General features: G+C 39.9%; 8 protein-coding genes across 9 annotated transcripts; 4 read left to right on the plus strand and 4 right to left on the minus strand.

Annotated features, from left to right (window-relative positions):
- Positions 1 to 4,041: 4,041 nt before the first annotated feature.
- On the plus strand, positions 4,042 to 7,016 carry LOC108137065 (acanthoscurrin-1). The gene is made up of 4 exons (XM_041709046.1): positions 4,042 to 4,097; positions 5,816 to 5,852; positions 6,038 to 6,282; positions 6,318 to 7,016. Exons 1-4 carry the CDS (start codon positions 4,042 to 4,044, stop codon positions 6,799 to 6,801), a joined length of 822 nt encoding a protein of 273 aa, XP_041564980.1. The 3' UTR covers positions 6,802 to 7,016.
- A 1,772-nt stretch (positions 7,017 to 8,788) lies between these two features.
- Positions 8,789 to 9,385, plus strand: LOC121467552 (putative glycine-rich cell wall structural protein 1). The gene is made up of 2 exons (XM_041709150.1): positions 8,789 to 8,894; positions 8,946 to 9,385. The coding sequence occupies exons 1-2, from the start codon at positions 8,789 to 8,791 to the stop codon at positions 9,383 to 9,385; spliced, it is 546 nt and encodes a 181-aa protein (XP_041565084.1).
- A 7,959-nt stretch (positions 9,386 to 17,344) lies between these two features.
- On the plus strand, positions 17,345 to 32,362 carry LOC108137119 (uncharacterized oxidoreductase SAR2567). Of its 2 annotated transcripts, none has more exons than XM_017258647.2 (4): positions 17,345 to 17,481; positions 17,693 to 17,733; positions 30,976 to 31,757; positions 31,831 to 32,362. In XM_017258647.2, exons 3-4 carry the CDS (start codon positions 30,986 to 30,988, stop codon positions 32,052 to 32,054), a joined length of 996 nt encoding a protein of 331 aa, XP_017114136.2. In that variant the 5' UTR covers positions 17,345 to 17,481; positions 17,693 to 17,733; positions 30,976 to 30,985; the 3' UTR covers positions 32,055 to 32,362. The 2 variants fall into 2 exon arrangements, with proteins under 2 accessions (XP_017114136.2, XP_017114135.2); XM_017258646.2 differs by having other exon boundaries at positions 17,345 to 17,468.
- On the minus strand, positions 32,301 to 35,658 carry LOC108137118 (molybdenum cofactor synthesis protein cinnamon). Its single transcript, XM_017258644.2, has 8 exons — positions 35,517 to 35,658; positions 34,703 to 35,457; positions 34,354 to 34,532; positions 34,018 to 34,287; positions 33,805 to 33,963; positions 33,569 to 33,731; positions 32,622 to 32,720; positions 32,301 to 32,565 (listed from the first exon to the last, which is right to left on the minus strand). The coding sequence occupies exons 1-8, from the start codon at positions 35,545 to 35,547 to the stop codon at positions 32,416 to 32,418; spliced, it is 1,806 nt and encodes a 601-aa protein (XP_017114133.1). The 5' UTR covers positions 35,548 to 35,658; the 3' UTR covers positions 32,301 to 32,415.
- A 370-nt stretch (positions 35,659 to 36,028) lies between these two features.
- Positions 36,029 to 36,722, minus strand: LOC108137082 (cytochrome c oxidase assembly factor 6 homolog). The gene is made up of 2 exons (XM_017258607.1): positions 36,637 to 36,722; positions 36,029 to 36,566 (listed from the first exon to the last, which is right to left on the minus strand). Exon 2 carries the CDS (start codon positions 36,429 to 36,431, stop codon positions 36,153 to 36,155), a length of 279 nt encoding a protein of 92 aa, XP_017114096.1. The 5' UTR covers positions 36,432 to 36,566; positions 36,637 to 36,722; the 3' UTR covers positions 36,029 to 36,152.
- Positions 36,723 to 37,027: 305 nt separating this feature from the next.
- On the minus strand, positions 37,028 to 48,385 carry LOC108137151 (histone-lysine N-methyltransferase EHMT2). Its single transcript, XM_017258717.2, has 10 exons — positions 46,755 to 48,385; positions 42,681 to 44,735; positions 42,372 to 42,610; positions 41,932 to 42,302; positions 41,621 to 41,862; positions 41,360 to 41,550; positions 41,137 to 41,298; positions 40,527 to 41,064; positions 40,081 to 40,454; positions 37,028 to 39,515 (listed from the first exon to the last, which is right to left on the minus strand). Exons 1-10 carry the CDS (start codon positions 47,604 to 47,606, stop codon positions 39,302 to 39,304), a joined length of 5,238 nt encoding a protein of 1,745 aa, XP_017114206.1. The 5' UTR covers positions 47,607 to 48,385; the 3' UTR covers positions 37,028 to 39,301.
- A 1,304-nt stretch (positions 48,386 to 49,689) lies between these two features.
- LOC108137206 (beta-1,3-galactosyltransferase brn) lies at positions 49,690 to 51,882 on the plus strand. Its single transcript, XM_017258797.2, has 2 exons — positions 49,690 to 50,134; positions 50,370 to 51,882. The coding sequence occupies exons 1-2, from the start codon at positions 49,867 to 49,869 to the stop codon at positions 51,275 to 51,277; spliced, it is 1,176 nt and encodes a 391-aa protein (XP_017114286.1). The 5' UTR covers positions 49,690 to 49,866; the 3' UTR covers positions 51,278 to 51,882.
- A 662-nt stretch (positions 51,883 to 52,544) lies between these two features.
- On the minus strand, positions 52,545 to 92,057 carry LOC108137142. Its single transcript, XM_017258704.2, has 9 exons — positions 91,712 to 92,057; positions 84,530 to 84,588; positions 72,625 to 72,666; positions 54,889 to 56,047; positions 54,652 to 54,827; positions 54,315 to 54,588; positions 53,956 to 54,250; positions 53,728 to 53,843; positions 52,545 to 53,656 (listed from the first exon to the last, which is right to left on the minus strand). Exons 4-9 carry the CDS (start codon positions 56,039 to 56,041, stop codon positions 53,505 to 53,507), a joined length of 2,166 nt encoding a protein of 721 aa, XP_017114193.1. The 5' UTR covers positions 56,042 to 56,047; positions 72,625 to 72,666; positions 84,530 to 84,588; positions 91,712 to 92,057; the 3' UTR covers positions 52,545 to 53,504.
- Positions 92,058 to 122,919: the final 30,862 nt, after the last annotated feature.

Below are 122,919 nucleotides of genomic sequence, written 5' to 3' on the forward strand. Positions count from 1 at the left end.
ATTATGATTATTTTTTATTTATTGTTAAATAGGCCTGATTTATCGTTGAATTGGTGTAAGTATTTTTGTTACTATTACAAATTGCTTTTTATGTATTTTTTATGCTTTCTTTTCTTTATTTCTTTTTTCGCCAGACAGAGACTGAAGAATATTGAAGGAGCCCACCGATTGTAAAAGCCCATACTTGTGAATATTTAACTAATTTTGCGCAACTTCTTTTGTGCCCATTAGGTGGAGAATGGCGACCAACTGGAGACGATCACCATGTCGCCCGGCATGCACCAGATGATGATCCAGGGCGGTCCTGGCCAGGAGCCGCAGCTGGTGCAGGTGGTCAGCCTGAAGGACGCCACCCTACTGAGCAAGGCCATGGAGGCCATCAATTCCGGCAACGTGAAGTCGGAGGACACGATCATAATGGAGCAATAGCTGGAGCCCATAGACGGCATGATCTCGCCCGGATTGAGCGAGTGACGTGCCGTATGCGTATTCGTTTCCGAATCCGAATCACCCGGAATGCGCAGCTCTCCTGGCTGAGAAGACAACCCCAATTCCTTGAAAGCTAAGGGGTTCCAAGTACCTGAAAGGTGTTGCTAACAAAGGGAGGAGCAAATCGGAACCCCAACCATAAAACCATGAACCATGAACCATCAACCATCTAGTCGTCGCATGTCTAGTCAAGAGAGCGTGCTCTGTATAAAGCGATCAATCAGTCTAGTCTTCGCATAGAAAATTATCTTTAATTACTCGTAATTGTAAAACCAAAACCCTATCATTAACCCGACCGACCACCCTTCCTTTTTTTTTTTTTTTTTTGTGTGCTGTTCCTTCATTTTTTGTGGCTCTATAAATAGTTCAATTCTGGGCTGGATACTCATAGCTATAATATATCGTAACATACATATGCCTATGTGTAAGCATTATAAGCGTTACTTGTACGTACAACTCTGTCTCTCTCTCTCTCTTTATATATATGGTATATATACTCGTGTAACGTTTGCAATAATTAACCAATTGAATATTTAACGAAACGAGAGAGCAGAGATTACAAATTAATTATACAATTTAGGACAACTGACGAAGAAGAAGCCCATGCAATGTAAACAGAGAGCATCACTTTAAACTTAATTAAATTACCTAATTACTAAAGATAACGAAACCTATGCATAATAACTATCGAATAAACCCAAAAAGTGTACGACAAGTCTGACTCTGTGGGACCTCTGATATTCAATGGAGAAAGGATGAAGATGCGATCGGTGTTTCATAAGTGCTGCTGTCGGGCAGGATGTGCGGCTCTCGATTCAATGATTTATTTGGCCGGCCCATCGAAGCAGGAAACTCGCTGGTGACGCAACAATCCGGAAACCACTGGAAGGTTGCCCGCCAAACAGCACTACTCTTGGCCTGATCCGCTGAGTGTTTCGCTTTTGTCTCGCTGCTGGCCAGAAAACCCAGCTTCGATACGAAAATTACATGCCAAAATGTGGGCACACACCGAAAGTATCATAAGTTCATAGAGGCAGCAAACACGTTTGTTTCGCCTGCGCTGCATTGTTATTTAAACGAAGCCCGCGGAACGTTGACCCGCTGCTCCACTACACTACTGCAACTGGGTGGCCAGGTTTTCGAGGAGGGAAGACCCAAATACGGCCACCATTGGAACTGCATCGCATCTGGGGAACTGTAATAGGTCGAGGTGCTGCGCTTCCTCGTTGCATGTTGCTGGTTGCTACAAGTTGCTCTGGGCCTAAACTTCACAGAAGACAACAACAGCTTCACTTAATTTAGCAGGTAAATACCCTTTTAATTTATTGGTTGTTTAAATTATACTATTTAAGTGGGCTCTCTACTTCAAAACTTTCCAATAAAGCATACTTTTTAAATCACTACAAAGAACCCAATTGGTCTGCATTTAAAATATTATTTCTTTTGTAAGAATATTTTAGGAGTAGTCTTTAAAAAGGTTGCAAGTTGTTCAACACCTAAACGTAATTTCGCCGGGTAATATCGATTTATTTTAAAATTATACTACCTTACCTTGAAATTAAACTCATAGTTTTAGGCTAAAAAAGAACACTGGACACTGTATTTTTTTTTTCTGCTTTGCAAATTTTAAAATATTTTTATGTAAAATATGGCAGCACCTAGAAACTTTTGGGGAGTTTATTTTAGAAAATATTTGTAGGTGTTTCAGAGAGATTTTGTCGGAAATTAAAACACTTTTGAATTAATGACTTTTTTTTGCTGGTTGCAAGTTGCTCCGTGTCAACTTGTTTATTGACTTATAACAATAATACATTTAAAAATGTTACAATTACTCATTCTTCAAATCACCAAAAAAATATTAATTTTATTTTTGGCTTAAAGAAATTTTTTAAAATTGCTATGTAAAATTAAGCACCTCCAAGAATCATTAATTAATATTCTTTTAAATAATATGTTTAGATTTTTAAAAAAGATTTGGTCGAAAAACTGCAACCAAAACACTCTTGAATTTATACCTTTCATTTAAGTTAACCTGTTCATAATGGCAGTGTGTGTCGTGCCATTGACGTTGATCCCATCTTAAACGCCTCGCAACCGAATCATCAGTTGTCTGCTGCTTAAGAGTTGGACACGTCCAACAATCTGGGATCAAAATCCGTCCCCTTTGGCTTACCTTCAGCGGTTTTTGGGATACGATGTTGCGTCTTCGGCCGGCAACTTGCAACTCGGCACTTGGGATTTGCAACAGCAACTGACGACGACAGCAGCAATGTGCAACTTGCAACTTGCGTTGGAAATTCACGTCTGGGTCGTTGCAATTGACGCCAGTTAGTTTACTTTGTTTAAGCCGCCTTTTTCCCACCTTTTCCCCCCTTTTCCCACCTTTTCCACCCTTCTCCATGTGTCACCGTAACCATCACCTTCCACCCATTTTCTATACGTATTTGGCGTATTGTGTATTGTGTAAGACATGCTGATGCGGGATTTATTATACCGCTCAAATTGCACTTTCGTTTGGGAACCATCTGCAATTAGTGAACTGTGGCCACGCCCCCGAAAATGGCGCTAAAACCGCCCACCATTTCCAGGGCTTCTTAACAAAAGAAAAAGGCGTATTTTTGCATGTTAATTGCATTTGATGGGAGTTGAAAAAACTCATATATGCAAATGCTTTTTATGGCGGAAAGTTAAAAAAGTTGTGTCACCGAATCAATTTATATTTAGTGTGTTAGGAAAGTCATTCGCTTGTTGTTTGAATTTTATGCCAGACGTTTGTATAATATGTTGTTTTAATTGGTGTCCATGCATTTTACACATTTATTTTATATTTCATTTGAAATTTTTAGTGTGTTATTTATTGAAAAAAATTTTATTTTACCTTCCTGCCCATTTTCAGCATATTTTGAAAACTATCAAATTTACGGTGATGGTTTTTAAATTGAATTTTCGTACCTGTGCTAAATAGGCTTTACCACTTTTAACTTTAACACCCTCGTCTCTGGGCAATTAAACAGCTGAATTATGACTTACCTTTTATGTCCGTAGTGTGTATTAAAAATAAATATACATTGTTGTTTAGTAATATCATTTTTAAAGGATGGGCCGATGCTGTTAAGGTAGTTTTACTTTGGCCAAGTGCCAGCAGGTCTCGACGTTACAGCCAGTAGATGTTTTTCCTCGGATCAACCTGAAAAATTAACATAATGCATTTTCCCTGCCCTGATCAACCATCTCAATTGCACCATGACAAATCGGGGTTTTTGGCCAATTTGTCTGCCCATTTTTTGGTCATATTTTGGAATATTTTTTTTTCTGCGGTGATTTGGCTGCATCGAATGCGCCGTCGTCACGCCCAAAATGATGGATCGACTGGCCATTTTGATCGTCGGGCTTTGTCATCGTTTTGGGGCCAAATTGCCAACGATATCCTCCAGATGCAAATCAAATAATGGCATCAAGTGAACAACGCCGCAAGTTGCAAGTTGGCCTGATCTTGCTGTTGTGACCGGCGATGCTGCTGCGGCAGTTGCAGTTGCTGCTACGGATTATGCAATGGGAAAGGTGCAGCAGCAGCAGCAGCAGCAACTTGTCTGCCGGGAGATGCGCTTGTATAGCAATACAAACAAATCTTGGGCCGGTTGCAAACTGTTGCAGATGCGACAATCGAATGCAGTCGCAGTTATGAGTTGTCTGCAGCTTTCGCCTGCTGTCTTACTGTCTACTGTATACTGTCTACTGCCACCCCCAACCCCATCCTAACAGGCCAACAGCCCGAAACTAAGGCCCATTCCCTGAATCCTCCGCCCTGACTAATGGTGACTTCGCGACGATGATGCGGCAGCATTTGGCCCACATTGCGCCAATGCGCTCGTGAGCCAGCTACAGAGAGAGAAAATATATACTATTAATTCAATTTGAACTTATTTTTAAAATGAACAATTCATATTAAACTTTTATTTTTATGTTTAAAAACAAAAACGAAGTGACTGAAAAATGGTTTTGAAATACAGAAAATATACTTTGTGATATAAAAAGTCTCTTCGTAAATAATAATTATTTATTAACACAAAACGAAATCTTATTTTAAATAAATATATATATATATATATTTTTAAATACCATAAATTTACCTTATGATAAACAAGAAAGAAAGCAAACTTCGGCAAGCCGAAGTTCATATACCCTTGCAGCTATTGCAAGAATTTAAAATTTTTGAAAACATTGAAATTATGATTTACTGCGTATATGTTTAAAAACATTGAAGCTATGATGATTAGCAGCTCAATTATTTGATAGTTATTTTATATATTTTTATTATTTCTATGGGAGCTATATGATATAGACGTCCGATTTTGATAAAATCTAAACCATAATTTTGAAAAATTTAACCATTGCTATATGTCGAAGAACTGAACAAAAAATTAAAAAACAGAAAAGTTATAATTTTTTTCATTTATTTTTCCGATTGTTCCTATGGGAGCTATATGCTATAGTCGTCCGATTTTGATATAATTTAAACCGTTAATAGAAAATATTTAACCATTACTAAGTGTCGAAGGACTAAACAAAAAATTAAAAAACAGCAAAGTTATAATTTTTTTCATTTATTTTTCCGATTGTTCCTATGGGAGCTATATGCTATAGTCGTCCGATTTTGATGAAATTTAAACCGTAAATCGGAAATATTTAACCATTACTATACGTCGAAGAACAAAACAAAAAATTAAAAAACAGCAAAGTTATAATTTTTTTTCATTTATTTTTCCGATTGTTCCTATGGGAGCTATATGCTTTAGTCGTCCGATCCGGCTCGTTCCGACTTATATACTACCTGCAATAGAAAGACAACTTTTGGGAAAGTTTCATGCAGCTAGCTTTAAAACTGAGAGACTAGTTTGCATATAAACGGACGGACAGACGGACAGACGGACAGACTGACAGACGGACAGACGGACGGACAGACGGACATGGCTAGATCGACTCTACTAGTGATGCTGATCAAGAATATATATACTTTATGGGGTCGGAGATGTCTCCTTCACTGCGTTGCAAACTTCTGACTGAAATTATAATACCCTCTGCAAGGGTATAAAAAGTATCTTTCTAAATATTACATATTTATTTAAATATAAGAACAAATTACTTTCTTAAATTAAAACAAAATCTTATTTTAATTTCTAACATAGAGATAAAAAACAGCAGTGTATTCAAATCGCCCAACTTAAAATATCCCTTAAATTGGATAATATGTATGTTTTTCAGAGTTCAGCATGGATTTAAACGAAAACTTAATACAACATAAAAAATATTCCTTTTTTTCTTGCAGTGCCTCAGCAGCACCTCCAACATCTGCCGACCGCACGGTGAGCGTGGAAAATAGTTTTTCCTTTTGCTTTCTGCTAGAGCCAAGCTTTTCCGGTTAATGTTATGTTGCCGGTGGTTGGTATAAAAACTGTGGCTGCCATCGGTGGTCATGTCAGTTGTGGATTCGCACTTAACCCACTAGTTAACCCAAACGGAGCGTTCCAAGCGATGAAAGTACGACCAGGATAACTACAGAATTATTTATCATTATTGCGCATACGCACCGTGTTCTCTCAATTTTTTTCAAGTGATTTTCATTGAGTGTTATTGTTTTTTTTTTTGTTTTACGTTTCAGGCCTTCGTGTGTCTTCTGCTTATTGGAGTGGCCAGTGTGACTGGAAAACCAAAGCCTCCGGGAGGCGGCGGTTGGTCCTCTGGAGGAGGAGGAGGAGGAGGTGGCTGGTCCTCTGGAGGAGGAGGAGGAGGTGGCTGGTCCTCTGGAGGAGGAGGTGGGGGGCGGCCATGGGGGGAGGAGGAGGCGATGTACAGATCATTAAAGTGATCACGGAGAGCGGCGGCGGAGGTGGCGGCGGCGGTTGGTCTTCCGGAGGAGGAGGCGGCGGCGGTTGGTCTTCCGGAGGAGGAGGCGGCGGCGGCTGGTCTTCAGGAGGCGGCGGCGGAGGAGGCGGCGGCTGGTCTTCAGGAGGCGGCGACGGAGGCGGCGGCGATGTGAAGCTCATTAAGATCATAAGCCTGGGATCCGGAGGCGGCGGCGGCGGCGGCGGCTGGTCTTCAGGAGGAGGTGGTGGCGGCGGAGGCGGTTGGTCTTCAGGTGGAGGCGGCGGCGGCGGACACGGGGGCGGCGGCGGTGGTGGCTCCAAGGTCATCAAGATCATCAAGCTGAGCTCTGGAGGAGGAGGCGGTGGCCACGGTGGCGGCGGTGGTGGCGGTTGGTCTTCAGGAGGAGGCGGCGGCGGCGGTTGGCAGCCCGCTGGAGGATGGGCATAGAATACATGCCCAAAAACCTAGGAAGCCATCGAAGCAATCCACCCCCACTCTTGTAAATACTGTACATATCCAGAAGCTATTGTTTTTTTGTTACTATGCCCCAGAGAACTGTTACTAAATTAAGCATGAGTCTTTGCTTGAAATGCACAAATTGAATATTAAATAAATGTACCCTTAAACTGTGACTCTTTAAAGGCCATTATTGTTTTGTATATAGCCAAATACAAAAATTCAAAATATATGTAAAAAATTATGATGCATGGGTATGACTTTTATTGTTATGCTTTCAATGTTTACAAAGTTGGTATTGTATCACAAATATTTAAACCTTTTCTTGTTAAAAAAAAAATCTTGTAACAGCAAAAATATGCAACACTTAAATGAAATAAAGAAAGAGCTTAAAGTTGGTAAAAGCTTATTCAGTGAATCTTTGGGCAGCCATGCATTTAGTAGGATAGCCCAAGAGTATCCTACAAACTGCATAGCTGCCCAACGAAAGATTTTCTATTGATTTTCTATTCTGTTCAAGAATACATGAATTAAAAATCCTTTTTGGATTAAAAAAGACGTGGCTGTCTATTTTTGACTTGGAAGAGGAAATGGTGGTCAAAGAGGCTGCCATCCCAAATAAATTTCTTAATTTTAACAACAAAAATTATTTTCTCAACTAAAAAAGTTGTTAATTTTAAGACTTTGCAAAAAAATGGTTGTTTTGTTTGTTAGTTAGGTTTTGTAAGTGTTAAGCCAAATTTATCTGCAACAAGAAATCCTTAACAAAGACTCTCAATGGCAATATGAATTGTGTCTACATTTTTACAGCGAGTTAGCCCAGGTAGTCATGCATTAGTTGGACTGTGAACCGGATTCCCTTCATTGAAAGCCCAGGAAATATGGGACTTCCTTGAGGCAACTGATTCAATTGCGGGGATTTTCGCGATTTTACAAAATAAACTTATGCGACTCAGCTAGCCAATTGCTTCTCACATACTGATGAGCCTCGAATGGAATCAATTGGTTCTTTCAACGAAGTTCGAATACGCTTACTTTTTATAGAACCTTATTTAAGACTTAGCCTTGGCATATTTTTATCATCAGACTAATGGCTATTAGCGGGTGCAGGTTATCTTTTGGTTGGACCCTTGATTCTAATTATAAATCCAATTGACTATACTGGTTTTCTCCCTTCCCAATATATCCACCACTATATCCGATTCTCTCCCATTTGGCAGATGAGTAAGAGGGATTTTCCAGCAGATGTCATGCATATAATTGCTGATACTCTGACTGATTTTCGGGTACACCTGGCGTATGCGTAATGTTCACATGATTGTTTAATAGAAATTATTCTATGCAAATATGCTTAAGAAAAGATGTTGCCCAATATTTAAATTCTTAGGTGCTATAATCCGAATTTTAATTGATTTTGTGGTTAAGCACATCAATAGTAACAAATTTAATAAAATTATGGTGAACATCAAAGCTTATTAATATTCTAGGCAAGTGGATACCTTTTTTTTGGTCTATTTAAAACTTGTTAAAAATCTTGTCTTGACCCCGAAAAACTAAGCTGGATTTTAAATATGATTTTGGGCATATAAAAATCAGGAAAATAAAAGATCCACTTCTGAAAAAACATTGGGCCAAAAACACATTTATGTAAAACTAGTCAGAGCATTGGTAAGTCCCCGATTTTAGTTTCTTCACTGACCCATTGAGTAATTAATGTTTAATGCCCGCCGGCTTTCGTTACATTGCTTTCTAGGTAAACTCCCCGATCTTTTCAAACACGATCGGCTGAGAGAATTCGATGGCTCCCAGCGATGACGACAACGTTGCGATGGCTAACAATGGATGTCATATATAAAGCGGAATGCATTCTAAATTGGGATGACTAGTTGGTCACCAGCTGTAGCTTTGAATAGAACGGATTAGAACGGAGCATCAGCAAACCGGAACCGGGAACAGCAATATCTACTAATCACCCAAGATGAGGCACTGGCTCATCTTTGCCTTTTGGCTGGTAATCCTGGCCAGCTGCGTGGACTTCACCACTCCGTCGCTTTTGGCGCTAAAGAAGAAGCTGTTTGGCGGGGGTCACGGAGGAGGAGGAGGAGGATGGGGAGGAGGAGGTGGAGGTGGAGGAGGATGGGGAGGAGGAGGCGGCGGGGGCAATAACGGAGGCAGTGGATATCATGGCGGTGGCGGTGGCCATTATGGAGGTGGCGGTGGCCATCCGAGTGGAGGAGGCAGTACCATTGAGGTCTATCTGGTCAAGCCAATCTACCGCGGAGGAGGAGGAGGAGGTGGCCACCACGGCGGCGGAGGAGGCGGCTACCATGGCGGAGGCGGCGGCGGGGGAGGACCTTCCCAGTGGGGCGGAGGCGGCGGCGGAGGACCTTCCCAGTGGGGCGGAGGCGGCGGCGGAGGCGGTGGCGGTGGCTCCTACGCCAGCAGCAGTGCTAACGCAAATAGCTGGAGCTCCGGAGGAGGAGGAGGTGGCTGCCATTCTTGTGGCGGCGGCGGAGGAGGTGGAAGTAGCTCCTACGCCAAGGCTTCGGCGAACGCATATGCAGGCAACTGGTAAAATTCCACACCTCCAAAGGATTTCCACCCTGTTTACCATTACTTTTTTTTTAATAACTTGTAAGCTTATCAGTGAACAAATAAAAAGTTGTGAAATCAAACACTACATTTAGTGACTGTTTTGAATCGCTGGCGACCCATACTACCCATCCCCAATCGGTTTATAAAATAAATTTAGTTTTGATGCAAAAACAAATTTTTAAAAATCGATTTTTCAAAGAAATTAATTTTATGACCAATTTTTGCATTTTTGATAAGGGTTGGGGGTCATTAATTTTTTCAAAATTTTGAAAATCTGAAAAATTTTTAACTGCGAATGCCATTTGATAGGCAATTTAATGACGAATTCATCGATGTATGACATTCCAACATGTGACTATTACTTCTCAGCGTTTTGATAGAAAAACTGATTTTTTAGGGGTTTTTTTTAGGTTTTTGGAGACTTGTCAAAAAACAAAATCCGAAAGAGTCCTTTCGGTGTAACTTGGACAAAATTAGACGTACAGCCAAAGAAGTGACTGTTTTGTATAGTTGGCGACCTATACTACCCAACCACAATCGGTTTAGAAAAATAAATAAGTTTTGTTGCAAAAACAGATTTTTAAAAATCGATTTTTTGAAGAAATTAATTTTATGATCAATTTTTGCATTTTTGATAAGGGTGGGGGTCATCAATTTTTTGCAGAAATTTGAAAATCTGAAAATTTTTTAACTGTGAATGCCAGTCGATTGGAAATTTTATTACGAATTCAACGGTGTATGACATTCCACATTTTAACCATTATTTCCCAGGGTTTTGACACAAAAACCAAGTTTTTAATGTGTTTTTTGGGGTTTTTGGCGATTTTTAAAACAAAATTAATTCTGAAGCGTCTTTTTGTTGTAACTTTGCCAAAATAAGACCCAAAGTCAAAAGAGTTGCTATTTTGAACAGCTGGCAACCTATATGATCCACCCCGGATCGATTGAAAACAATTAATTTAGTTTTGACACAACAACCGAATTTTGAAAAACGATTTTTTAAAGATTTATTTCTGTCCATATTTCTGACTTTTTTGTAAGGGGGTACATCATCATTTTTTGCAGAAATTTGAAAATCTGAACAAATTTTAGCTGAGAATGCCATTCGATTGGAAATTTTATTACGAATTCAACGGTGTATGGCATTCCACATTTTGACCATTGTTTCCAAGGGTTTTGACACAAAAACCAAGTTTTTAATGTGTTTTTTTGGGATTTTTGGTGATTTTTCAATCAAAATTATTTCTGAAGAGTTTTTTTGTTGTAACTTTGCCAAAATAAGACCCAAAGTCAAAAGAGTTGCTATTTTGAACAGTTGGCAATCCATACCATCCATCCCTGATCGATTGAAAACAATTAATTCAGCTTTGACGCTAAAACCGAATTCTGAAAAACGTTTTTTGAACAATTTATTTATGTCCAAATTTCTGACTTTTTTGTAAGGGGGTACATCATCATTTTTTGCAGAAATTTGAAAATCTGAACAAATTTTAGCTGAGAATGCCATTCGATTGGAAATTTTATTACGAATTCAACAGTGTATGGCATTCCACATTTTGACCATTGTTTCTAAGGGTTTTGACACAAAAACCAAGTTTTTAATGTGTTTTTTTGGGATTTTTGGTGATTTTTCAATCAAAATTATTTCTGAAGAGTTTTTTTGTTGTAACTTTGCCAAAATAAGACCCAAAGTCAAAAGAGTTGCTATTTTGAACAGTTGGCAATCCATACCATCCATCCCTGATCGATTGAAAACAATTAATTCAGTTTTGACGCAAAAACCGAATTCTGAAAAACGTTTTTTGAACAATTTATTTATGTCCAAATTTCTGACTTTTTTGTAAGGGGGTACATCATCATTTTTTGCAGAAATTTGAAAATCTGAACAAATTTTAGCTGAGAATGCCATTCGATTGGAAATTTTATTACGAATTCAACGGTGTATGGCATTCCACATTTGGACCATTGTTTCCAAGGGTTTTTACACAAAAACCAAGTTTTTAATGTGTTTTTTGGGATTTTTGGTGATTTTTCAAACAAAATTATTTCTGAAGAGTCTTTTTGTTGTAACTTTGCCAAAATAAGACCCAAAGTCAAAAGAGTTGCTATTTTGAACAGCTGGCAACCCATACCATCCATCCCTGATCGATTGAAAACAATTAATTCAGCTTTGACGCTAAAACCGAATTCTGAAAAACGTTTTTTGAACAATTTATTTATGTCCAAATTTCTGACTTTTTTGTAAGGGGGTACATCATCATTTTTTGCAGAAATTTGACAATCTGAACAAATTTTAGCTGAGAATGCCATTCGATTGGAAATTTTATTACGAATTCAACGGTGTATGGCATTCCACATTTGGACCATTGTTTCCAAGGGTTTTGACACAAAAACCAAGTTTTTAATGTGTTTTTTGGGGTTTTTGGTGATTTTTCGACCAAAATTATTTCTGAAGAGTCTTTTTGTTGTAACTTTGCCAAAATAAGACCCAAACTCAAAAGAGTTGCTATTTTGAACAGCTGGCAACCCATACCATCCATCCCTGATCGATTGAAAACAATTAATTCAGCTTTGACGCTAAAACCGAATTCTGAAAAACGTTTTTTGAACAATTTATTTATGTCCAAATTTCTGACTTTTTTGTAAGGGGGTACATCATCATTTTTTGCAGAAATTTGACAATCTGAACAAATTTTAGCTGAGAATGCCATTCGATTGGAAATTTTATTACGAATTCAACGGTGTATGGCATTCCACATTTGGACCATTGTTTCCAAGGGTTTTGACACAAAAACCAAGTTTTTAATGTGTTTTTTGGGATTTTTGGTGATTTTTCAAACAAAATTATTTCTGAAGAGTCTTTTTGTTGTAACTTTGCCAAAATAAGACCCAAACTCAAAAGAGTTGCTATTTTGAACAGCTGGCAACCCATACCATCCATCCCTGATCGATTGAAAACAATTAATTCAGCTTTGACGCTAAAACCGAATTCTGAAAAACGTTTTTTGAACAATTTATTTATGTCCAAATTTCTGACTTTTTTGTAAGGGGGTACATCATCATTTTTTGCAGAAATTTGAAAATCTGAACAAATTTTAGCTGAGAATGCCATTCGATTGGAAATTTTATTACGAATTCAACGGTGTATGGCATTCCACATTTGGACCATTGTTTCCAAGGGTTTTTACACAAAAACCAAGTTTTTAATGTGTTTTTTGGGATTTTTGGTGATTTTTCAAACAAAATTATTTGTGAAGAGTCTTTTTGTTGTAACTTTGCCAAAATAAGACCCAAAGTCAAAAGAGTTGCTATTTTGAACAGCTGGCAACCCATACCATCCATCCCTGATCGATTGAAAACAATTAATTCAGCTTTGACGCTAAAACCGAATTCTGAAAAACGTTTTTTGAACAATTTATTTATGTCCAAATTTCTGACTTTTTTGTAAGGGGGTACATCATCATTTTTTGCAGAAATTTGACAATTATTATAACAAAATTATTTCTGAAGAGTCTTTTTGTTGTAACTTTGCCAAAATAAGACCCAAAGTCAAAAGAGTTGCTATTTTGAACAGCTGGCAACCCATACCATCCATCCCTGATCGATTGAAAACAATTAATTCAGCTTTGACGCTAAAACCGAATTCTGAAAAACGTTTTTTGAACAATTTATTTATGTCCAAATTTCTGACTTTTTTGTAAGGGGGTACATCATCATTTTTTGCAGAAATTTGAAAATCTGAACAAATTTTAGCTGAGAATGCCATTCGATTGGAAATTTTATTACGAATTCAACGGTGTATGGCATTCCACATTTTGACCATTGTTTCCAAGGGTTTTGACACAAAAACCAAGTTTTTAATGTGTTTTTTGGGATTTTTGGTGATTTTTCAAACAAAATTATTTCTGAAGAGTCTTTTTGTTGTAACTTTGCCAAAATAAGACCCAAAGTCAAAAGAGTTGCTATTTTGAAGAGCTGGCAACCCATACCATCCATCCCTGATCGATTGAAAACAATTAATTCAGCTTTGACGCTAAAACCGAATTCTGAAAAACGTTTTTTGAACAATTTATTTATGTCCAAATTTCTGACTTTTTTGTAAGGGGGTACATCATCATTTTTTGCAGAAATTTGAAAATCTGAACAAATTTTAGGTGAGAATGCCATTCGATTGGAAATTTTATTACGAATTCAACGGTGTATGGCATTCCACATTTGGACCATTGTTTCCAAGGGTTTTGACACAAAAACCAAGTTTTTAATGTGTTTTTTGGGATTTTTGGTGATTTTTCAAACAAAATTATTTCTGAAGAGTCTTTTTGTTGTAACTTTGCCAAAATAAGACCCAAAGTCAAAAGAGTTGCTATTTTGAACAGCTGGCAACCCATACCATCCATCCCTGATCGATTGAAAACAATTAATTCAGCTTTGACGCTAAAACCGAATTCTGAAAAACGTTTTTTGAACAATTTATTTATGTCCAAATTTCTGACTTTTTTGTAAGGGGGTACATCATCATTTTTTGCAGAAATTTGAATCTGAACAAATTTTAGCTGAGAATGCCATTCGATTGGAAATCTTATTACGAATTCAACGGTGTATGGCATTCCACATTTTGACCATTGTTTCCAAGGGTTTTGACACAAAAACCAAGTTTTTAATGTGTTTTTGGGATTTTTGGTGATTTTTCAAACAAAATTATTTGTGAAGAGTCTTTTTGTTGTAACTTTGCCAAAATAAGACCCAAAGTCAAAAGAGTTGCTATTTTGAAGAGCTAGCAACCTATACCATCCGTCCCCGATCGATTTAAGACAATAAATTTTGTTTTGACACAAAAACAGAATTTAGAAAGACGTTTTTTAAAAAAATTATATTTGTCCAAGTTTGTGGATTTTTTGTAAGGAGGTACATCATCATTTTTTTCGAAAATTTGAAAGTCAGAAAAAATGTTATCTGTGAATGCCATTCGATTGGCAATTTAATGACGAATTCAGCTTTGTATGACATTCCATCTTTTTTTTTTTTAAGTTTTTGGGGACTTGTCAAAAAACTAAATCCGAAAGAGTCCCTTGATTTGGTTTTGGCCAAGTTACAAATCTGTGAGAATTTCGTTTTCTTAGTCAAATCTCTAAATGCGGGAAAAACACACAAAAAAGGTTTTTTTAGTATAAAAATCGTTGTAAGTGTTGCTCAAAGCTTAAAAGGGCACTCCTCGTTGTGGCACCCAAAGTTAAAAAAAAAAACTTGTTTCAAAAAACTCAAAATGCGAAAATATGTAAAAAAAAATTTGTTTTGGAAATCAAGCGAGTATTGCTAGTAACTGCATGAATATGTCAGTATTTACCTATGCGCCCTACTTTTATCTGGTTGTTAAAAAAAACCTTAAGAAACTGTATTTTGTTTTGATTTAAAAATCTGAAAACAATAATTTTAATGTTTTTAAAAACCTGTTTTTTCGATCTGTCTAGTAATTGATTAAACAGAAATGACACTTTAAACTAAATTATTTTTGCGACTAATTCCAATTTTTTAGCTGTATTCCCACAGGTCATATAATATTTACCCTCAACCCTTTTAAGTTGCTGGGTATCGAACAATTTAATAATGACCATGCCCACATATTTGCAAAAAATAACCAGTTTGCCCACTTACTTGGCGGACTGCGAAAAAAATGTAAACAAGTAAAAAAAGGAAAACAACGAACAAACATGTTCGAAAAATGCCAAAACAACTTTTGCAATGGGTGAAAGATATTTACAGCCAATTTCATGCTTTCCCCGCTCCTCGATTTAAACGCCTTATTTATGCGTGGGTGAGCCAAAAAATTGAGGAAGTCAAAGGAGTATCTGAGATAACAGGAGATTATAAAGAGGATTTAACATTTATATAAAATTAAATTATACTAAGTTATCCCTAGCTAACTTTATTAAAACAGTTGGCATTTGATGACATTAGCTTTCTTGTTTTTAAACAGATCAGAGATCATAGACAAATCATCACTACCAAGTTTCGACATTTCTGTCTTCGATTCCCTCCAGTGGAGTTGATGAAAAGGTTATTGATCGATTCGCCCCGAGATTCTTGACAACTTCTCCACTTGTCCCTCTCTTTTTTCCCATGTTTGTGTCTTTCAGCGATCAGCTGCGGATGAGCCAGATTCCTCGGCCTCTACTGGAAAAACGTGTTTGGCGTTTTTCCTCGAGCATCGAGTTCCAATCGTTACTCCTTTGGCGCCTCTACTCTCTTCCAATCTCTTCCAATAAGCGAATAGCCAGAAAGAGAGATTGGATGTTTACTAGAATTAAGTACTATTATTAATATATTTATTTGCCAGCCAAGGAAATATGCGTGCGATAATTTCTATCGGTAAATTTGTTTATCGCCAACAAGAATATTCCTCAACTGAGTTTAACTTACCTAGCTAAAAGAAAAGAAAAAGCATGTTCTGTATAAATTAATTTAGTATTACGATTATTAAATTCCAATTACAAACTGACTTAGAAATTTTAATTGAACTTCGTATTTTTGGCTTTTAAAATATAAATAAATATTAATACTCTTTAAATTACCTTATAAACCCTTTTAGTTGTAAAAGAAAAGAATTGATTTTTGAATTTGACTTCTAACATTGGAACCAAAGTTTCCTTTATTTTTTTGAGTGTGCATTTTCCTCTCTCGACTTAAGCATTTCCTTAAAGCGTCAACAGGTTTTGGTCAACTTGGCCAATTGCAATTGGAACCGATCCGCACCTCCGCCACTTTTCGCCCGTTTTTCTGCCTCTCTGAAAGATTTTCCTGCCTTGCAGGTTTTCAACAGTGCAGTGGAAAACTGAGGGGCTAACTAAACGCACCCGATTCTGCTCCCATTCTATATTCGCATTCCCGTTTCCCAATTTTCTGCATTCCATCTGGCATTTTGCACTGCAATTGCTCTGTTGAGTGGACAAATCGCATCGAACTCTCTTTGGTTCTGCTCCATTTCAAGCGGAATTTTCCCATTTCCACTGGGGACCGCCTTGGCGGAATGGGGACAAGCGGACAAGGGAAAATTGCTGAGGAGAAAGGAGCCATTAAAGATGCTGCAACGGGAGTGACAGGAAGCGAAAGAACGGCGAATGAATGTGCCAATTACATTGCAAGATTTGGGATAAGACATCATCAGAAAGAAATTCTTAAAATCAAAAAAAAAAACTCCTTTCAAAATGAGTTTTACATCATGTTAATTATTAAGTTTAATATAACAACATCATTACATTTGAACGAAGGGATATAGCAACATCATAATATTTAATCGAAATGTTTAGAACAATATTTTCAATAGAATCCGACACTCAAATGCTATGCAATTTTCCTTTGTAATCCGCAGATATTTTAGGCAATTTATAAGAGAACATTTGTGATAGGACATCTTTAGGAAAAAATTCTTAAAATAAAAAAAACGCCTTTTAAAATGCGTTTTATATCATGTTAAATATTATGTTTTATATAACAACATCATAACATTAAAATGAAGGGATCGAAATGTTTAGAACAATATTTTTAATAGAAAGCGACAATGTTGTGCAATTGTCCCTTTTGTAATCAGCAGATATTTTAAGAAAATCTTTCTTAAAAAATATGTAAAGGTACCCTACTTTCCGTGGAATTGAAAATAAACGAAAACCACTTTATGGCCGAGAGTGCATATAAATGGGGGGGTTCGGGCGGTATAATATTGTTCGCATTCGAGACCCCGGCGAGTTGCAACTGTAAAACCAGTTAAGGATCCCCTGCGATCGTTTGACATTTTGTCGCCTGGCGCACGATCGGAAAAGGGGGGACTACAAAGAGAGGGGGTTACGACTTTGGGGGCGGTGGGGCCGAACGATCTCGTCTACGCGACTGCGTCTTCGCGTTTTCTTCGGTCGCTCGAGCGCAAGCCGAAAATCGGGCCGCCAGTCTTCGGTTCGAGCTCAGCCAACGAAGTCGCAGCGCGGAGAAGCATTGCAGTTAAAGAGAGACAGATATACTGAGTACAGCCCCTCTCTGTCGCACCCAAAACAAACTGGGCTTTTGGCCAAACTGTGCGTGAAATCGGTAAACCAAAACCAGCCGAAAACAAACTGAAACCGAAATCAAAATCGAAAACGAAAACCCAGTCTAAAAAAAAAATAAAAATTAAAACCTTTAGACAAGAAAAAATCCTTAAGTTCGCGTCGCGTGTTTTTGGTACCAAATACAATATTTTTTTCATATTTTTTTATGGTTTATATAACAAAGTTTCGAACTAATTAAATATATTTTTTAGCCAACACGAATTTGAATTTAAAATTGGACACATACAAAAAGGTGAGCTAAATCAATAATTGTGGCCTAAACTAGGGGTCCAAAGACTAGTTTTTGAGCAGGCTGCAAACGGGTCTCTCGCTTGAAGCTTGGCTCAATGTCAAATGCTGAATGCTGGGCTTTCGAATGGACCACCCCCCACCCGCCCACTGGAATTTGCTAATTAGCATGCAGAGCTGATCTTGGTTTTAATCGCAGATCTTTGAGATCTTTTTGCAGAGAGCCAAGCTCGTGCCGAACCGCTCGAAAGCCATCAATCTCCATTTAAACCAGCAGAGACAATAAAACGACAGATTTTAATTATGCGAAAACAACGTAGTCTGAACATTCTTCAACATATCTCTCGGCGGTTCTTAACTGAATGAAGTCTTTGGGAATGCGTAAAAAAAGAAGCCGGTTGACTGGCTTGGAATGCAGGTTATGATATCTCGAAGACGTGACAAGGTCAGCGGCCAGTCTCAAAGTCTCAAAATCTCAAAGTCTCAAAGGGGGGGAAAAAACGGGATCCTGTTCTGGAATATATATACCTATCTCACCCCGATATTCCTTTGTTCCCCCAAAATCCCGGTATGCTCATCAGAAATTCCGGGCAGGCACACACGACCACACGACAAAAGCTGAGGTCATTGCTCAAATCATTTGAGATTCGGATACATTCGCAGTCGGATACATTTTGTGCCTGGGTCTCAAGAACGACCGACTTAGGAATGAGTTCGGGCCGGGGTTTTCGGGATTTCAGCCAGAGGAAAGATGATATGCTCCCATATTGTGTGATTTAGACATCAAAGACCTCTTCACGCCACAGTCTTATGTCTTTTGTCTCTGGCTTTTGACTTGATTTGACTTCACTTTATTTCACTATACTTAACTCTACTCTCGGGTTGACGTGACTCGGGAAGCGGGCTAATTGAAAGCCAGGGAATATACCCTCAAAGTTCTGGCACTGATGGCTATAGAAATCCAAACTAAATTAAGTACTCTATGGGTACTTATCAATTGCCTTTAAATTTGTTTTTTTGATAAAGAACCTATTTAGTTTTTATTAAATACATTTTTATGCTATTTTATATTTGGGAAAGCATAATATAAATAAATATGGTTTGTACAATAGAGGCCGGTAATTGATTTAACCATCTATGAATGGCCTTTACAAAATCTTTTCACACATTTTGTTGTTAAAGTTTTTCATTTCTATAAAGAAAACAAGAATACAGCTTCCCTAGAGCAACTAAAATTCGATCTTGGGATCTCTACCCTCCACTTCAATTTGTCTATGTTTTCTGCTCTTTACTTTGTGGTTCTTTTTTATGGATGTATGTTCAAGTGAATGGCATTAGAAATGGCATGAGGGAAGTTCGAGGGGCCTGGGGCAAGTAGATCTACGGCGAGATAGAAAGATGCTCGAGTATCTTGTATCTCTATTTGGTATTTGTTTTCCACTTGCTGGAACATCTGGGTGTGGTCCCCCATGGAAAGTATCTGCATTTGGACGGGCGCATCTCTCGGATTGATGGCATCCTGGTCCATCCAGATGCATCCAAAGTGAAAGCTAGTTCGGTCTGCCTGCCCTGTCGCCCTGTTCAGAGATCCTTGGCTGAAAAAAACCCCCCAAGGCATCCATCGACAACTATCGAACCTCGAATCCGGCAAAAGGCAAAAGTGAAATTGCAAGAAAACCATACACAAAAAAAAACTTGCACATAACGACAAACAACTAACAACAAACGACTTTGGACAACCGAGGACGGACAAACTGTTGGCCATAATAATTGGCGGAACAACAACCAATACAACCAATACATCCAATACAACAGCAACAACAACAACAGCAAGTAGGACGCTTGAGTGGCTGCCAAATGCCCGGAATCGATCCGAACCGAACTGATCCGATCCGATCCACTGCAATCCACACCACTCTAATCCAATCACATCAAAATGTTTACTATCCAAAACCGAAAATGAAGCCAAAAAATTACCAGCAATAAAAATACTCTGGCCACTGGGAATATTTGGCACAAAATGAGGAAAGGAAAAAACTAAAACCTGCAATTCCGAGGCACTTTAATGTTTACAGCCCACATTAAAACATAGCTTTATAGAGTTGAAATGTTTAGTACGGGTAAATCACGAAATAAATTGAATAATAAAATTTATAAAGTTGAAAAGAAAAGGCAGGCATTTGAACATCATTCGAGCTAATATTATCTCTTAGATTTTTACTATTTATTTATTTATTATATTTTTATACAAAACATGAAATATTAATTCATTGAAAATGCTTACCATAGAAAATAAACCCAAACAATTCAAAAATGATTTTAAATATCCGTATCTGCATATTTATATTCATGTATTACACTAAATTTTTTATGCAGTTTTCAAACATACATGGATTCCCATTTATACCATAAATCAAGGGTATTAACTGTTTCGGTTTTGGATCATTTGCAGCTCCATTCGTTAATCGAATCGAAATGGAAACCAAATTGGCCTCCGTGGGGCTGGCAAAGCCAAATGAGAAATAAAAACCGCACAGACGTAAAAACAAATAATTAAGCATGTACGAAAAGAGAAATATGATTAAAATTCCCGGGGCATACGCAGATCACCCCGTCGAAGCCCCCATTATATGGTGGCTATCCCAAGAAAGGAAAGCGCGTATTTCAAATATTTTCGCAATTAAATTGAAAGTGTTTTCGATTTTTTCCGCCGCTGACGTGCCAGAGGGGTTAATGAGACAAAGGGGTTTGCTGAATTCACTGGCGGCAGGTGTTAATCGCCAGAATGTGGCATTAAAATCATTATTGCCATTGTTCAGTTTTAATTGTCGTCAAGCCAGGTATTCGTTTATCAACGTTTAATAGATTTGTCTTTGAATAATGGCAGATAAAAGTAAATTTCTGTGTTTGGAATATAAATTTAAGGAGCTTTGCTTTTGATGGGTGGGCTTTAGTTGTGGAATAAATTACAAAATTTAAATAAAAACTAATCGAGAATTTAAAATTGGCCAACTTTTGCTTACAAAATTAATAGTCAACAAATCGAAAGCAAATTGCAATAAATTTAACTAAAAGAAAGCAATTTTTTTAAACTGCAATTTTATCCATAAACAGAAATGTATTAACTTTTTAGCCCTTTTTTCTTCGATACCGTAACTACTTTTTCTACTGTTCCATTCGATTGCATTTTTTGTCGTTATCTATTAGTCTGCAATTTTTCTTGTGGCTGGTTTTATTATTTTATCGGTTTTTTTTTACGTTCTGTTTCTGTTCCATTTGATGCGTGACATTCGTGACTTTTGCGACATTATCCAGTGTATATATAGGTATGTATATAGCCACTTTGGCCCCAATTGCACCGAGTCCCACCTGTTCCAGTGTCCATTGCCAACTGGAGAAAAAAAAGCTAAAAGTGCATAGGAGGCAATCCAAATGGTTGCAAACTGAAAAAAAGAAGAAATAATAAAACAAAAAACTGAAAACTGAAAACAATCAAATCCGAAGAAGCCGAAGAAGCAGTTGCTTTTGTAGCAGTAGAAATAGCTTTGAAAGTGGCACAAAGTAATTTTAATGCTGAATGGAGCGTAAAGTTGTTCAACTGCAATTGCAATGGATTTTTTTGTTTTTTTTCCCGCTTTTTTTGGCCAACAAAAGAAGCAGAAATCCAAAATTAAAACCAAGTGCAATTATTTTTGACACACACACACGATTGCTGCACTTGCTTTTGTTTCACTGATTGTTTCGCTTACAAAATACCCGAAATTCAAAGGCTTTTCAGAACGGAATAACTTTGCATATCTGTAAAGCCGAACCAATGACCATCTTCAAATTGATCGTAAAGTGTTTAAGCTTATTGACATGCTCTGGTCTTTATTTGCATGAGAAAGCGAACGAATATCGGAAGACAAAAACGACGATGATGGTGAGGTAATAGGCAGGGTAAAAAAGCCGGAGAAATGCCTAATTTAAGCTCTTCTTTGCTGGATGACAAATTCAAGTCCCCGATTGGTCAACTTAAATACGGAATGCGTAACGAATCGGTACTAATTTCTTTACACGCACAAAAAATAGGTCAAAATATCAAAAATATATTTACTTTGCTCATACAAAACCTATCTTTGTTAGCAAAACAACAAATTCAATGTTTATAGTTACCCAATTAATATTTTCTTATAAATATATGATAATATAATAAAAAATTGGTATTCAAGAATGTACTTTTAGGCCAAAGAAATATGAAAATTGTAAAAGTTGATCATCAAATGCACCTATTTTTTTCCCGTGTAGTGGGGTGTATTTTTTTTTTGGCATCGTGGGACCCAAGTGGGGAATTACCTCATTCACTGCATCAGCCGCCCCTTGATTATGAGCTGTATTAATCCCCAGCCCAAGATGATGAATTATTGCAGGTGACTCGCATTGTTTTCAGTTTATTTGCGAGATATTTGTAGTAGAGTTCTCCATTAGATCTGCGTTTTTTAACGCAAAAATTAATTTACAACGATTAGGTCATTTAAAGTCGTAAATACAAATAAGAAGCGATACTAAGTTATGTATTTTTTATTTACAAAATATAAGCTTAAATTTAAAGGCTAAAGCTAGGGAATCTTTTTGCTCATAATATTTACAATGTTTTATTATTTATCTTTGCTTTAGGGTTAAAATTAACAAATATTTTAAGGTTAGCCTACTTAACATTGATAAGTATAGAGTTTAGTTGTATTTCGGTGAATTCCTAAACGCTAGCTTAATCTATAACTTAAATGGTTAGTAAAGTATTATAGTAAGTGGATTATATTAGTTTTTTATTTATTAAAACAAATGAAATTATTTAATTTTGCTTGGTTTATTCAATATTATTTTAAGAAACATTAACTCCCAAAAGCAAAACTTTAACGATTTTATTTTGTATCATCATGTGAAATAGGTGCATTCATTTGGAAACAGAAGTCAATCAATTTTAAATCGATATTTAAGAGGATTACTGATTACAGTTGTTCATAATGATCAGTGACCCAAGCGAAACTGGTTTTCATTTAGGAAAGGAGAGACACTCATTGTGACCCAATTATGTTTGGAATTTGTTCGAATCAAAACTTCTACAGCTTTTCAATCAGTTAACTATCAATTTTAATTGCCACTTGCAAAAAATTTCCGGAAAGGCTTAAGAAAAGTCAAAAACTAATTCGCGATTTTAAATATTTTTTAGTGGTAGACTTTTCACTTTTGTGTTTTGTTTTGTTTAGTCTCTTGTCTCATTTTACTTTAAAGTTAAGTTCTACAAATCAAACATTCAATAAAATCTTTCGAAGTAACTTCTTTAATACTTAAACTATAATATTTTTTTTATTTATTTGAGGATTTAAAAAAAAAGTCATTAAGCTGTTCCCCGTTAAATAAGAAGTATTAACCATTTTAAATAGTTGATTGCCAATTGTGTTGAAACCATTTTCGGATGTCACTTTAAATTGAATTGTTTTGCACACCACCTACCGTATGTATACTTCATGTATTAGAGAGTCATGGCAGCACTTTCCTTTTCGAATCGAAATGCCGGCTAATTTTAGCGACAAACGCAGGCGACAAATTTCTCGAGTCATTGAATTGCAATATGTCAAGGTGGGGGGCAACAAAATAACAAAATGAGAGACCCAAAGCAAACCTAGTTGTTTTGTTTTTTGCCTCCTCCCCGCCAATTTGGTCTGCAAAAATAACAACTACGGCGAAAACAAGAAGCCAACAATGACAACAAATAACAGCAATAAACAGTCAGCGATTTTTCAACGCCAAGTGCAATGAACTTTTCTTTGGCCCAAACAAGCGTTAACCACAAAATCTTCGCCACTTTTGTTATCTTCATTTCCCACTTTTCCGTGGAGTCTGCGGCATTGTCTTCAAATTGGTAACTCCCCCTTTTCGATCCACTAACCACCATCCACCACCCACCCGAGTAGTTTTCAAGTTCAGATGTAAAACAGTGGCGTTAGCGTAGTAACGATGTCGCCATTCGCCATTCGCAATTCACCATCTGAGATTAGATCATCGCCTGCGAGTTAAGTGAGCTCAGCGCGGGGGTTTCGATGATGGAATGATGATATGATGGCACTCCACTCCGTGTTTTTGGGATCGGATGACAGCATTATTGCGATACGCATATATGTTCCCATGTCAAGTGGGAGTGGGCTGTGTGGGGGAGCAGATTCCATCGCAGATCGCAGCTTGACAATCCCCAAGAATATTCTCTTTTATTGGAATGCTAAATTTAGCAGCTGAAAATAATTACATTTAAGTAGAGAGTATTTTCGGATCTTATCTCTCTAAATATATGGTTTATTTTTTATCTTTTGACGATTTATTACCTAGAATTCAAAAATAAAATAAAATAAAATAAAGAAAACAGCTAACAGCACCATTAAATACTTGAAATATGATATATTTATAGGTAATTTTATAGAAATTAAGAGGATTTATAAATTTTCAAACATTTATTACAATATATTATTGTTTGACAAATTTTGTAAAATTTACTCTAAACAAACAATTATAAATATAGTATATTTCAAGGCGATTACTTTCTTGTTGCAATGCCCTATTTTTCTCGTCCTTCTGCGACTTAAAAAATGCCATGTCATTCAGTGGCTAAGACAGTCACGTCCATTTTGGCCAACTTTATTCCTTTGCAGACAAAGGAGCAAGTGTGGCGCATGCCAAGGCATAAATAAACATATATTATAAACAAAACAAAGATACAAAAACACCAAGAGCCAAAGCACGAATTATTGAAATTCATGCCACCTACACTCACGAGTGAGAGACGCGCCAAAAACAAACCAATAAAAAGCAGGCAAAACGAAAAAAGATTTTGCATATTTTCACCTTTTAAATGGTGGTAAGGTGTGTGTTATTGCTGTTGCTGTTGGTTTTGCTTTTGTTTTTGCTTTTGGCCATCTCGCGGTATTTAGGCCAAAACTGAGGCACTGGCTCTGGCCAAATTAGCACTTGAGGCTCGGGCTGGAATGAAATGTTAAATGTGTTAAGGCGAAGTAGAAATCTCGATCGCACCTGAACATGAAATGCAAACGATAGACAACAACAACAACAACGACGGCAAAAGGCCAAAACAAAAACGAAACGAATTCCAATTGGAACACACAATCCAGAGAGGGGTGGCATATATGTACTCGCATACAGTAGAACCTCCATTACATAGGCCAGCCTCAAGCAAATTCGAATATATAATTTAGCTTTTCGTCTAGCAAAAGCAACATTAAATAAAAATAGCCCTAACGAATAAATATTAAAAAAAGTATATATGAAAAATCAGAGTTAGTAAACTTAAAATTATGGAAGTTCGACTGTAAACACTCTTTTTTCAATACTTTTTACCGCCGTCGAGGTGCAAATTAATTGGGGCTACTCGATTCGCTTCGTTTTGGTTTCGTTTGGGCTGCGTTTTTTCGTTTTTTCGCTTTTTTGTTTTTTTTTTTGCCTGGCGTTTTTCGCTTATTTCTTCGAACGATTCTCCAATTATGGCAATTAGCCAACAATTTCGCTTTGCATGTGCATTAAAACAGACGAAGAGGAAAAAGGCCAAGCCCAAAAAATCAGTTTCGATTTCAGCCATATCGAATATCCCATCTGAATCAACATTTATCGCTTCGTTGCATTTGAACTTTTTCAACTAATTTTCGCCACTTTAAAGGGAAGGCGAAGGGGAGTGGTTTTTTGTGGACCCCCAAGTGGGTCTATAAATCTATGGGGGATGCATGAAAATAGAAATGGAGGTTGAGCCAAGGTTGACTTTGCATATGTTGCAATGCGCAATAAAATATTACTTTGTAAAACACTGAAACAAGCTACGAGTTCGTTGACCAACATTGCGTTGCCAATCAGAAAAAGTTTTTTCCTTTATGGTTGATTTCATTCATTTTTATACCCTCAATATAGTTTTCAATTGAATTTGGTGAAACAACGCACTATGTAACTTTGAAAATTTAAAGACTTGTTTCACAAATTCCAAATATAGTATAATATAATGCAAATTTTATTAAATATTTATTATTTAATCCTGTTTTTTAGTGAAGAACAGAATCAAACTTTAAAAACTTAACTCACGTTAACCAACACTTTGTTTTGCCTTATATAAGACCATCCAACACTGCCTAGGGAATCCATCGATTGGCCGAGAAAATGACTCAATTTATCTACATAGTTAAGTGTGCCTCTCCGTGAATCAGCTGGGATCATTAATCAAGCGACCCCAACTTTTAACAAACTGCATTCATAATCACAGCCACGCTGCGTATACGTAACGTGGCTATATAGATATTTGGCTTTACGGGCACAGTGCCTGCTATATGGATATCGATCTGATGCCATTGGGATGCCTGTCTGGCCGCCGACTGGCTGACATATTTGGGTTGAATGTTAACAGAAAAAATGACAGAGGAAAACAGAAAACAAAAGCCAGTCAAACAAATGAGAAAACCAAACTGGCAGCTCGAAGCTTATGAATGCCTGACCACAGCAAAATCGGCAAATGTCGCAATTAACATATTTCTTATGTGTGCAAGTACAAAATTCACATATGTATGTTGGTGGTCAAGGGAGCCCATAAACGGCAATAAAATAGGGGAATCGGGAGGAGAACTATAGAGTTCTATGGGTAATTTGGTACTGGCAATTAAGACTTTTTTGTTGGTCAGTAAAACCCCCCTAAGTGCGCCGTACATACGCCCCTGGGTATTCGTATTCACCTGACATTGTCTCGAAACTCAACCTGTAGTTAGGCATGTGAGTAAGGCACGAATCGTGCCTTACAAAAAAGAAACAAAAGCGTTTGTTCAAGTGATTAGCCCAACCCTGAACAGATTTCGGACCAGCCCCTTTGAAACTCGAAAAATGTATGAGAAAGATTTGCGGCATTTAGGAGTAATCAGTCTGCCAGAGGTGAGGAGAGCATGTATTACATAAAAATGTGACTATGGGAAAAATTAGAGCCGTCTATATGGATAATTGGAGATTTTTGTGGGGTCTAAGCCTCAAGTCTGAGGTATTTTTCAATTTAAGTTCAACCAAGGCTTATCTCCGAAAAGTCATAAATCCAAATATATGCACTCTATGATTTATGGTTTTAGCTATCTTCCGCCTTAGGTCGCCGCCATCCTCGCTCAAAACAAAGATTTGTTTTATGTGACATTTCAATTAGCGCAGTGTCGCGACCTGACATCAGCATAAAAAACAGTTGAGCTGTTGTTGAATCACAGCATTGAAAGATATGTACATACGTACTGTACATATATGCAAATGTTTGTAGAAGGAGGTGATGCAAATGTAAATATAGTGGGGAATTGGAATGGCCGGCTCACCTGTCAATCGTTAATCGTCAATCGTCAATAGTCAATCGCCGGTACAGTCACCTCAATTTAATCACGACCAGAGTCACCGGCACACTCCACGCATTCCCAGCCGTTCGATGCCATCAATTCCGGAGTAATTGCGGCGGAGTTGGGCGGACTCACTTCATCACTGACACATTCAACCGGCGGCTAATCACACACTTGGCTCGCTTCGCTGCCTGATGATTGGCTCGATTGAATGATTGGCCCATTGATTGACGCCAAAGTCAAAAGCGCGCGACTCGCGTTCCATTTGGGTCAGTCTCAAGCCTCAAGCTCCGAGCTACAAGATCCATTAGAACTGTCCGGCAGTTGACATAACCACTTGCGCAACTCAGAGCCACCAAGGCGACTCCACAAGTGGCTGGCATTCTGCTGATGCAACCACTGGCCAGGGAACTTGGCTAATGAACGCGCTCATTAAGGCAGCCATCGCGAGCACCGATAAATACATTGGTTTCTTAGGCTGGCTAAACGCAATATGCAACTTAAAGCTAACTGGGTAAAAATCAGTACAAATACATTAGTTTAGGCTGGCTAAACATAATATATGACTTCCACATAACTACAACCAAAAAATATACTTAAAATTTAGTTTTCAATTACAGGCAGTACTAAAGTATGAGTGTTAATTCAATGCTAAGTAAAATAATCCCTATGCTTTTTAGTTTCATTTCTACACCGAAGAGTTATAAACTATAGTTTAAGACTTTTTTTCTTAACCTCATAAGTTTTATTTGATACTTTAATTATTCTAATACTCATCTTACTGACAATTTTGTACTATTGGAGTTAACGAAATTGTAGTTCTTTCGTATGTACTTTAAATAAAATTTGAAATTTGTTATATTTATATGGTAAAAAATATAATAGTTGGTAAGGTTATAAATAAAAGACAAACTTGTATTTTCAAATACTAAATCGTTGTAGCGTAGACACATATTTAAAATAGTTTTTAATTATATCGTTTAAAAAGGTAAACAAAAAGCAGATTTTTTGGAGTAAAAACTTGGATAGTTAATGTTAATTGTTACTTTTATTTTACATAGTTCCTACATAAAATACTAGTCCTAAGAACATTTAACCGAATAAAGGGAGAAAAGCTATTGGGGCACTACCTACATATGAAAAACCACATAGCTTTAGTTCGACATGAAAAGCGGGCCTAAGCAAATGGCTAACGCTAACCTTTAAATTTCACCCCGAGTTTTCTCCAATTTCCACTTATGCTTTTTGGTTGCATTTGGCATAATGCATTTGCTTGTTCCGCTGTTTGTTTGTCTAATTACGCAACCGACGGCGGATGCAGTGCCGCTGCATTTGTGGTTTGACCAAAAGCAATGCCCCCTCCGTCCATTCCGTTTACCCCGCACTCCCCCGCATTCCCCACGGATTCACCACGGATTCCGAGCCCAAAACCGCAGTGCTGCAAATATGGCAAACCCATTTCCGCATGTCAACAAACTTCTTCAGTTTCTCCAGTTTCTTCAGCTCAGTGAAATTCAAAAGACCAGAAAGAGCAGGGTGGCGCAATAAGGGGGAACCACCGGAACCTGGAAAGTGTCCGCTCGAGTAACTGCACCCACAGTGGGTGCACCGAAAAAAAATATATGAATGTTTGGCATGTGCACGTGCACGATTTTCTAATGTCAGTGCAAACTTTATGCTTGCCTATAATAGTCGTTACTATCAAGCAAGCGGAACTTGAAAATGTTTTATTCATTTTTTATTGACCATTCTGTCTTATTTATTTATGGCTCTCTTAAAGTCTTACAATAATATAATCACTCCTCCAAGTAAGCTTATACTATGACTTTTCTTTTTCTTTTATCTTTTAAATATTTCTCTAGTTATCATGTTAGGAAAACTTAAGAACTATTAATTTTTTGATTGTCCAATATATCTTATTCGAGTATCTAAAAGGTATATTTTTAATATTATTTAATATTTTTCTTCAATAAGCTATTTACCATAAATAACTTTTTCAATTAAAATCACAACTCAATGTGAGCTAATATTATAAGTTTCAATCTATTGTAAGGGCCATTCTTTAGATAAACGATATTAGATCAAGGGGACCATAAAGGTTTTAAGTAAATTTATATAGTTATAATAAATGATATTATTTTAGCTGTTCTTTTGATATGAACTTATAACACAAACTAGTATCTTGGGTATGAAAAGAAATCGACTGCATTGATTATGGGGCATACTATATACCTATATCGCATTTTTCGCTGTGTGACTGAGTGAAGAAGACATGGCACAGATCACGGCTTCCAAACTGCAGTTGGTTGGACTCCAACTTTTACTTTGGTTCATCCTCCGCCTCCAAATGGCCCATCCCCGATCCCCGATTCCAGCCAAGCCCCTCCTCCTCCTCCTCCTCCTGCTGGGTAGTGAAAAGCCGAGAAGCACGTAGACATAATTTATTGCCAAATGCATGGAAGACTCGCAGTGGACACGCCTCGCTGGCCACGTTCGTGTGTCGTGTCCATGGATCCACAGATACTCAGTTATACAGATACTCAGATATACAGATATACTAAAATATAGAGATACTCCGATACCCATAGTTGGATGGCCATCTATCTGCCGTTCCCCCTCTTGGAACTTTTTCGATTTCTTCGAGGGACCGCGCGTAAATTGTTTGAAACTCGTCGAAAAATGTGCAATTATTAAAGCGTATTAAATAGAAAGAAAGAAAATAAAAGAAAAGAAAAGAGTGCAAGGCAAGCGTAAAGTTGTTACTCGATGCGTCGGCCGCCTAACGAGTCTTAATTAAAGTGAAAATGCCAAGAGATCGACATGGATACGGCTGTAGATACTATGTGTCTATCCACTCCATCCATTGCGAAGTGCAGTGTCTGGTTACCCAACTCTGGAGGGTGATGAAACCCCTTGTCTGGGTGAGAGTGTCCGTCTCCGTGTCCATGTCCGTGTCCATTGCTGGGCAGGCATAGCAGGCACATTTCCCAGCAAATGGGTTAGCATATCAGTGACAAGCCCACTAGACATACCACTTAACTTCCAAGTGATTATATCATGCGATTATGTTTATATAAGAGGATTGTCCGCTTAAGAGAGCGTCCGTTTGCAACATATTTGAAATATAAAATATATATATATAATCCCTTATTTCTGTTCTTTTCACAAGTTCAAAATCCCCTGTTAAGTAGTGCAATAAAACATTAAAGACTTATTTCCTTAAAACTAAATAGTAACTTACATCCGACTTGAAAAACCATGTTGCTAATTACGGACAAAATCTTAATTCCTAAAATTGCAGCTATGAAATCATTTATTCTAAGATACTGTCCGTCAAGTTAAAGCAAAGTCACATGTGTTAATTATATTTAAATTTAATTTCACTTGACAATATTTTCCTATTTCATCAGCAGAACAAACAAAAATACAGTTTGTCCAAAAGTGTCAATTGATTTTTGGGTGACAACCAATTTAGAGGTGAACTAAAAATTTTATTCAAATTGTAAATAAAGTTGGACTAGTTTTGGTAAAAAAAAAACTACAAATAAACTTGCCAGTTTGGTAGAAGCCGCTGTAGGTTGATAAAAGGGTTATAAAATGACCAGGTTCAAATCCCACTGCTGTCTCATGAAGTTTTTTTTTAATTTTTTTAATTGGCAACAAATGAACTTATTAAACATATATGGAATAAAGACCAAAGTGTTAGTGGCTTTTGTGACATAAAAAGCTTTTGTTGGCCGATAAAAGGTTTAAAAAGGGTGCCCCGTTCGAATCCCACTGCTGCTCTGTAAATCTTATTTTTAGTTGCTTCTACACTAAACTTAACAATAATGCCATTTGCCACTCTTTTGCCATTCCAGCGATGTCATAATGGAGCCAATGACCATGCTGGTGTTGGCCTTCCAGCTGCTGGCGCTCTTCTCGATCGCCGGTGCGCTGCTCATCTACCTGATCTGCAAGGTGCGCGAGGACAGCGCCTCGGCCTCGGCGGACTCGCAGCCCAGCCGGGTGGTGCTGGTCACCAGCGCGGACACCGCCTTGGGCCTCCAGCTGTGCACCCATCTGGCGAACAAGGGATGCCGCGTGTTCGCCGGCATGAAGGAGGCCCACGACTCGCTGCCCGCCAAGCTGCTCTCTGGCTGGATGAAGATCCGGGAGTACAGTGAGGAGCCCATTGCGGGCACCATCATTCCCATGCGGCTGGATGTCACGCGGGAGGATGTACTGCGCGAGGCCACCGTCTCCATGGGCGCCCATTTGAATGCCGATGAGCGCGGCATTGCGGCCGTGATCAACACCAGTGGCAGTGTGTTCCGTGGCAAGGTGGAGTCACAGGATGTGCAGCAGTGGGAGCACATGCTCAAGACCAACATCCTGGGCACGCTGCGTGTGGCCAAGGCTTTCGTCGGCTTCCTGCGTCCCACGCGCGGTAGGCTTCTATACTTGGGCGGCGGCGGCGGTGGTGGTGAGGCCACTCGCACCGGTGGCGATGGACTGGTGGCCTTCAATGCCTCACGCGTGGCCGTGGACAAGTGCGCCGAGGAGCTGCGCAAGGAGCTGCAGCCCTATGGCGTCAGCGTGGTGGCCCTGGACACCTGCGGCATGACGGCGGAGTCATTGTACAAGGCGCCGGTGGCACAGAGTGAGTTGAACCATCAAGGCTGTATCTCTGTCTGTATCTCATCTTGCCATATCTTATTCCTTATTCCTCACAGCCGTCTCGTCCACCGCTGGAGCTCCCACGCAGTATACGGCGGATGTGCTCAGTCCGGGCGCCCTCCAGGTGATCGAGCGGGCGCTGTGGGCCTTTGCTCCGCAGCAGCGCTATCCGCTCCTCAGCCACAACAAGTACCAATTCACGTTGCCATGCCGCTCCTCGCTGCGTCTCCAAAGGCCGGTAGCTTCATCCGCCGGCGAGTCCGCCACTCAGTCGGTTTGAGATCCGTCTCCTTTCCGATTCCGCTTCCTGTATATATGCTCCCGATTCCGATCCCGATCCTGATCCTGTTCCCGATCCATATCCAGATCCCAATCCCATTTCTTGACCCTATACAACTGCTGCTTCCTGTTTTCTGTTTTAACCTGTCTGCAAATTATTTTTGTTTGATGATATTTCTTCCTTTAGGAAGGCCTTTATAATATTTACTTTATACTCGTTTTTGTACACACTGCTAAGAGGTGTAAATTGAGGGACATCATATATGTAATGTTACGATACATGAAAAAATAAATCTTTGTGCTAATCTATTGTCCTGTCTGCCTAACATTCGATGGGTTTTTTGGGGCGGGGCATTCAATTCCTATTCGTACTTGGAGATGAAGTCGTAGCGCAGCACGGAGGCCGGGAAAACTTCGCCAGCTTTGGCCAAATGGCGATCAGGATTAGAGGTTCGTGCTGGCAGGTGGACCAGCACATCCGCACCCACAATGCTCTGCAAACGACTGCTGATCTGGAATTTGGTTCAATCATTAGATGTGGCACGTTTTTGAGGGGACAATCGCTTACCTGATCTCCATTGACACTGGCGTACAGCTCTCCTGATTTCGAAATCACTGAAGCGCGAACGAACTCCGGACGGCCATCCAAACTAATGTCGTTGAGTAACTGCAATAAAATTAAATGGTCAAAAACATGCTATAAACAAAGCTATTTTAATAAATAAAAACAATTTTACAGAGCTACTTATTAGGTACAAAATATTTTTTAATTTCTTTTCAAAAGTAAATAGTTAAGGAACCTTTCAAATTATAAAAAATAACTAACGCGTAATAAACTACTTACTAAGCCTCTAGCTAATAACCACCAAAATACCTCACTAGCTTTAAAGGTACCTAAAAGGTACACGATATGTTGGGGTTCTTTTAAAAATCAATTTTTTCGATATTGTGACTTTCAAATTATAAATAATGACTAGCGCGTAAGCTGTAAAGTAAAGATTTACAAAACATCTAGCAAATAATCTGAAGGAGATACCATTATACCTTACTAAAGGTACTTATTAGGTACATAATTATTTTGGCTTCCTTTAAAAGTAAATAGTAAATAGTAACTTTCAAATTATAGATTAACTACCGCATGATAACTAACTTACAAAGCCTCTAGTAAATAATCATAATTACTAGCTTAACAGATAATTGCTGCCAATTTGAAAAGTGTTTACAAACATCCGCATTTAGCCAAGCGCCGTGTAATTTAGGTGACTGGCGAACTGTTGCTTATCGCGAAGAAAACAAACAGATAAGGCGGACCACTTGAAAGCAAGAGTGTCAGCCACATAAAGCGAGCAGCGTCAGAAGCGACGACCTACAGCAATCCGTGTTCTGAAAGCCACAGATTGATTGCTACGAGATAGCCATCATCAATCACCATAGACTGTCGCCACTCACGATTTCACAATGTGGTTAAATAGTTTTCGGTAATGAGGAATGGAGAATGTGGAATGGGGAACCCACCTTCACATTGACCACGGCCAGGGTGCACTGGTGGCGATCCCAGCCAGCTGCCCAGCGGATGGCGGGCAGGGCGAACAGGTGGAAGGTGACGAAGGCGGACACGGGATTCCCGGGCAGGCCGAAGAAGTACTTATTCTGGCGGCTGGCAAAGGTCAGGGGTTTGCTGTTGGGATATATATTAATATTAATGTTAATATACCACTTCTGGGATGTAATTCCCATCGAGGGCAGCCTACCCTGGCTTCATGTTCACCCTGCCGCAGTGGAGCTCGAACTGAAGCTCCTCCAGCACGGGCTTCACGAAATCCTTGTCGCCCATTGAGACACCACCGCTGCAAATGACAAAGTCCACCACCTCGAAAAGATCGGACAGCGATTCCTTAGTCTGCTCAAAGCTGGAAAGCACAACAAATATAGCAATCAGCATAAAAAGAGTTAAAATCGCTCACCTATCGCTTAGCACACTCGTGTGCATACAGTCGAAGCCAAAGTAGAGCAGCAGTTCCACCAACATGGTCGTATTCGAGTCGTAGATCTTGCCCAGCACAGGCTGATCGCGCGGGGAGAGCAGCTCACTGCCGGTGGACACTATGGCCACCCTGGGCTTGGGTACGGTCATCCTGCTGCCCACGGAGGCCAGCAGGGATTTGACCACCACCGGCGAGGGATCTGGGCCGGGAAAGATGCGATCCTTGATGCTCAGATCGTGACCCACAGGCCTGTGAGGGAAGAAACACGCTTTAATTGGGTTTCTTTTTCCGGGGCGATACTCTTGAAATACCTACCGCACATCTAGACCGGCTTGTGGCTCCACCATTATGTCCACCAGGCTCTCCTTGCCGTGCTTGTCGCGCTGCAGCAGCTTGGTGTCCTCCACCTGCACCACACAATCCGCTTCCAGCGGCAGCGGTGCTCCTGTATTTATTTTAAAGCACTCATCTTCCGCCAGGGGCGAGGAATTGGGCTGAAAGGCAGGCGGAGATGGGAGTTAAACGGAAGAAGCACTAGAATCTGTTATGCATTGGATTTGCTAAGGTGATACATAGATGCAAACGGATATTAAGAGTATAACAACCTACGCTCCGTTTTAAAATACATATCGCCATCGCTATCACATATGTAAACTGGACTCACTGCATCTCCGGCGGCTATGCAGCCCAAAACACGCTTACTGCCCGAGAATCCGGTGGACTTCATGGCGTATCCGTCCTTGATGGAAGCCCTAAAGGGTGGAATGTTCACCGGCGAGTTAAGCTGCCACAAGTGGTCCAGATTGGTCCTTTTGACCGTTCCGAAGATCAGGGAGAGCACCTCCTGCACGGGCAGCATGGGAAATGGTGAATTGCGATCGGAATCGGTGCCGGCGCCCGTTTTGTGGGGGCATATGTGGCGATTGGGGGCGGATCCTTGGACCTCCGCATGGGTTTTCCGCACCAAGGACACCTCGTCCCCGATGAGATGAAGGGCATGGGGCAGGAGATCCCTGACGGTCTCAAAACACTCGGTTACGGCCTTTACGCTGCCCGGAAAGTTGAGGATCAGGGTGTTGCCCGCAATGCCGCAGAGTCCGCGGGAAAGCGCGGCAAATCGGGTCTTCTTCAGCGATTCCAGGGTAATGACCAGCGACAGCTGCGGACACTCCTTGTCCAGCAGCGGTTTCGTGGCCTCAGGTGTCACATCCCGTGGCGCAAAGCCTGTGCCGCCGGTGGTCAGGATCACTCGCAGATCCTCATCGTCGATCCACCTGCGCAGCTGCCCCTGGATCAGCTCCTTGTCGTCCGGAACTATGTTCTCTTTCACCCGGGCATTGGCAAAGGATTCGTGGACAAGGTCTCTCAGTTTGGGACCACTTTTGTCCTGCGTCTTGTCCTTGGAACAGGTGTCACTAACTAAGGGAAACACAAGAAACGTTTAATTTCCAGCTTTTGGGGCACTTGGGCACACCTACTGGTCAGAACTCCAATGGTAATCGACTCCATTACGTCATCTGCAGCGGTTTGAACTTCTGCTTTGAGTGACGATCTGCAATTAAATTGTTAAATACAATACATAAATTAGCACGCAAACTTTCCGCCGCTGATGGAATTATCGATAACTTAGTATGGAAATCTGGTGTGTGAACACTGATTTTGCCGGCTGAAGCTTTAACCCTTAAACGGGCATGTCAATAAATGTATAATATAAAAATGTTAATATTTTTTTAAACTTTTCCAAGTGACGATCTCTATTTGAATTGTAAAAAAAATACATAAACTAGAGCGTGAACTTTCCGCCGTTGATGAAGTTATCGATAAGTTACGAATTTGGTGTGTGAACATTGGTGTTGCCGGCTGAAACTTTAACCCCACAATGGCCATGTAGATATTTAAATAAAATATACAAATAAATATATTTTTTTGAACTTAAACAAAACATCTTGAAAAATAGTTTATATAAAAATCAAATTAAAAGGGATCTCCATTTGTAGTCATATAGCTAGATGGGTTATTTATTTACACTACCCTACAACAGTACAAAAACACGGATGACTGCGGAGACCACCGGATGCTCCTAGGAATCCTGCGAAGAAATCCGGATCGGGTCATCACTTGGCCTGCTTTCCGGCCTTTGTGCGCTCGTCCAGCGGATCGTAGCCAGAGGCCATCTTCTCCTTGAACTGCTCGTAGGTGCGTTTGCGGTCGAAATGCTTGACCCACTGGCCTGGACAGGATTGCTCGAATAGCTTGCGGAGATTTTGGCAGGCGGATGGCACCTTTTCGCCGCTGGTGGAGCTATGCTTTGGGGCGTGCTCATCCAGACACTTCCAGTACTCATCCCGATTGCTCCAGCACTTCGTGCGCTCCGCCTTCTCCGGAAAACTCATCTTCCTGGGTGCTTTTGCAGTGATTTTGTCTTGCCGGTCTCCGGTTCCTTGTTTTTCCTCGCACTCCTCTTCGCTGTCACTGGGGTTTTGACTGGTTTTCCCGCAGAGGCACCACTCTTAAAGCCTTTGCAACCGCTATAACACAGAAAAAACGACTTAAAATAATTTAGTTTCATAAAATAGCAGCACAAACCAGAAAACCAACCTCAAATATTACAAAACAAAAAATCAGCTGTTATTTCGATTTCGATAACTGCATAGCGTGTGGCAGCACTGGCCAACGATTCATTTGGCGCGCGAATTTGAACATCGCGACTTAGTGAATGCATTATTTATGTAAACATAAATTTCATATCTGAAATAAATTCTGTTTATACAGTCCTTAAACTTTTATTAGCTCAAAGAAAAATACTATTGGCATTTAATACTACTTTGAATTTTCGAATATTTTAAACAATTAATATACCAGCCCCTAAATGTTATTTTAAATTTCCAAAGAACAATAGAAAATAAAATTCTTCCCATTTTGACAGTTAATGGAGAAAATTAAATGTTTCTGCACACTGATGATATTTGTTTATTGACCGCACCATTTATGCTGTTCATAATTATTGTTTATTTGATTGATTCAATATCTTATGGCTAAACGTTAACGTAATTGCAAACGAAATGTGCCTCTCCAATGGAGGCATACTTTCGAATTCCCCAAACTAATCGGCATTATTTTGGGTGAAACAACTCGAGAAATGTCTGCAAAAACAAAAAACAGAAAAAAAAAAGAAAACGAAACCGAAGCAAACAAAACAAATAAGATAAGACAGCCATTCGCTGTCAGCGATAACAATTAAAATGAAAACAAACATGTTTTGTGAGTTACGCTATAATTTCTAAGTGTGATCCGGATGCAATAGATCCGGGGACATCGAAACCGTACATACATACTCCATATACACTCATATTCGTTTATAAATCTTTCTTTTTTGTTTTTGCTTATCGTAGGTACACAAATACGTATAGAAATGCCAGTTGAAATGTCGCGGGCGGAACGTCTTGTGTCCTTTGACCTTTGACCCTTGACCTTGTGTCGGGAGCGAGAAGGGGAGTGGTTAGGGGTAGGGATAGTGGCTGAAAGGCGGAAGGAAAAAAGGGGAATAACCTACATCTTAAACTACACATACTGCTATATTGTCGTTACAAACATTTACAGCTTACACCTAAAGACGCAAAACGCACATCAAAGTTAATATAGCCCGATATCCAAGTCTATATACTATATAGCACATACGGGGGATCGTTAGACGCGGGGGATATGCTACGAGGACTAAGGATACTAATTTGTATACATCTAATATATGAATATATGATCGGAATCGGAGAACTCTACACACGTTAAGTATAGTGAGTGAACCGCAGTCCGTCGTTTCAATTCTCTGTCGACTATCGAAGGGTCATGTCCCAAAATGCATTGCAGTTTGTGATCTTGGTCGAGTGATAGCTGGATAGATAGTTCCTGTATATAAACCTTGTTGGTCTGAAGCCGTATCGGGGGGCGGGGCTGTTTCCTAGTGGATGATGTGCGGTACGGGGACTTGGGGTATAACTCTCTTTGAGGCACTTGTGGCTTGGCTAACTTTTGCTTGGCAAACTGAAAAATTCTTAAACGAATTGTGCAAATCTCTCTGGCCGGGATTGGAGGAGCAGGTGGTGTCCAGTTTGGGGGGGTGTGTGTGTGTGTGTATATATATATATATTGGGGGCTTTCTGGCTAAATACAAAACAACTTGAACTTATTCTTCTGTTAACGACTATCAGTACTTTACCCTGCACAAAGACATATATATATTCAATATACTATATATGGTTGTATAGACACTGTTTCCTCTTTAGCTTATCTGCTATATGTTAATCTACAATCAATGCTTGTTATTAAAAAAAACATGTTTTCCGCTTAATAATTCCTCGTTTTCTTTCGCTTTATTGTTACATTCAGTATAGTTGAAATTGTTTTTTAATTCCTTCTAATGAAATTGAAATGGTAAAAGTCAAAGCCAAACCTGTTTGAACAAAGACACTAAACTTTGAGGCCTTTTGAAGCTAATAAAACAAATTAATTTTACTGATTTCTTGAACATGCTAATACAACTTTAAAATACACTGCCAGCTAGACAAACGAGTTTTCCAGCTCTCCTACCTTTCTTTTTTTCAAACCTCTATCTCCCTCATTCTTATGACTAGATGCACTTTAACGCAATTGTAATTCTCCATTCACCCGATAAACTCTAAGTCTAATTTTAAGTTTAAAACATTTACATTTCGCACACACACACACACACACACACACACACACACACACACATCCAAAAAGGTCGGTAAGGAATTGGGATTTGCACATAAATAGTTTGCCCATTTAAGTGGTTAGTTTCTCGTATAAAACATAAAAAAATAATGGGAGATAATAAAAATATTAATAATTAGGGGTAAAAACAAATGAATAAAAATCAAACAAAAATTAATAATAAACAAAAACTAAATGTAAACGTAAAATTAGACAAAAATTTGTAAACCATGAAACATTTGGCAGTCGAAGAAGAAGGCCCTCGTCGTGGAGGCGGCTCCAATTTCGATTCATCATGCATACTATATATATATATATGTGTGTATATATATATATCCTATATATATGGCGATCGTTCCTGCTGGTGCTGTGATGTCAGATGTCTGATGCATGTGGCTTGGTGGGTATTCTCTTCTTTTTGTTGTCGGCTGAGACTGAGGAGTCTGGAATCATTTCGAGTTGAGGTCGTGGTTGGTGGTGGTAGTGATGGTGATGGTGTTATGGTGATGGTAATGGTGGTGCTGGTGGTAGTGGCCTACGCCTGCTCCTTTTCTCCTGAGGCATTTGTGGGTGGCTGCGTTTCCGTTTCCATTCCCATTCCCATTTCCGGTTCCGCTGCAGTCGCTGCATCCGTGGGCGAGGCATTTGTGCTTGGGGATTGGGAGGCGTACTTGCAGGCGGGCGTCAGGCAGCGACAACCCACACTGGAGCGGTGCTCCACGCGCCAGAACTTCTCCCCGTAGTCGTAGCTAAAAAGAAGGAAGCAAACATCATTTGGTTAAGACTTCCACAGGAATATGCAAACAATTTAAAAGCTTTTTCTTTTTGAGGGTAATTAAATTAGAAACTCAAAGTATAAATGTCTTTCAACTATTCCTGATCTTTCTCAATTTCTCTGGCTTCCTTAATTGGTTACTCAAAAAAAAAATGTTTAATTTGGCTTGCGAAAAACACATTTATCAATAAATGGCCCAATTAACGCTTTGAGCAAGCAACTCAAATAAAGCATAAAAGTCGAAAACCAAACATTTGGAATAGTAGTTGTGTTAATTATCACCTTATTAAAAAACCTAAGTTCTGTTTAGTTTAACTGGCAATCAATAAAATAAATTAATGTTATTAAGAACAAAAGATACAAAACTTATATGAGCTAAAATCTAAAGAATTCTGAATCTTTCACATGATCTCTTAGTTCATAAATTTAAATTGGAACAGTAAGTAGAAAATTTATATGCTTTTCATAATAATTGAGGGATTGAAAACATAAATAAGTAGAGATGAGCTAATTTAATTACTCAAATATTAAGGACTTACCATATCTCCTCGCCGGCATCGATGTCGCGGCAGGCGAAGAAGGCGATCTTGGGGAATCGGTAGTCCTGGTGCTCGTAGAAAACGCGAACGGGCAGGACATTTGGCTCACACGAGTGGTTGAAGAAGCGGGTCACATTGCCGTAGTAGTTGGCATCGATGCAGTGCCCGTGGTCCAGGTCAAAGTAGTAGCTGTCGTCGGTGCGCCGATCGGCCTCCAAGGCGGTGAGGATCTCGCCCGTGTAGGTGGCCACGAAGGTGCCCTTTGGCACATTGGCCAGTGCTCGAACGCCCCATCCCTTGGCCTGCTCCTCGCACTCGACGATCTGCAGCGGAGTCCGCGTGCCATTCTGCACCACACGGTTCTTGCACGACAGCTGCACCCGGAAATTAGAGAAGGATTTCAGTTTGAGCACATAGCAAGAGCATAGGAGCACCCTGCTGCTCACCTGATTGCAGCCGCAGACATCGTTGCACTCGAAGATCACCGCTGGATCCTCGTAGTTGAAATCGGCGGTGAGGCGGCTCTCGGCGGTGTACCAATTCTGCGAGGAGGCTCCGTTGCACTGGCACCGATCGCTGCTGCAACTGTCGGGACAGGAACAGATGCGCATCTGCGAGACGCGCCGGTCGATCTGCACCGAGTTCTGCTGGATGATGCACTGCGTGACGTAGCGAAAGTCCGGCCACAGCAGCGAGTCGGCCTCGTCCTCGCTTTCGGACATGGCCAGCTCGTTGCGCACCGCCTGGATGGGCCGTGCCTCGCGCCCATTGGAGGCATCCGCGCAGACCACCAGCGTGCGCAGGCCCAGCGGCCGGAAGCTGCGCATCTGCATGTTGAAGCCCACGGTGCGACCGCATTCGGACTCCTCGTTGGGTATGCAATCGAAGGGCAGCTGCTCCGCCTTGTTCTTGATCATCAGATCGGCTCCATTGGCGATCAGAGCGATGCACATCCGTGTGACCGAGTGCCGGCATGCAATGTGTCTGTAGGGGACAGGAAATGGAGGATTCTTCTTCACTTCTGACTCGGTTTGACAGGCAATAGCCAATACTCACAGCGGTGTATCGCCTTCCACATTCTGCACATTGCAATCCGCTCCCGCCTGCAGCAGCACCTTAATGGTGTCCAGTCCGTCGTTGTGCAGCGTGGACCAGTGCAGCACCGTGTTGTTGTCGTTGTCGCAGATGTTCGGATCGGCCTCTTGGTTGAGCAGGAAGCTGCGAAAGTTCGCCAAGTTTTATTTAAATTCAAGGGGAATATGGCATTAGACGAGCCCACCTCACGATATCCGTGTGTCCCAGTTCGGCTGCCCAGACCATGGCCGTCCAGCCGCCCTCATCCTGGGCATCGATGAAGCTCAGAAAGCTGGTGATGTTCCGCGAGGCGCGATAGCTCTCCACAATCAACTGCGTGGCCTCCACGTTGCCCAACTTGGCTGCAATATGCAGACAGGTCTTGCCATCGGGTCCCTGTGGATAGCACACAGTTTATATTGGTTAAATAGGCTTAGAATCAGGTAGTAGTAGTAGTAGTAACCACCTTGATGGCCACATCGGCTCCGCATTGCAGGAAGAGATTTAGCATGTCGCACTTGTCGTTCATCACCGCACACATGAGTGCCGTGCGCAGTTCGCTGTCCACAATGTTGACAAAGTCCTGGGAACTGGCGCCCTTGCAGAGCAGCAGGTAGGCCATCTGGAGGGTGCCCTGGTGGGCCACCAGATGCAGGCAGGTGCCATTCAGGTACTCCCGAATGGGGGTCAGCACATTGAAGTCGGCAGCTGCCCAGTAAACATAAGGATTAGAGGAATTACAGGGATTAGAGGTGATGCAGTGCAGCAAAAACGCACCCAGAATCTCTGCCACGCGCTCCAGGTCATCGTTCTGCACCGCATAGTACATGTCCCGCGAGGTAAACTCCGTGGTCACGCGTCCACTGGCCGACACCACATGCCCACGCAGCACCACGTTCATCACGGAGTCCGGTATCAACTGCGCAAAGTTGATCGTGTTCAGAGCCTGGCCGGAGTTGCCCGCCGCCTTGCCTTTTTGGCTTCCGTTTGTCTTCGAGGCGGATGATGAAGAGGATGCTGCGCCCGCGGCAACGGCGGCGACGGAGGAAGTTACCCCCTTGCTTTTGGCCTTGGCTCCTGGACTATTGGCCTTTCCAGCTCCTCCGAACTGTGCCAGATGCGAGGAGGTGGTCAGTTTGGCGGGTTTGCTGCGTGGATGGTAAAGGCAATTAGTTGACTAGTTGCTATACAATATTAAAACCCAGAGTTGCACTCACATTTTGTACTTCTGGGTGGGCAGAAAGACGGGCAGCGACTGGCACTTCATGGTCACCGTGGAGGTGCGCTCCGGAGTGTCCAGTCCGCAGTGGGGGCACTTGAGCACCAGCATGGGACTACTGAACTTGACGGCCTGCTCCTCCTGACCACGTCCCTCCTCGTACGGCGTGTTCAGGATGAAACGCTGGGCGCAGTCCGGATGAAAGAAGTGCTGCTGCTTGCACAGTACAAATTTGCCCTGCAAATTGATAACATTGTCTTAGTCCAGATAGATTTATAGATGGTGAGTGATGATGGAATGGCCTCACCTGAGTGCAAAAGATGCCACAGCCGGCACAGCAGTTGTGGGACTGCAGGCGCTTCTTGTGCTCGTCGCAGAGGATCATGTAGCTGACCCTTTGGCTGGGCCGCAGCAGATTGTGCACCTCGGCGGAGAGCTCGTTGCAGCAGCCGATCTTCTGCTCGTCAATGTGGTCGATGGCACAGCAGTAGGAGGAGTCGGGCGCATTGCGGGCATAGTACTGCGAACTCTTCTGGCACAGACAGATGAACTTGGCCGTCTTCGAGGTGCCGGGCTTGGCATCCACGTCCCTGATGGGCGTCACATCCGCCAGGATCGAGGTGTTTAGCATGTGCAGCTGCTCCGCATCGAGTGTGGCAATGGAGGTACTTGAGCTTGCACTTGCTCCGGCTGTCACAGTCGTTGCTCCCGCTCCTCCTGCTCCTCCTGCTCCTCGAACTGCCACTCTTCGCGTGACCTTGGCTGGCTGCACAATGGCCGGATTTCGGCTGGCGGATGACTTCTGCTGAGCAGCAGCCGCCGCCGATGTTGTGGGCAACTCCTTGGCCACTTGCGTGTTCCTCACACGCAGCGTGACACTGGGCTTGCCCACCTGCACCCTGGTGGTGGGCACAAACTCATTGTCCGTATTGGAGCTGTCGTTGTCGGTGGCCTCCTCGCTGTGATTCCGCTGCAGACCGAGATGCTTCAAGTGCTTCTCCTTCTGCTTGGCCAGTTTGCGCTGCTGTTTCTTGTTCAACTTGCGCTCCTCCGGCGAGCGGTTGGCATTGATGCGCGACGCCTTGATGTCGCTGAGGAACTGCTCCACATCTGGGCACGGACGCACCTTGCTCTTGGCCAGCATGGCGGCGCCATAGTTCTCGATGTCGCGCTGCGACTTGGAGAAGAGTCGCTTCTTGATGGCACTCGTGCCAGCGGGATGGCCCGGAAGACCATCGAAATTGCTGCCATCCGACTTGTCGCTCTTCTGTCGCGATGCCGACGAGTTGGATCCACCTCCAACCCCCGTCGGCGGTGTCTCGAAATCCCCATCTCCTGCTGCTCCTGCTGCTGCTGCTGCAGCCGCTGCAGTTTCCCAGTGGGTCATGCGCTCGATGTGCTTCGTCTCGAACTCGCAGCGCAGCTCGTCGTTTTCGAGGATTTTGGGCGTGGGTTTGATTCGCCTCTTCGAACGCTTGGGCAACTGCAGTTCGGCTCCGCCCGTGGGTGTGGTCCGCTTGCTGCCATTGGTCAGGGGCGTGGGCGCAACGGTGGATGAGGAGGAGGAGGTACCCGGTTCGATTTTCGCCCCCGGGGGAATCTTTGCCTTGCGTCCGCGCTTCTTGGGTGGCGTCTTCTCGTCGAGAACAGCCGGTGGCACGGTCACCGGGCTGACCTCCATCATTGAGGGCTCCGCCGGCGTCAGGTGGGCGGGCAGCAGGGTCTCCGTCTTCACCTCCTCCCAGGTGGCACCGTCGACGGGCAGCCGATTGCCCAGACGGACACTGCGACGCATCCGCTTGCCATCGCCCGCGGGAGCATCCATTGCCAGGGAGAGGAGCTCCTCCTGCTGCTCGGTCTTCACCACCACCACCAGGTCGCCGCTCAGTTGCTGGTGCTCCGCCGCCTGCTCCTCCGGCAGCTTCCGCTTGCGGCCCGGCTTCTTCTCCACCACCGAATCCTCACCCAGGGGCAACGGCAGCACCTCACTGGTGTCCACCTCGGCATCCGGTCTTATCTTCTTGGCACGACCTCTTCCTCGCTTGGGCGCCGGAGCTGGACTCTCCTCGGGCGAGGGTGTTGCAGCTGCTGCCGTCGTTGGTGGCACCTTCTCCGGCTCCTTCTCCGGTTCCTTCTCCGGCTCCTGCTTCAACTCTAGACTAACTGCTGCTGCAATCTCCTCCAGCGTTGGCACCTCCACCAGACGACAACTAATCTCCGACGAATCGGGCTCTGCCATCTCCACCTGAACGGCTGCTTCATTGCTGGCTGCTGTGGGCGTGGGCGTTGGCGTGGACGTGGACGTGTCTGTAGGTCGCGGTGTCCTTCGCGAACGACGCGTTCCGCCAGGTGAAACCAGTTCCTGCAAAATACAGACACTCATTCAGTGTGTGTGCGGACTGGAGAAATACAAATCCCCAATATAAGTGTGTGTCTATGTGTTTAGCAGGAGGACCGAGGATTGAGAACCGAGGACCGAGGAGCAGCGCTGATGGAATGCCTCGAATGGATTCGTGGGTTGCCAAGGCAACTGGTTCTACCAAACACACGAGGCCAGCTGGCCAAAAGGATGAATGGATGGATGGATGGTTTAACCCCCATTGTTTTGGATGCAATTACCCAATGTTCAGAGTGGTGGGGGAAATGGAAATGTGTATCCAAATCCAATCGCTCTCGAATTATGCAAAAGTATTTAAAGTATTTATTTACTTTTCCCATCCTGTTTATCTTCGGAGGGAGTAGAAAAATGCCATCAAGGCAGGCGCATATGTTTATAACTTTAATCGTTTTGTAAATAATTTAACCAGCAGAAAAGCTTTGCTTGCAAAAGTTTGGTAAAGATTATTTACATTTCAGATAACTCGATTAATCAATAAGGGTAATTATTCTCTAATTCAAAGAGATTTCAAGGGCACTCAACCATACATAATAGTTTAAAAGTTTGCTATATTAGTGAAAGTTAGATTATAAATAAAGACATTTTTGTTACTCTTCTTAAACTAATTGATTTATAGTACCTCCATATATATATTAACAATTATGCAATTTACTTTATTTATTATTTAGTATCGATTTTGTTTATTTCTTTATCGAAAGACAACTTTACGTTAATTAGCACATATGTACATATATGCTTTTGTTAATTTTGGCATATTTGGGTGAAATCAAAAATTTGAGTTTTAATACTGCAGTTAAAATGGTAAATGCTTTCTTTGTTCTCTCTCTGTGTTTTTAATTATATATTAAGCAAATCAAACTAATAAGAACATTACATTTAATTTAGTTTAGTAAAGGTCAAGACAAGGCTAATTTCATTTTATTTTACATATGTATTTATATATTTATATATATTATAGCACTAGTGACCATATTTTCTGTGCGACTTTTAGTTTCTAGCAAAGACTTAAAATGCTGAAATGCACCATTTAATAATAAGCAAAAGTACAATACAATTGATAAGGGAATTATTTTAATGACAAATAAGTTTTATAAAAATATTCTCTCCATTAACGTTGTGTTCTTTTCATTCATCCAGCGATGAGTTATAAGTAATCTATCCCTTAAATCAAACAAGTTACGGTACGTTAGATAAGAACCTTCTATCTTTCTGATTGTAAAGCATTTTAAGAACCCAAACTCTGGTTACTTTATGAGTAAAACCCAATATTCCCATATGTTAGCGAGTGATATTTGTATTTTGTATGTTTTCGAAACTATTATAAAGAATTTTCCTGTACTATTAAACCAAGTGATGAGTTATAGTTAGACGACGACTTCTTATCTGCTGCCAGAAATTGATTAGGAATTAAAAGAGAGGCAAAGTCTTAAGTTTAAATGGTATAGAAAATAAGTTTAGTAGTTTGAAGAGGGTTATGCTAACTTGGCCGTAAATCTTTTGTATAAATTAAGGCAAAAATGCAAAGCTTTTAAGCTCGTCATAGTTTTACTTTTTTTTCTCAATACCGAAGCTTTTCCCTAGGCGGTGATAATAATTAACAATGGCATGACACAGAAAACGTGTCTTAAATAAAGGATAGATAAGAAAAAGTTGAAGACCAATAAAAAAGGGAAACCCCCTAACACCTATTATTTTCTGAACATTTTCCTTCGAATCTTCGTTGCCAATTTAAATAATATATACAAAACATCTTTTAACAAAATAAAAGATCAAAAACACTACAATTTTGAACTTGCCAATTTTAATTTAAGATTATATTTAAACATTACTTTTTGCAAAACCTTGTGTATTACATTTAAAATTTAAAGATTTTTAAGTTAAACATTTAAATACTTTATCTGGGGTTAAGACTTCTAAATTAAACGAAAAAATATTAGGAATTTCGAAGCGCACACACACACACAGACATACATATGTACTTACATTTTTATCAGCTGCTGCCGCTGCCGATATCTCTGCCGGCGTCGCCGCCCGGAGCTCGGTGTTCACATTCGAATTTGAATTTGTTGCGTCAGCAGCGACGTCGACGCCGGTGTCGGCAGAATTGACAACAAGTGGAGATGCTGTTGCCGTTTCCAGTGTTGTTGTTGTTGGTGTTCCTTTTGTTATTATGGGTAATTCTGCATTTGCTTCCTGTTTTCCAGCTGCTGCTTCTTCTTCCGACGCTGCTTCTTTTTTTTGCTGCTCAGTCTTAATGTTTTCCCTCTGCACGTCCGCTGCCGCCGTTGACGCCGACGTTGCTGCTGCTGCTGCTGCTACTGCACTTTTCTCTGCCTGCTCGGTGCTTTCCAGCTTTACCGTTATGGCCTGCACTGCTTGCTCTTCTACCTCCTTTTCGTCTTCTTCTTCCAAGGCTTTTGGCTCTTCTTCTTCCTGCTGCTCCAGTTGCTCATTAGCTTCGTCTTTTGCGCTCTCTTTTACTTCTTCTGCATTTTCTTCTTGTTTTTCAGCATTTTCTGCAGTTTCTTTAGCTTTTTCTGCCGCTGCCTCTTCTTCTTCCAGCTTGACAGCTGCCGCATCCACAACATCCGCCAAAAGACCCTTAATATCCTCGATTTCCTCTAAATTCGTGGCCTTCTTTCTATCCTCCTCTTTACTATCCTTGTGCTTTTTGTCCTTGCAGGCAAACTGATTGTTGGCCAAATTCCGCCATTTGAGGGTTTTATCCTCCGCCAAATCCAAATTTAGAAGATTACCACCCTCCGCAGTTGAAGTAGCACAATCGCTATTAAAGGTACTGGACATACTATTTAATAGCTCCACATACTCCGTCATTTTCACTTTTTGTTTTTTTACTAGTTTTCACTTTTTTTCAGAATGCTCTTTGTTTTTGGTAATCAATATTCCATGGTTAAACCAAAAAAAAAAGGTTTGGGTCTGCAGTAAAGTATTTTAAGCGATTGCTCATTGTTTTTCAAGTTTTAAATGATTTGTTTATATGGGCTTCAAAAAAAAAATCAAAGATTATTAAAATTTGAGCTCCAATCTTGTTCTTCTTCTTGCCACTTCTGCCGGCAGAGACGTCGACGTCGACTGCACTGCTTTTTGGTGGCCACAAGTTAACTGTTTTTTCTTCTCTCCCTTTTTTGTATCTTCTGGTTGAGAAAAAAAACACGCGACGTCACTTAAATAAATCATAAACTAAATTATTAATCGTTATGTCGAACTTCTCGCGGATTTTCTTCGGTGTTATTTCGGTTTTTTTTGGTGGCCTTAAGAAGCAGAAAATGTTTGTAGAAATCGCTGATTAGCTCACATGTCGAATATATTTCCCTCTCTCTTTCTCTCTCTTCTGCACCACCTAGATTGTTGTTGTTGTTGCTCTGCCGACGTCGCTGCCACTGCGTTTTGTTGCTGCCTTTGCCTGCAGTCACTTTTGCGATTTTGGAATGGGAATTTTGTAAGGTGAAATATTCTCAGGCGCAATTCGCGATTGCTTTTTACTTTCTTTGGGCTCGATTTAACGCAGCTCAGTGAGAAATATTATTAAAAAAAAATAAAAAGAAAAGCACACGCACACACATACACATGTGTTGGGGACGCACGCACACGCACGCACGCACACAGACACCGCACCGCGCTGAAAAAGCAGAAAACAACAATAGTATCAGTGTTACCAGGCAGTGAAACTGCATTCAAACCCCAAAATGCCCGCGACCAAACCATGAGTTTCCACTAAAATATCCCACTAAATACAAACGCCCGCCAAATTTCAAACATTTTAAAATACTTAAATTTCATTAATAGCCTGATTCCATTGCCGCATTAGTGGACTTTTTAAATGTGCCTGATTCCATTGGCGCATTAGCATTTAGTTAATGCTACTCCGACATGTGAGTGGCACGAACAGCTGATCTGGGCTTGTTTACTTTTGAATTTTGGCAAATCCAAAAGAAATTAATTAAAATTAATGAACATGAGTGAGTTTACTAAACTCTGTAATGCTCAGCAGGACATCCATATTGCGACCGAGACATTTGCCAACTTGAACGACAAAGAAGAGAAGCTGATTGCGTTGTTATGACGGGTTTGCAATGAAGGCCACCACAGTTTCTAAAAAAGGCAAGGATCCCCGTATATGTGGGAGTAATTTTATTCCAGAGATCCAGCAGTAATGCATTGTGGTACTGCGAGCAGAATTTGCAGCGTGCGCTCTAGGTTTCAGTCATTTTTATACGGAATAGATTTTATATTAAAAAAAAATCAAAAATTGCGCCAACCTTGCTTATAAAAACAGCTGTTGTAGTGGTGGCACGAACAAAATATCGTTAAACATCGGTATTTTCCAGTATTTTTTCTAAAAACTTTCGGGGCGAATGGTTTTTAATCGCATTTAAAAATCGCATTTATTTTAAATGCGGCATTTAGCCTTATGGGATTCCCTGTGTAAATAAATGCGCATTTGGCTAAATGCGTTTTAATGCGGCAATGGAATCAGGCTATAAGACGTTAAAAGAAAGATAATGAGAAATAACAATTGGCCAAGTAAACAGTTATGCCTATCTTATTTTGTATTTTACATTTACGTAGCAAAATGTCAATGTCAATATTATTCAAGTCTTTTGCTTACAAAATAACGTATTGTATATACCCGTTAATTCCAATTAGATTTGTCATTGGGAAATATTTTCGTAAATATCACTGGTAAGTAGTATTAAGATTATTTATTAAATTTTTGTTTGATCAAAATCGAATGGATATATTATATAGCAGCCAAATGATTTCTGAATAATGCCCCTAATAGTTTAAATTTAAAATTATACAGGAGTATTAAAATAAAAATACTGTTCCACGGTATTGTGTTGGCGGCGCTGCCAGACCCACGATATTTTTGGTCTGGCAGCTTTCCATGCGATAGTATTGAATAAATTTGTGCCAGCTCTAGAAAATAATTGCTAAAAAAAAAACAAATTGCTCTTTGTTATTGTTATTATTGCAATAATAAAGTTAAAAAAACACGATTCCTATACGTATATACACTCACACATACACGGAGGCAAACAACGAGGGGAATCCCACGTAGAATGTGAGAAAGATGCGCATGCGCGGACGAAGATTGCTGCCGATTATCCTTTCGCTCCTTTTGATCGTCCTGCTGAGTCTCTGCTACTTTTCCGGCCACTTAAGGGACTCGAATGTGAGGGACTCCCCCGACGACGAGTTCCTGCTGCACCTGCCGTCCGAAACGGAGGTGGATCCCCCCAATCCCCACCCGCCATCAGCCTATCCTCTCCTGAATCTCACCGACTTCCAGTACACCCTCCATAGCAATGTGTGCCGAAAGGCGGAAAGGGAACTCCTGGGTAAGTGGGCCATCTAAAAGCCTGGGTTCCTAGCCATCACGTTAAAAACTTTATAAAAGAAATCTTAAGAGATCTCAATTCTCCAAAATAAGTATGGAACTTCCATTATGCTTTTGGACAATTTAAAAAGTGATTTCAAATCTCTAGAGGTTTTTTCGAAAGAAGCTTTTGAACGCCCCAATTTTAAATGTCGAGCTGCATAGCATCACTAAACCTTTACGTTATACCCCCTTAGCCATTCTGATAGTCACCTCGTATTCGGGACACGATGCTCTGCGATCTGCCCACCGCCAGGCGATTCCCCAAAGCAAGCTGGCCGAGATGGGTCTGCAAAGGGTCTTCCTGCTGGCCGCTTTGCCTGCACGGGAGCACTTCATCAAGCAGGAGCAGCTGGCCAGCGAACAGAAGCGTTTCGGTGATCTGCTCCAGGGAAACTTCGTCGAGGACTATCGCAACCTGAGCTACAAACATGTGATGGGTCTGAAGTGGGCCTCCCAGGAATGCAAGAATAAGGCCAAGTTCATCATCAAACTAGACGACGACATTATCTACGATGTGTTCCATCTGCGGAGGTATCTGGAGGCACTCGAAGTGGGCCAACCTGGTCTGGCCACCTCCAGCACTCTGCTCTCCGGCTATGTACTGGATGCCAAGCCACCCATTCGCCTGAGGGCCAACAAGTGGTATGTCACCAAGAAGGAGTATCCACATGCCCTGTATCCCGCCTATTTATCCGGCTGGCTGTATGTGACCAATGTGCCAACGGCCGAGCGGATTGTGGCGGAGGCGGAAAGGGTGTCCATGTTCTGGATCGACGATACCTGGCTTACGGGCGTGGTGCGAACCCGTTTGGGCATTCCGCTTGAGAGGCACAACGATTGGTTCTCCGCCAATGCGGAATTCATCGACTGCTGTGTGCGGGATCTCAAGCAGCATGGCTACGAGTGCGAGTATTCCGTGGGACCGAATGGCGGCGATGACCGACTGCTGGTGGAGTTCCTGCACAACGTGGAGAAGTGCTACTTTGATGAGTGCGTCAAACGGCCGGCGGGCAAGTCGCTCAAGGAGACCTGTGTGGCGGCGGCCAAGTCGAAGGCTCCGGAACATGGATTGGCTGAAATTAAACCATTGCGGCTGAGGTGACCTCGGTTCACCTGGACACACTGGCCCACCTTCAAGGACTACCAAGTGCAAGAGGGCGAGAGAGGTATCCTTGTAATGGGATATCATCCCCACGCCACTAATCTTAGTTTGTAGCTTACTTTAGGTATTGCGATCTGGGGTCAACCAACCAGCAAATTAACAGAGATTTTTAGCACACCCCAGTAAAAGATGTTCCAGTTGAAACAAAAAAAACAGGAACTTGAATATTATTTAAGCTTTTTTTATAAGCAGATGACACTTTTTTACAGGTCAAATCGTATAACTTTTTTTTACGATTTTTTGATTTGTACAATATGACAATGGCAAGTTTCTGTTTTATACTCTCTGAATAAAACAACAGAATTCTAGAACTTCTACAACCAATTGTGAAGTGAAAACAAAGTGTATCAAAAGTCAAAAGTTATTTGAAGTGTGCTGATGAATTCAAATATAGTATAAGCACCTTTGTATCATTAACGCTTACAATTCTAACAAAACAGACTCCGTCCTTCTCAGTATGTTAGATTTAAGTATTGTCTAGCGATGAATTATGAATATAAAACTGCATTTATACAACACAATAAAGAAATAAGTTTCTAACAAAACACTGCAAAAGTATTTTATTGCCATTATTACTTTTTTTAAGTTCCTTATCAATTTGCATTTAAAGCAGCCAAAATTTAACTTGGTATCATGTTTTCGAGAAAAATAACGTAATAGTTTAGGTCCTAAGCTTTCCAAAACAGTCACCATTTATCAAAAAAAAAACTACTCCGAAAAGTGTTTTTGCAGAAAACTCGCTCAAAACAGAACCCACGGTAAAAAAAAACGACAATTACGGACTGCTAACGACCTAATCGAACGAACCCCACCACTTTTTTCCCGATTCCGATAAAACAATATTTAGTCCGAATATTGATTTTCACTGATGTAACCATCACTTAATTTTGCGATTTTGAGGCTGAAAAAAAAGTTCCAGGTTTGAATGCCAATTTATGGGGAGTCTTTGTATGACTTCGCCGAGGTATGACATTCGATGCTCAGGCCACGTTACCCTCGAGTTTTGGCAGCTATCCGAAAACTGCAGCAGCCCAAAAGTGTGCCAAAAATGCAGTCTTTCTTGAAGCTGGGCAGGATTTTTAATTTAAACATTCTCACTGTATTCAATTTAAAACGCAAGCAACACTTAAATTCAAAAGGTTATAAATAAATAACCTTATAAATATTTTTTTAGGAGTAGGAACATGTCCAAAAACAAGGGAAATGCTTTTACGTTGTCATTATCGTTTCTTTATTATCATAAATAAATTTAAATTAAATAAATGCAATACAATTAAGCACAATTCCATTGATTTGTTATCGATGAAATTAATTTTCTTGTCTCTGCTTCTTCGATCAGTTATCCTTAGTTTCGTTTAGATTGCTTTTGCTTGCTGTTTATTGCGTTCCTTTTACAATTAAATAAATGTGAGTGCGTGTGGGTGTGTGTAAATGAGTATGGAAACGGGTGAGTGTGTAAGTGAGTGTGAGTGTGATTGAGTGCGAGTGTGTGCGGCTGCAGTCTCTATAGAAGTTACAAAAGGGATCATGATCTATCATCCTATCTCTATCTCTCTCCCCCAATCATCTGCCCCCTCTTTCGCTCTCTCTCTCTCTTTCTCTATATTTCTCTAGCAAGGACAATGTTCCATTTGCATTGTTCCCTTTCGTAACTTTATAGAAAGTACGCGCTCGCATCATTTTTCCTTCTTACTTTTTTTCCTTTCTTTTCTCTTACTAATTCGCATATGTGAAATGTGCTTGTATATGTGTGTGTGTGTGTGTATGTGTCTACTAGGAAAGGTTTTTGTTTCGTTTTCTCTCAAGGGAATTTGTATCTCACGCTCTAAGTCTAAATAAATATAAATAAATAAATTGTATATTACGTAATTAATTTATATATATATCATTTAAAAAAAAAAAAAAAACAAAAAATTATACGGTTGTCAGTAGTGTGTACGAGTGTGAGTGGGGATGGGAGGGGCTATATCGCCTGGGCAAGAGCGAGACAAAGATATAGAGTTAGAGAGTGTGTGTGTGTGTGTTGTGTGTGAGAGAGAGAGCATATGTAAGAGTGACAATTTTGTTGTGTATTTTCTTTTTGTTTTCTTTTCTTTCTTGTTTTTTTTTTCTTTCGTTCTACTGCTTTTTCTTGTTCCTCCTGTTTCAAATTCCGCTCGTTTCGGACTTATGCTACGATCTTGTGGGGCTGCATCCACTTCTTCATGTAGTAGCAGAACACGGTGGAGATGTAGAGCAGGATCATCAGCGCACAGGTGACCGCGAGGGCCAGCACCGATGTCTTCGTCGGGCAGGGCTCGATAATGGTGACAGTTTTGTCTGCAAAATGAAACGGAAGTTGAGTTAGTCCTGACAATCTAATTGGGTTACTTCCTTAAAAACACACTCACCTTTGGCAAAGTCCGTGCTGGGATCAGCCTTGAAGAACTCACGCTTCTCATCGCCAAAGTCCAGGACCAGAATCTCCTGGGAGATGTTCATATCGTCCTCGCTCTTGGTCTCATTGCTGGAACGATTGGAAGTTATGTAATATTATACCATTTGTATACTCAAATCGCGTTTTACTGATGCATATAGCTATTTTTAAATAAATACTTTATACTTTATACTTTACTCACCTCTCGATGGAACGACGACGCCTTCTGCCCAGGGACTCGAACGACTCCATGTTCCATTCGCACACAGCCGGTTCACATGGACCCAAGCAGTACTTGACATTGCACTGGAAGATGACACCGTAGCTCTCCGTGAATCGGAATGCCTCGTATGTGGACTGCAGAGCATTTCCATCGGCGGTGAAGCCGGGGAAGATGGTGGGATCGGTGGGGCAGCCATCGTCGTCGATGATCTTGAAGCTGGTGCGGGCGTCCTTGGCCATGGCCACGCAAGACCGAGCGAAGATGCCATAGGGAGCTGTAAGTTTGTCAATTTATAGGTAAGAGAGCTAATTTCGAATCCCGTGTATGCCAAAACTCACTGTCTTCGGGGATCTCGATGCGGAAGTTGAGGCGATCGCCGATGCGCACAGTCTCCACCTCGCGCTGTCGGGTGTCCAGGATGCGGATCCTTGGCGGTGGAGCCTCGGGCGATGAGTTGATGTGGATCATCTCCGGGTCGCGGATGGGCATCATGCCGAAGGTGATGTTCTTAGAGCTCATGTCGTAGGTGCACTTCACCTTGTAGATCTTGTCGGCCTTGGTCATCACCACACTGTGATGCTGCAGAACCACTGTGTTGGAGTAGACGCCAGTCTGGAAATCGAGGTAAGGTCTATTACTATCTATCTATTTACGAAAGGACTCCAATTGACTTACCACACTCTGTGTGTTACAATCCTGTCCGGCCATGGTCAGATCCAAACGGAAAGCATCCGAGTTGATCACATCGATGTTACAGGTCTCCGAGCGTCCCAAAGCGTAGATACGTCCATTGAAGGGCTTGTTGGTGCGGACCTGGACGGCAATTCTGGTGTCCTTGCAGTGCACGGAAACTGGAAAGGTTGTGTACAAAGTTTATACAAAGATCTCTCCTCAGATTCACAAAGGACTTACCATCGTAGCAAGTTCCGGTCTTATCGCAGTTTACGTCATTGCGCGTCAAGTTTGTGAGGTTGGGATCCTCAATGGTGTCCAGGCTAACGGGCAGAGTGTCGATCTTGTCGAGAGTGCCGGGCGGAGATCCAGCTCCCGATCCGGCGGCCTTCTCGCACTGATTCTCAAAGTACTGACCAATGGGCTCACCATGGTCGATCAGCGGGCGCTCGTGGTTCAAATAGGTGGATGGCCCATCGGGCAGGGTCTTGTGATCCAAATGATACAGCCGGCAGTTGTACTGGGCACCCTGGGGCTGACCCAGATACAGGAAAGAACGGCACAGGAACTCGGATTCGATCTCACAGGCCAAACGGCAGGCAGACTCGGAGGTCACCTGGAGTTCCTTGTCCGTATAGTAGTGCAAACCCACATATTGGGCCACCTTCTCCTCGGAGACGCCCATCTTCTGTGCATTGCCAAACGAGCGAGTGTTCTTGCAGGCCTGAGCAGGCTTCAGGCAGAGATTCTCAAAGTAATCCGTACCCTGGGCGTCCACCAGCTGGACAAACTGTCCGGAACTGCGTCGATCCGAGTCACTGAGCACACACTTCATGTTGTTGTAGTCATACTCCACCGATCGGCAGACGAAACGCCTTTCGTTGAGGCAAGCCGACAGGCAGGCCTCCTTGGTGCTGGTGTAGATCAGGGCGTTGTCCAGGCCACGGATCACCTTGTTTGGGACCCTCTCAAAACTCCACGGACGATGGCAGACATTCTCGCTGCGCAGCTGCAACTTCACCATGTAGTACATGTTGGCGCTCCTCTGCGGAGCTGCCGATGGATTGGCCGCCGACGAGTCGTTCTGCAGCTGACAATGGGTCTCCTGTGAGGGCGACAACGGATTCACCACGAAACTGAAGGCCGCCGCCTGGCAATCGGCCTCCTCGCGACACCATCCTTGGCACTCGTACAGCGACAGATTCTTGACGCTGTAGTACGTGTTGCCCGGGAAATCAAAGTCCGTCAGCTTCTCAAAGGCCATGCGGGCATCGATTTGGCCGGGCAAGGACACCAGCAGGACCAACACGGCGGACAGGAGTAGCGGACCCAAGTGGAGACCCATGTGCGCCGGAGATCGGTTGCGATTTCTACTGCTTTCGGCTGACTGCATTGCGATCTGTGAATAGAAAAAAAGGAAAATTTGGGGGGTTAGAACAAAGGATATACTAACTGAGGAAGTACTAAAAGGCTATAGGTTTCTATGTATCATATATACATGACAAAGTTGCAAGACTGGCATAAGGCATATGAGTAATTTCTAAATGGATTGATCTTATCTTCGCTTTAAAAGAAAAATATAAACAAAAATCAATGGATTTCTATTTATCATATACGGTTTCAAATCGAAAACTTTCAATTTAGTTAACATAAATAATATATGATAAGGTTTCAAATCCCGAAGTACCACTAACCAGTTTAGACGTGATTTAATGCCTTAGAAATGCCAAGATCTTTTTTCCCAGAAGTTAAGCGATGAGTGCTACTTCCTTTCTTGGCCTTTCTGGCCCGCGATCTCCGCCCCTTTCGTTCCACTTCTCTAACTGCCAGTGCTGACAGCCTCCATTTGAATGGAGAAGGTGTAGATCAAAAAGGGAGTTCAAGGGAGCCAAGTGGAGGGGCAGGCAGGCAGGCAGGCGAAGTGGTCAGTGGTGCAGTGGCTACTACTTCCGCCCTGGGATGGACTAGCCCATTACACGCTTAACTAAGCGCCGAACCACTGAACCACCGAACCACCGAACCAATATAAACTGAGCCACAACCGCAGCTCTCACTCATTCCCCATTTCCATGCTGGAGACCAGTTCGCTGGATCAAGCGGAGCTCTAGTGGCGTCTAAAAGACATCTTCCCACATCCATGTCCACATCAAGCTCTTTGACTTTCCATAGACTTTAATGAGCTGTCGAAAGGGGAATGGGATTGGCAATAGCCATGAAGGGGCTACGTTGTATTGACGATCTGTGGATCTGCGGTTTGAGTTTCTAACGGCCCACTCCATTCCCGTTCCATCAATCCTATTCCCCCCAACCCAATACCTATACCAATACCAATACCAATGGCAATTCCAATCTCTAGCAGCGGGGCAAAACAACTTTTTGGCATTCTTGTGGTTAGCATCGGAGCAGGCAGCAGCAAATTGCTTTCTGCGGACAGCCAAGTAATCCAACCCATCCAAACCATCCCAACCAATTGACCCCGGATGGTGCATGTCGGTTCAATGAGTTGACCTGCAGGTGCAAAAGGATCGAGTGTGGATGGGGCAGTGGTTGTAATGTGGTGCATCATGCACATGTGCCCATAAGTGGGTGGTCCCCACGAAAGAAAAGCGAAATCGATTTGAGTTGGCCGGGAAAATGGTGAAAAAGAGTTTCTTATGCTGTGAATGGGTTATTGATATTCTGGGTAATTGATTACTTAGTAATGAGTTACTCATTTGTATTGTGAATAAGTTGTAGTCGTGAGAAAATACATTACTTATTTAAATGGTAAGTAATTCGATAAATCAGTAATAAGTTAATTTGAATTTGGAATGTAGAATGCAAAAGGTATTCGAAAGCTTAAGATAATATTTAAATAATTAAAATAAGTCGAGTAAATGAGTATCCGCTGCATTGAATAGTTAATTGATATTCTGAGTAATTTGATTCATCAGTAATGAGTTGATACTGCAGATTGTGAGTTTTTCGGTTAAAAGGAAAATAATTGATTATTAAATGAGTAAGTTAGTGGAAAAGTTTATGAATTCAATAAGAAAATAAGTTTATTTAGTGGCTATTGTTATTTTTCTGTTTTTTTTTTTGGCAAACTGCAAATTGGGTTATTCTTTTCCCAAGCCGAGTTATGTTCATTTAATGGCACACCAATTCGGTTAATTATTCAGCATACATTCTGGGGACCATTTGATGCATTCATTCATCCCGGCGATTCATGGGTTATTTAACTGCATGCATTTGCATTCATTTCGCTGTGCCATCTACAAATGGTCAAAGTCTTGCGGAAGCTAATGCCATATATGTTAGCCAGCTGTTCGAGTCTTCTCCTTCATCTTCGACCAACTTCTGCACTCCAGTGCTTCAGTGCCTCTTGTTCCACCTCCCGCACCACTGACTTATAGGGCGGCATTTAAGTCGAAATTTATGGGGTTTTAAACGCCCACCCTCCCCCCCCCACACTCCATAAAAAGTGGGGCGGGGGAATCGCAGAAATACGTGGACTCAAGGGAGTGCAGATCGTTCTAGCCCCAAGCAATTATATTTACATATTCAATTCAATTTGTTTTGCGAAAATTGTCCAGAAACGAACGTACACAAAACTCGGACTTGGACTTGGGCACTGCCAATGCAATTATTTCATGCATTTCCCCCGCCAAATCACCCTCGCCGGCCAGTGATTATAGAGCTCGGAACGTGGCCATTACCAGCGATATTAAACCAGCCCAACACGAGCTGCAAATGGCCAAATGAAAACCGAGAATCGTTGCCACACAGCGAAAAAGAGCAGATTGAGTTCAGTATTTAAAGATTTTACTTAATTACTTAATAATTCTTTCTTATATTTTCAATACAATAATTATATAGAGCTCTGGTTTATCTGTGTCTAACTTATTAAACTCAACCTTAATACTTTTTCGATAAAGTGTATAAATTCATGCAGCTTGAATCCTTTTAAATGTACAACCCTACAAGTATATAAGAAATTTCCCGCAGTGCATAGAGAATTTGGAATGGGAAATGGCAAACGATATAGCCGGGGCATCGAATTCTCCGCGGGCCAGTGCCAAATGTTGCCGGTTGCCGGCGTGTCCGATTGCAGGGCAACATCAGCAACATCGACAGCGACATCAGCAGCATCAGCAACACACAGCAGCAACAACACTAAACAGCGACAACAAATGTCCTCTATGCTGTATGAAATAGGTGGCAAAGACAGCGAAGAATGCCCGCTGATGTTGCTGTTGCAACTGCGATCCCCCTCGAAGCGCACGACAGCAACAACGGCAACAACTGCGACACCGACAAGAGCAACTGCAACAAGAGCAGCAGCAGCAAGAGCAACAGCGGTAACATCAGCAACCCGCAGCATCGCCAGCAGCAACTCAACGGGAGCCAAAATAAAAATTGTCGTTGCTTCCCAGCTGCAACTTGTGTTGCATATTCTACAGCAGCAGCAACATCTGCGATTGCTCTCGTTTTGCATGCCTTAGGAGAACAAAAAAGTAGGAAGAAAGAGGGCAGGATTAATGTCTAAAAGTCAGACCAGACAATGCGACACAAGTCCAAGTAAATACTTTAAATTACTTAGTATTGATTTTCAAAGAGCCAAATTGTAGCCAGACGGATATTGAAGGACAAATCAATTCAACATATAGAGAACAACAGCTCTTAATTCCGCTCCATCGGTTGTTATAATTAGGAATATTTTGTACGAAAAGATTTAATAAAATAACAGCCAAATACCCGATTTGTTTGATTTGCTTATTTCTCTAGGGTGCGATGCTATCGTATACAATAAATAAGTTAGTACCGATTTACAAAAAACTGGCACATACCAGGGTTTAAAAGCTTTAGCCAGACGTTTATTGTAGGACCAATAAATTCAAAATATACAGAACAATAGCTCATAATTCAGTTGTTATGATTTAAAAGGTCATTAGAAACAGAGGAATATTGTGATAAAGGATTTGATAAAACTTTGGAACCACATAACAGCTTAATTTACTGAACATGCGAATGATTTGTTTACTTCGCTGAGGCTTTAGCGATGCTATAGTTTTTTGTTTTCTTAGGATTTAATCTTAGCCCAGCCCCTAAGCAAATGAAGTGTATTTGAAACAAGGCAAAAAAAAAAAAAAAAAAAAAAAAGGGAAGACGGGCTCCAACAGAAGCCAATTACGAGGGCAGTGGAGATGGATCGAGAGATCTGGGGGCCCAGATAAAAGTCCAGATTGGCCTGGACATCTCCGGCTGTTGACGTCATTGTGTTTTGTACTGCATTTAGTTATTTTTCGCTCTTCGGTTCTGCGAAAGAATTGCAATGGCCCCGGCCGATTACCAGCTCACGAATCTCGTTATTTATAGTTGTGTAGTTGTGGTGTTGGGTTTATTTTTGGCCTCCCTTTTTGCGGCCTTGACCATTTCTAATTTGAGGGGCCTGGCATTAAGGGCTCATCATTTCTGTGATTTGCCTACTGCAATTATAGAACCTTCAAGGTTCATGAAGGTCGCCACCCCACAATGGCATTCTGTTATGTTTTCTTATTCTTTGTTTTTTTTTTTTTTTTTTTTGTTTTGTGCTGCGAATGGTGGTAATTATATGGATATGGATGGCAGTCGTCGTCGTCATCTTCAGAGATCGATGGATTGCAGTAGAGCTTCTCATCAGCTGGTGGCCATCACAAATGGTCAATGGTCAGTGCTTTGGCACGCCCCTTCGCCTCCTCTCTCTTTATTCTTCTTTTTTCTTGGTCTTTGGTCAATTCATGTGGCCAGTGGCGCGTACTTGGATTTAAGTTGGCTACCCGGTAATCAAGAAAATTTGCAGTTACCACGGACCGGGGGAAAGGGATGGAATGGGAAGAGAGAAATGGGGGGAGCGAAGCAAAGAATCAAAACGAATCGCATTGGAAAAGAGAAGAGAAGAGAGGAAAGATCTTCAAAAGGTTATCATTAGGCACGCTTACTTCTACCATCTTCTTCTTTTTCTTTTTCTTTTGTCCATTCTCATTCTTGTTTGGGACCCCTAATTACGCGAAAAGAGAAAAGCACAGAGAACGGCAATTGCATCATAAGCAGATACAAAAATATACATATATAAGCATAATAACAAAAAGAAAACGAAGAACGGACCTCCTGATGATCACATCATTAGAGAGTGAAGGGGAAAACCACAACGCACGATGAAAGGTCAAAGATAGTGGAGTTTTCTAATGACAATGACCAGTGAAAGTAGCCTGGTCAATTAGACAAAAAACGAGAAATTTCCATTTCTTTTCAGTCAGAACAACCAGCTCCCACTCTACAGTCACAGTCGCCATTACAGTCATAGTCACAGTCACGGCATAACCAATTAAACGGAGATGAGCAGGAAACAGTAAATGCCAAATAATTGGTCATGCCAAATGCAATACGATTTGCCTGTCAATCAAAGGAATTTTTCATATCTCCAACGAGATCGAAGAGAAAGGGTAATGGGGAGGATGATCCGATCCCATCCTTAACCATTCACTTTGCACACGATGCTAAGGTAACCTCTGGAGTGCACACGATTTCTGGTTTTCAGTCACAGTCACTGTCAATAGCAATGTGCCAACTTGGAAATGCAAACACTCACCGACAAAGGAATAACATGTGAGACTCTGCGTTGGTTCTTATTTGAATACCCTGTATTTTTGTTGGGCATAAATGGTATATTGTATTGGGGAAAGGGCATTTACCTGACTAATGAGCTCCTAAAATTGCATAATTTAACATAAGATGTTTTTTTAAAGTCACATACATTTAAAGCAAGCCCTAATGAGAAAGTCAATTTAAATTAAAAAAAAAAAATAGTTAATTTAGAGGTCCCAGCCACCTTTAAGACCCATTATTCCTTTTCAACGTTCTCTTCTCGTTATGAGTGTGAACGGATGTCAGTCCGTCAGTCTGTGGACCCTGTCTTTTGGTGTTTGCCTGTCCACTCGATCAATTGGCGCAAAGGAAATGGGAAACAGCAAATATACACACTCGCCCAGGAGAAACCTTCTCATTTAATGCAATTTGTTGCTGTTGTTGTCACAACACGCGAATGTGATGGTTACACAGACAAAAAAAAAGGTCAATTACATCGCTCATTTCCTATAAATGAGTGAATAATGTAAACAAGATTTGCATTTGACACATTTAGTAATGAAAAGAAAGGTAAAATGTCTTTTTTTTCCAATTGCAGCTACATTAACTGGGCATATCCTTATTATTATTATTAAAATCCATTTTCATATTTCAACATTAAATCATATCACATATATTTTTTTTTATGTGCAGAGAAAAAGGAGGGGGACAGAACACACTCAATCACTTAGCTGGTGGCAAAAAACCCCTTGTTCCTCGACTTCTTCCTCATATTTCTAGCCACCTCTCTCGCCGCATTTTGCAATTATGTAATTTTCAATCATCGCTGGCTTAAAGATGCGCGCTGCGAAAACGTGCAGCCGACCAAAGTTGAAGCACCTGCCATGCACCATGCGTGCTGCAACTCCCCTTTTCCTATTTTTCCTATATCTGTATAAATATATATATATACATATATATTTATGTGAAGTTTTTGTAATAGAAGTGCGAAGAAGCAATAATTGCTATCGAACAATGGAAGCGGTGGCCGGCTTTTCCTCGGCCAGCTGGCTTTTCCCACTCGGAGTAGCTTCCACTTTTCTCAGGCTGCCGTTCTCATTCGCATTCGCATTCTCATTCCCATTCTCATTCTCATCCTCAGGTGGTCAAACGTGCATTTGAGCCTGCTTCTAAACGAAAATATTAAAAGTTATAATTAAAAAAAAAATCGTTAAGGAGAGAGAAAGAGGGAGAGAGAGGCACTTGAGTGGCGAAATTAAATGGAACGCCAGATCAAAGTGTTTCCCAGTGTGTTGGAAGAAAATTGCATCGAGGTTGCTTGAAAATGTTCTATACGCTTTTCAATTTGGAGCAGGCATTTTGCCCCAATCCACAAAATAAAGGCAATGGCGCCATATATTAGTCCGCACATGTACTATTAAGAACCGTTACAAATCTAATCGAGTTGACACCCACTTAGTGATAGGAATCCAATGGGAAAAACCAGGCGGGGAAGTACTAAATTTGATCACCAATATGATATGGCAGCTAGCGAAAAGTTAATAAAGAATTAAATGAAAGGAGTAGAAAAGTCTCGTTGTGGGTAGCCAAGATTGGAGTAACTCGTAAAATAATTAGTAAATTTATTAATTAATTAGTTGCCTATAGGTCCTCAAAAGATATCTATGATGTTGTCTTAATTACAGATTAAATGATGTAAGAAGAGAGTTTTGTTTTCGTGTAGCCGAAGATTGAAGTAGCCTTATATCTCGCATATATTAAATCATTAGTTATGCAGAAATCTTGCCTAATAAAACTTTTATTATATTTCCAAGAAAGAAGGAGGAATAAATAAACACGATTTTTATACTATGCTAACTCTCAATGCAAGGCAATTATTTTATATGTTAGATATTCTAAAAACCATTTTCTTTTAAATTAAATACGTCGACTATAAAATATTTACCTCCGCAGATAAATAGGTCCATAGATCCTTGTTTAGAAGTGTGCATAATAATAGCAGATAAAATCCAAGTTGGTCAACAAGAACAAGGCTAAGAGAAAGGTGCCGCTCCCAAAAAAAAAAAAAATATATAAAAAAAGAAAAATCTCGCGGACAATTTTCTTTGGGCATGTGAAAAATGGTTGCAGCTGTTTGGCTCTTTGTTTGTGTGTTTGGCGGCTGTTGCCCGTGTTGTTGGCATCTTGTGCTTTTTTGTTTTTGGTTAGAACCGGAAATTTATTGCATAACAAGTTGGCAGAAACGATATCCTCTTCTGGAGGAGCTGCCTCAAGGTTGTTGCAGCTCACACACACACACACACACACATAGCAACAGCAACAACATGTGGGGAATTATTTGAAAGTGCTTGCCCCATCGACGATGCGGGCAACAAGATATGCAACACGGCAATCCAGGGTTTGGGAGGGGGTTCATGGGCGGGACTGCAAACGGGTGTGGCTCCAAACCTCCTGGTCAGCCGATGGAACGTGCAACATTCAACATTCAACAGAAAACGAAAAACGAAAAAGAAACCCAAACATTTCATAAATTCTTTGCCACGGCATAAATGTTTTGAATGTTGTTTTTTCTTTTCTTTTTTTTTTTTTTCTTCGCTCCAGATGCGTATCGAAGACGGGGGAGGGGTTTACGGGGTTTATGGGGAAGACCTATAGGTCCTCGTCCACAGCCCCACTCCTTTTTGGCAGTTGTCTCGTCAATCGCTCATTGTCAGTTGGCCAGAAAAGCACCGAAAGAAATTAAGCTCAACTAAAACATTATAATCCATTTACAGAATTAGGCAATAAATCTTTGAAAATACTTATATAAATAGGAAAAAAATTTCGTATATTCAATCAGTTTTTAAAATTCAAATTGAAATCAATAAATTGATAAAATAGGTGTCTTGTTACAACCACCAACAAAATCCTTAGGAACTTGGTTTGACTTTTAAGAGATTTTTTTTAAACCCTTATCCAATCAGCTGTTCTGATAATTTTGTAGAATTTTTTTGAACAGTGCAGCAAGAGACTTTTCGTTCCTGGAATCAGGATGGCATGGCGGGCACTTCGTACTCGGCTCTTTCGCGGAAGTTGGCCAACAAAAGCCATTAGCCAAAGAGCCAGAGAGAATGGGGATGGCTATGAGTTGGCCTGAAAGATGGAGATGGGAAGATCGTTTTGGTTTGCTGTTTGTGTTTGGGTTTGGGTTCGCGGCAAGAGGCTGAGCGGCTGAGCGACTGAAACCCAAGATGAGGATGAGGATGAGAATGAAGATGAGTAGAGGATTGGGGCTGGCAACAAAGAACAGGAGTCATTAGAGGCGCATTTGAGGCCGCGGAATGTGTCGGAGCCGAAGCCCGAGAAACTCTCTCTTGGAAGAACGAAGAACGAAGAACGAAGACAGAAGACTTCAAACACCAACAACAAGCACAACCACAACTAATACTCCAACTTCATCTTCAACTTCAACTTCAACATCAAGTTTCAAGTGGCGGGCAACAGAACGTTGCATGATTTATGGCAATTATGAGCAGCAACCTCTAGTTTTGCCACGCCAGAGAAAAAATGATGATGACAGGGGCGAAGGGGCGAACTGCAAGTGCAGGCTTCAAAGTTTCAGCAATTAATTGCAATTGTGGGCCCTAAAATGTGGGCATGGTCAGGGAAATCAGCGCTGGAATGCCCGGCAAATGGAGGCAAAAACCAAACCAAACCAAACAAAGCAAAACAAAACCGCTGCAGTCATCATGAGATCAGCTCAGATGAGGATCACCGACTAGTGGAATGCCAGTCAGAGTCGGAGTTCCGATCCGGAGAATCTCAAGTCCAGATAAATGAGAGGTGATCTTGGTGATGAGACTTCCTTAAGATCGCCCGGAGACCATAAAAAGTGGTTCTTAAGGTAAGACTGTCTTTTTTTTTACCCCAAGAATCATTTAAATCCGTATTCGTATTTGATTTAATACAAAATAATATCTTATTCATTTCTACAAAACTATTTGAAATAAAATATATCGATTTTAAGGTCTTAAAAAGTGGTTCTTAAGGTCTGACTGATTTTAGATCACTTAGATCAGTAAACGTATTAGATAACTAGTCTTCAAAAGTAAAAATATTTCATACTTAATAATAGCTTAAACATATCTAGAAGAGAATTAAAAAGTTTATCTCGATGGCATTTTTTACAAATCACTGTAAAAAGTTTCTTGCTAAACCATTGTTTTTATTTCATCTAACTTCTTGTATTTGACAATGGCTTTGTGTGTTCTGGCATCACTGGCATAACATATATCTCCAATTACGAACAACATCTAACATTTCTGCATGATCATACCAGATCACTGTATTGTAAGAATGGCTCCAACTTCTGTTGTAGGCCATCATCTCCCAGAGGACACTCCACATTCCCACACAATGAATCTTCCCGAGTCTTCTCACTTATCCGCCTTCAGATTGAAAGAGCCATTGCTCATCGATCACGGGCTCAAAAGAAAAGAGATAGGAAACTGTCAGGCGGCATCATAATCGAGATTGTCCAGTGGATCGCATCGGCATCACTTTGTGGTTGACATCTCTGTTCTGCGTTCTGCGTTCTGAATTCTGCGTTCTCCGTTGTCTGTTCTCCATTTTGCAGGGGCTATGGCTATCTGTTGCATGTATTTTTAGCCATCTATCTTGCCGGCAAACGTCGGGGAACACGGCTCATTACAACAAGCCCGACACTTGGCCAACAACTAGCAACAATCTGCATATGGATAACCCATTTGGGTGTGGACCTGGCGCTAGACATCCTCGGAATCACAATCGGCCGACCGACCGACCGGCCGACCGGCTAGCCCTCATTAAAAATATTTGCAATTTAAAGAGGGAAACAAGAGGCTCTTCTCCGTTCTGACCGCATCGGCCTATTTTTAAATGCAAAACTCGCGCCGTCGCACGACAAGACAATCAGGACATGGAAATAATTGAATGCGCCAGGCTGCAAGTGAAGCTAATAAATGGGAAGGGGTTTATTACACTGAACAAGCTTCCAGATAAATTACGATTAAGATATTTCCATTTTAAGATATTTCCAAAAAAAAATTATTTTGAGAAACATCAATTAATTGCTTTGAAAAAAGGTTAAAACTTTAGGTTCTCAAGAAGTTGTAATACAAATACCTAAATCGATCTGGTTTTATATTTATGCTAATGATGCTTACAAAATATATAACATATTTGGGACATGGTTTTTTCTGCCAGTGCATTTGGCTTTAACTACGCCACAGAAGCGAGTGGAATGGCAAATGGCAGCAGATGAAGATGACCAATTTGCTGCAACATGTGCAACGGCCAAACCCCGAGACCGATAAGCAAATGTAAACCAACGTGCCACAGTTGCCCCTTCTTGGCCACAATGTTGCTTAAGTGGCCCATTGTGGCTCATTTTGTAGTTTGTGCAATTTTAAGAACAACATTTAATTAAAGCCAGCGATGGTCAGGGGTTCTTGGGGGAGGAAGAACGTGACGTTCACCTGATCAAGTGACTCTAATGTGTGTGCTTCTATCTCCTCTTTGTTTCCTTCTTGCATATTTTCTGCGAGTGTCCCACGAGGGAATCTTTGTCAGCAGAAAATTGTTTTCTTTCTCACTATTTAGAAGGCAAATGTGTCTTAGGAAACATGGTTTTTAAATAATTTTTTTTATTTATAAATATAACTTATTTTAAATTCATTTCATTTAATAACATAAGTCTTATTTTATTTTTAGTTAATTTATTTGTACAATTATAATGAATATTGTATGTCATAATAGTAAGAACTAAATTCTTTGCTAGCAATATTAAATTTGAAAATTTGTTTAAAAAGTTTATTTATCACAATAATAATTTAAATAAATTACTTTTAAGTTTGTATTAAACATATGGCCATAAGAATATAGCCTTAACCATAATTGAGGGGTGAAAAACAAAAGACTTAGGCAGCGAACTTGGTTGACAGAAAAGTCCGAAATTCGAGTTAAAGATTGCGGATTAGTAGAAAGAGAGATACCGTAGCGATCCGTTCCGTTCCGCTGCTAACTGTTCAAGGCGATTAGGCCAAATTACCAACATTTTTCCAACAATTATGGGCTATTATTGGACCAATTAGATGCCCGCGAGCTCAAATGAAATGCGCAAACAAATTGAAATTGAAAGAAAGTCGAATGCAAATTTGTGCGTAGCAGGTGAGAAGAAGTTGAAGTCGAAGTCGAAGTAGAAGAGGAAGCGGCGGCATTGGTAGATAAACAAGCCAAACGAGAAGATGCGGGCTTACAGAGTACAGAACACAGAATACAGGCCAGAGAATAGCGAAGATCGGGGAGGGGAGGGAAGTGCTATTTGTTTAAGTTGGCTTTAACAGCTTGCGGACGTTCGCCGTTAGTTGACCTGGTTAACTATCAGTGGAATGAGCCGTAGATAGAGAAACCTGGCGGTGGGGCGGTGGATTTATACTATCCACAATTTGAATGCTCAAAATTTCAAACTGCCGGATGGCAAAAGGTCACAACCCTCCCGTTGAACCCACACACAAAAAAAAGAGCCGAGAGTACTATACAGAATGGAAAACAACGCACGTACTTAGAAAAGATGATCAAAGGCTCTCTCGTCGGGATTCGGATTAGGAGGAGGCGTATTGGCAAGGGGGCGGAACAGGGGCAGGAGGCGTGGCTAGGCACTGTCATTAGCCGACCCTCAAAGCACTGGAGATGATCATGACGATAATGCTGTTTGCTCAATTCACTTCACTCTATAGTCTTTTGCTACACAGAAAAAAATATTTAATGTCTAAAGTTACATTTTAATAAAGTCCTTAACTTTATTATTACAAATAATATAATAGTAGTTAAATATTTTATAAGGAAATTGGCTATTGAAAATAATTAGTATTCGTATTTCAAATAATGTGGAAAATATTTTATAAAAATACTGCAACTGCTTATTTAAAAAAAAAATTAATTTCTTTCCATTAATTTGGAACTATTTTACACATGATTTCAGCTTCATTATTTGTTAAAATTTTTATATTTTAATTTTACAATTTCTAGTACTACCTAATAGATAACGATTCTTGCCTATTTTTATCGGTGTACCCTTGTCCTATCTCTCTCACTCGGTTGCATGTTAATGACGCACAATTGCAGGCTGCAACATCAGCAACATTGCCACAAAAAAACGCATTGGAATGCCAACAATGGCATCTTGGGTCCATTATCATCCACTGGACTCCACGTCTGTCGCATTAGCCGATTTTGTCGATTTAGTTGCGGCTTGTTATACGCCCACAAAACTAGAAAAATAAAAAATAAAAAAAATAGCACCACCTCCCATTTCTGCCCACTCTTTTCTTCTGGTGCGTGATTTATTGGATTTGTTTTGGCCATGTTTTATCATTTTTTCCAGCCATAAGATGAGTGCTAATGATGATGCCTGCCTTATGGTTTCCCCCTGCAATTGACCTTTCCTTTGACGACTCTATCTTTGCCGCAATCTAGCTCTTTCCTCGCTACTTTCGTTGTTATCCATAAATGAGAAGCCAACTAAAATACCTGACTTGAGCCCTAATCGAACATCTCGCTAGTTATTTACTATAATATGTAGTTATCTTTTATCGATATTACAAATCGAAATTTTAAATGTATTGTGCAAACTTTCTTTTTGATGAAATGGGAATTTGTGTGAAAACTAAGAGATTTATTCACAAGCTTTAGTTGTCATATAATTTTTTTGTTTTTAAAATATATTTAGGGTAATAAAATTATATAATATACAAGCTATCTATGCAAACTTTAATTTTGATGAATGATACATTTATGCTTAACCTAAGAAATTGAATTATTTGATTCATTTGTAGGTTTTTAATATTAAATTACTCTCTTTGGAGGTGATTAAGAACCATTTTGTAGCCTAAAGCCCAAGACCAATCAAATAAATCGCCAGTTATCTGGAGTGGATGTCTCTGCTCTTTCCTAATGCCATCGACAGTCCGCCACATGAGATCGATCAAACAATCGGCAGTAATTTTTCACCTGGGTGAAACTTTTCCACTTCTCGCTCAGGTGTCGAACGTCTCGGATGTGCGATTGGGAAAGTGCGTTGTGTGATCAGCGCCCCTTTTCTGTTCTGCCCCCATAGGCATCGAGCAGGCTCTTCCGCCAAATCACACTCAATTGCAGTTGGAGTTGGAGAAGTTGGAGAGTCTGGTTGGTGCTGAGTCTGAGTTGGGATCGAGCAGTGGGAGCCCGAGTCGGGAAAGCGGTCACATAAAAAGTAGGCCAAGTTCTGGCCAACACACATACTTAATCGTACATACAGACACGTCGCCAGTGGCGGTTTGGGTTTTGGTTTTAGTTTTGGTTTGGGTTTGGGCTTGGGTTTGGGTTTTGGGAGCCATGTCAAGCCAGACTCCGCTGTTTGGACCTGAATTTTAGTTGCAATCTCTCGGACTGGGGCATGCAAATCCGTTCAAATGCCGCAATTGGATGTGGGTCAGGCGGATATTCCATTTGGCTGGGTCCACTTGGGTCCGCCGATCTTGGACACTTGCTTCCCTGGTTCCCAGTTTTGCCACTTGAGGCTGAGGTGTTTGGGAAGTCGGTTGAATCAAACCAGTTACCCAGCCATCTCTCTTTCGTTCATTCCAGTGGCTTTTCTCTACACAGAACATGCATTTTTGGAAGTATTTAAATGATCGTTTGACACTAAAAAAAGGTATTACATGGATAGTTATATTTTCCTTTCACCCCGGCCAAGTTTTTCTTTTCACCAAAAGAAATGTTAAGGCTGGTTGATCAAACAACATTTGGAAAAAGCTTTACACATAAGATATCTTATGAATATTTGTATATGATCAATAATTATCTTTTTTTCCTCTGTATGACTCGTTTGTCACTTCTTCATCTCCTTTTAAAATGAGAAAATAAGTTTCTGCGGTTTCTCGGCTCGGTTTCCTTCTAGACCCGCTCTTTTTATGCCGCTGGTACTCATAATCATGAGAATGGAATCTCGCGTATTTATGCCAGGCATTAATCGGTTATAGGTGGCCACAAAGCTGTTCGCAGACACCAATTGAAGAGCAACTACTTAGAAAACTGGATGTGTAAGCGGGACTCGTTTAATGTGTAAACCATAAATCTGCAGTTTCAGTTCCAACCTTTCATTCCAAGTTCTCCATGTTTATTACCCGTAATTTCACCTGCCTTGCGGTTAAAGTTAAAATATGTTTACGCTTGAGCTGATCCTAATTAATCGGTCGATTTAACGAGCTATTTTCGATTTGTATCTTAGTATTGCAATTATTTGAACACTTTATATAAGAATATAAAATATATTCTCTAATAAAGAATATTAACATTTTTAGTCGTTGAATAAGTTGAGTTTCGCTCAATAATATCGATTGATTCGATGAACAAGTTTCTAACTAATCAAAATTATTTCTAATAAAAAATTAGTTACATTTTTATTACTATATCATCATTTTCCGATTAACTCGATATACAGGAAACGCTGTTATCGATTCTCTTTCGTTTTTCAACTGTCAATTGATCTTATTCTGTCACCGATTTCCTAAACTCTTTACTTTTGCTGTTCCAGTTTCAAACATTTTCACCTCAACTATTCGGTTTTCGTTTTTGTACTAATTGCCAACTAAATTTTCCAGCTATCCGGCTTCTTGTCTTTGCATTTTCGTTCACTTTTTGTTTGTCCCTCGAATGTGGAGCGACCTAACCCAAAATGCTCATTATGCACGATGCAGTGCCAACTATGATAGCCCCTTGCCCCCCCCTTTTTCCCCTCCGACTACGTGACTTGTCAAAAGGTTTCAACTTTTTTTCCGCACATTTGTCGCTTGAGAACTTTTCATTTTCATTTCTCTCTTGGAGCAAAAATTTATTATGCGCGTCGCTGTGTTGGCACGACCTAAGACAATCTGGCCCACAGAAGACCTGTGTACCAAATTTCGAACCGAACCGAACCAAACCGAACCGAGAAACCACCTCATTCACATGCCACTCAGGCTCTTCTGACTTGGACTTGGACTTGGATTTGGCGTCGGACATGAGGTGGAATGGGAATGGGAATTGGAGGTGATGGGAAGTGGAGAGTGGGGAGTGAAGTGGAGTGTGTGGTGGGGTGGGAGGAGTAGCCGAGATCGTGGCACGCCGACATGTGACTGCGATCTCCAAGAGCTGTGACTTCGTGGCCACAGTGGTTCGCAAATCATTTCAAACCAAACTACAAACGATAATTAAATGTTTGTCCTTTAAAAATCTTTTTAATTTATAGTAGAGATTTAAAAAGAAACAAGGCAAACTTTAAAAAATGACTCAGCATTGAGAAAATTAACTGCATATCAAAAATAAACTAATATTTCAAGGAATTGTATAATAATTACAAATTCTATGATACCTACATATATATTTTTAAGCGATATACAAATACATAGATAAATTAAATTGTTTTTGCATGCTATTTTTTTAACCTGAATAAAACGAAATCGATACCACTGTTAATGCCCAGCCATTATTGTTGTTGTCATAACATATGCCAAATGAATATGGCCAAATACAACACTAACAATTGGCAATAGGCAGCAGCAAAAATGGCAGAAAAGGAAGCCATGGATCCAATGGACAATGGCAATCGCCCTCCGCCCATTTTATTTATCACTTTTGTGGATATTCTTGACTTTGAGTCCGCGCACTTAAAAAAAAAAATTACTTCCTAAAAGCCTACAATTCGTTGTTCACTTTGAAATCTACATATATAAACCATATTTTGATAGATAGATTTTAGATTTCGATTTTTTAAAGAGAGAATTATATCCGAAAAAGCTCGCAATTCTGTCAAGTCTGAAATTTTCCCAATTTTGTCCTGTGTATGTTATATATATATATGTATGCCATAGATATACCGACATGCATGTTTCGTTTCGATTCGTGAAAACGTGCCCGACATGCAGAGAATTCAATAAATAAAATAAAATGAATCCGGTGAAAGCGAGAACTTTTGGGGGACGGCAAAGGGGGCGGGGCAGAAGTAGAAGTCGTGTTGCTGCTAATGGCCTACCCCTCCGCCCCCGAAACCACCCACCCACCACCACCCCCTCCTCTTTTTGGCGTTTTCCCATGGATCTCTTTTCGTATTTCTTAGTTTTTATGGTGCAAACGCGCCTCATGCCTTGCGAAAAAAAATTAAAAGCTGACTGTCATAAATCAATCGCAAAGAATAGTAAAAACGCAAAGAATTGGAGGATGCGGTCAAGAAAAATGTATGCAAACCATCCGACTATTTAAAAAAAAGACAAGCGAAAGCAAAACCTTTAAACGAAATGGAAATTTCTTTCAGTCAAAACATAAATTTTTGCCTACCTGATTTGCTTTCGATTTCTTCTGGGTCTTCAACGTCTTCTTCTGAAAGTACAAATAGAAAATAATAATGAGCAAATTTGTATGTCAGTTGTTGGTTAGGCAATAAAACATAGAAAATAGTTTGACAAATGAGGTAAAAGAAACGTTCGCACTTCTTTTGCTGAATTCGAGTAAGGCATAAAAAAAGCATTCGTATATATATAGTACTTAAATGTATATATATATATATATATATATATATATATATATATATATATATATATATATCTTTAGACCCGCATCTGGTTAAATTGCCGTTACCAGATGACACACGACACGTTTTTTTTTAATGGCAGAGGTGGTGTATACTTAGTGTTTGAGTTGCTTATGGGGGTATTACAAAAAAAAAGAGCAGAAAAGAAAGACTTTTTGACCGTGACACAAAGATAAAAATTCAGAAGGCATGGAAATGTAGAGAAGGCACTAATTTGGTTGGCGGAAAGAAAGATCACATTTAGAAGAGAGTTGTACTGAGTGGGAAAACGAGTGAAAGTTAAGTACTCTATATAGATCATCTTTAAACTACGTTTCTTTGTTAAGGTAACCTTTATTATAGAAATAATAGGCTTAAACCTATTAAACAAATAGTTTGGACTAAGCAAACAGAATAATAAAAATAAGTTGTATATCAAATATAACTATTTCATATTTGTATAATGAAACGTAATCCTAAATCTAAAGTGATTTGGTTCTCATTAGTTTGAATGACTTTTCGTGGTTGTGGGCAATTGTAATCTTAGGCCGCTTCTTCGTGAATCCATTTATCCTAGCCTTTTGGCAGACTCATCTCTATAAATAAAGCCCATCAATCTTGTGATCTAATCAAAACCCACCGATCGAAGCTCGTAGATCACACTACATTTTTGTGGTTTGCTGCAGTTTCCTACGCCAATTTCTATATCTATACAGTTCTAACGGTAAGTCACAGCTCATCCATAACTATTTTGTGTTTTTTGTGTGTTTTTTTTTTACCACTTTTTCGATTGTTCCATCAGCGGGTAGAAAAGAAGTAGAAAAAAAAACCGAAACTGAATTGCGTTCGCTCTGCATAAATTGCGGTCCAGGAAAGTCTCCCTCTGGCCAATGTTTTGGCCACTTTGCAAGTCTTTATAATAAACAAAAAGGAAAAAGAAAGAGAAAGAGAAAAAGAAAAAAAGAGCAGGGCAACGCCAAAGAAAAGAAAAATATGTTATGCATGGCAATTTTCCATTTTGAGGCCTCCGACTTTGTCTAATGTCATGTATTATCCGAGGAGAGGCGAAAAGAAGAATAAGCCAAGTGTCCAGAAGGCCAGGTCCATTGTCTTCTCTTGTTTTTACCTTTTTGTGGGCAGGGCGCTAGCCAAAAGTGAAATATTTCAAACACCAAGTCGTGTCGCATTCCCAGAGATTTTTACCATCCCCCCCTTTCCCCCTCTAAAACTTGTATCTTCAAGATGCAGATTGCTATTTTTTTCTTATCCATACATCCATGCTGCTGGTGCCTTCTTTATTTCTGTGGTGTGTTTGCAGTGTCATCTTTGCTTGAGTAAACAGAGCAGCACAAATGGAGAAAGGGTTGCCGAGGAGATGAGAAGAGGCGTCTTCTGGGCAGCGAAGATTTGCATTTGCCCCGCAGATGGATCTTCTTTTGTTCGGCCTTCTCATATATGCAAATCTCACCTCTCGGCAAGATTTAATGGTCACACACAACGGATATGGATATGGCCAGATGGCTAGATGGTTAGATGGTTGGATGGTTAGATGGTAAGAACGTTCTTTTTATCCATTCTAATCAATTCAATTACACTCCAAGTCCTTCACATAATTGCAATGGCAATGAGATAAAGGCAGAGAGTTAAGAACTTGTACTGAACATGAAGATAATCTGTATGGCAATGGGTAGAGATCTTCTCAAGGAGGGAAACTCTTAACATAAGCTTTAAAATAGCGCTCGAAATTAAAAACTAAAATTGGAAAGATACTTTACATCAGCTTTGCTATAAAGAAATTAAGGCAGATTTAAAGTCTGCCTTTCTTAAGTTAAATAACTCTTTTAATAAAATAAAAAGAAAGAAATGCAACTGACTAGAAAATACTAGAAAACAAATTAGTGGAACCAAAACATTATTTTTTAACTAGCACCATAATTAAGTTCAACTTGCAGTTAATGTTTAACTGCGAGCATAGCTATTAAATGGAAAAATCGGCCAATAAACTGCTGAGGTACGATTGTATTGCCAACTATAAATAGAAAACTATTATCTTAATATCTCTAGACATCGATTCTTTGTGAATATATTTCAAGGACCTCCCCTGGACTTTGTTACCAAGTCGTTCTGCTCCAGATCTCCTGCATTCCCCATGGGCTTTGATATCTGCGTTGCCCAAACGATGTCTCTTTCTTGGTCTTCTATTTTCGCCTTGTGTTTCTCTAGCTGCTGTTGATTTTTTTGGCCATTAAATTCGAGCAGCGACGACATTACCCAAATGGCTGACATGGACGGGACATTGATGATGTGGATGTGGACCCCAGAATCTAGAATCCAGAATTCAGAGTCCAGCATCCAGCATAGAGAATCCAGAGCTCACCGACTAGAGTTCTCCTCGGGGATCGCTTGTGCGATCTCGTGGTTGTTCGGTTGTTCAGTTGTTCGTTTGGTTGTTTTGGCTTGTTCTAATTGTTGTTTTACCTCGTTCGCTTGGCGTTTGCGTGTGTGATGGGTCCGGTCCGGTATATATAGCAATGCCTATATAGTGGCTGCAGATCTCCTGGCTCCTCCGGTTCGGTTCAGTTCAGTTTGGTTTGGTTTGGGTGTTTAACTGCGATTTGAGTCACGTTTCATTACTCGTGATGCCAGACAGTAATCACTTGATTTTCCAAGCGGCTTTCTTGTTCCAAGGAGCTGCGAGTTGCTAGTTGCTCTTGGTGTTGCTGCTGTTGCTCTTGCTGCTCCTGCTGCTGTTGCTGCTGCTGCTGTTGCTGTCACAGACCAGATCAGACACGAAAAGCTGGCCAACTGGCTGGCCAACAGACCTTGGCCAAAAGGTGCTACCAAAAGCGGCAGTAAAATGGCACACAAATCTTGTTAGGCAAGTACAACAGCAACATCACAGCAGCAACATGGATTCTACGGCGGGCTAGGGGTCATAAATAGAGCTTTGCACTTACGCTACACAGCAACAAAACTAGAGCTCGAAATTAATATAAAATTGACATTTCAATTAGGTATTTAAGAACAAGAAAAAAAAAATAATTTAATACAAAAACAAATAATAATGTCATATGAGTTTTATACTTTTTCTTTGCCAAACCTAATTAGAATAATTTCAAAACTTTTCGCTTGTAAACATTGATTATTATTATTTTAGTTTTGTTTTATTAATGCCAGGCTAAAAATAACAAATATCAATTGTTTTTCTCAGTGCCACGTGACTCACGAGTTCGTGCCCTCGGAGGATTTGGAGTTTGGAGCTGGCAACGGCCAGTTGCTTCTAATTTGGTTTTTATGCTTTGATCTCGTGACGCTTGTCATTGCGGTCACTCGCACATAAAGAGAGCCAGATAAAGGAGGGGAAACGCGCGGTGCAAAGGAGGCAATAAAGGAGGATAAAAGGTGGCCAAGAGGAGGGGGCCAAATTGCCGGCGACGCCAGCGATAATCAATTAACCTGGCTCACTGGGCAGTCGCCTTCGGATGTGGCCAAGATGTTGCTGCGGTGCCCGCTGCATGTTGCATGCCGCATGCTGCATGTTGTATGTTGCTGCAGGGATAACCAATGGATTCGCCGCTGGACTTGCCTCCGCCTCCCCACGAATCTCCGCCATCCGCCGTTGATGAAGTTTTCCGCTGACTTTGATTGCGGTTGAAATTTTCATCACCACATTTTCCTCCCAATAGGAATGTTTTCAATTTTCCTTTTTTGCGGTTAACCTCGAAATGAGTGCCAAGGAAAATTCCGCAATTGCTTTTCACGGGAAAATTCAAGGCATATTTAAATTTCTTTTTAGGAAACGCAATAGACACTATGCTAAACAACAATTTGTTATGAAAGGTATTGCTAAAATTTTAATAAATATTTAAGGGTAATAATGTAACATTTAGTTGTGTGCTACAAATATTTTTCAACCAACTATAAATTTTCCATTCCCTTGTGAGCAAAATCGTTAAGTACAAATAAATTGTTAACAGATTATTTGGCGATAAAGCGATTCAAAGTGGGCGTGTCGTTGGTGGGCGATTTTTCATCGCGTGCGACATTTGACTTGGTTTTCGGCTTTGACTCCTTTTTCGATTTGGCCTTTTTGGTTATCTTTCCCAGATTTGTTTTTATTTTCTAGTGGCAAGCCCGCCTTTCTTCTCCTGCTTTCCTGCCAGTCTTCATCTGATTTTACATGGCACGTACCGCAGATTTGGTCTTTTATTTTTGTTTTTAACAATTTTGTGTAGTTTTTTTGTGTTTTTTTTTGAGTTTGTTTTGTTTTTGGGCAGAGAGCCAAGAAGGAAAGGAGGCCCAAAAAAGACGGCAGCTGTTGTGACCAAAGCCAAGTCATCCGAAGTTGGCCTCCACTCTTAAGTAGGTTAATTTTGACCGGTTTGTCTTCTCGTCGCTGTCTCCATCTCTTTTCTCCGCGCGGTGGACGACCAACTTCTCCGCTTGTCCGTGATCTCCTCCTCTGATGTTCCTGATTGACTGGCGACTCGGGACTGCGGCATTTGCCTGATTAACCCAAGTTTCAGCTGTTTTAATGAGGCAGCCACATGTCGCCAGGGTTGCTTCCCCTCCCACCGATTTTCCTTTAACAACTCTTGATCTTCCTTCCAATGCGTTAGAAATAGCTTATTGTGCATTAGAGAGTTTGCTGAATAGCAACTAGAGCTTGCCAAATAAAGACATAATATCGATTGGCTTTAAAATAGATTACATATATTTAGGGAGTAACAGTTTGAATTTCATCAGTAACCACATATTACTTTTATTACCAAATATATGGCAATTTATAATTAGAAAATTAATCGCTTATAAGATTTAAAAGAGCGAGATAGTTGGCTAATGATCATGCATAAATAGATTCCAATTCGGATACTAGTTAAAGTTAAGCATTTCTCTTTTCCTTAAAAGCAGAAATGCGAGGGAGACAGATGGCTAATTCTCGCAGCGAAAGAGTTGGCTAAAGACTTGTAAGACCCGCTCTTCATGATAAGCCTTATTTGAGATCAGCTGCAATTTCTTCTTTCTATTTCTGCTTGATGACGCTAATAATGATGTTGTGCATAGCGATCATCATGATGATCGAGTTGGTCAGCACAGCGTGGAAATGGAACAGATTGGAACGGAGCGGAGCATTTGTCGCCATGAAATCATGTTAGAAATTTGAGACAAATTTCTTTGTCGTTTGCTTTCAAATTGCTTTTGGCCATTTTGTAGTTGGCGGCTAACGGCAATCAAATGGCCAACGGAATCAGAACGGAATGCCAAAAACCGGAACGGTAAAAAAGTGCAGTCGACACCAGGGGAATGAATGGAATTCAAGTGAAAGATCGGATAATTATGATGTACTGACAATGGGATTAAGTGTTCTAAAATTGATTGAAAGAATCTGGGGTAGTTACAATGGGATTAAGTGTTGTATAATGTATAGGGAGAATCTGGGGTAGTTAGGTATGAAATGGAATGGAATAAAACTTAAAATAAATAAAAATAGAATATAATAACCCACAAATGGTAATGGTAAACCTCCAGAAGAAAACATGTTTAAAAAAAATTCTAACTAAGCAACGATTTAGAATAAAATTAAAATATTTCTAAAATGTTGGGCGAATCTTAAGTGGAATGTTTGGTTTGATCTGGAATTGATTGAAAACCCTTGTAGTGATTTATTCAAATTCCTCGGCAGGGAGACTTCCAGCTCTAGGCTGTGAGTTCCTTTTCTCATCCCATTGGCATTCCACCTTCTTTATCATGTTAGTCCCCCCCACCACTTTTCTCTCGTAACCATAATCTTTAGCCTTTGCTTGATTTATGGTACCATTCGGATCACTCAATAAGCGACTTCTTCTTCGAGGCCTTTCGACACTTTCGGTCGAGTGCTGGCCAAGATCGGTAGATACTATACTATAGAGTGTGCAATGTGGGGGGAGGGAATGCAGGGAGGACTGTGCGCACCTCGATGGTTTCACATATTTACATAGCTATCAGCCCAGTTAGCACTTGGCTTAACCCACAAATGGTCAGGGCCTTTTCCACTTGCAAGCGGATCAGAAGCAGCCCATCTGGCTGACAAAGGGTTAAGGCTGAGGCGGTGGGCTGTGGTTTGTAGTTTGCAGTCTGTAGTTTGACTTAAGTTGACTTTGGCTTTGGCCAACATCAGAGTCAAAGTCAAAGTCGTTTTGGCCTCGCTGCCTTAACAGGCGAAAAAAGCGACCAGAACATAAGGTGCACTGAAAGAAACTAAGTTAAAGAGGTTTGGAACAATCAAGAACCAGGTTTTCATTATATATTAACAGCATGACTACTACTAATGACTACTTTTGTACTCTAATTAATTAATTAAAAAAAAAATAATAGTTTATAATTTAAAGATTTATTTTTTTGTATTGATATTTTTGATCATCATTTTCTTTCAGTGCACCACCTATAGTAGACTCTTTGGCCAGTCGCTGGCTATCTTCGTCTTGGTCGTCTGCCCCTTTAGCATAAAACATAAATAGCAACTGCATTCAAATGAGTCTGACAAACAAACTGAGAAACTGGGAAACCGAGGGGCTATGTGGCGTGGATGAAAAATGCAAATGCTTAGACCATGTTGGGTTTGAGATGTCGGTTTCTGTTTCTGTTCTGTTTTTCTGTGTTTCTGGAGGGGCTATGGCTATGGCTATGGCTATGAGTATGGCTAAGACTTAGCCAGCCGGGCGTGGGCAGCTCCATAGATGGCGATGCCGCCTCAAAAGATGATGATGTCCTTTAGCCGCATTTGGGGATTTCGACAGCCCCTTTTCGGAGACCGTACATCGAACATCGAACATTGAACAGCGCAGCGCAGCATAAAGCGACCGCTGAGCTCAGCAAATATTCAATAATTGCAATTATTTCTCATATTTAATGAAGCTCCCCCCTTTCGCTTTTGCCATCCGGAGTGATTTCTTTCCTTTAATGAGACTCCCAGTTGGCAATTTGGTCGCTCGTTTATGGCTAAATTGCTAAATTTGGCTCGACTAAAGGTGAGCCAAACTGAACCGAACTCTTGAGGTTTCTGCCTTCTCCCTTCCGGTGTTATTTTTTTTTTTAATTCAGTCTGAGATTATTTCCATGGCCCAGTAGTAACATTTAAAAACGATTTTTTAAAAAGGATAAACTTAAGAACTAGAATGTTACTCAAACAGTCATTATAATGAGTATTAAAGATTACTTTTGTAATTGAAACTATTGTCTAGGTACTCATCAATACATAATAACGATTTATAACCATTATATATGTGAAGTAATTTCTTTACTAAGTTTCCGATGAACATAGTTATTTATTTTTTTTAATAATTCAATGCCCTTTTGATATGTTTTTTCTGAGTACCTCTGTGAGTTAGATTCGCTTGAAGAGGTTTTGTGTCACTATCTGAGATCCCGAGCCGAACTTGGATTCCCGGTAATCGTTGGACAGAAATCTGGCCACGAAATGGGTCACGGAGAAAGACAGCTTGAGCGAATGGACGGTCCCGGCTCTTTTTATTTTTTAGGTTTTTTTTTTTTTTTTTTTTTTTTTTTTGGCAATTAAACAAGAACCCAACAGACTGTCAACCCTATTTGACTAACGCCAAGTCCGGGGAAAATCTAGCTAAAGTTGGAGACGAGATGAAGTAAACCCATGCCGCCGTCGCCGCCATCGAACAGAGTGGAAAAAGAGTGATGACAGACAGTCGGGCTGATTGACTGATGGGCCCTAAGTAACTGAAATTGCATAAGTCTGCTGCTATCCCCCTATTCCTGTTGCTATTCCTTTTGCTATTGCTATGGCTATTGCTATTGCCATTCCCAATTCCTTGGCGAAATCCTCTCGGCTCTATTCCCGATGCGATTCGCTTTGGCTCTCGTTTGCTTTGGTTTAATGCTAATCGAATGTCTCCCGTCTGGATCTTTGTCTTTTGGCCCCCATCCGCCTGTCAGTCAGTCAAAGATTCGTTGGCCAACGAAGATGAAGTTGGCAGTCCAAGATGGAGAGTTTGCTGCCCGGACAGAAAGCAGAAAGCCGAAAGAACCAACCTTCACCGCAGCTCAGTTTCATAAACTGAGCAAACAAATGAAAGCTGCCAGCCACCGTTGCTTCTGTTCTCCCGCTGAATAAGAAGAAGTCTTTCTTCTGTACAAAAAAAAAAAAAAACTATTTCTCCTGTTTAATTTACCAGTTTTAAGATGTTGCGTGCATCAATATTTCAAAATGTTTACTACCCATATGATATGGTTCTTAAGTCTTGAATGCGTAACTGATAAGCTGCAACTAGTAATGGATGATCTGGGTTTTGTTCTTTTTATATATGTTGCTATTGTTTTCCTCACAACTAGATTAATAACTGAAGAATATGGCTTAAAATAAGTCCTATTAATGATATATTTCACAGTGTGCATCTGTGCAACTGATGATCAAGAGTGGCTCATTCTGGCTTTTTATGATTTATAACTTTGGTGTAAGTCGGTCTTGTAAGCTCATTGTTTGCCTTGTTCGAAGTGAAACTGTGCAGCCGAATCGACGATTGGTTTTGTGGGCCCCCGTAAATCAAAAATCGTTCTCATAATCTGTCCTTATCAGCGACCCATCAACAGATTTCTCCTCTTTCTTTCTCCAACTTCTTTTACTTTCATGCTCAGCTGCTGCTGCTGCTGGTGGTTTTTTTCGCTGATGTTGCTGCTGTTTGCTGTGATGTTGCTGCTGTTTGCTATGATGTTGCTGCTGTTTGCTGTTGTCCGTATTAGGCAGAGCTTATCTCATTGAGGTTTTTTTTCGAAAGGGGGCATCTTACAGAGGGGAACTAAAGGGAACAAGCTGGAACATTGTGTGACAATTTGTAGTGCACAATGCCTGGCTTTGTTGCCCCCTTTCAGGCAATATTGCTGCCGTTACTTTGCTTGCTTTTCAGTCTTTTTCCATGTATTTTTCCTTCGCTGGGTCGGTGGTTGCTTGCTTATTTTTTCTCGACTTATTCTACTCTACTACTATCTGGCTCTCGAAATTGCCCATAAAGTACAAAAATGTATGTGAATGGCCTTTGGCAACGGCGGCAAGCAGCATCGCCTTGCCAGTTCATGAAGAGCACACTTTTGTGGCCGCTTGCTGCTGTTACTGCCGCACGCAATTTGGAATTTATTTACACAATAATTGGCAAACTGAATCAATACAAAACGCTCTCGGCTGACCACAAACAATAAATTAACAATTGCCACTTGATTGCTGAATAAAAAGCGATTACCAGCAGGGCAGGCAATCGGTAAATGTAATTGAAAAGGTACAAAATGTAGAGAATAAGGAGTATGAAAAAGAAGAATTCGAAAAGAGTTCAAGAGTATAATGGCCCACTAAATTAACGATATCCACTTAGTGGTCATACAAATGTAATTGCTGGGAGGTGATACTCGATACCTATTTATGTAATCGATGGGTCCTCTAATTATTTATCGATTTGTTAAGATTTTTACAATTGTGGTGGGTGATTAATTGGCTTGTATTTCTTTTAATTCAACTTTGTTTCTGATCATGATATATTTAGTTTATGGTTAAGTAAAGGCAAATCGGCAAATTTGTAAATAGTTATCGAAATGTTTCTTATTTATTTGACTATTTTATATTTTTCGGTTTTAACTATTTTCAATATTTATGGGTAGGTATTGCAATACGCTTTTTACCACTGTTCATTGGTAGAAGCTATTTTAAATCGGATTCGGATTAAACTAACCATAACAAACGATTTATGATATCGCCCGGGAGCAATGGCAAATAACAGCAAAAACTTTTTAGATTTTTGTGTGGAAAACAGAACTTCCGCTGACCGCAGAGAAATGGTTAAAACAAAAACAGGAGGAGTTGGGGTAAAGAAACCGCAGAAAAGCCCCAAACTCAGATGCCCACGGCTTGATAAGCACTGAGGTTGAGTCTCCAAGTTCCCCGGCTTCAGACTTAGGCATTCTCTAGATACAAGCGATAGATATATCTAAAAGACGAAGACTTCCTCATAGCTGGAAAAAAAGAGTGGTTGGGCCAAAATAACCAAGTGCATAACTTAATTAGTGCATGGACAATGACCGAAAACTTTGGCGAGGCCGCGACAGAGATTCATCGATAACTATCGATTATCGCCCAGGCATGTGAGAACTTGTGGTAACGCCCTCAGTAAAAAGAAAAAAAAAATAAATAAATAAAAATAAAAAAGAAGGAAGAAGGCCGAGAAAAGAGACTCTGGGCAAGCCCAACGAAAAAGCGACTTAAGAATAGACAAAGACAAAATTAATTGCAATGACAGTCGACTGCAGAAGGTGCGGCTCTTCAACTGGAACGCATCCTGGCATCCACATCACCATTCCCAAACAGCATCCACATCCAGATAATAACTCTGAGGGACAGGCGCGTCTGTCTTTCAACACAGGGAACAATTTTCAATAGATTTAAGAAATATAGCAAAACATATTTAGAGATACTACCAATTAGAGTTAGGAAATGTAGTTAAAATAGTCAAGAAAGAAAAAAGGTTCCACATAGACGAAAATTACCATGTTAAAACTTAACAAAACATTTATCAAAAGTATACATTTAAGATAAGTTACAAAAAAAATGGCTTATCATAACAGAAAATTAGCAAGACATTAAATTAGAGATAACAATTAAAGTATAAATTTGAATAGTTTTTTTCTGTGTCCTCATTTTTAAAGTTTCTTTATGCGTCCGTCTTTTGTTCTCTATTTCAAAATGCTTCGTTTTGTCAGCAGTAAGCCATGTGGCCAACTTAATTGTCGAAGAGTCGTCAGGGCGGTTGAAACAAATCAAAGCGGAGGAGAACCACTGCAAAACTGCATCATTGCACCACTGCACCACCTTTCCCACCTTCGGGCATTACTCAGTGTCACCAGGGGGCGGAAAATGGGGGCCGGAGAATTGGTGGCTGGGCGGCAAAATGCCGCCAAAGCGTTTTGCGTTGATCGTCAATTAGTTACACTAAGCCGCCACTGGACAATTTATGGCCATTGGAGATGGGAGAGCAGGTAGCTCACGAAGTTTAGCTCGACTGGAGGATGGCTAACACAGAAGTCCACAAGAATATTGTTTCTTGGGCCTGTGGGCCTATAAATGCAAAAGCCCGTGTCACGTAGCCATCGCTAAATTAGCAAAGACGAACCTAAATAATTGTGAAGACGATTGTGAGTCGAGGGTGCGCATTAAGGCAGCCGCAGATGGATAGATGGCCAGATGGATGGATGCGATGGCCAAATGGACGAGACCCGTCTGAGTGACTAATTGCCAGGCGATTGCCTCCTGCACCTCGCCTATAAATAGAAGTAGTCACTGCCAGACAAACAGATAGACAACCAGGCGAAAAAAAGCCAAGACAAGCCAGGCCGAACAGGCCGCAATGATGATTAGACTTAGATTGGATAGGATTGGGTGGTGGAAAGCCATTCTCCACTCTCCATTCTCTGCCATCTCCCGCAACTTCAACTTGTGTCCGATCCGATCCAATCCACTCAACACCTGCCTTGATTTGTGATCGCAATTACAGCGGAAGACATAAAATACACAAGTCCAAGCTAAACCGAGCCCAAGTTGAGTGGAGTTCACCACTTCGCGCTCCCACCTAAAACAAGAGTTTCCTCCGCAGCCTGTCTTTCCTCTGTTTTCATCCATTTTCTTACCTTCTTCTGCTCAAATCTTCCCGTTGTCTGATTCTTCTGCGATTTCTCAGCGGCTTTAGCTGCAAAGAGAAAGAATTTGTTTCTGTTAAGATAAGGTTTTGATTGAAATTTATTGTTCCACAGAGGGATATTTGTTAGAGGGAAATATGAAATGATGATTGTCGATAGGCCACAGTTCAAGGAAATCAACAGAGATTTCTTAACCTTAAACAGTCACTTAAAACTATATACTAAATAATCTCAGGCTTTTCCGGGATTTTTAACAACTCTTTTTTAACTATTTTTTAAATACTTTCTCCGAACATCTTTTACAAGCAACTGAAGTACACAGTTTTTTTTAATTAGGAAACCCCGGCAGCTCAATGCAATCAACTTATCGATGCTGCACAAAAGTTTATTAGGAAGATTGTTCTCCCCACTTTTCAAAACCCGACTTTCAACAAATTATTGAAAGATCTTGAGTGAGGAGAGCTCAAGGTGATCCCAATTGCGGCATTTCTACTCTTCAAGTTCGTCTCGAGATTGGGATCTTTTACTCGACCAAGTGTTTTCTCTAACGGATCGCACTCCACTCCACAGCACTCCACCTGAAAACAATGCCACTTAATTACAACATATCTCTTGGCCTCAACGCATCTCTATATAGAAGAAATATATTAATAACAGAAAAGCACTTTCCAGTCAAATGATGTTGAAAACGAGTTTCCAATCGATTTGTGCTGCTGACTGCATGCAGCGGCTTCATCTTCTTTCACTGCTAGTGCTGGTGCTGCTGGCCTTTATTGTTATTGTTATTTTCTCTTCTCGTTTCGTTTAATTTAAGCCACTTTCCGGGAGGGGGTTGAACACACATAAATATATATGTATATATATATATATATTGGCCTTTTTACGATGGCAAAAGTTGAAAAATGAAAATTCCATTTGAGGCGGCCAGCGCAGCAGCGCGCCTCAGTTTTTAGTTCCCATTGAGAGATGCCGAAACTTCGACTCCAATTCTGGTTCTTTGAAAACATGTTTTCTGTGGCATCTTCTCGCTGCGTAACGGTAACTACTAGTAGGTAGATACACAGATACAAAGATACACGGTTTTTACCCCGCCAGCTAATGGCATATTGATATACCGGCCACCTAACTATATAGCATACTGTGCTATACATATATGCTATGCTGTATGCCACACCCATTTGTGGGTTAAAAATCGTTAAAATCGCTCGAGTTGAGAGCTCGGCTCGAGTTTTCCAGCAACTGGCCAGCGAGATTTGCATGCAACATGCTGAGTAATTAAAACAACAGCGAATGGAGTATGGCGATCAGCACCAGTGCAATGCAACATGGCAGCAATTAAGGCGGAGAATAAATGATTACTTGACCGAATTGCAGCAGCAGCAGCAAGTCCGAGAGCCATAAAAACAAAAGACTCAAGACACAAACGTGACCCGACTGGCTGAGGGAAAGCGAAGAAATAAATAATCATTCCCCATTCAAATGAAATGGCCATTGCTATTCAAATGCAAATACAAATGCAAGGTGTGCAACGCCTGGCTGAATTTGCTCCGGATTTCATTCGGATTCCGCCCGAGTTCGAGATGAAAACCCATTCTGGCCAAGTGAAAGAACATTCGCACACTCCAAAAACACACTTTCCACCGCCTCGCCTCGTCTTCTGCCCCGCAATTGCCATTTGCATACGCATGACGTTCGTAATTAGCCCTTTCTTCGTGGTGCGCTCATTATGAAACCCAAGTACAGTGAACCCCAGCAGTCCAGCCCACTTAAACCGCCGCAGAACCGAGAACAACGAGGTGTACACCAACCTAATGGACGGCACTCACGCACCCAAGGAAAACTTTAACTCGTTTTCCCCCACAGCACGTCAAGTGCACCGAAAAAACATTCGGAATATGTCGAAACGAGAACTTGAAATTGACACTGGTCACGGGACCCTAAGAAAATGAAATGGGAACACTTTCACACGTTCACCCAGCTTTGTTTTTCTGCTTTCTGCTGGACAGAAGACCTTTCTTTCTTTTTATATCTTTCTTTCTGTCAGCGCCGCATCAATCAATTAAAACTTAAATTTGAATTTTTCGGTAATTTACACCGAATTAAGAAAAGAAAGAAAGAACACAGACCACTTTAATTGACTGTAATTATGAGCTGGGCATTTCGTGCTTTAGGTAGATAGGCATGTGAAAGTTATAAATGCAAGTTATATTATGCCTTTCGTTCCGTATAAGTTTATTATGTTCTTAAGAAAATATGCTAATTTAGAATGTTGGGAAAATGTTAGCATTCGGGCTTTGTGAAAGTTCAAATAATTGTTGCTGGCTGTGGAATTTAACCAAATACGCAAATACAACTTTCTTTTAAATTAGTTTATTTGATTTGGAAGAAAATATTCTCTCAATGAATGAAAACCATTCAGCGATGATTGATTGAATTCTTCACAGGCAAATGAATGCCTTTGGCTCCATAAAATGTGCGCTCATTCTTCTTTCCTCGAGTAGAACATACAAACCAATGATGTTTCAATAAAGAAAGTCCATTCAGAAGGTCTACGGTTGTTGGTCATAAACTGGCTAAGTTTTTATTAGGTATTATTAAGTTATCAAAATCCCTTCAACACAAAAACTTAATTGGCTGGCTGCTTTTATATTACTGCCACAAGCTAGTGGTTATCAATGGTGCAGTATGAGCCACAAAAAGAAAACAAAAATGCTATCCAATAAACAAATTAATTGTTTTTATGCATTTATGCAAGGGGATTTAGAACATACAGAACTCATGCAATGCACTCGATAAGTCATTTATTAGTACACAATCGGCATAAGTGATTCGCTTTGCACCGGAACAATCAGCTATTCAAATTAGCAGTGGGATTTGCATTCGTTTTCAACTGGGCCGTTCATGCCATTCATTCACTCGTTGATTATTCACCATTTAAGTGCATTCATTTAGTGTTTACTGCTATGGGCCCCATATTCCTCTGAATAATTTAATGGCCTAATTGGGAACGAAAGTTTGGGTCCAGATCTATGGCAACGTCATTGTGCTAACATAAAAACAAAAAAACAAAGAAACAAACACAAAACATCATAAGCCAATATTCCGATAATACCGAAACCAAAGCCAAAAAAACAGAGATCCGACACACAACTTTGGCCCACATTTCCTTCCTCTTTCTTTGCGCCGCAAAGAGCCTGCTATATAAGTCATAACTAAGAAGCATTTCGGTTTAATATGGCTTATAATGCCAAATATGGGGGGAAGTTGGGTCGGGGCTGTAAACAAAACAACCGTTGGAATAGCACAGATTCCTCAAGCGAGATCTTTGCCGGTTGTTTTTTCTTTTTATAGCATATATAGATGGAATGGTGTTTTCGTTTTGTTTCCGTCAAAAGAAAACGAAAAGATTTCAGCTGGAACGACGACACAAGTGCCAGATCATCGTCATCATCTTCATTGCTGCCGTAGAATTTACCCCATCATGATGATGATCTGGCTTATATTTGGTGTAATTACCATGGCCAAACGACGAAGCAAATTCGATTTGGAACAGTTTTCGTTTTATTGCCAAAATACAAACAAAAAAAAAGAAAAAAAAAAGAAAAAAAAAGAAATATGAAAAAGCAACTTTCCTACAATTCCCCGTCTTTCACTTCAAGGCCAGTCGGTTTCGAAGTGTCTGAGTATACTCATAGCCTTCTTACATAGTTATTTTAAAAATTTTATCGTAGGATTAATCATATATCAGATTTATTTTCAAATAACTATACATTTTTTTTAGTTTCAATCTCCTCTCAAAGCAGAACTTATATGATTTCTTTACAAGAGAATATACCCACTTTAGGGGAAAATAAATACAATTCAGAACGAATCAAAAATAATTCCCTTAAGCAGTAAATACCCTCGAATCGGAAACAATTTTGCAAGCCTAGACAAACTCTTTCGGCGACTTTGAGCCAGTCTGAGTACCCATGAGCCCGTCTCTTCAGAATCCACTTCAATCATCACTCGTCACTCATGTCATTCTCACTTGCCACTCGTTGCTCATCACTCATCACTCGAAATCATCCCTGAGTGGTAAGCGAGTGGGTGAGCTCCACTCATTCGCCTGGCAAATCTCCAACTCCGATTGTGTGTTGTCATGCGTCTGGCCCGAACAGGTGCCACCAACTGAAGAATCCGAGCTGACCCACATAGGCAACCCAAAAAAAAGAATGAAAGAAAGAATAGAGGGGAGGGAGAAGAGGAGAATCTGTGCCAAGCCAAGCGGCACAAGCCAAAAGAAGGCCACCAAAGCGGCAAGCTAATGAAATCTGAGATGCTAATGAGGGGTGGCTGAGAACACGAAGAGTGCTGTCCATTAGGTAATCAAAAGTCAGGTAATACCACTCTATATGGAGTCAAAAAAGAAGGAAGACTTCTGTTCAACATAAGTTCACAATGCAAGAGATTCTGCCAGGAATCGTAATTTCATTTTGGAGAAACAAACAAAAATGAAGATAGGATAGGTATTTTCCGTTATTATTAGAAAAAATTCAGAATCTAAAGAGTGTCTGGAGCTTGAAGACTACATAGACATAATGGTTTAGATAGAAATTTGTAACATATTTTTCCAATCTATGGGTAACTTGTTCCGTATCTTTAAGTCTGAAGAAAAAGGAACGCAAAGACCAGCTGCAGCCATCGCCAGAGGGCGCTTTCATAGTAGCCAAGTTTATATTCCCCCCTCCGTTGTTTTTGTGTTTTCATGTGCCAGTTTTAACCGACCAATGTTGGGGGAAACTACAAAAAAGAGAAAGAAGAGCAAAGAATTGGGGAGAAGAACGGACAGAGATGAAGTGACCGCTGGAGGGCGCTTTTCCCAGCTCATCTCAATCAGACCGAATTCATTCGTTTCATTTGGAATTTCAAATTAGTCGGCCGCCCGCAACCAATTTCCGCTTTTGGTCTAAACTGGGCCAAAAACGTACGCTCGCATTTAGCGTTAAATCTTAGCTTTTGGGTTCTTTCTGTTGTTGTTTTATTTTTTTCTTTCTTTTTTTTTTAGGTCAACTTTGAACACGCATTGGCAAAGAGAAATGTGCCGAGTAAGTTGAGAGTTTAAAGTGGAAATCCGTCTTTAATGAGGAGAAAATACGATGTTATTTTTTCTAGTTTTTCTCTATTTTTTCTGCCTGAATTGATGGATTGCGATGGCTGGTTTAATGGCGCTGTTGTCGTTGATTTGCATCGCGGCAAGATATTAATTGATGTTGGGATGCTAATGCTTGCCCCTTGGGGTCGGCATTTCGGTTCTTTGTTGGCCGCTTTTCTTTCCCGAAGTGCAGAAGTTTTCCGCCTGCAGGTTCCAGGTTCCATTTCCCAAATCGCCTTTAATGGCTCGCTGCGTTCTATGTCCTATGTTCTTTGTTGTGTTCTACGTTTTGTGTTCTCTGTGCCTCACTTTTTTTCGTATCTTTTTACGATTCGATTATAAAAGTATAACCTGCACTCAGTGGCCGAGGTCGTTTTTATGCAAGATTATTACATTATTTCCGGGGCGCTGAAAACAATAAAGTTTTCATTCGAACCGAGTTCGTTTTGCTACTGGGAAACCCATTAAACCAGACGCCAGACACACAGCACAACATCTGGGCCCCCCCTTAAAAAAGGGGTTTTGGGTTGGGCTGGGTTTTTTTGTGTTGTCCCCGGCATCGCTCTCTCTTTCTCTCTTTCGGTTTCTTCACATTTCCAACCGCAATGTTCTTCTGCTACTGCTTTTCTTAGGCGGTGGTTTTTTTTAATGCGTTTCTCATGCTCTTGGGACCGTTGCTTTAGTTCTTCTACGCACACGCACTCGCACTCGCACAAGAACACTGGCAACTAAATGCTTTCCTAATGAATTGGGTGACCATACCGCTGGGTAATAACGGTTAATTGCGTTAATGACTTTAGCAGAAAACTGAAACAGTCAACAGGCAAACAGCGAGAAAAGAGCATTGTGGGGTTAACCCAGCACTTGCAACTTTTAATTTTCATATTTTTGAAGTTCAACTAGTGGGGAGTATTTCTTTAATCAAGCAATCAAACACTAGTTTGTATTTCAAATGTGTTTTATGCATGTACATGTTTTCATCTCTTTAACTAAGTTTTAGCTCTTGCATTTTTCAGTGAAATTAAAAATGTTACAAGCTCTGAAAACGCATCCCTCATTGGTCATGCACATGAATAATGCGCCATGGGGTTTCAAGGAAATTTCAAGTTCGCTGCCCGAGTCTTTCCTTCTCAAGTTCGTTGCCTAAGTCTTTCGTTTTCAGTGGCGTTACGGGACAGAAAAAATGGGTATAAAAGGGGCACGAAAGGGGCCTTTGAGCAGGTGACAATTGGCCGGGCAAATAGAAGTGAATAAAAAAAAACAGAGAAGAGACCTCCTGGACAGAGACCTACTCACTCCGAGAGGTGTCACTTTTGACGACGAGAAAGGAGGCAATCATGATCTTAATGGAAACGAAGAAAAAAAAGGTGGATAATAGAATGGAAGAGAGGAGACACACGCATTTTCTAAAATGTTTTCCTTATTCAAAGAAAGGTTTATTGTGATTGTTATTGCTTGTACAAGCAAAATAAATATTTCTAGTAATAAAATTGTCTATAAAAGGATTTATGTTTTGAATTGTAGTATCTTAAGGTCTATGAGAATCAAATGTAGTAAATAATAAATAATAAGACTGTTTCTAAGTATTAGTTTGTTAACAAAACAATTTATAGCTATGCTTAAAGATTGCAGTTTGACTTCATTAGCAAAAAAAATACATTTTTTCTTAGAAGTCTTATATTATATTAATATTTATTATATTAATATTAGTAATTAATTTTTTTTTTTTTAATGATTTATGTACATTTAATTATATACATTTTTTAAAGGCTTTTAATGGATTGGTGCTTTAGAGATTTCACAAAAAAAAAGAATTCTGTATGTATTATAGTGAATTATGCACCAGGATCATGGCCTGTCTTAAAAATTTGTCATTAAATGTTATTTTCAGTTTTTAGTATAAGTTTCTATTATAGTTTCATATTTTGACTTCATTTGGTAAATAATCCTTGGGTTCACAACTTATCAACATGTATTTGCTCACTGTAGTTAAAAAAAAAAAAAAAAAAAAAATCACTTGTTTGAGGTCCTGGCCTTACCTTTAGCTTAGTATATATTGCACAATGTTCCAGGCTTTTTGCTTTAATCCTTTAGCGAGTGTTTTTCAGCGTGTTTTTGCACTTTCACAGTTTGTTTTTTGTTATTGATTTGTTGTGGCTGTTCACTTATGATTGTGTTCACTTGCCAAAATCGCAGCCGCAAGGAGTGGGATTTTCACACACGCGATTGAACCAAAAAAAAAAAGAATTAAAGAATTTGTCCACGCTGCTGATGCTTCCGCTGGTGATTCTTGGTTTTGGTGATTGGCGATGAACTGCTGGCTGAAAACTCGAGCGGTACGAGGTGTTAGCACTTCAATTGCATCACGCGCAATGCTGCTGTTGGCGGTCGAGCGCCACTTTTATGCCTTTCCCAGCGATCCGATCCATCCGTCCAAGAAGAAGAACCATCCATCCAAACCCAGGCCCAAGCCCGAACCCGAATCCGAGTCCGAATCGGAATCCGAATTCGAATCGGAAACCCGGAGAGCGGCAAAGAACGGACAGAGAAAGCAGCACCAGCAGCACAAGCCCCATTTCCACCGCACACACACACACAGCACCGAACTCACACGGTCCAGCGATCGTACATGCGGAGAAACAACATTCTTCATAAACTTATTTTAGTTTTGGTATTAAAAATCAAATATGTATGTTTCTGGGTAAGGGTTCATAATTAGAACTAACTTGGATTAGGTATTTTTAAACAAAAAGAAAAGAATTAAAAAGAATTCAGCGTCCTGCCTAAACAAATATTTCAATTATATGTAGAAAACAGTTATTTAATTAAATAAAATACATTTTCCCTGTCATAAGAAAACTAATTTATTTTTTAAATCGTAGGCGGTTTAAAAACAAGAAATTAAACAATTGCATTCCTATAAGACAAACGTTTTATAAAATAATTATTTATTAGTCAAAAAAAAAACGATTTACGAATTAGAATCTTTTTTGATAATAAATATTTTTTATATTTTAAAATACTGAGTGAAATTAAAAAAAAAGAAATTACTAAAAGCATTTAAAAGAATGCGTAGAAGTTATTTTAAGTGTACAAGAAGTGCGAGAGCACTGAGAGATCGCTCTCTAAAATTACAACTCTCTTCCGACGCAGCTCTTTTTCTCGCTCTCGCTCTCTCTCTGTCGTCTTGTAAAGTTCATGGGCGGTGGGATGGATGAGGTGGTCGTAGCATTGAACTTGAATGAGAGAGAGGGAAAGAGATACACCGAGAGCAAGAGCGCAGAGCGACCTTCTTCTTTTGCAACGGCACCTGTTAACAGAGTTACAACAATTTGCATGTACAGTGGGCACCTAAAAAAGAAGAACTTGCGAAAAAGTAATTTTATATCAGCTATTATCGCTTTATCTTTTATCGTCAGACGTAATATTTAAATCTTTACCAATTTGAAAAAAAAATTTGTTTAAGTAATAAATATTACGTTACGTACGTTGATCGTCAATAAGTGCATTTCTGCAAAGTATTTCTGCATTCCTGACTTTACAGCTAAAAACTATAGGGTAGGTGTTTCCTCAGTCAATAACAACTGTAGCTGTGAAGATATTATTGAGGAAAAGATTTTCCCCTGCAGCTAGGATACTGAAACGTAAATCCTACATAAATCACCCAAATGAGCAGCTTCTCTACGACTGGAAAGTTTTTATCAGCCGAGTTCGTACAATAGTGGGATTAGAGGTCCTATTTAAGCCACCCAGTGCGTTTTTTCGGCAATGCCACCTGATATATATTCCCCACTATATAGTATAGTAAACCATAACACGCCCATTAAAACAGGGTCGTAATGGACAAATTTTGATTGCCCCGTCAAAAGTGCGGAACGGAATGGAACGGAACCAAGCGGCACTTTATTTGAACTCGTTCGGTGAAAGGGGAATTTCGAGGGGTCGAGAGGGGCAATAGAAATGACGATGTGAAACACATATTTGCATTATACATTAACGGTCGCCAGTATCAAAAGGGGAGGGGCAGGGGTGGTGAGGGGGGCAACTAGGGGAAGCGAGAAACCAAGAAAATAAACATTAAAGTAAGTCGTGCGGGGTTACTGAGTAGTAGTTGCACTTAAAAAATTAATGTAATGTTTATATTAAATAAAAAAATGTTAAGCCACAAAATGCAAAATTCAAAATAAACAAACTAAAAGAAAGGAGATTTGTTATTTTAATTATGGAGTAGTAATAAATTCCAGTAAATACTGTTCTTAAAATCGTTTAGCAAGTTCTAGTTTAAAGTACCCAGAAACTCAACTATTTTAATTAGCAAAAAGTACAAATAAGAATAAATTATGATGAATAGCTTCGTGGCAGGGAGTTTATTTCCATGTCGATATGAATGATAAACATCTTAATATACATTGTTTTTTTCTGTGCACCAATGAGTGAACAGTGAGCAATGAGCAATGAGAACTTAGCCAAAGTCGCTCTACGCACTGAGGTCATTGCCATGCTGTTGTTGCCTAACATTTGGCCAACAGCAAATGGCTAACAGAGAGCGCGAAGAGTTGGCTTACAGAGAATGAGAATGCTTCTGCACTCTTTTCTTCTCTTTCTTTGAGTGCAGCTGCAATTGCAATCATAATTCATTAGAGCAACATCAATCGGTATCAAAATCGGTCTTTCCACACAGAAAAAAAATGATGTTAAATGATGATGGATTGGATTCCTAATTAACTTAATAGAAACTTAATCTTAGGCTGTCCCGAATGGAAATGAATAATATTCTAAAATAACAAATCGGCAGTGGGGCTAGGAATCGAAGTCAGTTTGAAGCGAACGACCACCATAATAACTTAAAAATTAAAACGGAATTTTACTCTGCTCACAAATGAAGATTGAAAAGAAGATTAACTAAGTTAAATGTGGATTTCGATTACAAATTGATCGCACCTTTTTTTGTGTGCGCAATCATGAGTGAGCAAGGCTTGATATAACAGCAAAATGAATTGCTTTTCACCGAGGTGTGGAGATGCAGTTGCAGTTTGCTGCGGCGGCAACAGTTCCAGTTGCAGCCGTAATTAAGATTGGAACGAATTGCTGAGCAGAGCAAAGTCGTACAAATTGAAGAACAGGAACGAGCTGAAGCAGCAGCCGTCGCGAAAGCGTAAACAAATTACTTAAAATAAGACAAGTAAGAGTCCGGAACTCTTGTCAAGGCGATATGGTGTATACTCTTTGTAAACAGTAAACAGTATTGCTATTATCAGTCGCAAAAATCTGCGGAAATTCAAGGACCCATAGCCTTTGCTAAAGATACTCGCAGCAAAATTGGATTCCTTTTTTTTACTTTAAATTAAAAACAAATTGTAGAACTGTTTTTTGTAGATAAAAAAAAATATACCAAAAATTCAATGTTGTATGTTTTCAAAATTTAATAACATACTTAGTTAAAAAGTGGATCATATGATCTCATAAGATTTCATGTAAGAATTGCTCGTCTCGCTCTTTGGATTGCTTACCCCCTCCCTCAATTTACCACCGTGCTGTCAAACAAACAAAAACAACAAAAAAAAAAACAAATATGTGTACACATGGAAAAGCACCGTTTTGTCAACTGTCTCGCTCACTCGATTTTGGGCGCCATCTCCCCAGAAATTCCTCAGCTTTTTAACTGCTTCATCTGATGGCTCTTTAAATCTTCAATCATTGCAATTTACCCGTTTTCCAGTTGTAAACCAATTTTGACCATCAAATTTTCCAGTTCTAAATATTTGAAGATACCTTTTCAGCATTTTTCCCGCGCTTTTGCATATTTTATCAGGCATGTTTTACTTAAAGACACTTACAGCGGATGTCAAAATCCTAGAGTCAATAACATTGGAAATAATAGATCTTGTCAACATCGAAGAACCGATCTCATTCATATAATCTTCTTAATGATTGCAGTTCTTGTTGGGAAATTTCAATGCCAACATACATAACTTAACTAAATGGCCTATATTTTTGATTATACCTCTGTCAGCTATGTAATTTCGACCTGTATCGTCTGCGGATAACCTTTCACCGTCGAGCGAATAATCATTTATTTGTTTTTTAACCGCTGCTTGATTTAACTACATTTCTAGTTAATTACTTTTTATCATTGGCTCGTCTATTTGGTTCGTGATGGAGGCGCCGATATGGCCCGTTAGCTTTCTTCCAATGGCAAATTGATTGTCTCAACTAGATTCGTGTCTCAAACTTTTCCTAGAGTTAACAAAAACACAAAAACAAAACAAAACAAAACATCCAAAGTCGTCAATGGATCTCGCCCCGTTTGATCATTATAACCGGAAGCTGTTGATCGCCAACGGGAGAAGTGGAGAGGTCGAAAAAGTCACAAGAGAAATGGTTTAATCAAATGCCTTACAATGGGGAGATATTATGATGGATTCCTTTCTGTTCTTCTTTTTTTTTCTATTTTTGGGGCAGGAGGGGCGGTGTATTAGATGTCTGGATTTTATGGGCTGGGAAACGGACTGTGTTATTATCTATTGCCATAAGAATTCCTCAGGGAACATGTGATTACATAATTAGAGGATCATCTAGGAACGTTTTGTAATCAGTCCATCTAAAATTCAATATTTTCAAAATTAAGTATAGCTTATGGCTAAACAACCAGACTTCGACTTCGGTAGGATCAAGTACTATCCTTAATTCTTTTGGATTCACCCCCGAAAAATGATAAAGCCTCATTGGGCATAAACAGCTTTGATTTATTATAACTACATTCAAAAGTCCACTTTAGTTTTGGACTAAGGCTAAATCTCCTCGTTGAGCCCAAACTCGCGGCATTAGCGCTAATAAAGCCGAGAAATCCCCATGATCATTGCTCATCTGCGTCTGCAATCCAATCTCTGCCCGTGGACCGCTTCCAGGTGTCCATCATGACTTGGCCTAAACCCTCCTCCGACAGTTACCACTTTCCTTGGCACTCTTCGCACCTTTGCGCCGAGTGGCAGCAATTCCGTTTGTCCGAAAACAAAACGGCCAAAAAGCCCAAAAACCCATTACCAACACACAATCAGCCAACGTGGCTAATTAGCGCCTTCAAAGGCAGCAGTAAAAGCGGAGGAGCAGGAATACACTGGGAAAAAGAACGCAAGCTATGCTGGCTTCTGAAATATGTTGAATTTTATAACAAAGAGGCAGCAGTAAAGGCGGAGGAGCACGAATACACTGGGAAAAACTACGCTGGCTCCTAAAATATCTTGAATGTTATAAAATATGAGGGTAAAAATCAGGTATATAGATCAGGTAGATAGATATAATTAAAGAACTGAATTTTAAGAGCAACATTTTAAAGACAAATTTCAAAAGAGGATCTTTCTTCAAGAAAATGCAAGTGTTTCAAGATCTAGCCAACCTCTATATCTCTATATATGTATATCCAAAATGGTAAAAATTAAATTTTGTTATAACTTTTTGCAATTTAAAAATATTTAAATATTAAGTCAACCTCTGTCCTTACTTTTAATCAAAATTTTAAATAATAAATGCACTGTTTTATTAGCAAAATTTATTTCAAATATTTTGTTTTGTTGGCTAACAATTTCTGTCAGTGATTATCCCTGAAAGAGCGAGATGGAGACGTCAGAATGGTGGTTTTTACGAGGGGCTCGAGGATCGGGAATGGGAAATAGAAAATGGGGATAAGCCTGGTCATTTATTATGGCCAACGGCTGACGCTGAGCCACTGAGCCACCAATTCAGGTGATTAGCGTGGATTGGAATTGGGATTGGGAGCTGGGTGCTGGGAATTGGAATTTAGTAGCGCGGCAGATCAGGAAGCATTTGGGTGCTTGAGTGGCAGGCGTTACCCATTTAGGAGCCTAATTAATTTTGTCCCATTCGCCGGCTGCCCTGACATTTATCTTAATATTTTCAGGCATCACCTGTTGACAAGATCGCGAGGAGGCTAAGGTGTGGATAGAGATGGAGATGGAGGTGGAGGTGGGCAGACAGACAACAGTGATTGCCATTTTGCATTTTGCCAATTTAAATGAAGATGCCGGAGACATGCGAAGCGCACATCGATCATCATTTGCGGCATGATAAATAAAAAAAGCTAAAAGCTAGAGGCGGCGGAGGAGAATCTACACAAGATGAGGAAAAAAGTGAAATGCCTTGGAATCCATGGAGGCGGGACGGAAAAAAGAAGATGGAAATGAGGAGAAGGAGGAGGAGGAGGAGGAGGCCCGCTGGTCATACAATTGCTGGCCAAGATGATGATGACGACGCTCCACCAAGACACTGCAGACACTGTCTCTCGCACCCTGGGCATTAGAATTAAGCTGTAACTTTGCATCAAAATTAAATTTATAGCTCCGCAAGACAGCCAAAGGAAAATCAGAAAAAATTGCTGGCACTAAAACCACAAAGAAAATAGAAAAGATTTCGTTCCTGGTTTATCATCGAAGAGTTTAATGCCCTGGATATTAAATTCAAGGCTGTAAAAGAAGGAGAAACACCATTAAATCGAAATTGAAAACTATGAAAATTTAAATTAAGGCAACAGCCACTGGAATTGAAAGAGGTATAGAGTTCATAAGATCAAAAAAGCTTTTTTTTTTAATTATCAACTGTGTGTTTTGTCTAAATAGAGTTAGCTCTAAATATATTTAAAAATAGGGCAAAACAAGAAAAATAATAGCTTCGAAGCCGAAGTTTATATACCCTTGCAGCTAATGTCAAAACGAAATATTCTTTAGAAAAACAAAATTGTGATTTATATTATTAATATTAAAACCTTTAAAGCGATTTTTAGCTTTATTATTTGATCGTTTCTATGGCAGCTATAAGAAATCGTTTTCTGATTTTAGGATAATAATATAATATTTCAATAGTCCAATATTTTTATTAATTGTTTAGTTTAAATACGGAACTATAAAAAAAATTTGCTAAAAATAAATAATTATTTTCTTTGAAGCAAATAATTAATAAATCGTTCAAACATAAGTTTTACATTGAGAGCCAAAAAAAGAGAAACAACTTTAATTAAACCGAATAGTTTTAAAAATACCCTAGTTAATATGTTAATTAAGAGATGTTTTCATTTTCAAAACGCTATTAAATCCGTCTCTTCTGGTTTTTAACTATTCCATCACTCCCATAATGCCCAGTTAAGCATAAAACAGAGCTGGAGAGACTACAAAATATATATATTTATATATACCTATGTATATACGAGTAAAAATCGCCACCATAATAACTAATGCGGCCAAGACATTAACTCGACATCGGGTTGAGGGGGCGGAGAAAGATGATGATGATGGTGGGGTGGTGAGGTGATGGAAAGGGGCGCCTGGGAGGGGGAGGCGATGACGGCCGTCGTCACATTCACATGTGAAAGTTGTACGAAAACAAGAAAATTTATTTAGAAAATCACAAAATGAGCCGCCAAGTCAGCAAAAACAAAAAACCGAAACCGCGACACAAAAACAGTTGGATACTGAAATAAAAAAAATGAAGTTGAGGGAATCAGAAAAAGAGGCTGGAGGATGGGGGGTGATGGTGATTTCTTGTCGGGATTGCATGCTAGTCAAAACGACTTCAGATCATGACATATATGACTTTTATGATGATCACGCCGCTTTATGGTCCACTATCACCAGTGTTTCAGCTTACCCAGATTTTTGTACCCAATACAAATAAGTACCCAGATAAAAATTAGTTTGTACTGTTAAGCCCTTTACCTTGCCTACACAAAAAGTATCATAGAAACTAAACTATTGTTACTTGAATTTTGAACCATTGGGTTTAAAAAATTTCTCAGAAATGTGAGTATTAAATTAACACCACAAAAGTATAAAAATAAAACTGATGTGGTTTAGAAATAGGGCTTTAGACTACAGTTGTAGACTCTTCGGTATAGAATTAAAACTAGAAAGTATAGATTATATTATTAAGTATTAAATAAATAAATTTACTTGACTACTGTCAATTGTTTTTTCAAGACACACTTATAAAACTAAACTTTCATTTTTTTTTTGGTGTTGGTAGTTATTTTTAGTCAAACTTAGAACTTTAAAATGCTGTTTAATTGGTAAACTTATATTTGTATTTAATTTCTTTTTATTTTAAACTGATCAAATCAAAAGAAGTTATTGGCACAGTTATGAAATTCATAGTTTTTTCTTTTATTTTTAAAATTTATTTTTAAAATTTAATATATATATATATATACTATTTTGTTTTTTTTTTTTCATTAAAAGTACCTACGCGTACCTTTCCCAACACTGACAATCACTCATCCGCTAACCCACATGCCCCATTAGCAGTGGATGGGATGCCATATGTACATTAATGCAGATGTCGGCGAAATTGGGTTTATGTACACCCCAAAGTCGCCACGTGAGCCCCCTCTTAAACAAAAAAAAAAAAAAAAAAGGAAGTCCAATCAGCAAGTAACTGATTGCAAAGACTCGCCAAGCGATCAACACCTTTTTCTTTCTAATCGTTAAGTTGATTTTGCCCGGGTGCATCACAGATCGTTAATCGCAACTCCGGCTTTATAATTCGGCAGTTCTCGTTAAAAACCCACTGATCGTGCAGGTCTAAATTGAAATTAAAGTCTTCTTGGTAATAAAATGGAGTAATGAATCAAGTGGTGATCCTTACGTTGATTTCAGTGTGCACTATGTGTTGTTTTCATCACGGTTTCTGCAATGTGAAATTATTATTCTGCATGAGTTCTAATTAAAATCAAGTGATTGCGCGCTCAAATAAAACATGCAAAGTATGCGGATAATTACAATGATAGATTGAATGTTCCACTTAATCACCGTTTAATGCATTTTTCCAACCAAAAAGAAATTTGTTGATATATATACGTTTGCAAAATCTACTCGAAGATGATCTTTTCCACTCTATTTTTGATCGACAGCAACCTTTTGTTGTCTTTCCCTCTGCCAATCTTAGTCCAGTTTCCAATTTGCATTCTTGTAAAGAATTTTCTATTTGCTCAGCCCGAGTGGTTTGGAAAACAAACAGCGGACAACAAAGCGGGAATTAGTGCAAACTTGGCACATCATTCCAAGTCCGTTAGTCAGCTAAAATCTATATGCAAACAGATGGAGATAGGCGGCGATTTATGGATACAGAGCAGGCTATGGCTATACAGACTATAGCAGAAGCAGAGAGGTCACAATATTCGCTACGGAAGAGGCGAGAAAACAAAAGACTTAGACAACGAACTCGCCGCCTCTTTGGATATAATTATCACCCTGTCCATATTGTTCTAACGTGAAAGTAAAAACCGTTAAGAATTAATATCTATTTGGCCAAAATGCGAAACAAGAAAAAAAAAAAAACCAAATACGAACAACAGAGGCCGGCAAAATAAAATAAACCACAAAAATAAAAATAAACTTTTTCTTTTACTGGGTCAGCAGCTATGCTGTTTTTTTTTTTCTGTCTCAGTTATTTGCCTTTTCTTTTCCGTTTTACCATTTTTTATTTCGCATTGTTTTCTTTCATTCCCCGCTAAAATAAAAGCCAACAATTGAGGGGCAAACAAACCGCGCTCGCTGTCTTTTCCAAATAGAACCTCCATTTGGCCAAATAAATATTTGGCGATTTATGACGATTATCAATATGAAAGTGATACACGACAACCCACACAAACCGAATCTAGATTTTCTGACCCCGAAGAACCCAACCCAAATTGAAATTGGCTAACAGAAGAAAGTGAAGAAACCTGAGGAGGATATATTCCCTTTTTGGGAAGGGATTGCAAAGAAAAATTATTCGGATTTCAAATACACTTTCTGCACTCAAAGAGGTTGCAAAGTTTATTATTAGCTAAAGACTCTTTGAATGTTGCAGATAATTTGTTACTATAATTATACATCATACTTTAGAATAAAAAACTAATAATGAGATAAACTAAGCAAATCGAATGATTATTGAAAAAAGTTAGCTTGCCATTCGCATAGAATAATACAATGTCAAAAGTGTATAATTTATATTTATTATTTATTTGTTTTTAAAATGACACATCATTTTTTATAAATCACTCAAGACTCTTAAAGTTAAATATTTTAGAATGAAAAACTAAGGATGCGATTGAATAATTAAGCAAATCGAATGATTCAAATAGTTATTGAAAAAGAGGTAGCTTGCCAGTCGCATAGAATAATAAAATTTGAAATGAGTATAATTTTTAAAAATATTTAAATACTAACTTCACAAGATATTCCATATACCTCCCAGCACACTTTACGATCCATAATGAAATGGCAAGACAATGCTAATCAATTTGCATACAGAGAAGGCGTCGAAGCAAATCTGGTGGGTTGGGTTGAGTTCGGATTAATGATGATGGTGACGCCGATGACGACGATAGTGAGTCATTGTCAGACTTTAGACGTTAGACGAGTAATGATTGCTCCCAATCCAGACGAGAAACGGGTTTGCGATTTGTTCATTTGTGGGGGCAATCATGTGCCGTTTTCTATTGACATGTTGTTGGCTTCTTTCCATCCGATATTTCATATTCCATTCCATTTGTATGCGATCTGCTCCGAGGTGGTCGCTATATCGATATCGGTTCCTATAGTTTTGTATAATATCAATCATAATCAGCAACAGACGTGTGTTGGTTGTTAATTTCGTTTGGTTTTGTCAATTTGCCTGGAACGCGACACATTCTGTCAGCGATCGCGACAGCTAACTGCGAGATCATTATCGCTAGACTATTATCGCGGGACCCCTTCATTACCATAATGCTGATTAGCTGAGCGACAACAGTAGAACACGCCGAAGAACTGTAAAGATCAGTCAGCGATCGCGAAGCGGGGAAACTATTTGTGACTTGGTGTTTAAAAGGTTGATCAACCAAGGAAATCTGCGATTTTATAAGTTGAAAAAAAAAAAAGATTTCCTATTTTGTGGGTAAAGATAAAAGTTTGTGAACAACGTAAATAAATTACTCAGTGTCCAAAATGTAATCAAAGTATTCGTCATTTATATTCAATTAGCTCTTCTTCCAAATGAAAAACCTAACCCCATATGACCCACAAAACCTGTTACTATATAAATATAACCATAGAAAGTGGGGCTGGTGGCTGTTTTCATAAAATAAAACTCAATGGATTTGCCAATTTATTCCAATGAGCATTGGCCTATAACTTCATTTACTGTGCTGTAGTTCAACGGGCAACTGGCAACTGGAAACTGGAAACCCCACCCTGACAAAAATGTTGAATGCACTGGCGATGTCAAGTCTCATTACCATTTAGCCATTTGGACTTCACCTTGTCCCACTGCCCCGCCAGTTCATTTGGTTGTTAGCCGACGTCGCCGTCGTCGTCGTCCCTTGCCAATCCATTTGGAATGCCATTTAGGCCAAAAAGACAATATGGCACAAGACCGCTTGGCTGACAGTTTGACCAGGCGGCGGCAACAATTGACCGATTTCCATTTTGCGGTGGCCTCCGCCAACCGCCAATCCACCATGTTCCTCTCCGAATCTCCAATCTCCATTTTCCAACTGCAGTTCTCAACATTCAAAACATCCCACTCCTGGCTTTTGCCGGGTTTCGCCTGTTTCGCCAGCCTACTGATAACTGAATGAGACGTTGGCCAACACCAACATGCAACATGCAACACACCGAGGAAAAAAAGACTATATCAATATCAAATTTTAGACTGATTTGCCCTTGCATTGTAAGTTTTGACACAAAACTAATGATTTCAAAATAAACGAATTTTAGATATAATTGACCTTAAAATAATATCCCTGAATTCCTGTATCTCTTGTAATGTTAGAAAATAATCAATGGCATTTTAATGAAGAAAAAAATGTTTTTAAACAAACATATATCATAAAGAAAGTTTATTAAAATTCTTTTCTAGTAAAATCTTTATTTAAGACAAAACCTTGACTGAATTTTGTCAGCCATTTTCTTGAATTCAACCAATTCGGTACTGTTTCTTAAATATGTTTCTCTCGGTGTAACATGGCCTGCTCCTAGTAGTCAGTGACCTAGAATGCAGACTCTTGGCTTTAACTTGAGACGAAGCCTCAGCCTCAGACTCAGACTAAGATTCAGATTCAGCTTTAGCTTTGGCGTTTACTGTTTTCTTCTTGTCTCTGACGTTCCGTTGTTGCTGTTCTGCAAGCTGTTACAAGTTGTTGCTGTTGCTGTTGTGCATGTTGCTCATGTTGTTGTTGCCCCTGTTTTTATACCCTCGAAAACTGTGTTCATTTTTAACCTTCCAGTAGTTTCTTTCTATTGTAACAATTTGACTTATTTTACATTTCCCCTTCATTTGAAGACTTAATTATACTAAGTTTAGCAGTTCTTAGAAGTATTTGTATTTTTCGGACGATTTTTAAACTCTTTATTGATGTTGAGTAATCCATATCTCAATACAAGTAAAAAAAAAAATATTTTATTTGAAAGAATGTTAAATTGTATTCTTAAAATAATAAAAAAAAAAATCGAAAATATATATTCCAGGGTATCACACTCTTTGGTCATTGTGTTATATTCTGTTTTTTTGTGTCGCTGTCGTCGCTTGCAGCATTTTGGTTCAGTTTGGGCCAACTCGTCGGTTACCAATACCGTTTTGGCCAACAAAAAACGGCGGCAACAGCAGCAGCTTCAACTTATTAGCATAATCTCAAGCATCGCCGTCTCTCTCCGCTGGGTTTCTCATTATGCCTGCAGTTTGGGACTCTTGGCCAGAATCCAAGTCGAGGTCTTGGTCAGGGTCTTAGCCAGAATCTTGGACTTAGTCTTAGTCCGACTGACTGGCAGCTCATCATCGGCGGCATCAATTCGCCGTTTGTGCCTCGCCGGTTGGCGTGTGAATGCGAACTGTCCGGCACTCGGAGAAATCCTCGCCAGAAGAAACGCAAAGAGCCATGGAGTTATAGATTCCAAACAGTTGAAGAATGTCACTAAAGCTGGTCATCTTTTTCCACGTTTAGCGGCAGAGCAACATCTTATTTAGGCAAACAATAACAATAACAAGTATAACAATCTCCACATTCAAAATAACATAAAGAAAACAAGAATATTTTCCGACTACGTCGTTTTTGAAACGAAAATGATATGATAACTACTAAATTAAGTCGAATAAATACAAATGATTTGATTTTCTTAAACCCATTAATAAAATAAATGTACATTCTATTGAAGAAACCACTTTCCTACATAAATAAATTTTATAAATTATATAACTATTTTCAAACACTTGTTATTTTGCATCAAAATAAAATAAACCAATTTTCAACACTAACAGTAAGTCTTAGAGAAAGAATATGATAATTTACATTTGAAACTGTCCAACACAAGCCATAAATCTTAGGGAAAGCTAATTATGATATACATTTAAAATTGTCCAACAATAGCCATAGATCTTAAAGAGAGCGTTTTAAATTGTCCTGCAATTTTTCACAGTGCATTTCTTTCAATGCTTGCATGTTTGGCATTCTTGTGCCAGTGCAACGCAGTCCCAGGCCAACAAAATTAGAAGCGACTTGGGCTGGGATTCTTCAACTGACTCTTCTCTCTTTGTATTTGGCATAATTTCTGACTTTATGGCAGACAGTCTTGATGCCGGGTAACGGCATTTATAACCTTTTCATTAGCTTTTGATTTGAAACTCAAATTTGTCTGCGATTCTGATGCGATTCCCCCCCGATTTCCCGCAATTCTTTGTTTATTTATTTCTTTCTTTCCGCCTTGCTTTTTTGGCCAACTCTTTTTTTTCGGCCATGTTTAGTCGACTAATTTTGAATGAGGGCGGCGGCATCTTTTTTTTTTTTTTTTTTTGCCAGTTCTCGACTAATTTTGAGTGCAAACAAATCCGGATTGGGATCACCAGCGATGACGATAGTCAACAATTGACGATGACTCTACAACTCAATTGAGTTCACTTGGCAGCCAAGAGCCAAGAATCGAGAAACATGTGGGAAGCCCTCGAAGTGTGGCACTCTGAGAATGCGAACTAATCGCAGATTTTATTTCTAACCGATCTAGTTCGAAGCCAATTGGAATGGGAACACTGGGCTGGATTCCCAATAAAAAGAAATCTAGTAATACTTTTAGTTTTGATTTTAATTTTACTATAAATTTAAAAAATTTGGCTCATAGATAATATCGAATACTATTACTTGCGTTTTCTGCACATATCAACTATTGAGCAGCACATACCGGCATTCCGTAATAATGCGTTGAAGCTCTCGATTGAATAATGAAAACAAAGAAAAGCCAATCAATCAGTCGTCAATCAAAGAGTTTTCTTTGCATCTTTTCTCAAAGAAAGAAGAGTTCGAAGCACTCGCTCTTACCCGACTGTCATTTACAAAAAAAAAAAGGTATAAAAAAAAGACATGAAGATTTCACTGGCCAATGAAAACGAAAACGAAATTAATTTCACAATTGTGGCAATTAAACGCAAAATAAATGCGGTCTTAAGATGCAGTAAAACCTCGCGACCCACTACCTTTTTGCCTTTTCTTCCTACACAGAGACAAAAACTTATATGAAATCAAGATTAACTTGATCATTTTCTTCATATGATTTTAAACCAGATATATTTTGTATACTATTATTATACTAGGAACCCAATAATATAACTGAGTACAAATTCGATCTGGGAATTAAAAGCGTCATTTAAGAGAAGTGTAAAATATATTATTTTTGATTTTGTATCACTTAATATTGTAAATATATACTTTAGTTGCGAATGTCAAATTTATATTAGCCTTTTTTTCTCAGTGTATCCTACAAAGAAAGCTGAAAAGAATGCACGATGCGGAGTAAACTCTGTAATGATCTACGCACTTTTCATCGCGGACAGTGCGTGTATGTCCCTGCTTTTTGGTCTTCACTTTTAGCTTCACTATATACCCTAACTCTTTACGGAGTTTGTGAACTAGAAGCAGACGAATTTTATAAAATAAATAGGTATAATAAGGTAAATATAATGAAAGACCACTCACTATGTTGCCACCTTAGTGCATTAATGTTTTGGCAATATTCCAATTACAATATTTGTAAAGTTTCTATTACTATTGAAATCAAGTTTTAGAAATTAAAAAAAAAAATTTAAAAAGGTTCTATAACATATCATTAGATTGTATTAAATTTGGCAACAAGAGGAACTAATTCTTTGACAAATTCTCTCAAGATCATTCAAAATTCGGTGTTCTAAGAGGGCATAAGTCATTTTCAGTTGATGCAAGTTAAATTGCTCGCTTTTTTTGTGGCTGGGGGCTGGGGCCCCTTTTGTAGACTTAGTGTCATTGAAGGAAATTTCACTTTGAAGAAAGGGCACACGCCGCTCTTCCGACTTGGATTCAAACTCGGACTTCTCTTATTTTTCTATTACGCCTTTCTTTTCGGAGCTTCTCCTCTTTTGACAATTATTTCGTTTCTTAATTTTTTGTTTGTGTTAACTTGATTTTATTTTAATGTCTGGCGTGTTTACCTGCTTTCTTGTTATGGTCATCGTCGCCACCATTCAGTCTTGAATCTAATGGGTTTTACTTTCATTGCGGCCAAATGCCGAAAATAACTTCTGCCTGGTTCCCCCAGCTGATTTCACTCGAGTTTTGTGTGGACTTTTGGTCCGCGATGCGAAGGTCTTTCTTCTTCGGCTAAGATAATCTCTTTACCTATTTTCAAAAGCCCCCGAAAAGCAGAAGCTTTAGAAGAGGCCATTGATTTATGATTCGAAGCCCAGTTGGAATTCTCTAAAAGAAAAGTTACCAATCAATGGGTGAAAGTGCCAGACAAATGAAGATTCTATTCTGTAATGCAAATGAGTTAGGTTTTTGTATTTGCCTCCCCCCGCCTTTCCCAAAAGAAAAACTCAAATTAATAGAGCTTTTCGATCTTAGTTAAGTCCAGTTTAGATTCTCCCCTTTTTCTTTTTTTGGACAGCTCGACTTTTGTGCCCCGTAATGGCTTCTAAGTAATGCCACAACTCCAGTTTCTGGTTCTGGATTCTGATTCTGATTCTGAACACCGGAAATGCGAGACCGAACAACAACAAAAGACAAAAGACGACGTCGGCCAACGAAAAAAATAACAAAACGAAACGAAGCTATAAATCCAAAGAGCGCGGCAAAACGTCGGTGAAGAAAGTGAGAACAGTTATGTAGTGTAACCGATGCCGTTAGATAGCTTCAAACACCCCAACTCTGATTCAGATCCAGAACCAAAATCCCACAAAAAAAAAACTAAAAAAAAAAAAAAAAACAACAACAAAAAATTTATACAAAAGAACAAACGAGAAAAAAAACAAAGGAACGAATGCAAAGACAAAAAGTCAAATCTTTGGGCGATCTTTTTTTTTCGGCTGGCGAAAAACTTTCTTTCCCAAAAGGAAATGCAAGAAAAGCGATTCTCGTAACGGGTCCATGGGTCTACCAATTCTCCCCAATCCCCAATCCAATCTCCTCGCGGAGATTCTTCGCCACGAACCGCATTTGTCGCCATCGGCTTTTGGATTCGATCTCTCGGACTTGAGGAGACCATCTCCCAGCTTCGCCAAACGATCTATCTCGTCGTCGTCGTCTTCCACTTTTTGCCCAGGCGGCTGTGAAAAATAGTTTTCGATTTTCGTTATGGTTTCTGTTTCTCTGTGGCCACCGGGGCTTCCTAAGTGCGAGGATCGATCAGACTGGACCAGATTTGGCCAGGAAACTTGGCTATGCAGATGAACGGTAAGTTAAGGTTGAAAACACTCTGCATACATTGTCTTATGGTTTATAATAATAGATGAACAGATAATAAATAAAGTCGAATTACTTAGAAATATAGCTTCTAGGGATTTTATATCTCTATATAATTATTTATTTAATAAACAAACTTGGAAATACACAATTAAAATTAATAATTGCTGGTATAATAACACTTAAACAGATAAAACAGTCAATAAATATTCGAATTACTTTGAGTAGGATAAATTGGACAGAATGTTTAAAATAATATTAGAAATTCATTTGATATGAAAATCTCTACATTTTTTAATTCTTTAATTTCTTTTTCTAATTCTTTAATCATAAAGAATTTTTTAAATTTTAACTTTGCTAGCCAATCTGATTTGTAGTAAATTGCTATCAAATTGAGACTTCTCTTAAACAGAACTTTAAAATTTGGTAAAAAACAATTGAGTCGGCAAATAAATCTAGATGTGTTCAGAGATTATATTTGTTTTAAGGGGTATCCTGCCAGCCCATACAAAAGCTATACCAAGCGACAACCAAGTGCCCGTTCTTCTCGCGAAACCGAAGTCGCCGAAGCTCGATTGATGGCTGACGGGCTCACGTCATCGACTCACGTTTTATGTTGTGCCTGCTTGTGCTCTTTTTGCCGTTTTGCCTTTCAGTCTTTTTGCCTTTTGCATGATTTGAGTGCATTCCGTTAAATAGATTTTCCCAACATCACATTTCACCCACTTGGAGAACGAGGAATGGGCACAAGCTAGCTGAAATCGGGGATAGAGCCGCGAGATGGTTGATGTGTTGCTCTGGTCAGCGGATTCAGCGAAAGAAAGTGATTTCTGGTAATTGGGGATGCTAGATCCCAGATCCCAAATAGCAGATCCCAGATTGCAGATCTCAGGATCGGCGAGTGAAAGCCACCGCAGGGCGAACACGACGACAGTGTTCTAACCCTATGGACGCGACCTCAGATGTCTCTGCTCCACTTGGGAAAGTGTAGCCGGCCCTCCAGCTCCACACGCATGAGCAGCAGCTAAACCATAATTTGACTGGGCTCTAAGCATTTCATTAATAGAAATGGCAGCGGTGAATTGAATAGAATGGAGCATGAAGTATAAGAGTTGCAGAGAAAAAAAAAAAACTCAAACAACTTTCAAGGCGATTGTTTTAATATCCAACATTAAAATCCATTGAAGTCACATAATCTGTAGATTTTCTTTAAAAGCCGCTTCCAATGGTAGATTAGTCAAAACTGAAAAAAAAATTTTTTTATTTGGTTTGAAATATGGTTGGAACAAATTTCCGTGACACCCTTGATAGATTTTCTTAAAAATTTTTTGTTTTCTTGATTGCTAAATATTTGTATACTTCAAAAACTTTCCTAAATCGAGAAATACTTAACAAGAATATAAAGATTGGTCAAAAGGACCAGGTTCGACTGCCACAGCTCCTTAGATTTATGTAGTTATTGCGAACCCTTATTGAAATCGCTTTAAATAATACATTTTTTTTTTTTATTGGATCGCCAAAAAAAAAAAATTGTTTTCTGTGTGGGGGCGGATGAACCCCAGCGAAGCGAGCAAATTTTGTATTTGTGGTTAGTGGCTCTCTCTTGACAATGACAGTTAGGTGCATTCCATTTGAGAAGCAGACCCAAGAAAATTCTTTGCGGTTTCAGCTTACATGCCACACAGACATCATTAGAACGAGAGCCCGAGAAGCCAGAACTTGGAACTCGGAACTTGGGAGCCCAGAGATAGGTGGATGAATCCATTTGGCTTCACCTCGGATTTAGAATCACTGGCATTACGTAAACATCGAAATTGTGTGCGCATTGTGAGCGCGCGCAACTGTTGTCGGCCTCACTCGACAATTTTCTTGGGTCTTGAGTCGAAACTCTCGACAGCGATCTGCGATAAATGACAGCAGAAGCAGGAGGAAAACACTCTGGAGCACTCTGGAGCACTGTGGAGCATGAAGATGGAGGCGTTGATGGAGACATCCCTTCCATTTCCTGTCCTCCGAGCGCACAAGTGTTTATGAACTGTTAGAGTTAACTAACTAAATCGGAGCAATAACACTTCAAAACGATGATGATGAGTGGTATGGATGGATAGCGGGTAACCAAATGTACCGAATGGAAATACCTCCATCAATTTGCCGACTCAACGAAGGTTGAAAAAAAAAAACCCTTTTTCCGGCATCACCTTCTACGGTTGCTCCATTTTTTCCAGTTCCATTCCTGCAGGCACCCCGGAGTCATCAATCATGTCGACCATGATCCATTAGGATCCAAACACGGTTTTAGTTCAATGCAATTTGTCCATATTTGTTGCAACCCAGCCTCGATATTCCCCATTCTCACTCTAAACTTCCAATTCCACTCCCATTCCCATTCCCCTCGTTTAGCTGGTAACTAAATATGGTAAAAACACCAATTGGTGTCGACAGCTCTCGACCATTCTTCGCCTTTTGTATCTGGCTGGAATTGACACCGCCCAGGGGGGGAAACCCCCATCTTCTGTTGGTATTGTTCCGATGCAGATGCTCCTACTGACACAGATTCACAATGGATGCAGGCCCTTCAAAAGGGGTTTACAAACAAAAAAAAAAAACAAAAAATCAAAGGGGAAGGGGTACCTGAATCAGAAAGAAACTAGTACCACATAAATTACTGGGAATATATTTTAACTAGCTTTAAACGCTTAATTCGAAATACTAAAACATATATAACTAAAACTTAAATTGCAGTAATGAAAACAAGAATACTTTTACAAATTAAATTTCAGGTGGAGAAATACACTTTGTCAATGAACATTTAAAAGCAAATTATAAACAAAGCAATATCAAAGTATATTGTAAGCTTTTTTCAAAAAAAATTCCTTATAAAACAATGGATAAGTCATAAGTGATTCCGTTAAACCATATGACTTATACAAGATTTTACTCATAACAATAATCTTGTTCCATTACTGGTAAACTGACTTTACTTTCACAAAACAGAAAAAAAATTGTTAACTGCTGGTAAAAGGTTTTTAGATAAATGAGAAACACTAGTCTATATGTTTGGCTTTTGGGAAAGATTCAATCAAAAGACTTTGCAAATGATGGGCACAAACGGAGCTACAATTTTCCTAAACGAAACTTGGCCGTCAAGTGCAGCAGTTGGTTTAAAGATATAATAGCCAAATGTGTTCTCATGTGTTTTCGTATTTATTTTCAGAGTTCCAGTGCTTGAGTTTGACCGACTTATCCACATTGTAGAGGGTTCAATCTGCCTCGAATCACCCCAGAGCCATATTTTCGTCTTTCCAAAGGTTATTACCGATGATTGGGCCACGACAAGAGGTGGATCGACTTGGTGGCATGTTGCATCTGCTGATGGCGGTGGCGGTGGCGGTGGCAGATGACAATGCACTCCATTTTGACTTCCATTTGCCTAACTGTTGCAAGCAAAACGCAACCAGAACTGGGTCATAGTCGTCAACATTGTTGATTAGACTAAAGTGGAGCGTAAGGAAGGGGCATTTGGGCCTGTGCATAGAATATGGCCCATGTGATTCGCCTTCGGGTGTCACATTTAGCCAGCGTCGGAATTGGAGCAAGTATGCGCATCAGGGCATCCCGACTACCCCCTAACCCCCTGATCCCATAATCATCCCACTTTTGCAAAACACTGAGATAAAATGTTAGAGAAAAATAATACTAAATAATAGAATATATATATAGGAGATAAACAGAGAAATTAGTGAATTATTATTTTTTAAATTATAAAAGTGCAAACACGAAAACTCAAAAGAATAATATCAATGTCGAAGCACATAAAAATAAACTAAAATTTTTACTTAGAAAAAAAAGTGGTCATAAACATTCTTAAGCTACCAAAAACAAAAATAAAACTTTACATTATTATATCGTTTTAAAGTATGAAACATAATTTTTTTTATTTAAAAGTAGTTTGGAGAAATTAAGGAAGGTATTAATTGGTAGGTTTTTAATATAATAATATTTTAATATTAATATTTTTATGTTTACGATTTTAAATGTGCTGATCAGATCATATTGCTATCTATAATTTGCGAGCAAAGTAATTTGCTTTAGTTTGAAAAAACTCAAATAAATATTCATTTTTCCTAATTAAAGATAATTAGACCTGCTGAAGGGATACCCCTATCGAAGGGTTTTTCTCTGAGTGTAGCTTTTAGCCATCTCTCGATCTTATTATGCGCGCTCGTATTATAACGGTCCGCAATTACCATTCACCGCTACCAACGCGAGCAGCTCGAGCAGCGCCCGCCGCTAATGTGGATCGTTCGTGGATAGTCCGTAGTCGTCGTAGTACCCCATTCCGTTCCGGGGTAAGCCCCTACCCTACCTCCCCCTACCCCCCGCCACCACTAACCCACTCGGAACCTCGGGCTGTTTGCCATTTGCCAGCACGTAATTAGTCATTTTCCTGGAGCACCTCCCGCACCATTGTTGTCAAGCTTCTCTGCTAACTTGGCTTAGTGTCGTTGTTCTCGTTTTAATATTATGTGTATTATTATTATCTCGTTGCCTGGCTTTGTTTTAGTTCAAGCCCCCCGTTCTTCACACGCCCAGAAATAAACACTGAAGGAAAAATCCTAATACCCAGAGGGATCGTGATTTTATATTAAAAGCTTTTTAGTCAATAAAATTTGTAAGTTTACAAACACATTTAAAACAAACGAACAAAAATTAAAAAAACAAATTTTCATTTAATAAAGAAAAAATATGGTTAAATGAAGAGTAACATTTTAAGCTTTTAATTTTCATTTTAATTGTACTCGAGTTCTTAGTTCAAAAACTTTTAACCCTAACTATAGATTAAGTTTTTTTTTTCTTATTTTCCATAAACAAAATAGTTTATTTTCTCTGTGTTGGATTCGGGGGAGCTGGCAGGGCAGCATCTTTGGAAACCGCAACTAAAACAGTTGTGGGTCTCAATTGGCTCAATTGCAGTCTTCAAGCGTGACAGAAATGGAGCAAAAAACTACACGGGACAAAATGAGACAAAGGTGGAAATGGGGTGGAGTTGGGGTTGGAGAAGTTGGAATTTTAGGTTGGAGACCCCAAAAGCAGAAGTGCTGATGTTGGGCATTTGGGGGCGTGACGACGACGCCGACCAGGCTCTGACATTCGTCGTTGCCCATTTTCGGCCCCCTGATGAAATCATTCCGAATAGTTAGCCAGGCCAAGATCTAAAAAGACAAGCGCTGGCTTTCGTTTGTAATCTTATGCAACGGAAACTCTCAACAGAACTTAATGGAGTTGGAATGGAATGCATTACTGACTGATTAACTTTGGATTAATACACCCTTCATGCCGAATTGCAATCAAATGTTTTTCCCTCTCGTTTTTTTAATGATCCCCGTAGACTTAAAAATTAGTTCCAGTCAAACAGATTTGAACTAATCAAAAAGCTGCTAGCTAATCACATGGAGTTTATTTTCTTTTCAATATCAATAATCATGTTAGGATCATTAATCAAGATCAAATTGAGGAGACCGATTAATCTCGTGGCGCAGTCATCAAATGACTGAGTAATTAAGATTTTGTCAGGGTAATCGATAACTAATCGAATTACCATTCCTTTTCAGTGAATTCAACCAGTTATGCGCAGGCGATAGAACATCTGCAACTAGTGGATTGTCTCACCTTCGTATCGCCATCTCTGGAACATCCTGCTCAAAGTCACCAAGTCACCTTCGAAACGATAACGAAACCGGAACCGGACTCCATTTGGATGTGGATGTGGATGTGGATGTGGATGTGAATGTGACTGAGGCTGGTGATGAGGTGTTGGCCAAGATGGCAAAGAAGACCAGAGGCTGATGGGAGAAAAAACATTTAGCACAGTAGTCGCGTCGCAGAAGCGATCTGGTTGCATTTTTCCAAAGGTTTGATGAACTCTTCGGATAATTTGCATTGGCATTGGTTTCTAGTCGGTTGCGGAATAAATTGAAATGCGAAAGGCAAGCGAGTGAGAGTCCAAGAGTCAGTCAAGGAAATCATTTTGCCCACTCGACGGGGGACAGTGTTGATGGGTACCTAGATACGTGTACCTAGATTCGTTGGTACAGAAACATTTTATGTTCTTTTTTCTCTTTGCTAGGTTAACAAAAATAGCCTAGTATACAAATTATTCTCCTTAAAATAAGCTGATTACCTAGATCATTTAGGTATTGAAGTATTAGAAAATGTACAGGAAAAAGTGGGGCAATACCGACCCCCAAATTATAAAGGCCATAAAAGCGCTTAATATAATATAAAGCAAATTCCTCTTTTAAATACAAGGTTTTACAATGGATTTTTAAACAACAAAAAGAGTGGTATATTATCACCTTACTTCGATTATTATTTTTGCAAAATACAAATGGGTACAATTAAAACCTTGCGCAACACTGACACTGACTTGAGGCTTCGATTGCGGTTAGCAGATGGAAAGCAGTTCTCAGATTCAGATTCAGACAGAGATTCCGATTCAGATTCCGATTACCTGTGTCTGCTCATTTGTCGCTTGGCTGATGATGGCTGTGATTTCCAGTCGCGTTTTTTTTCAGGTCTAGCCTGGTGTTCGCACTTCGGTCTTGGGATCGCAAATCTGGGGATCAATTTAATGTCTGCATTTTGTGTGCAGTCATTTCAGGTCCTGGCCCCGGGCTTTTTGAGTGGGCATTCTGGCGGTCTGGTTGGCCAGCCAAATGATGCGGGTGCAAAGCAAGCAACCAACATGTCTGCCCACAAACCCAAACGTTGCGCCTTCTGCGGGTTGGGAAATCTATATAACTCATCCTCATACACTCCATCGGTTCTCCATCTGCAGAAACTCCAGTGCACTCACAAAACAGATTGATAAGTCTTTAAAAATCCAAAAACAAATGCAAAAGCACATTTAACACGCAGTTTTAAACAGTTAAAATATGTATAGGAATACTATAAAGTTAGACTTTATTCAAAATGTCAAACCTTTAAAACATGAATTTAATATCTTGCTTAAGCTTCATAGAAGTCAATCTATATATATTTATATATTATCAAGACAACTTCTGCGGCAAGGTTTAAATTCCTGAGGATTATAATGTTGACTAATGCTTAAACAAAACGTTAAGCACTCGGATTTCGTCGAGTGCATGCACTAGCGCATTCATTCCTGGTCTAAGCTTTCCACACTTCGTCGCCGGCTGACAGATTTCCATCAGCGAGTTCATCAATTTCAGAAATTGAAAAACCCAAAGGAGGCGAGATAGCCAGAAATGGCCAGAGAATGAATCTCAGGGCCTGGGCCCACCATGAGATATAATTTCTGGCCTAATGAAGCATAAAAGTGGACGCCCGGCGAATTCTTTCGATTGTGAAAGTCGGAAAACCGCAGATGGAGACGGAGACGGAGATGGAGATGGAGATGGAGATGGGTAAGTCTCGGTGATGAATTCCCATGATTTTAAGCAAATTAGACAAAAAGAAAACTCCGAACTGACCTCGCCTCGATTTGTGACCCCCTGCCGATGGATAAAAACCCTCTTAAAAACAGCCTTGAACCCCACAGCCAATTCGCTTATGACAGTTCGTGTTAAGCAACACATCAAAAAAAAAAAGGCTTGCCTTCAAAATTATATGTCTGTCTAGATGTGATTTGATTGATTTTGATTTTGTTTATGCCCAGTTCAGGCAGTCAGCCAGTCAGCCACCTCTTCACATTTCCATTAGGAATGCATTCTGGTTAGCAGACAGGCAGAGAACTTTGCCACCATTAAAGCTAATCAATTTCAACCACTGGCCGTCCATCAAAATTTGTAACAAGCCCCGCGGGGCGTTTGCACAGCAGATGAAGATCAGGGATCACTTGGCTGGTTGGTTGGTTGGTTGGCTGCTTTGCGGGTTGACTTGTTGGTGTTGGCCAGAAAATAAACAGAAAACAGAAAAATGCAGCAGGAGAGGCTCTGCTCTACTCTGCTTTGCTCTGCTCTGCTCTGGCTGTGTGATCTCCATTTGACATGGCCTGATGCTCGAAATGATTAACATGTTGCACTCCTGGTAGCCGCCGAACACGAGAGGATAAATGGTATGGCTTGCTGGAGAAGCTGAAGAAGCTGGAGAAGCTGGAAGCCAAGTGGGTTGGCCACTTGGCGTGACGAAAGCAGTCAATCAACAGAAGGATCAACCGGGTGCAGGAGGCTCAGGTCCTTGGGCTTGGATAATTTCCATTGGCAAATGTGTTTGCACTCATGTGGATGACTAACAAAGTGTTTGAGGCAGGTGGATGGGTCATTACGCCCCACACTTTTATGCCTCTAGTGGTGGAACATCGAATGAAGTTGGCAAGACGGATACTCAAGCACAAAACTGCTAAAGAATTCGCGGTTTAAAATTAGCAAAGCCAAGTTTTAAACCCAACTTACCAATAAACCTAAGAGCTAAAAAAGTTGATGTTTAAACTTAATGAAGCCTTTGAAACTCATTTCAGCATTTTTTGAGTTTAATTTTTGGTATTCCTTTTCAAACAAAAATCAATTTGCATAAATCTAGTTTTAATAAAATAATGTTAATGAAATAATATTAAAGTAAATGCTAAAGACCCAATTAATTTATTTTATTTAACCTTTTTTATTTTAGTTAACCTTGAATAATTCTAGTTTTAAATAGCTCTAAGGGCTAAAATTCTCAGAATTATCTTTCAATCTGCATAGTTTCAGTTTATAATCCAGTGATTTGTGGGAATAATATCTGGCTGATTCGCATAACCGCGAGCCATTCGTGTGGTTACCAGCTATATATATACCTTAAGTTTCGCCAGGGTTTTGGGGCCAAGCCTAATGGATTTGTCACACTTCATTTGGGTAATGTGGTCGGTCTCTTCCCCAGAAATGGGCAAGCTTGCCAATCTGTTTGGCAACGAGGATAACACAAAAGTGGACGGATATGTCAACGCTGATGGATGCCAAGGCTCATTAGAGCTGTGCACTCGAAACTTGAAGAATGTCGGCGGGGCCTTTGGGGCAACTTTGGCTTTGGCTTTGGTGCGGTGCGGTGGTTTTGACCAGCACGAATATTCAATTAAGGCAAATTACAAACTTTAGAGCAGGAAAGTGATTCGCCGGGGCAGCAGAATGGCCGCCGGCGGCAATTTGCACACTCATCGAGGACCCGGGGCTACGAGGCTCCAAGATTGCGACCGAGTTGAGTTGTCAAAAGGTTGAAATTAGCCTTGACCCCTTGGCTGATGGTTAATGGCTAATGGCTGATGGGCTGAAGGCTAATGGAGATGCCCAGCACCAGTAACAGTACCACTTGCACATAGAAAAAAATCATGTGCCATAAGTAATTCGCTGGCCAAATAAATATTAACAAAATGTTCTTAACGTTTTGGTAAGAAATGGACCAAAAAGGACTTTTTTATACGATTTAAACAATATAAAACTTATGAAGATTATGAATAGTAAAGTCTATAAAGGACCAAGTTTGAGTCACCCCTTTGTCCTAAAAAGTGTGTTTAAACGATTGCTGCAGAATAGGTTTAGCAAACACTTAATTGAATAGTTTAATTTTAATGATATCCCATAAAAAAACAATGTTTTGCTATTTTTTTTTGGGTATAATCTTTCAGTTTTCTGTGAAATGATTAAATTGCAGTACCGTTTGTCTACCCACATCCTTGACTCTGTAACTGCGATCCGAAAATCAGGCATGTCCAATCCGAGTCCAATTAGTGGGTTGAGACACACGGCCTAACAAGATCGTCAGATTGTCTAGCCAATGACAAGAACAAAACAAGAATTACATCGAGGGAAGGGGGGAGATAATAGAATAGCAACAGAAATGGGAATGGGAATGCGAATGGGAATGGGATTATGATTAAGTGCGTCCACGTTCCATGTTCCGCGCTCAGTTTTTCCAGCTCACAAATGAAAGTTACCTTGACGAATGACCCATTTAGCCACAATACCAAAAAGGGTCAAAGATAAATGCGGAGGCACGAGTGCAAAGACCCAGACCATTTTGCCCGGCTCGTTTTATTTCAAATTAAATTATTATTTTCCTCTCTTGTTTACTTAACTCTGTGCTCTTAAGTCAATTATGTCTTTATAACCATAAGTAAAACCAAGATCAAAAGACCGAAAAAAAAAACAAAAAACTTAGAACCAAAAACCAAACCAAACCAGACCGAATTAAAGAGAGCTCGAGGGGGCCTGCCCCGCATAATTGCATAAAGCCAAGATCAGGAAATCAGGGAATCGGGCAATCGGAGATCGCTATGGCCCTGGGTTTTCCACTTTCCACTTTCGAGCAGAGAAGCACACACACAACATTCGATCGATTCGAGTTTTGGGCAATGTAATTATATAAATTAAAGAGCATTTAGAAAATTAAGCAGTTCTAATGACCTACAAATTGTGAGTGCCCAACAGAGCAAGCGATATTCATCTACGATAGGTGACTAGGTAGGCAATGCGCCCCGAGTTCCATTTATGGCAATTGGTTCGAAATGATGGGAAATCGGCAATAAAGCAATCATTGCAAATTACAAGCTTCTGTTGAAAACGAAAACTCTCAAATCGATTTTGCGATTGCCAGTAGAACCTGTGTGTGTGTGTGTGTGTGTGAGCCGATGATGGTGCCGGAGGAGAAAGTCCGACTAGAATTTTGAAAGTCTGGCCGCCAATGGATGAATGGCTAGCCAGTGATGAGGTTGCAAAGCCCAGACATGATTAGTGTGTCACACATGAATTGAGGAAAAATTATAGTAACTTATTGCACTGCACTCATGAGTTATCCAGAGATCTTTGAACCCAGTGCAATGATTACACAATCCCATGGAATTGCAGCAGCCCCCCATTACAAATGGGGATTCTCATAAATCGCAACGCCAGTCGACAGCTTCGAAAGTTATTGGTCCCTGGAACACCTGTGACCCCCAACGATGATGATCGCTGGGCAATCCTCCAGTGCCTGCAAAGCCCACAATCGAGGGGAATCATCGCCGGGCATCGCGCACACATGCAGATGATACAAATGGACGGCACAGCTGGACAATCCCCTAACGAACTGGGCAGTTAGTGCAGGATAAGGAGAGCTTCTCCCAAGTCCGTTACCTTTACCAAACTCGGAGTATAGAGTTCCATCCAATTGACGAATTGACCCAAGCATCAAACCAGACAGAAGAGAAGGCCACACAGAAAAAAAAAATATATGATATCTTATCAGCCCGATGATTTTGTACATTACATGAATAAACCGATACGATTATTATATGAAAATAATATCTATTAATGGGATACAATATCAAAAGGTTATGATTATAACGAAGGTAGCATGAGTAAGAAAAAAAATTTCGGACAGCAGAGGGATTCGAACTCGGCTTAGAAATGCGATTTAAGTAATATTTATACATGCGCTATAAACAACGTTATGATATATCAAAATAATAGATCAAAATATAATATCAAAAAAAACTGTAGCTAATAATGGAATACAATATTAAAATATTACTTTTTAATAATAAAAAGGGGAGTTTTACACAACGTAGGTCATTTTGATATGCAAACATAAAAAAAAAACACTTTTTTTGTGCCGTGCAGGTAGTTGGCCAACTGAATTGGCTAACTGGATTCTGGGATTCTCGATGGGCCATGGGAAAATGCAAATGATTGCGACACAAGGCACATTAGCATACAGCATGTAACTACAGTCCCGATTATGGTTATGATCAGCGTCCGCACATGTTAACAATGTGGCCCGACTTAACGGGTTGCCCCCACATACTAAACAAGGTATCAAGTCATCAAGGCATCAAGGGGTGTCCCTTTTTTATCGAAAGGGAAATCCTTGAGTAAACCTCTTACCATCACAAAACGGTAGCTTGATCTTTCGGGGCTCCACTGATGGATTCATTGACCTGGTGACCCCCGAGTGATTAGGCATTGTCTTAGTTCCCCCGCTTCTGGGTCATCAGCTATCAAAATATTTTCGCCATTAAGATCGGTGATTATATATTGTGCTCCATTCCCCCGGTCGCGAATACTGGAATTCCAGTTGTATATTGCCGCTCCGCACTCAAATAGATGGGCCAAGCTTCATTTGGCCTGATGATGATTACTCCACTTGCCACTCGCTCCTCCGCCTCCAGATTCCCGATTTCCAGATGCCAGACGGTTTTCTGCTCCTCAGCGACATTTGCTAATGTCTTCTGACGTACCGTTAGTAGTCGTTAGGCGCTAAAATCGTAATAAGTAAGCGAATTTCGCAGTGGCTCTGAGAATCTTTCATCATTTTCTATGGTAATGCCAAAAGCACCTGGGAAATGCCTTCACATTCAGTCTAAAAGATATATGACCTTGACTTTCTCAGAAACTCAATGAACTTTTGACCTCCAATCCAATTTTACTCAGAGTGGTTAACTATTTCTTTTATTCAGGGCGTAAAATTCACACATATTCATTCTACGATAAAGAAAATCTCTTTAATGACTCAAAAAAATCAATAAATTTTTATTAACTCTCAACAACTGAAAGGTTTAGGCGCACCAAGAGTTTTGGCAGAGTTCAAGATACAATTAGAGATATGTTTAAAAGTACTCACTTAGATCCACAATCTCTGTTAGATCTTAAGAAAGGTAATATTCATGTTATTCAATTTGTATTACAATGCTATCTAAACCTCATAGCACACCAAAATCCCAAAAATATGCAAAGCTTTTCCAAACAACACTGCCCAAAAGTGTGCAACATAACATGACAAGATGATTGTAGGTAAACAACCTGTTAAAAACTTAAATATAATATATTAAATGCAAAGTCCGAGGCATTGGGTTAATGAGAATAAGGCAACGCAAAAATCGGGAAATTTTCCTGGAAGTCATTTCGGCAGTGTTTCCATTAAAAATCCAGTTTTTATTTTCGTGAAAATCCAGGGGAATAATTCACTCGTTGCTCAAGCAATTGTTAATCTGCAATAACTCGGGGCATTTCCTTTCTTTTGGTTACTCTGACCAAGAGCTGTTCCGTTTATAGCTTATAGGTTAAAGCTATTGAATTATATATATTATATGCACCTGGTGTTATAAACTTCTCGATTCCTTGCGAAAATTCTTGATTCAATGTGACATTTTAGCAAAACTCAATAGTCAAACGGAGCACAAGCCAATCAATTTGTTCCGGTATTGGTATTGACAAAGAAAACTTCATCAGTTAGCGTGTTTTCCCATCGACCATGTTTTTCGTTGGCTTCTCTGTTTTGGGCTCGCTGTTTTTATTGTTCCACCGCCTGGCCAGCGTAACCATGGAGTTTCTGGCAAATTGCATCACAAATACGGCTCCGGCGTTTACCAATCCACACTCGTTGGCTGGCACACTCACTTAATGACGACGACTATCACCCAGTCAGTCTAGCAGCCAGCCAGGCTGCCCAGTCATTGGAAACGTTGCCTCGTCGGCTCGTGCTGATCCAGAGATCCACAGATCCAGGGGTGTGGACGACCATTACCCATTACCAATTGGCACACAGGCAGAAAATATGACATGATATAGTTGTGGTCTGTTTGATGATTTTTCATATAATATGGGATCAAATACTATTTTCGAGAATATTCAAAAAGGAAAACCCACTATCGTATATAGTGTCACAATATAATAAGTATCATAATAATAATGAAGATTTGCCAAAAGAAACAGTCAAAAAAAGTTATATGATGATTTTACATACTATTTTGGATCATAAACTAGCATAGCTATATGATATTTTCGAGGTAGATATTTAATATCCAATAGTTTATTGTATATAGTTTAAAAATAAAAAGAATTTTTAATGGGGATTTGCCAAAGACTTACGGCAATCAGACTTACACATCAAAACTTCATGATTAGTACTTATTATAGCACTTTACATATCAAATCGAGCTTTACGATTTTCACAAATAAAATTTTAGTATTATAATGTAATGTAAAATAATACTCATTAATACGGTATTATATCAAAATATATATAATATATGCAAATATCGAATAAATATGATTATTAAGAGCACTGGCCAAATAATTGCAATACTACACAAGAAGAAAACATTACAACTTTAATCTGCATATATCAAATCGATGTTTAGGTGTATATTTTTCTCTGTGCAGAGGGGAAGGGGACTCATCTCTTGGGAGTCTCCGCTCTACCCATTTCGCAAATCCGAGGTCGTTTGTTCCATCTATTGGGCATTGCAACATGTGCTGATTGCTCGTGTGATTTGTTTATCTCCTAATGAGTCGCTTTCTTTGCGACTGACTTCTGGCTTGGTTTGGCCAAAAAAAAAAGAAAAAAACTTTTCCAATTACCCAACAGGTGTTGGACCTCCGCTGAAATCAAGTATTTCATGTTCAAGTCCCATCTCGTGTTTCAAGTCTCAAGTCCCAAGTCCAATTACGCATTAGACGCAGACGCAATGCAAAGGAAGAAACATGAAATAGTTTGTCAACCTTTCGGTGGATAGCTTGACCAGTTGATCACTCTTTTTGGGATACTTAAATC

Source organism: Drosophila elegans, unplaced genomic scaffold, assembly GCF_018152505.1.
Source record: "Drosophila elegans isolate 14027-0461.03 unplaced genomic scaffold, ASM1815250v1 contig_149, whole genome shotgun sequence".
NCBI lineage: Eukaryota > Metazoa > Arthropoda > Insecta > Diptera > Drosophilidae > Drosophila > Drosophila elegans.

Excerpts from the sequence above, each read along its gene's own strand:
- LOC108137151 (XM_017258717.2), bottom strand. The coding sequence starts at position 47,606 with ATGACGGAGTATGTGGAGCTATTAAATAGTATGTCCAGTACCTTTAAT. Across the intron at positions 42,611-42,680 it reads GTGGCATCTTTTGCACTCAG|GGCAAATTTGTACTGTGCAA; the intron begins GTGAGGCCATTC and ends ATCAATTTGCAG. Across the intron at positions 42,303-42,371 it reads CCCACCCAGAAGTACAAAAT|CAAACCCGCCAAACTGACCA; the intron begins GTGAGTGCAACT and ends CCATCCACGCAG.
- LOC108137118 (XM_017258644.2), bottom strand. The coding sequence starts at position 35,547 with ATGGAGTCGATTACCATTGGAGTTCTGACCA. Across the intron at positions 35,458-35,516 it reads TACCATTGGAGTTCTGACCA|TTAGTGACACCTGTTCCAAG; the intron begins GTAGGTGTGCCC and ends TGTTTCCCTTAG. Across the intron at positions 34,288-34,353 it reads CAAGCCGGTCTAGATGTGCG|GCCTGTGGGTCACGATCTGA; the intron begins GTAGGTATTTCA and ends CTTCCCTCACAG.
- LOC108137119 (XM_017258647.2), top strand. The coding sequence starts at position 30,986 with ATGGAGCCAATGACCATGCTGGTGTTGGCCTTCCAGCTGCTGGCGCTC. Across the intron at positions 31,758-31,830 it reads CAAGGCGCCGGTGGCACAGA|CCGTCTCGTCCACCGCTGGA; the intron begins GTGAGTTGAACC and ends TATTCCTCACAG.
- LOC108137065 (XM_041709046.1), top strand. The coding sequence starts at position 4,042 with ATGGGAAAGGTGCAGCAGCAGCAGCAGCAGCAACTTGTCTGCCGGGAG. Across the intron at positions 5,853-6,037 it reads CAACATCTGCCGACCGCACG|GATAACTACAGAATTATTTA; the intron begins GTGAGCGTGGAA and ends AAGTACGACCAG. Across the intron at positions 6,283-6,317 it reads GGAGGAGGAGGAGGAGGTGG|GGGGGGAGGAGGAGGCGATG; the intron begins CTGGTCCTCTGG and ends GGGGGCGGCCAT.
- LOC108137206 (XM_017258797.2), top strand. The coding sequence starts at position 49,867 with ATGCGCATGCGCGGACGAAGATTGCTGCCGATTATCCTTTCGCTCCTT. Across the intron at positions 50,135-50,369 it reads GGCGGAAAGGGAACTCCTGG|CCATTCTGATAGTCACCTCG; the intron begins GTAAGTGGGCCA and ends ATACCCCCTTAG.
- LOC121467552 (XM_041709150.1), top strand. The coding sequence starts at position 8,789 with ATGAGGCACTGGCTCATCTTTGCCTTTTGGCTGGTAATCCTGGCCAGC. Across the intron at positions 8,895-8,945 it reads GAAGAAGCTGTTTGGCGGGG|GATGGGGAGGAGGAGGCGGC; the intron begins GTCACGGAGGAG and ends GAGGTGGAGGAG.
- LOC108137142 (XM_017258704.2), bottom strand. The coding sequence starts at position 56,041 with ATGCAGTCAGCCGAAAGCAGTAGAAATCGCAACCGATCTCCGGCGCAC. Across the intron at positions 54,251-54,314 it reads CATCGAGATCCCCGAAGACA|CTCCCTATGGCATCTTCGCT; the intron begins GTGAGTTTTGGC and ends ACAAACTTACAG. Across the intron at positions 53,844-53,955 it reads CGTCGTCGTTCCATCGAGAG|CAATGAGACCAAGAGCGAGG; the intron begins GTGAGTAAAGTA and ends CAATCGTTCCAG.
- LOC108137082 (XM_017258607.1), bottom strand. The coding sequence starts at position 36,431 with ATGAGTTTTCCGGAGAAGGCGGAGCGCACGAAGTGCTGGAGCAATCGG.